This window comes from Astatotilapia calliptera, chromosome 23, assembly GCF_900246225.1.
Source record: "Astatotilapia calliptera chromosome 23, fAstCal1.2, whole genome shotgun sequence".
NCBI lineage: Eukaryota > Metazoa > Chordata > Actinopteri > Cichliformes > Cichlidae > Astatotilapia > Astatotilapia calliptera.
The window spans coordinates 19318280-19428203 of NC_039323.1; the positions used below are offsets into that span (position 1 = coordinate 19318280).

The following is a 109924-nucleotide window of genomic DNA, read 5'->3' on the forward strand; positions in this document are numbered from 1 at the left end:
TTATTTCGCCAGCTGTGTGTCCCCCTAACGGTAATAAGCCGAGCAATTTGCCATCCAAAAAACGGACATATATGCACAAATGTGCATTATCAGTTCTGTCTGTGAACCCATCTTCTGCTATAGACATTACATCAGTTTTCTTCAGATCATCTAACAGCATTTCAAACTCGTCTAAAGCCAGAACTTCAACTCTACGAATATTTGAAACTGTCTGACAGGGGTACGATATTAATAGCAGATGTCACTCTTACTTAAATTTTTTCGTCACTTATCACTGCATCCACCATGACCAGCATGCAGTATTTCACTGTTTCACAATCTGTGTGTGAAATGCACTACACACAGGGACACACACGCACAGGTCTTTGTCTCCAGATGCCACATTTATTTATAGCGTCCTTTGTTATGACCGGCCACAGTCTGACAGCTGTCGGTCTCAGCTGATCTCCCGCTCCTCTCCCGTCTCACTATAAAAGGGAAGGAAACCATCATCAGTCCAAAACGCCATCAGCTGTTCTCACCTGCGTCTCCAGCACCGCACCACTCCTCCCCTGCAGCCGCGCCCGGGACCACACCTCCGCCACACACCCCCACCACCCGACTGAGGCCGGGAAGCCGTCCGGCCGAACCGGGCGTTGGCATCCTTCATGCGGTGGAGCCACTGCAGCGGGGCGTGGAGGTAATAGCAGAGGGAGTCGACCGCCCACCAGATAGCCAAGCACTCCTTCTCCACAATGCTGTACCGTCTTTCACGCTCTGCCAGCTTCCGGCTGATGTAAAGAACGGGACAAAACGGCCCCCAGCCCTCTGTTCGAGGCGTCAGTCTGCAGAACAAAAGGGAGGGAAAAGTTAGGAGTGTGAAGCAGCGGCTTCCCACAGAGAGACTTTTTCACCTGCACAAACGCCGCCTGGCACGGCCCCGTCCACTGAACCAGATCTGGAGCACCCTTTCGGGTGAGATCGGTCAAGGGGCTGGTCAGCTGCGCAAACCCCGGCACGAAACGGCAGTAGTAACCTGCCAGCCCCAGAAACCGTCTCACCTCCTTTTTAGTCTTGGGGCGCGAGCAAGATGCGATAGCTGCCGTCTTCTCCACCTGTGGACGCACCTGCCCGCCCCCCAAGTGGTACCCCAGATACTGCACCTCCCTCCGTCCAACCGCACACTTCTTCGGGTTGGCCGTGAGCCACGCCCTCCTCAGGGACTCCAGAACCACGGCCACCCGCTGCACATGCTCCGCCCAGGTGTCGCTGTGGATGATCACGTCATCCAGATAGGCAGCAGCATACGCAGCGTGCGGATGCAGCACCCGGTCCATGAGGCACTGAAAGGTGGCAGGGGCTCCGAACAATCCGAACGGAAGCGTAACGAATTGGTACAAACCGTACGGAGTGGAGAAGGCCGTTTTCTCCTTGGACTCGGCAGACAAGGGAATCTGCCAGTAGCCCTTGGTTAAATCCAGTGTCGTGATAAAATGGGCCGTGCCCAACCGATCCAGGAGCTCGTCAACCCGGGGCATGGGATAAGCATCAAAGCGTGACACTTCATTCACCTTGCGATAGTTGACACAGAACCGTATATACCCATCCTTCTTCACCACAAGAACGATGGGGCTACACCAGGCACTGTGCAACTCTTCTATCACTCCCATTTTCAGCATTTCAGCCAATTCCCTCTGTACGGTTTGCCGTTTATGCTCAGGAAGCCTGTAGGGCCGTGAACGCACCGTCACGCCAGGCTGCGTTTCAAAATGATGCTCAATGAGAGACGTTCGGCCGGGCAGGGGGGAGAACACATCAGCAAAACACTGTTGTAACGCGACAACGTCCGCTCTCTGGGCCTGTGTGAGATGGTCATCACAAGGGAGGGAGGCGGGGATGATGGAATTTGGTACCTTCGGCCCCAACTCATCTCTCTCCTTAACCAGGCTCACCAGAGAAGCGGTTTCAGCCTCTCTCTACCCTTTAAGGAGATTGAGGTGATAAATCTGCGTGGCCCCTCCCCTGTCCGACCGAGCGACCTCATAGTCAACGCCCCCAACTCGCCGTGTGCCCACAAAGGGTCCTTGCCACTTGGCGAGCAACTTTGAGCTAGAAGAAGGGAGTAATACAAGCACTTTTTCTCCCGGTGAAAATTGCCTCAGTCTAGCCCCTCTGTCATACAAGCGTTGCTGACGCTGCTGAGCCTGGAGCAAATTCTCCCGTGACAACCTCCCCAAAGTGTGGAGTTTTGCTCTCAGGTCCAACACGTACTGAATCTCATTCTTGGCGGGGCTCGGACCTTCCTCCCAGCTTTCTTTAATCAGGTTGAGCACCCCACGCGGCTTCCTGCCAAACAGGAAGGGAGAAAATCCCGTGGAGGCCTGGGGCACCTCCCGCACTGCAAATAACAGAGGGTCTAGCTAGCGATCCCAATTGCGTTCATCTTCTGTAATGAACTTACGAATCATGGACTTTAAAGTCTTATTCAGCCGCTCCACCAGCCCATCCGTCTGAGGGTGGTAGACGCTGGTCCGAATAGATTTAATGCCCAGTAATTCGTACAGTTCCTGCAGTGTGCGACACATGAACGACGTGCCCTGGTCAGTCAGTATCTCTTTCGGGATTCCGACTCAGGAGATGACCTGAAACAGTGCCTGCGCCACACTCTTTGCAGAGATGTTGCGCAGCGGGACTGCTTCTGGGTCCCGCGTTGCATAATCCACCAGGACTAATACAAAGCGGTAGCCGCGTGCACTCCGATGAAACAGCCCGATGAGGTCCATACCAATGCGCTCAAACGGGACCTCTCTGAGTGGGAGCGGGCGCAAAGGCGCTTTTGATATGGCCGGCTGATTAACAAGTTGGCAGTCCGGGCAGGACGCGCACCAGCGGCACACATCCGCTCGGATGCCCAGCTAATAAAATCGGGCCGTTATTCGCTCCAGAGTTTTTTCGTATCCCAGACACTACACGCTACTAACGGTCGTGATTGCATCCCCGCATACTGCCCTAACAGGTGATGAAACCCCTGCCAATTCATGCCCAGAATTAGGGGATGCGACAGGCGCGGGCTAACCGCAGCCGTTACTCTATGCGTTTTGCCCTTATACTTTAATAACAGCGGCACTATGGGATACCTGTGAACATCACCATGAACACACTTCACCTCCACCCATTCTGCCTCCAGCAATGCCCCGGGGCGAACCAAGCTTTGGCGCACGAGGGTCTGCGTACAGCCCGTGTCCACCAAAGCATGGCGTATACCCCCTCGAGTCCTTACCGGAATGCTGTACGTCCCTCCTGGACCGGGAGAGGGTGCTGGGGCACCGGCGACGCAGAACACCTGCCCCACTTCCATCAGAGGACAGTCTCTCCTCAGGTGTCCCGGTTGCCTGCACTTCCAGCACTCCTGCCCCGGCGTCTGTGCTGCTCTCCGTGGCTCAGGGGCGGCACCACTCATTTCTGATCCCTGGGAAGGCACAAACGAAGCAAACGGATTAGTGGGGCTCAGCGCCGGCGCCCGCTCTGTCTGCCCTGGCGCAGGTACCCGGCGCCTCGGTGCCGGCACTGGGGCTTGTTTGCTCGGTCTCTGGCCGCCGTCCCCGGGCTCCCCGCTCTAGCGGCAAGGTGGTCCTCCGCCAACGTTACCGCGACCTCCAGACTCGCGGGAAGGTGGCACCGGACTCATCTCGCCGTCTCCGCAGGCAACCCTTCCACGAACTGCTCCAGCACCACCTTGTCCACCAGCAGCTTCTCTCCCTCTGATGATCCCGGCTGCAGCCACCGCACCGCTGCGTCGTGCAGCTTCCAGGCCCAAGCAAACGGCTGATCCTCCGTGGCCAGCCTCAGGGGTGAGTCCCATCCTGTCCACCACCGCCCGGCTTACGTCCTGGAAGCTGCCCCTCGAGGTCGGCGGCAGACTCAGGGCCGCCGTCTGAGCCTCCCCCGACAGCAGAGGAAGCAAACGCGGAGTCCACTCCACCTGCGGCCACTGGCAGGCCTCCGCCGTGGCACGAAAAGTCTCCATGAAAACCTGGGGGTCGTTCCCGCCCCCCGCATTGCCACCGACAGCGGGGGGGGGGGCTTCGGCAGAGCAGCGGCCCCAACCAGCCGCTACAGAACCTGGGTCTGCCGGTCCGCCTGCTCCTGCAGCTTAGCCAGGTGAGCTCGCTGGGCCGCTGCCTGGTCTTGGCTCATCTTCGCCACCTCCGCCAGCATCTGCGCCAGGAACTGCAAAGGCTGGGCGGGCGGCGCAGCCTGTGGGTCAGACATCCCCACGCCGGCTGGGTTTGGGCATCACTGGTGTGAAATGCACTACACACAGGGACACACACGCACAGGTCTTTGTCTCCAGATGCCACATTTATTTATAGTGTCCTGTGTTATGACCGGCCACAGTCTAACAGCTGTCGGTCTCAGCTGATCTCCCGCTCCTCTCCCGTCTCACTATACGTCTCACTATAAAAGGGAAGGAAACCATCATCAGTCCAAAACGCCATCAGCTGTTCTCACCTGCGTCTCCAGCACCGCCCCGTTAAGCTCACCGCACCACTCCTCCCCTGCAGCCGCGCCCGGGACCACACCTCCGCCACACTGTGAAAGGCCTTTTCTTCTTCGCCAAGATCCAGCAAACAAGAAAGGAAGCTGCAGCTCTCTCTTGGGCTGTTCAGGACCCTCATCATGGTAGTACAACTCCGGTTGTGAGATTACTAAACTCGCAATTAAACTGTACTTTTGCAGCCCTCTCCTGAGATTTCTCTGGAAAGTTTGAGCAGGAAGTCTGGTGTTTGTCATTGTGGTGCCTTCATAAGTACCGCAACACACTCACTGCAAATTAAACACATAGGTTTGGCATTTGGATTTGGCGGAAAAAAGTATTTGTCAGTACAGGCAGGGTTAAACCGACGGTTTTTATTATCAATTTTACGCTTTTGGACTGAGAAAGACATGCTGTTGTCGCATCATACATTACGAAGATAGTGTAACGCAGTGGTTCCCCAACTTTTTTTGCTAGGCTCCCCTTTGTTTTACAAGAAAAATGTGTTTGTGCACACATCCTCCAACCACACACACCCATATTTTGCTCCATTGCGGTTTATTTCACACCTCAAACATTTAGTAAACAATTAAGCAAATACAAGTAAACTGCAATAAATTACAGGTAGCAATAAAATACACTACTAACTCTTTTACGCTACATCCACACCTACACGGGTTTTTGAAAACGCAGCTGTTTCTATGCATTTGGGCCTTTCACGTAAACGGCATTTCAAATCACCGAAAACAGAGATTTTTTTTAAAACCCATTTTTTGCGTTTACGTGTGGACGAGGAATACAGAGTTTGTCACGCAACGTCAAAGGTATGTGCCTTTTTTGACGTCACGCTGTGCGCCACGTTATTGTTTACTGTTAATCTTACCATCTGCAGGTTTTACACGCTTACATACAGACACGCAGTTACTGTCCCTCCATTTAGAATGGCAGAGGCGTCACGGTGTGTAGTTGTTTTTTTCCTGTGTAATAATATTCAACATTGCTATCAATATATTTTTCAAAAAATGCCTCTCTGTGCAAAATGGGTTCAAGAACATAAACAACTGTGGGATACTGTTTGTCCGGGATTTGAACCCAGGGAACAAATTGTGGCAGGATCAGCCTGATGTTATTTGTATCCCACTGTAACTTTACTGTATAAAGAGCTAACATCTCCAAAATGTCAGGAGGAGTTAGTCAATACAAGAAGTGTTTGTGAACTAAAAATCAAGAATGTGGGATACTGTTTGTCTGTGATTTGGAGAGCCCAACGCGTGCTCCCCACGAAGGAAAAACAAATTCTGCAGGGAAGACCTACCTGGCACTTGTGCAGGTGAAACCAAATGGAAGATATGTTTCACCATATTTTCTAGTCTTTGGCTTGGAATGAAGTTGGTTTGGAAACATATTCAGCGATGCTTCATCTCCTGCTTTGCGTTTGTGTGGGCGCCCTGTGCTAGCAGTGTCCAAGCGTTTTGGTTTTTTTTCCCCCTTTTCATACCGTGCCCCCCCTGCAATGGCTCGGCGGGCCCCAAACTTTGGGAAGGTCTGGTGTAACGTGAGGGTTCACTAGATGGTTTGGAATCTCTCTGAATGATTAGGAACAGCAAGATGGAGATGGATAACGTTTTTTAGCAGCCTCCTTACTCTTATACTCAGCTCAATGCAGGGAAAACAACTAGGTAGATATAACACATACATATTACTGCTTTGAACATGCATGTGTAAACATTCAAATGTGTAAACATGTAAATATCAAAACACGTAACCACCAAATAGCTACATAACTAGATCTATAACCCTTGTAAACACCTCTTTGTATATCAAATTAGATTTAAATTTACTTCTACACTTTACAATAGTTTAATATGTTTACATCACGGTGCATTGTGGGTTAAATATTGCTAGGCTACTAGGAGTGTTGCATTCACAGTCTACACTACGCTGTAGGAATTTTGAATTTAAAAAAAATTAATCAATTACTTTTTTGCGTTTTCTCTGTGTTTCTGCCAGGACCACAGGCAGGGCCACTCGCAGTTGCTTCTGGGCTGCATGTGGCCGCGGGCCGCCATTTGAATAGGCTTATTATACATGGTTCCCTTAGGCAGTGTCAAGCAAAGGCATGCAGATGATACCTCAATTTATCAGTCAATGAAGCCTTACTAGACACATCAATTACTTGAGGACTGTCCTAAAGACATAAAGACCTGGATGACCTCTAATTTCCTTCTTCTAAATTCAAATAAAACTGAAGTTATTTTATTCAGCCCTAAAAATCTTAGAAACATGGCTTCAAACCAGATACTTCTTCTAGATAGCATTACCTTTGACTCCAGCAACGCTGTGAGGAATCTTCAAGTCAATTTTGACCAGGATATGTCTTTCAATGTGGATATTAAAAAACTATGTGGGACTGCTTTCTTGCATTAGCACAATATCTGAAAAATTAGAAACATCCTATCAAGACATGGAATGTGAAGGTTATCTACCAAAATAGGTATTTTGTTTCAGTTTTTACTTTTTAATAAACAAGAAACTACTTTGGGTTTAAATTTTAAACCTTTTTACAATGTTTAGCCTCTTTTATAAAACCTGTCTGGCACAATGCCTTAAAGCCAAACTTTTCCAATGTGTAATGAATTTCTTCTCATGTTGAAAATAGCCACCATTATTCAGTGAAACCCAAATCAACATATTTAATTATCTTGTTTTGCCAGACCAACGAGTCAAAAAAATCCCCGTAAATCCCCTATTTAGCGTCAAAGAAAACAGGGTGATATTAACTGTTTAGAAGCTTGTTCTTCTAAAAAAAAAAAAAAACTTAAATGATGAAACAGAAAAGCGTAAAAAGTTGATTAACTGTTTGGTTTAGCTCCAAGGTACTTGTGAAATTTTGGAGAGAGAATATGAAATTAAAAAGACATTAAAGCACGTGGTCATTATTATTCATTAATATTTGATGTGAACATTTTTTGTTTACAGGTTTTTTGTTTATACCCCAGGAGCTATGTTGTCATGGGCTCTTTCCTCTGGTAGAGTCTCACAAGGCGAAAAACATTAACATCAAAGTTTAAAGGATCCCTCTCTGAAATGCTGCGTTTTTGCATTGGCAAGGTTTATGTTTCCCAAAAATCCCAGGAACTGTGTTGTCGTGGGCTTTTTCCTCTTGTAGGGTGTCGCAAGGCAAATTGGTCTTGGGTGAGGGGCCAGACAAACAGCAATGAAGATAAGCCCAAGGATAAGTGCCTGGGCCAGGGGTGCTACTCACTTCAACTGAGGATATATTTGGGCTGTGGAAGGAATTCTTTGGGGACCTCCTCAATGACATGGCTTCCATAAATGAAGCAGAGTCTGGGGATGAGGAAGATGACTTGCCTATCACTAGGAGTGACATCATTAAGGCAGATAGTCACCCACAGTTCCGGTTAGTCAGATGTTGCAGCTCTGTTTTGATTAATATTCCTTTGCAACATCGTGAGGAAGTTTAAGGCAGCACCAACACAAAGATTAGTCTTGGCAGATTTGAATGGTGATTCCTGTTTTGAAGAAGGAGAGCTGGATGGTGAGCTGTAGTTACAGAGGGATTACTCCTTCCTAGGAATCACTCCTCAGCCTCCCTAGGAAGGTTTATTCCAAGGTTTGAGAGTGGAGAATCTGTCCATTAGTCAAACCTTGGATTCAGGAAGAACAATCTGATTTTTTTTTTTTTTTTTTTTTTGTCCTTTCACAGATCTTTGGACCAACTCTTTATCCTCTTGAGGATATTTGAGTTTGTCCAACCATGGCTTTTGTGGACTTGGAGAGGGCTGCTTTGTTGCTCTGAGTTTGAGTAAACTCTCTTCATTTCTCTCTTTGATACTTTTTACCAGCTCCCATCTGTTCAGATGGAGGCAGCTGATCTGCGGATGACTGTGTCTCTGTGTTGCAGAGTTCACAAGAGGTTTGGGAAGAAAACTGGTTTGCTTTCACATGATATCAGCATAATAAATTCTGACTTGCCACAGTCCACATGATTGCACACAGGCCTCTCCTTGCACCAAATTGCCATCCAGTGTATTTCCTATTTATATTATGTCATCGATCTTACACTTGTCCCAGTTGTCTATTTTTGACTGAAGGTTGACTGTAGATGAAATTTGAAAGAACAAATAATGTAAAAGGATTTTATTAGATTTGTTGCTGGAAGAGTTGGAAAGTTAGTTAACAATCTTCTAAACCAGCAATAGAAAACTTCATCATGAGTTAAAGACTGAAATATCCAGACAAAATATGAAATATGAGTTTTAAAATAAATCGGCCGGGTTGGATGCTCCAACCCAGTATCACAGTAAAAAGTGTAATAGACATGTTGGTCCACCGTGTCCACTTTGTGTTTTGCCTCTCCAAAAAGCGAAATGGACATGCATGCAGAAATTGCTTTACTGCATGGAGAAATTGTCTTACCAGCAGGAGGAGATAATATATTTAAAGCAGTGAGCAAAAATATTCCAGGGTCCTTAATCGTCAGAAATTATTAGGCTAGGCGGCTAATGTGTATTTACATGTAAATCTGTTAATATTTGCTTAAAATAAAATATCTCTGCTGTTACTGCAACTTCTGCATGTGTGTACATTTCACATTTTGAAGAGGCAAAGCATGGAATGGACACAGTGGACCAGTGTGTTTATTACACGCTTTGTCATGCTTTGTTTATATTTAACCAACACAATGATCCAAATCATCCATGCAGCAAAGAAATTTAACTCTCTAATAGAAAACTCGTAAAGCCCAGGCCTGAACTGAACACAGCAACACTGGTGAGATTTAAACAACAATCAAGTTCCGAGAAGATGGGGAATCTTGAAGGATCAGTCTCAAGAATACCTGAGGCAGTTCCTGTCAAAAAAAAAAGATTTCTAAAGTTTTAATTGAGAAGTTTATGTTTCATTTAAATTTCAGTATTTTACTGTTATTACATGCACAGAACGTACCAAAGCCTGTTTCTATTTTTACAATGTGTATGGATCAGTGAAGAAATTGTATAATTTAACTTTTAAAGATTAATCTAACCTGTAAAAAACTGAAAAAACTCCATTGTATGTGGTGAAAATCTAAACAGCACTTTAAAAACGTATTAGAATATACAGTTAAACATAAAATGGTTGCTGTTTTGGGGTAGTTATTTGAAATAGTTGTAAAAACAACAGAGGCTATACAGCAGGAGCGGTGAAATGAGGTGACTAACAACTGAAGCAGGTAATGACTAATCTGTGATGGATTACTCCTTAACGTCTGCCAGAACTGCACTGCTACTGTCTGCATCCCAACACACAAACACGCACACACACACTCACATACTTTAAATAAACACATTCTTGTAGTTGTTGCGTTTGTAGACTTGAGTGTGCGCACACACACACACACACTGTGCATCTTACATTCCTGGGAGGGGATGTTTGACTGACAGCCCGGGGGCGTGGTCAGCATGACTAGGTAACATTGTGGTTTCTGTGCGTGTGAGGAAGGTTCGTTAACAGTCTGTCACTAATTGTCACAGATGTAAAAGCAGTTGTGTCCTGATTTGCCCACTGAGGGTGTTTTTGGGTGAAATGTTCAACACATTTCTGTCTATTTCTAGAACTTAAGATGGATTTTAGAAGCTTAGAAAATTGAATCGACTTCCGCATAGACTATGTTAAATCTAGAAGAGATGGTATGAAACTGTAGTACTTGTGAGAGGACTTGGTAAGGACAAGACAAATGTCAAGGCTTAATACAAGATTCCTATTAGGGGAGTGCAGAACTGGGAGGATGACCATTAATGGACAATAGGACTTAGAAGGGACTAGAAGACTAGAGGATTTGGCAACTTAGAGGATATCTGTGGAAACTGAGGACTCTGAAGTTTATGCATTACGTTGGACTAGAGAAAAACAACTTTAAAGTAAATTCAACCTTTTATGGGGAGAAGAGGCCTGAAAGGAACATCTGAAGAACTCAAAGACTAGAAGATGACTTGAAAAGGCTAAAAGACCCAGGGAAGAACTCAAAAATTCATCTGTGACTTTAGAGGTGTACTCACAGTAAATTAACAAGATTAAGATGACTGGAATGGAGATATAAAAAAGGCATTACGTTACTTGGGTATTGGAGTGCTTGGAAACTGGAAATGACACAAAGGGTAAAAGACAACTTTGAAAGAGACTTTTGGGGGGACTAATAGAAAAGAGGCTGAATAGAGAACAAACAACTGAAAGAGTGGGAAAATGGTCCAGAACTAGCAATCACTGAGAACTGGGAAACTTGGAGAAGGCTTTATTGACTTTTAAGACCACTAAGGATTAAAGACTCATTTTACCATAGGATAACATCAGATAGATTCAAGAACTTACAAGGATTTTGGATTCCTTGAATTGAAGGCCTGGGAGAATGATTTGTGGATGATTTGGAAAGAGATCTGAACCTGGAGGTTGGGGGTGAGGGTGATCTGCAGATGTCTAAGAGAACTTAAAGACTGAATTATGTGGACGTGAAGAGTAACTGAAAGTCTTAAAGAAGACAGATCATGACTGCAGGACTTGAAAAATGATTTTTGAGGATTTTGAGGAGGCCTGTAGAGGATTGGAGGAGTGGGAGCCCTGAATTGTCTTGTAGAGACTGGGTGGCCTCACGCATACACACTGAGTGGAAACACATTAGGAAGACAAATGGCTGCAGTCAGACAGATGTTTATCCAGCAGGCTATTTAAAGAGAAGCGATTGTGGAAAAAGATAAAGATGGTGGGATGAGAGGAAATGAGAGATCAAGGCTGAGAAAAAGGAAAACATGGATAAGGAAGGGCATTAATGATTTGTTTCGCTATTTAAATCTTTTTATGCATTTCATTGATCATTCTGTTTAATTTTATGGGGCAGTACAGTGGCCCAGTGCTTGTCACTGTTGTTTCACATCAAGAACATCCTCCATCCAAATCTAATGTCCAGGTACTCCGGCTTCTGTCCACAGTCCAAGTGTAGTTAGTGGGTTAGGTTAATTTGGTCGTGGCCCATAGGTGTGAATGGTTGTCTTTCCATTCACACTCACAGACTGGCATCCTGTCCAGGGTATACTCTGTCTCCTGCCTGTGGTAGCTGGGATAGGATCCAGTCTCTTTGCAACACTTAATTGGATAAAGAGAGGAAGATTGATGAATGTTTAATTTACATTTTTTTAAGTAAAATGCTAGATTAAAGCAAACTTTAGAATATATGATTTTGTTCATGTTTACATTTATTTGAAAGGGACAATGTTCATTAACTAATGTAAACATGCCAGTTTTACAGGTCAGCCTGATTGGAAATTATTGATAAAAGTTAATGAATATTTAATTTAGTGAATTATTGGTAACATTTTCAATCATCAAGCATCTTAAACCATCATAAAATTATGCACAAATGAAAAAAAACCCTCATTAATACTTTATCAAAACCTGTTTTGAGTTTGTTCACAAATACCAGAAAATATTAGCAAAATATTAGTGTCCAAAACTGATATTACATTTTTTTAAACTAAAATGTCAGAATTAAACATCAGCAAATGTAAAATAAAAATAAATATAAAAAAATAAAAAGAAGAAGAAGAAATATATTAATGGAATCATTGCAACATATCAAATGTCAGAATAAAGTATTAGGAAATACTAAAAAAACAAAATGCAAATATTACAATAAAATAGTTTAAAAAGTCTAAATGATTCCTACAAAATATGCATTAAAATGTATGAAAATACAGGTATGGTAAGGTATACAGGTAAATACAGGTAAATAAGGTATGAAACTGTCCAAAAACAAGTTTTTGGTAAACTGGGTGGTTCAAGATCAGCTATGTCTAAATTCAATAAGCTCCCTTCTCTAAATATTTACGCGCTGCATTTTCTCAGCAGTAGATGGAGTCGTGAACTTACAGGTTACACAACATTACTACTACTGAGTGATATAACTGTGTGATTTGTTATATCAGCCACAGCGATGCTGGCAGCTAACATTAAGTCCAGCTAAAGATGCCAGAAAAGCATATTTATCTCCAGTCAGGAAGTCACTGCCTCTGGAAACCTTTATCTTGTTTTCTACATTTGTAGAATTTAAACTTTTCCCATTCAAATGTCATTATTTAAAATTTTAAAAAACATAATAATATAATTTAAAAATTCAGCTAAGTGTAAAAATGCCTTAAGAGTCAGAAGCAAATCATCCACTATAATCAGTTCGAGACTACAAGTAGTATCAGTGGTGGATATTATTCAATTCAGTTCAATTCAGTTTTATTTATATAGTGCCAAATCACAACAGCAGTCACCTCAAGGCGACTACTTGACAAAAGTCTTGAGCCACTGCTTCTTTCTTTATCTTTTGCTTCCAATGAACCAGGCACTCTTATAGTTTTTCAAAGTGATCTTCAGCAGTCGTTCTCCACACTTTCTGAAGATCTTTTAAAATATTTCTTTGGACATTGGCAGATTTTCCACTTGTTTTCATTCCAGTCCTTGTACCTGACCACTTTCAGAGGAATATTTGTTTCTGTGTGTGTGTTTGTTTGTTTGTTTGTTTGTTTGTTTGTTTGTTTGTTTGTTTGTTTGTTTGTTTGTTTGTTTGTTTGTTTGTTTGTTGAACCAGTTAACAGTGACCAACAAGACATTCAGGCAAAACAGGCACAACTAAAGATATCAACCAGTGTTGATTTACAGATGCCTAAAGACGCCTACAATTTTAAATATATCTTTAGGCACTTTGTTACTGCAGATTACCACAAACGCACATAATTTCTTCAATTAAAAAAAACAGCAATGATAACACAGCTTAACAGACATAATTTTGTGTTTTTCCACAAAAAACTCTTAGCCAGAAACATGCCATATCATCCACCCATCAGCAAGGAAACACCGGCCACAATTCCACGTGAGAGTGAGAGAGAAAGAAAGAGAGAAACTACAGAAAGAAAAGGCAAAGAGGAGAGGCATGCATGACTACTTCCATGTATGTTTGAACACGTTTAAGTAGCCGCTCCATAGTGTAGTGGTTTACACATTTGCCTAACAAGCAAAAAAATACACAAATTCCTTTGGGGTTGTGTGAGGTAGAGCATTTCCTGTAAACATTCCACAAAAAAGCATGTGGAGCTATCTGCTGTGAGCTCTTGTGAATATGATTAATAGAGTGGCTAAAAATGGCATTATTTTTTTCCTGCACATGTCTCAATAAAACCCTGCACCTATTTTCCATTTTGCTAACAAAATACAAAAAATTCTTCATTCAGTATATATGAATATCTGATATTTTAATAATTCTATTTATAATTTTTCTGTTTTATATTGGTCTAATAGTAGCTCTGTTATTGTTGTCGAGATAGTTTACTTACTAAATAGTAAATACTTTTTTTTATTTAAATACTTTTAAAAAAAGTTTTAAAATCTAAATTGTCCATAGGTGTGAATGCGGGAGTGAATGTGAGTGCGAATGGTTGTCTGTCCCTGTGTGTTAGCCCTGCGACAGACTGGCGACCTGCCCAGGGCGTACCCTGCCTCTCGCCCTATGACAGCTGGGATAGGCTCCAGAGGATAAGCGGAAGCGAATGGATGGATGGATGCTTTATATATCAATGGACACTTTTATTACATTTTTATTGTTTATTATTGATAAAAATAACATATTTTTTAATATCTTCAGTATATTTATATATAGACTTTTTTTTAGATATTGTAATAATATATACAATCAATCAATTCAATGTGCAACTACCAGAGGTAAAACTCATTATCTGGATGCAGTATTTTTACTGTCAGATATCAATATACCTGAGAAACAAAAAACATCTGAGTACCAAATTAAAAGCCTCCACATTAACCGCGCACCTGAGAGTCTGAAATCAGGGGAAAAGCCCCCGGTCGAGCTACCTTGCAGACACGCGAGAGCGCGCCTAGTTGATAGAGAGCACCAGCCTTCACACAGCAAACCGACACAGTTCCAACTGCCCTCACCTAACCACGTGCCTCCGCTTAGAGCTTCTCCTTTACGTAGTTTTTGCGCGCGCAGTTTCCGGCTGTGAGAAGCGTCAGGTGAAGCGGAAGTGAAGTGAAGAGGCTTGTACTGCTTACCTGTCGTCAGTCAAACTGACAGAGAAGAAACAAGGGAAAAAAAGTAAGTTAAAGATAAAAAAGTAATTTAAGTACACAAGGAGTTGTTTTATGTGTGTGCCTGCTGTTTCCGGTCTGTTCTACCTGTCTGCTCTACCTGGATACCTACAGGGTTAGGTTTAGTAAAAGAAGACCAGTTTTACCAGGAAACGTTCTTACAGTTTAATGTTTACTCCCTTATAAACGGCAGTTTTATTTTTTCTGGCTCCCAAACTGAAGAGTAGGACCCCCCAGAGGGTCACGGGCAGAGGGATATGTGGGTTAAGGGAATAAATATTTGTTTATTAAAATATGTGTACACAAAAAAAAAAAAAAATACTTTACAAGACATCTGACAGTTTGTTCGGGTTTTTGTTTTTTTAAAGATATTTTTCCATATATATATATATATATATATATATATATATATATAATTAAACTTACATGCTGCCTATTTTGGCCTTGGCCATAGGGTTAGATAGGGTTGGGTAGGGTTGCTCATGTTGTGGAGAATCTGTGACATCTAATTAGTGTTAATGGGCTATCGTTAGCTGTTAATCAGCTGTGAGTGACTGCTTCTCTGTGCTGCTGGGTTTATGTTACGTCTGAAATTAATAAGATTAATTATACTAGTTTATTGCCATTGGACCTAGTCATATGTGACCAGAATCTTATGAAAAATAATCAGCACTTCGTTGTGGAGGTAACAGAAGCAAGAAATCTGTGCTAATTTCTAGCAAAAGCTCCTCATTTACATCTAAAACCTCTTTAAAGACAACCCAGCTCCTAAATAACTAAAACCTAAAGGACTTCTGCCAAAAATCTGACTGTTCTTATTAATGACTAACTAACCAAGACAAGTTAATCCTGTCTGATGACTATAGCATGGATCAAAACCATAAACCACTAGAAACTACTAAGAGGAACTCCATCATCAAGAACAGCCAGAGAACTGACCAAACCAAGAAACATTCCCAGCTTGACCATCATAACTGTGTTTTACTATCCTACATCAAACCATCGTGTTCACATTAAGCTATTTACCTTGTTGTTGTGAGCAGTTGTGATGTCATGCTCCTTGTATACCTACGCCCACTTGTGGTAACTGTAGCCTCTCTCATTGTATTAATCAAGCTAATCCACATACCTATCTCACTAGATAGGTTTGTGGATAAATGTTGCAATGACCATTATAAATAACACCAAAACTAAACTTAATTACAAAGCTGTTGTTTTGCTATTTTTTTTTTGTCAAGTATATCAAAAGTAATGCAGAACCTATTAAAATATGATAAATTTATATATAACACGATCTAGTTCATGACACACATGGTGGAATTTAAGCTTCCTGTAAGCCATATACTAATCCAAGGTCTCAGAATTTTATGTTGGACTTCAGCTACATTTTCAAAATGCCATATTCCTGAGGTCATAGTAATAAATATTTTGATTAAAAATTTGAATGACATAGGTTAAATAGTTCTCTAGATATAGCTATTTAAAAAATAGCTCAATTGAAAGGCTTGAAAAGACTTGAAATTACCCCTTCAACGTTTTTATGAGCAAATCACAGGGAAATCACAGATCATCAGTTGACATGCAGTGACTTTGGAACCCTCCCTAGTGACCTATTTAGACATCTCTTTAACAAACTGTACCATCTTAAAGTCCAAAGGAACATTGTTGCAGGCATAAGGAACACCCATAGCCAACCAAAAAAACAATTAAAATCCTGTATAACCGCTCCAAAGATGAGTCAAACTTCTATGTAGATGATCACAGTCTAATTACCAGAACTTCTGACCAACAACTAGAACATAAAGGAATGTTTCAACCTCCTTAGACACTAATTAAACTTGCATGATTGACTAGAATTGTCTAAAAAGAGCAATAGAACTTCCATACACAGGTAGATTCTGTCTGAAAGATGGCTATAACTAACACCACCTCAGTGCTAGCCCTGTGGAGTCTAACTGAAGCCACTGGATTCACGTTCAGAATGGAGGATTGGGCGGTTTCTCGGAGTCAGTGTTTTCTCCATCAGTGCTGCAGGCTGTGATGGAGTCTAGGCGATGCTGCAGGAGCACTTGGCCATGTTGGCGTGTTGTTGGTCAGCGGCACGTTTGGATGTGCTGTTCAGGCTGTGTCATGTGTCAGGAATTTGCTGCTGCAGCAGGAGTGCATTTTAGCATGTCGGCAGACTGGTCACAGCTCTCTGACTCTCACTGCAGAGATTTCCTGGAAAGTCTTATGACATGTGACCTGAAGAAGAGTCATCTAATCTTAAAAATCAAATACAGAGAAAATGGGAAGAAAATTAATCTCTTACTGTTTTCAAAAGCAGAAATACAAATTCATTTTCTGGTATTAACTTTTAAAAATATATTTTTTAAATGTGAACACTGAGCTGCTGTTTTCAAATAAGAGTTCAAAGAATCCCCATGACTTGGTAGAGAATAAAACACGATCATAATGATATATGTGTGTGAATGATTCATTTAATTCTTTCTGGAAAAGAATGTAAAGGTCCTGCACCTGCAGACTTATGTGTCATATGTGTTATCATCTACAGGTTTAGACATCCATCAATTAATATTATGATAAATCATTAGAGGTGTGTGTGTGTGTGTGTGTGTGTGTGTGTGTGTGTGTGTGTGTGTGTGTGTGTGTTATACTATATATGAGAAAGATTCTATTTTCAGATATTTTGTTATATTTGTTTTCTCTGAGATAATTAAAACATTTTTGACTTTTTATTAATGTATTTAATATTTTAATTATATTTTATTTCATACTTAATATATTTTAGACTTTAATGTTTTAAGAGTAATAAGTTTTAAGACTTGTTTTAAATCTCTTTAAATACTAGAAAAAATTATTAATATTGTTTTTATTTAAATCTCTTTATATTTCAGATATGTTCTCTTTTTTTTTTGTCTGTGAACAAATTTAGTAGTTTAAAATTTATATATTTAAATAATAGACTTAATTTTGATATTGTGAAAATCACATTTTATAAATGTTACACACAAATGTAAAAATTAGAGGGTTTAACTACACAAATATTTATGTTCTAAAAAATTTGTTTGTATTGGCAAAAGTTTCTAAAAAACAAAATTTGCTTTTACCACTGCAGTTACAGAAGTTTTGTCTGTTTTCTATTTTAAGGTAAATAAATCCAAATATAGAAAGTAGGGGCAAAAAAATATTCAGTGCATTAATTGGGTAGTCCTCCTTAATGGAAATTTATTTGGATATGCACATAAGTGTTGCTGACATTACACTAATGGATTAGTTATTGGCCAGGAAGCTGCGTAAAAAGGGAATTCCTTTTATGTCACAGAAAAGCTCATATCTGTCCTTATTTCTTCTTGTTCTGGACTGAATGTTCCTCTTCAGCTCGTTTCAGCCGTGAGCAAAATGATTGTTTTTTTTTTTCTAATAAGTAAACATGTCCCTTAAAATAACGTGCCAGTTATCAGCATAAATGAGCTTTTGAGCCTCACAGTGAAAGCGTAATGGGAAGTTTGTTTGCTGCAGATGGAGATAAGATAAGATCAATTAAAGTGAACAGTGAGCTCATTGATGAATGTTACTCTTCGGTTTGTTGCCAGGATGATAACTTTTCAAGCTGTTGAGGAAGGTAGGGTGGAAGGGGGCAGCTTTGAATGAGCTGCTGATGCCTTTAATGAGCCATGTAATTTGGGTGTTTGCAGTGAGTAACCCAATCCCATCCAACCTGAAGTCTGAGGCCAAGAAAGCTGCCAAGATCCTGAGAGACTTCACCGAGATCTCCAGCAGAAATGGGCCAGACAAACTCATCCCCGGTAACAACCTGTCATATTGTCAGCTTTATATACTGAGGGCTAGTCCAGTGCTCTTTAAATACTTGGGTTTTCTAATTATTATTATTATTAACCTTTATTTAACCAGGAAAAGTCCCATTGAGATTAAAAACCTCTTTTGCAAGGGAGTCCTGGCCAAGAGGCGACAACACGTTGAAATTACAAAGTTACATACATATTATAAATAACAATTACATTTTAAAAACATTTTTCTCTGGCTCTCTCAATCTGGACTTAAAAGCATTTAATGAAATAAGATCTGCTATCTTCCAGTCTTTTTGCATCATGTTCCATGTGAAAGGGGCAGCATAAGTAAAAGCCCTCTTTCCCAGTTCAGTTCTGGCAAATGGAACATTGAGCAATAAAAGATCGCTTGAACGCAGGCTGTAAGAAACAGTACTTCTCCGTGTGAGCAGATCGCAAATGTAGGTGGGCATTTGTCCAAGCAGGGCCTTATAAATAAAGATGCACCAGTGAGCAAACCTCCTGGAGGACAACGAAGGCCATCCCACTCGAGCGTACAGATCACAATATATTTTAAAATGTGAAGTATTTTACTGTAGTGTAGCTAAAAGTGTGTACTCTACCATATTTTTGTTGTAGCTCACGTAATAGCTAAGGCTGAGGGTCTGGCCATCATCTCTGTCATCAAGGCAGGCTTCATGATCACAGCCAGAGGAGGCAGCGGAGTAGTAATCGCCAGGCTTCCTGACAAACGTAAGATCACCACTCCTTCCATGCTCTGTAAAGGTTTGGAATTTTGCACAGGCAACTGTCGGTGTGTTTCAAAAAATATAAACTTTAATTAAGAAGGCTGCTCAGGTAAGTCACCAGATGCCAAAATATGTGGAGACTTATGTTGTCTTTCTTTTTTTCATCTGTCAGATAGAACAAAGCCGTGCTCGATCAAGCCACAATTGTTTTGCTCCTTCCAACCAGCACTTCAGCCTCATTGACAAATAAAATGATTCACTCACAAGCATCAAACTCCAGTCCTGAGAAATTAAGCTATTCCAGAAAAAAAAATTAAATGCGATTGAGGCATCAGCAGTACTAGCATGGTGTTCCGCAAAGCACGATTCTGAGTCCTCTATTGTTTGTTTTTACTTGTGGATATAACAGTTTGTTTTTCTACACAAAATAAATATGGTTTTGCAAGCTTGTATTTGTCTGAAGGATATAAGCACCAAAAGTCTGGAGAAATTGAAGACATTTTACAACAGAATTTAACATTTTTACAGCTTGCTTCAAAAAGTAGATTTGGTTTTTATAGCTAATTCCCCCCTTTATACAATTTTAGTGCTGTGAATTATAAAATCACCAGTTTAAATTGTATAAAGGCTTAAAGTTCGCATTTTATGCCATTATGTTCTTTGAAAGATTGATAGTGGCACAGTGGCTGTAGCTACTAGCTGTCTGCTAGGCTTCATGTTAGCTAATTGGAGTCCAATTAAACCCTGGTCTATGTTTGTACTGTTGGCACCTTTTGGGGGCATTTCGAATCCAAATATCTGAGGAAAATTACTTGCTGTGCAGTACTACGAGGACAGTCCAAGAACTCTGTGCTTAAACTGTAGTGGAATTCTTGGAATTTATATGCTCTTATCTCTTAGCATGTGTCTGTGTGATGTAACAGTTGTACAAAGCAACTGAACTTCAAAAAAAAAAAAAGATTGTAATCAATTGTAGATGGCATTTTGACAGTAGTATACTTTTGTTACCCTTCCAAGTAAAGTCTTTGTATGTTTGTAGAAACATGTTGCTTCTGGAATTTATCTGCATGATTGATCTGAGTGACTGAATTATTATTCCTCTGTTATTTGATTGTCACAAAGTATAAGATGAGTACACATTTTTTTTTGTGTTCTAGAAAGTCTGTACTCTTTATTAGTAAGGTAAAGAGAGTTCAACAGCAGAGGTGTCATGTTGGAGGAGGAAATAATAGCTGTTTTTTAATCATGGATTTAGCCGCAGTCTACGAAGCAATTCTTGTGATTTGCTGCTGTTTGCCTGTTGTCCTGTTTTTTCTTCTTATTTGGTTCAGTTTTTGCTGTTTTTGATCTTCCTGAGTCTCTCAATAATCCTTTTGTTGTTTTGTTTTGTCTTGTGACATTTTGGGCTCCTGCGGTTAAAAACCAGGCCTCCCTGCAGTGTTGGGAGTGTGCTGTAGTCATCTGACACACCGGCGGTGGCGGATGTTTGAGTTTGCCGTGGTGCCAGAACCCACCGAGGGTCACATGGGCCTTACTGAGTGGTGCCACCACCCCTGCTCTTCTTCTTCAGGCTCTTTTGTTGGTTTTCTGGATTTTCACATTAAAGGAGCAGTTCACCACATCTGAAAACACTGGCACCAGCAGTGTGAATAATCCATCCTGGCTTCAGCCATAAATATTATCCATGCTTGAGCTTTATTCTGTGTGTTTTTGTGTCTGCAGGCTGGTCAGCACCTTCAGCTATTGGCATCGCTGGTCTGGGTGGAGGCTTCGAAATCGGGGTGGAGGTATAATCCCAAATCTTATAATTTTATTTATTTGATTTCTGATTTGCGTTCCAAGACGAAACATTTGTATTTGTGTTGAATTTAGGGGTTCACAATAATTGCCATAAATGTATCAATAGTGTTTTTAAAGGTTGTGAATGCAGCGGTTTGCATCACTGAGATGTCAATTTGTCCTTTAATGCACCACATCCCTTTTTGGAAAGCAGAAGTAAAAGCAAATTTTCTGGTCCCCCCTCAGGTGTCAGACTTGGTGATCATCCTGAATTACCGGAGGGCCGTCGAAGCCTTCACAAAGGGTGGGAACTTGACGCTTGGCGGGAACGCCACTGTCGCCGTGGGACCTGTTGGAAGGTGAGTCTACTCCCCACCTCTCCTAACACAATCTGTCTGTCTGTCTTTTAATTGCCTTGAATGCTTTCTGTTTATGTAAATTACAGCTTAGGTTTGATTGTCCTATTCTGCTTAGAGATTTATGAGACATTTAATGACAGTTTGTGTTTTGAGGCCTGAAGCAGATAGCCAAACTGTCTGAGGTGGGGAAAAAAATCACCCGTGATTTACTTTAGAGGCCAATTAAGATGTTGAGGTTAATTTTAGAATAAGGTGGTTTCAGGGTGGGTTAACCGGTTTTGGTGCTCATGTATTGGCAGGTGTTTGTGGGCGTGGCGAGTTACATGTCAGTCGGTTCATTCTCAATAAATGTTACAGACAGACAACAAATGGTAGCCAGAGCTGAATTAGTTTGAAGAAGATGGTCAGTTGTTACAGTTAGTTTATGTGTGAGTGTATATGGTACTATGAAATTAGTCACATACACAGTGATTGAATAACCCGCAACCAGCTATAGTTTTACAGACACAGCAGGAAATAAACCTAAAGAAGACTGCAGGTCCTTGGAGAAACCAAGGACTGTGATTTTTATATATATATATATATATATATATACACATTCCCCTATACTATGCTGGGGTTTTGTAGCCAGAAGTGGCCATCTTTGGATGAGAGATTGAAAAGCTAAGGTATCAACTAGCGCCAGCTAACTGTACTAGCAAGCTACATTACAGAGGTACAAACTGCTAAATAGTCATAACAGCCAATAAAAAGCTATAGCTTCACTCACAAAAGCTGGAACACAGATTTATTGGTCATTGAAGCAAGTTTTGCAGTTTTTTCTATTTTGCTATTTGATTGTGTTTTTTGTTTTTTTGGTTGTTTTTTTTGGGGGGGGGGGGGGGGGGGTAGTTATGAACCAACTTGCAGCTTGGTTTGTTTGGTTTTTGTTTTTATTTATTTCTTGTTTGTTTTTGTTTTTTTTCATCCAGTAAAACAAATCTGTGCTTGGAAAAACATTTATTTATTTATTTTTGTGCAGAAAAAATGTTTTTAAAATTAAAAAGAGCATAGGACCCAGGATCATGTTCTGTGAAACATATCACTAGTGCTAATTAACCGGTCATTAGGTGTTAATGTTTTCAAATTCTGAAATTTTACTTGACCATTTAAACTTCACCTTTGCCAGTTTGATCAATAGAATAAATTCTGCTTGTTAGGAACGTGGAGGCTGATGTGGCTCTGCGGAGTACTGCAGCTGTGTACACCTACTGCAGGTCCAGAGGTTTGTTTGCAGGTATTTCTCTGGAGGGATCCTGCCTCATTGAACGCAAAGAAACCAACCGCAAGTATGGGGGGAAAAAACACGAATCAATCTGCTGCATGTCAGAAGTTTAACTAGTTCTCTCTTTTCCAAACAAGTGCTTGTCTTTAATCCAGTAGTGTTGTTGCAGATTCTACTCCCAAGACATCCGCGCATCTGCCATTTTGAATGGTGATGTGGAACCGCCGTCAGAGTGCTATGACCTCTACCACATCCTAGATGTCTACACTGAGGCCTACACCACCGACTGGACAAGCAAGAACTTGCAAACTAGGGTACGCAAACCAAAAGCTTAACTCAAAAAGGAAAGGCAGCTATGTGTGAAGTGAGGATGGTTTCAAATGATGCCCTAAATAGTTTCCAGTGTGCTCACTAAAGGGTAGGTGAGTGCAGGCAGCTCAGTTCAGCACACAGATTTTTCTAATACAAAGCCATGCTGTTGGAATAGAGGCAGTATGCAGTTTAGCATCCATCTAAAATACCCTGACAATTACTGTGCTTTATTTTTTACATAGTGGTTCAATAGTGTATTGGTTTATGCATTTGCCTAACAAACAAACAATGGAGACACAAATTAAGTGTAGCTCAGTGACTGTTATACTGAATGTCATGTGATTTATTTTTTTTTAATTTATTTATTTTTTGCCTTTATCTAATATGCAGTACATAAAATGTACATTTGTGTTTGTCTCCAGTCATCCGTTCGCCCAGCCAGACCACCAGCTCCGATCCAGTCAAAGCCACCAAGCTACTCCGAGGTGTCAGCAGCCAGTGCCGGTAAAGCTCAGAAATACAACTGTTCAGGTGCTATTAATTTATGGACGAAATTGTCTGTAATGGGGTGTGTGTCTGTGTGTTTTTGCATCTATGTGTCTGAGTACAGGAGCTGGAGTAAGGACTAAAAACACTCTCTACCCAAGTGTCTCTGTCTATAAATCTGAAACCTCAAGTGAGTTTTACATTAACTTTCATTATTTACTCCTTACCAGCTATTCTTTTTTTTTTTTTTTTTTTTTTTCTTTCATTGTCATTTTGTGAGGACCGCTGTGACTCCTTGAGCTCACTTTCAAACTCAGAGGCCTCTGACTTGGTTTTGTTGCCCATGTTAGTAACTGGTTTTGGGTCTGGAGAATTCAAATCAACCAATTAGTACAAACATATTTTTCTTTTCTTTGGGTTTTTGCTTGCATCTTATTATAGTCAGAATTTGTCATTTTTCTTTTTCTTTTTTTTTTTATCCTTTTTGTTGTCATTTTGTTTTAAACCATTTTGCGTCCCATTTCAGGCAGATTTCCATGCCTTTTGTGGCCGTATTGTGTTTCTGTGGTCAGTTTGTGTCCCTTCATAATTGTTTAGCACGGCATTGTGGTTGTAATGGACGGCTTAACAACATCCTGGGGTTTTTTTGCTCGAGAAATGGTTAAACTGATGCAAAACAAAAAGAACAAAAGTTGTTCGTGCTCATTTTGTATCCCTTTTCTTTCAGTTTGTCAACTCTCCATGTGGTTGTTTAGCATCGTTTTCAGTCATTTTGTCTCCCATTTGTATTTACCTTGTTTTGTATCTTCATGTGGTCACATGGCACACCGTGTATTCAAGTCTGTTATTAACCCACGACCTTGATGCAGCCAGTACCAAAACCCATTAATAATCCTAGTGTTTTGTGTATGTACGTATGTGCGTGTGCATACTTCGGCGACACACACCTGTTCAAACAGGTACGTTGCGGGGACCTGACCCCTTTGTGTTGATAAAAGAGTCCTCCAAGGTAAATGATTAATTTTATGGTGAAGACGTGGTTTAAGGTCAGTGAGTCTTCAGCAAATTAATGTAAGTCAGTATGATTGCTTGTGCAGTGACATTAATATATTGTTATCAACTTTGGGGCTGCAGCTCTCTCTAGTGTTCACAGCACATATCTGCAACTTAAACTGCAGCGCTATTTATTTTAAATAAGTTCTTTATTTAAACACTAATGAATAAATTTTAATGGAGGAAGATGGAAAAAGAGCATTAGTCTTTCATATTTCTTGTTTGAGAACTTATTTGTGTGAATGCTTGAAAAGCATTCACAGTATTGTTATTCGAATCTTTATTATTAGTGTGAATGCTTGAAAAGCATTCACAGTAACTAGAAAGTGCATTTTCTGAAGAAACTGCAGTGTGAATGCTTGAATCTGAATGTATGCACTGAAATGAATTAATTGCTGAATTTTGAGTTAAAAATATTGAATGAGATTAAAAAAAAACAAAAAAAAAAAACGAATTTAACCTGAAAACAAAGGTGCTGAACTGCTAAAAGCTGAAGGTTACACAGAAGAAGGAGTTGGAAAAAAACTGAAAATGTTTTAAATGTAAATTAGAAAACCCTAAGAAATGAGAAAAGAACATTTAGAGTCAGAAAACATCTGAATGAATATTAAAAGGTCATATTCTTTGAATCACTGAATGACTCAAATGTGATCCCTCCACTTTGATCCACACAGTTTAAAAAGTTTAAATGCCTGAGCTTTGAAAGATACGGTGTTGGAAAGAGAACAATAATGGCGACAATTTGAGGGTAAAATGATGGCCGTAACACTGTGGACACAGCAGCAGTTGAAAGAGAAGTGTTTAAGATGAATCTTGGCAGAGTGAGAGAGAGAGCTCGTTAAGCAGGCAGGTGTGAGCCTGGTTGCTATAGTGACCGCACCCAATGGCTCCATACACACGCACACAGACATGCACCTCACTTTTGCTGCTTAAAATGAACAGAAAAGTCAGGCCGAAACAAATCGTTCCCATATGAAAAGTACAAGTCGTATTGACAAAATTCTTTCACCGTGAGCGACAGCAATGTCTAGTCTACTGAATTCTCAGTTTTCATGCCTGTGGAGTTTATTATATGGACGTGGTGACAGTGGAAAGACACCATGCTCTTCTGATTTTCAAAAGAACCTTCTGAGCCATTTTAACATTAGAGTCTATGGAAGAGTTGGAGGGAGGAGGCTGTGCATTGGTGACATTTATGAAAGAACCATAACACCTAGGACAATAGTAAACACATTGGATGAAAGAGGACAGCCATGGCTACGTTTTGAGGGTAAAATCATACCTGTAGAGCAAACGCTGCGGACACAGCAGCAGTTTTAAAAAAGATTTTAAGATTAATTTTTTTGCTCCTCTCACTCTAGCAGTTGAGCTGCCTCACTCTAGCCCCAACATTCCGTCCCATACACACCCATTATAAACTCTGAAACGGGTGAAAAAACATCATGAAACTTAAACTGGAACTGAAGAAAAAGTATAATAGATATTGAAAAGATAAATACAAGTTGAATAGTTGAATGTCTTGTCTTCGTTTTAAAGTTTGAATGGTGGCTCTATGTCAATGTATGTGGAAGTAGTAAGAGTTTAAAAATGAGTAAGTTGAATGAGGATTTGAAGGGTCTCCCCATTGAAATACATGGGAAATTTTGGGAAATTTTTGTTGAATAAAGTTGAATAAAATTAAAAATATAAATGTTAAAAATGAGAAAAATAGAAGCAGTCATGTCCAAAAGAAGAGGAATCTAATGGTGTTTGAATGGTTTTTCTAAGTTGAACGGTTTTGAAGGAGTAGGAGTACAAAAAACGTACGGAATACAGAATAAAATAGAATAAAGATTAGAAGAACAATACTGTGAATGCTTTTCAAGCATTCACACTAACTAGAAAGTTTATTCTGTATTCCGTACGTTTTTTGTAATCCTATAACTTCAAAACCGTTCAACTTAGAAAAACCATTCAAACACCGTTAGATTCCTATTCTTTTGGACAACACTGCTTCTATTTTTCATATTTTTAACATTTATATTTTTAATTTTATTCAACTTTATTCAACAAAAATTTATAATGTATTTCAATGGGGAGACCCTTCAAATCCTCATTCAACTTACTCATTTTTAAACTCTTACTACTTCCACATACATTGACATAGAGCCACCATTCAAACTTTAAAACGAAGACAAGACATTCAACTATTCAACTTGTATTTATCTTTTCAATATCTATTATACTTTTTCTTCAGTTCCAGTTTAAGTTTCATGATGTTTTTTCACCCGTTTCAGAGTTTATAATGGGTGTGTATGGGACGGAATGTTGGGGCTAGAGTGAGACAGCTCAACTGCTAGAGTGAGAGGAGCAAAAAAATTAATCTTAAAATCTTTTTTAAAACTGCTGCTGTGTCCACAGCGTTTGCTCTACAGGTATGATTTTACCCTCAAAACGTAGCCATGGCTGTCCTCTTTCATCCAATGTGTTTACTATTGTACTAGGTGTTATGGTTCTTTCATAAATGTCACCAATGCACAGCCTCCTCCCTCCAACTCTTCCATAGACTCTAATGTTAAAATGGCTCAGAAGGTTCGTTTGAAAATCAGAAGAGCATGGTGTCTTTCCACTGTCACCACGTCCATATAATAAGCTCCACAGGCATGAAAACTGAGAATTAGGTAGACTAGACATTGCTGTCGCTCACGGTGAAAGAATTTCGTCAATACGACTTTTACTTTTCATATGGGAACGATTTGTTTCGGCCTGACTTTTCTGTTCATTTTAAGCAGCAAAAGTGAGGTGCATGTCTGTGTCCGTGTGTATGGAGCCATTGGGTGCGGTCACTATAGCAACCAGGCTCACACCTGCCTGCTTAACGAGCTCTCTCTCTCACTCTGCCAAGATTCATCTGAAACACTTCTCTTTCAACTGCTGCTGTCTCCACAGTGTTACAGCCATCATTTTACCCTCAAAACGTCGCCATCGTTGTTCTCTTTCCAACATCTTGTCTTTCAAAGCTCAGAGATGTAAACTTTTTAAACTGTGTGGATCCAAGTGGAGGGATCACATTTTAGTCATTCAGTGATTCAAAGAATATGACCTTTTAATATTCTTTCAGATGTTTTCTGACTCTAAATGTTCTTTTCTCATTTCTTAGGTTTTTCTAATTTACAATTAAAACATTTTCAGCTTTTTTCCAACTTCTTCTTCTGTGTAACCTTCAGCTTTTAGCAGTTCAGCACTGTTGTTTTCAGGTTAAATTCAGTTTTTTTTTTTTTTTTTTTTTTATCTCATTCAAAATTTTTAACTCAAAATTCAGCAATTAATTCATTTCAGTCCATACATTCAGATTCAAGCATTCACACTGCAGTTTCTTCAGAAAATGCACTTTCTAGTTATTATATTTAGTGTGAATGCTTGAAAAGCATTCACAGTATTGTTCTTCTAATCTTTATTCTATTTTATTTATTATTCTGTATTCCGTACGTTTTTTGTAATCTATCTCCTTCAAAACCGTTCAACTTAGAAAAACCATTCAAACACCGTTAGATTCCTATTCTTTTGGACATGACTGCTTCTATTTTTCTCATTTTTAACATTTATATTTTTAATTTTATTCAACTTTATTTAACAAAAATTTATAATGTATTTCAATGGAGAGACCCTTCAAATTCTCATTCAAATTCCTCCTCTTTAAACTGTATCTACTTCAACATACGTTCACACAGAGCCTCCATTCAAACTTTAAAACGAAGACAAGACATTCAACTATTCAACTTGTATTTATCTTTTCAATATCTATTATACTTTTTCTTCAGTTCCAGTTTAAGTTTCATGATGTTTTTTCAGCCGTTTCAGAGTTTATAATGGGTGTGTATGGGACGGAATGTTGGGGCTAGAGTGAGACAGCTCAACTGCTAGAGTGAGAGGAGCAAAAAAATTAATCTTAAAATCTTTTTTAAAACTGCTGCTGTGTCCGCAGCGTTTGCTCTACAGGTATGATTTTACCCTCAAAACGTAGCCATCGCTGTCCTCTTTCATCCAATGTGTTTACTATTGTACTAGGTGTTATGGTTCTTTCATAAATGTCACCAATGCACAGCCTCCTCCCTCCAACTCTTCCATAGACTCTAATGTTAAAATGGCTCAGAAGGTTCGTTTGAAAATCAGAAGAGCATGGTGTCTTTCCACTGTCACCACGTCCATATAATAAACTCCACAGGCATGAAAACTGAGAATTTGGTAGACTGGACATTGCTGCCGCTCACGGTGAAAGAATTTTGTCAATACGACCTATACTTTTCATTTGGGAGCGATTTGTTTAGGGCTGACGTTTCTGTTCATTTTAAGCAGCAAAAGTGAGGCGCATGTCTGTGTACGTGTGTATGGAGCCATTGGGTGCGGTCACTATAGCAACCAGGCTCACACCTGCCTGCTTAACGAGCTCTCTCTGCCTGCCACTGTGCCAAGATTCATATTAAACACTTCTCTTTCAACTGCTGCTGTGTCCACAGTGTCACAGCCATCATTTTACCCTCAAAACGTCGCCATCGTTGTTCTTTTTCCAACATCTTGTCTTTCAAAGCTCAGAGATGTAAACTTTTTAAACTGTGTGGATCAAAGTGGAGGGATCACATTTGAGTCATTCAGTGATTCAAAGAATATGACCTTTTAATATTCTTTCAGATGTTTTCTGACTCTAAATGTTCTTTTCTCATTTCTTAGGTTTTTCTAATTTACAATTAAAACATTTTCAGTTTTTTTCCAACTCCTTCTTCTGTGTAACCTTCAGCTTTTAGCAGTTCAGCACCTTTGTTTTCAGGTTAAATTCGTTTTTTTTTTTGTTTTTTTTTAATCTCATTCAATATTTTTAACTCAAAATTCAGCAATTAATTCATTTCAGTGCATACATTCAGATTCAAGCATTCACACTGCAGTTTCTTCAGAAAATGCACTTTCTAGTTATTATTATTATTATATTTTATCTATTCCGTACGTTTTTTGTAATCCTATAACTTCAAAACCGTTCAACTTAGAAAAACCATTCAAACACCGTTAGATTCCTATTCTTTTGGACAACACTGCTTCTATTTTTCATATTTTTAACATTTATATTTTTAATTTTATTCAACTTTATTCAACAAAAATTTATAATGTATTTCAATGGGGAGACCCTTCAAATCCTCATTCAACTTACTCATTTTTAAACTCTTACTACTTCCACATACATTGACATAGAGCCACCATTCAAACTTTAAAACGAAGACAAGACATTCAACTATTCAACTTGTATTTATCTTTTCAATATCTATTATACTTTTTCTTCAGTTCCAGTTTAAGTTTCATGATGTTTTTTCACCCATTTCAGAGTTTATAATGGGTGTGTATGGGACGGAATGTTGGGGCTAGAGTGAGGCAGCTCAACTGCTAGAGTGAGAGGAGCAAAAAAATTAATCTTAAAATCTTTTTTAAAACTGCTGCTGTGTCTGCAGCGTTTGCTCTACAGGTATGATTTTACCCTCAAAACGTAGCCATGGCTGTCCTCTTTCATCCAATGTGTTTACTATTGTCCTAGGTGTTATGGTTCTTTCATAAATGTCACCAATGCACAGCCTCCTCCCTCCAACTCTTCCATAGACTCTAATGTTAAAATGGCTCAGAAGGTTCGTTTGAAAATCAGAAGAGCATGGTGTCTTTCCACTGTCACCACGTCCATATAATAAGCTCCACAGGCATGAAAACTGAGAATTAGGTAGACTAGACATTGCTGTCGCTCACGGTGAAAGAATTTTGTCAATACGACTTTTACTTTTCATTTGGGAGCGATTTGTTTCGGCCTGACTTTTCTGTTCATTTTAAGCAGCAAAAGTGAGGCGCATGTCTGTGTACGTGTGTATGGAGCCATTGGGTGCGGTCACTATAGCAACCAGGCTCACACCTGCCTGCTTAACGAGCTCTGCCTGCCACTGTACCAAGATTCATCTTAAGCACTTCTCTTTCAACTGCTGCTGTGTCCACAGTGTTACAGCCATCATTTTACCCTCAAATTGTCGCCATTATTGTTCTCTTTCCAACACCGTATCTTTCAAAGCTCAGGCATTTAAACTTTTTAAACTGTGTGGATCAAAGTGGAGGGATCACATTTGAGTCATTCAGTGATTCAAAGAATATGACCTTTTAATATTCATTCAGATGTTTTCTGACTCTAAATGTTCTTTTCTCATTTCTTAGGGTTTTCTAATTTACATTTAAAACATTTTCAGTTTTTTTCCAACTCCTTCTTCTGTGTAACCTTCAGCTTTTAGCAGTTCAGCACCTTTGTTTTCAGGTTAAATTTGTTTTTTTTTTTTGTTTTTTTTTAATCTCATTCAATATTTTTAACTCAAAATTCAGCAATTAATTCATTTCAGTGCATACATTCAGATTCAAGCATTCACACTGCAGTTTCTTCAGAAAATGCACTTTCTAGTTTTTATTAATGTTTTCACAGCTGTAGATTAATTTTCTCCAGATTCATTAGCCGTGACTCAAATTGATGTTTTGTTTCTCTTTCAGGTAAGTTTGCCTCCAGAAACTCTCAGATGAACGGTATGAATATTTGACACATCTCACACAAAAAATTAGTCTAGTTAACAAGAAAGTTGAGGTGCTGTGCAAAAGTTAAATAAAAGTCAAATGAAATGATCTGCAAATTTCATAAACCCATATTTTATTCACAATAAAGCATAAAAAACACATCAAATGTTTAAACTGGAAAAAAAAAAAAACATAAGCACATTTTATATTTGATGGCAGCACCTCTTCATTTAACAGTAGTCCATAAAACTAGGAATTGTGGCAATGTATTGCCTGGTAGAAGATTCTAGCTGCTCAGTAGTGCTGAGTCTTTTTTTCCCCCAAGGTTTAGCATTGTCTAGATAAAATGTGTAAAAATATATGTTGCTTTAAAACTTTTAGATACCTTCAGCACTGATGGTGCCTTTCCACATGTGCAAGTTGCCGGTTCCAAAGGCACTCATGTACCCCCATACCTCTTGGACTAAATAGTGATAAGGAGCCTGTTTATCAAAGTTCTCTTAAGTTCCCAGGTTGTAGTGCCCATATACTAGAATTTCAAGAATTTCAAATTTGGATTCGTCTGTCCACAAAACAGTTTTCTACTCTGCCTCGATCCCCTTTAATTTAACTTTGGTCTAGACAAGACATGGATTATGTTCAGATTTGTGGATGGCACAGTGAGTGTTCCTTAGTCCTTGCAGTGATTTCCATGACAGCACTGCCACCTGAGGGCCTGAAGATCATAGGCATCCAATATTGATTTTCAGCCTTGTCCCTTAATTTTTTCCCAGATTCTCTTAAGCTTTTGATGTTTTTATGTAATTTAGAGAATGAGATTTTCTCATGATCTAATTAGATGAAAAATGTGCCTCCAGCTGTTTTTTTTTTTTAGTAACCCTTACTATTTCTTTCGTAACTAATTCAAAAGTAGCTTTTTTTCATGAAATAGTAAAATGTCTCAGTTTCAACATCTGTTTTCTATGTGTTATTGTAAATAAATATTAATATTCTGAATTGTACAACATAAATATATCAGACCTATGTTAAACAGTGAATTTGCAGTAAATTAAATCTGCTTTTGTCAAATGTTTGTTTTGTTTCTGTTTTACTTTCTTTGTTTTTGTTAATTGTAGCTTGGGGATCATCAGAGGGTGGAGCCACTGGGCTGATGGTTGTCACAGCGACACATCCCTTTGCAGGGGAGCAGCCAGGTGACCTCAGCTTTGTTCCAGGCGACCGTATCACTGTCATCACGAAGACAGACTCCCAGTATGATTGGTGGGAGGGGCAACTGGAAGATGGTCGGGTTGGGATCTTTCCTGCAAACTTTGTTACATATTGATACTACTCTCTGGGTGTCTGACAGAAAAACATCTGAAAGAACCAATATTGGGTAAAATGAGTTTGGAACGTGGTTGTTCTGTTAGGCGTAAACACTCCACTGCATGAATATACTTGTAAATGAATTAATAATCCTTCGGTTTTTCACATAGTAAATGTAATATTGGAAATTTTGAAACATTTGTCAGACAAAATACATTTTGACATATTTCACAAAAATATTTTAACTGGCATTTTTAACCATTTCAAATGTTTCACATTTAATATTGAAGTACCACTGTTTGGTTGTTTCTTGGTACAAATTTGAATCACAAAAAGACAACCACTTGGATTAAATGAAATCAACTATTCCATTATTATTGTGATTATTAGTTTCATCATCATAATTATTATTATTTACATTTAGTTTGAAATTGATTGGGAACTTTAGGCTGGTTGCCTAAAGGCTGGCTGCCAACAGAAGCGTTTGTTTGTTTGTTTTTCTTTTAGTTTAGTTTAGTTTCTTTTATAGTTTAAAGTCTTGATATTTTAAGATCAGTGGCACCACCAAAACTGCTGTAAAGTCTAAAAATTGAACAAAAAGTTGAAATTTAACTGTCAGCTGCTGTGATCAGGGAACTTTAAGGGGCTGTAAATTTCAACACCAACTGTTAGGCACTTTCTTTAGCTCTTTAAGTCAATGTGTTACAATTATCGTGGAGATGGTTATACTGACTTTGCTGCACCCTTGTTCTTTTTTTTTCTGCATGTAAATATGGTTATGCATGATGTTGTAATAATGTTAAATGGAGCGGGTTACAAGGTGGATGAAGGAATTTTTAAGGAGTTTAATATATGCATATCAGTTTAAATATTTTGTTTTTCTTCACTTTGCACTTTTTTAAAATGACATTTAAAGTATGAGTTTAGGGATCTGCTAATGTTTTAATCTTAACAATGTCTTCAGATTAATAATTGTGGTGTGGGTGGGTATTCTTTTTTGGGGGGGGGGGGGGGGGGGGGCTTTTTCATAGCTGTAGTACAATGTACTGTTTGGATCCTTTGCAAATGTTAATAAACCTTATGTGTTCTAAAATATGCGCTTGTTTTTATGCAGAGAGAACAACAGAAATTTTTTTTAAAAAGCTAACTGGGCTGACATTTGAATATTTCCTGCTTAATCTCACAGAAAAACATTACATTACTGAAATCCCTCACATCATCACAAATAGTCACATTTATTTAAAGTCATTGTCAATGACATCAAAGTAAAAACAATATTTATTTTTTTTATCACAAACTTGTTTACAGTAATACAATAATTTTTACTATTATGATTTTGTTACTGTGTATAATAATACATAGTGTCATAGTGTCTGCTCCTGTTATGGTCAATTATATTATATTTGCACAAATTTATTAAAAAAAAACACATTTAAAGATTAACACCCACAACAAAGGCACAATACTGTAACATACCTGCAGTTGTTAAAAACATTTAATTACATCTGAAATCAACATTTTTGTTGTTTTTGTCTGTTTTTAGTTTTAAATCTAAGAGAAACTGATACTAGAGATGATGAAGATACTCTAAACCTACTTGTTACCCTTGTGGCTCCTTTAACATGAAACAGCTTTTTTATTTTTTATTTTAAACTTTATTGGCAGCTTCACATTTCAGCTGTTTGTTTCCACTTCATAACACCCTGCTTCTGTCTCTCTTTGTTTATTTGAGAAAACTCCAAGCAAACCAAAATGTGTTCCTACAAAGCATGTGACATTCACATGTCTGGGACAGGACCAACAAATGAAACATGGGAAAATAGTGGCATCTCCTGGAATAGTGGATAACATAGAGAATATACTTGTAACAACAACTAGTTACTACAGTTTGTGTACTCAGCACATCTATGGTACTCAATGGCCCAATGGGATGCAGCAGAATCCATTAGTGGAAGCTCAAACCTGCATTTGTACACTTGGTAGTGTGGAACTAAGTATTGTCTTTTTGTGTATACAAGCATATATTTGTGGTCTTTGGCCATAAATATATTGTAAGTATCAAACTCAAAATCAGACAACATGTAAAACTGGGATAGTGGCAAAAAAAAAGGACTGGAAACGCTACATAAAGCTAACAAAAAGAGAACAAGGAAACCACTAAATATGACCATTTTTCAAATATGTCCTTTTTTCCCCTTAATTGAGTACAAAAACAGGATAAGAATGAAATAAAGAGATGGATGAGTTTTTCTGGATGTTGTCATTTACAGTTTGTAACATTGTTAAAAGAGTCAGAGAAATCCCTGTAAAAACCAAATCTAAACGATTCTCATTAAATAGAGATTATGATTATGCACAGCACTGGCTCAAGCATACTTATTTCAAAACTCTAACTTAAAATGTCTTTTTACACTCATAAAACAATGAATGAACCCAAAACTGCTGATTAACAAACATAAAAGGAAATCAGCATTTGGTTCAATTTATTTTCACAATAATAAAAACGCAAAGTGGTAACAAATAGGAAAAAAAAACAGCATAAGAATAAAACACACTGCCTTTCAAGTCTTGGAAATCCTCCAACATCCTCTAAGAGGGAATAATTTCAACCTGCCGGCTGGTGTTTTCAAGGTATGAAGTTTCTCTAACATGAACTCATGTTTGTTTTTGGTCTAATTAATATCAAAGCAGTAACTGAAAGCTGCCGGCTGCATTCATATCAGCAGTGCTGAAATTGTGCTGTCTTTCTCCACAGGGAACGTTTCCACTTTGCTGGTTTGGCTGCTCACCAGTGTCCTGAAAAATCACACAGCAGGAGATGCTGTGAACGAGCCAGGCAACTCACATGTGATGTCATATATTTTATTTCTTTATATTTCTTTGTATTTTACAAATGTAGCTGTTTTTCTGAAAAACAAATGTACATCTCTGGGTTTTACAGCCATTATTACTGGTTTTTGTAAACTACTTAAAAAAATAATAACGTTAAAGAAAGTTATTGTCACCAAAACGACCAAAACTCACTCTGTCCTCCAGAGCGCATCCATGGCAGGTTGGTGGGGCTGTAGCTGCCTGTTGCAGTCCACCACAGAGTCAGGAAGTGGGACACCACTGGTTTCCGGCAGCAGCAGGCACAGTCCACAGCATATGATTGGTCCACTGCTGTAGATAACCATAGCAGCCAAGGAGATTGCTCCGTCAGGGTTTGCGGGGACGAGGGTGTTGACCAGGCAACCGAGCCGGAAAGACAGGTTGACCAGTGATAAACAGCGTTGCCTGGATTTAAAAACAAAAAAATATATACTCTTATTGAACAATGGCTAGAGAAGATTTCTGCTATGCTGTTTAATTGCCCCGACATCTCAACATCTAATCTCAGATGAAAAGTAGCTCAAAAACCAATAGGACCAATTAAATTTGCAAGACTTCAATATCAGCTAGAAGATCATACATAAACAAATCGCTCAACTAAGTATTGGAAGTAAGAAGCAGATGGTGTGGAAATATATGCTTAATGAGAGTAAACCAACCTTACAACTTTTGCTTTCAAGTTAAATCATACCTCTATAGGCTAACTAATGTGTACAACTGGACGGGGTTTATGGTGCCCTTGGTTCACCATGCAACAAAAGAGAAGTTTCATACAGAAGATACATGTTGTTAAACTGATGTTTCGTTTCCAGAAACTGCTCGTCTGTGTACGTGAAAAAGATGATGGGTAGATTTCAGTTCACAACTATTTAGTAACCAAATTGCCAAAAAACAGAAAACTATAATCTGACTGATATTTTCGCTTTGGTAAGGACAACATCTGCCGTGGCTCATAACACAAACACTTTGTAACAGCAGAACCGGTTACCATCCTTGATCCATCCTTGGTCCAGGGGTCCAGTCCAGAGACTGCTTAGCTTAAGTGAAGTTTAGCAGACAGCTAGCAGTTACAGCTGTCTGTGTCTTTACCTACTTGTCAGTCAAAGAGGCCACGCCCCTATTTTTAAAAAACAGCAAATTTTTAATACAAGCGTTATAAGACATGTACCTCCACCCCCATAAGGCTGTTAGAAAGAGGTAAATTAAACAGGTTATAAACATGTTTATTTTGCAGTAAATCTGGACATTTTAAGTTTGAAGCCAGGCTCAAGTGAACATTAGAGGAATGTCTGCTTGTGGAAAACCTGCATTAAAGAGTGTTGTGTTGTTTTCTACCTGACCACAGTGGGGAACAGTTCAATGCTGTACAGAGTGGAGATAAAGATGGCAGCCAGGACGCAGAGTTTCCCCAACAGAGCCAGACTCATAACCAGCATCGGCGTACCTGCATCAGAGTACCAGTCTCAGAGATGGTGGTCAGATTTGATTGGAGGCTGCAAACTGCATATAGAATGATTCCACCTACTCCCACTAATGTTATGTTTTTTCTACCAATATTAAATACCAGTATTTTCTCCCACTAAAAATATTGATTAAATAGATTAAATAAATCGACTGCCTGGGACAAAGAGCAACTGTCATCAAGAACTTTTAACACAGTCTCCTATTGTGGCGTTCAAGAATAGAATCCTAAGAACAGATGCTTTTCTAATGTTTTTATTTAATGTTGTGTTCATTTTAGTTTAATTTAATTTAATATTTAATGTCTCTTAAAAGTGATTATGAACTAACCTAAAATACTGAAAATGCGGAGGACTCACCATTGTACCTGGACAGGAGTAACGACACGAAGCAGGCAGCTCCACTGAGGAACAGAGCGAGCATGCTCATTGGCCGGCGTCCCAGACGAACCAATGGGACAAGCAAGCAGGGAGCTTCTGATAGCCCGGAAAAGAACTGGGCGGAGTAAACGCCAACACCGAATGAGCCGATGTTCAAACAAATTCCATAGTATGTCAAAGCTGATGCCGCACTGGAGGATGACAGGACATTTATTTATGTATTTATTCATTTATTTTATTATGTTTTTAATTTACCAATATTTTGTTTTGTGAATTTTAATTTTTGCATTTTTATTATTATTTATTTTCCTTTTATTTTATTTTCCTTTATTTTGTTTGATGGATTTGCATTTATTTTATTTATTTCACCTTATTTATTTATTTTATTGTATTTATTTTACCAGTATTTTGTTTTGTGAATTTTCTTCTTTTTTTATTTCACTTTCAACTTATTAATTAATTAATTAATTAATTAATTAATTTATCTATCAAGGTTTCCTCTGGACTTGTAAGTGAACACTTTAAACAATGATGAATTTTAAAACAAAACTGTGACAATGTTTCTGATTAAGGTTTGTTTGACATAAACCTGTAAAAGTTTAACTCAGCATATTGAAGGGGTTTTTTTGTTGCTCAAACTTAACCACAGTTTGGTTGTACTGCACACAGAGTATTACACTTCCTCCATTTTGTTTCACAGTTTTCCGTATAAATAGAAATTAGTAAATACAAATTTACCCTCAGCAGCCTTTTATCCATCAAACACTCACTCAAGTGTAGGACTTTTAATGATATCAGCTTAAGGTTCCTGTGTGCCTGGTGTTATAACTCACACAAACCAAAGCTCCCTGATGACGAAATGCTGTTACTTCACACCGGTTGTTTATGTATTATATAACCCTGTTACCTTTGGCCACAAACAAGAGGAGGCTCAGACTTATTGAGAACAGTCTATTCTCGTTCCTTAAACTCCCTTATTCCAGTTTTACAAATTATTCTGCATGCAATACTAAAAGATTCATCTATCTATCTATCTATCTATCTATCTATCTATCTATCTATCTATCCATCCATCCATCCATCCATCCATCCATCCATCCACACACATACATATATATATACAGTGGAACCCCGACTTACGAAATTAATTCGTTTCTTTTGTAAGTCAAAATTTTCGTAAGTCGAAGCACCTTTTTCCTTCGCCTTTTGAGTGAGGCGATGCTGGCTGAAGACAAAGTTCTTGGTGGAGGCTGAAGAAAGCATACGTTTGCATGCACACATACGTACGTGTACATGTAAATAACGGTATGGAATTTAATTCTAAACACTAAAAACTAAAACTTACATTTACGTTAATTAATGTACGTACAGTATGTACACTGTGCAATGATATTTTTTTTAACATTTTTTTAAACTCACTCATATTTATGCCTCATGCCGGCCCCATTATGAATGAACAAAATGCTAATTGCAAACAAAAAGCACACGAAATAGCGCACTGCAACAACAATACGTCTTTCACGTGGAACACATTTCGCAAACGGATTTCGTTACACGGGCATTTTGTCGTACCACGTTAATTGGTTAATTGCCTTCTATTATACAACTATATTACAAATAGTTAATAATTTTATCTCATATATTTAATATGAGATATAATTATCCAAATATTGTGACTTTAAATCTAATAATTTGATGTGAAAATATTCATATGTTTATTTATCTTTGTTATAAAGGGCTGTGTCCCATATGGAGCGTGTGCAGTAGGTACCTCACACAGCTCATGACAAACAATCGCATCAGGACAGTTGGGTGCTTCAAGTGGATTATGTCACTGGAGGCATGATCTCCAGTCACAGGGTCTTCTCTCTGAGCTTCGGTGGCTTTCTGCAAGTCTGACCAGGCGGAGTCCAACAGCTGCACACAAACACAGCTGGATTATTTTATATATGTTTATTCATATACACACATATATATTAGGGGTGCAACGATATTCGTATCGATATTGAACCGTTCGATACAGTGCTTTCGGTTCGGTACACATATGTATCGAACAATACAACATTTGTAATTTATTTTATCAATTTTCCTTCTGACGATGCTGTCTGTGTTGAGCGCTCAGTGAATCTGTGTTCGACTACTCCGCCTAGGCTGCACTGTCCAGCGCAGATCCACTGAGCGCTCAACACAGACAGCATCGTCAGAAGGAAGAGCGCAGGGCAAGCTAGCGAGACAGAAGTTAAGCTCTCCTTTTAACATGGACCTCCCCCACTCTCATTCAGATCTGGCGTTTGGAATTATTTTGGTTTTCATGTGACGTATGACCCTGAAGGTAAGCGAGTCATGGACTAAAGTAAAACAGTATGTTGGATGTGCCACGCAATGCTCAATTACATTGGTGTGAACTAGTATGTTAGCGCAGTTAGCTCGTTAACGTGTTGGCCGTCTAGCCCCATGCACGGGGCGATCGGCGGTAGCTCGTTAACGGAGATTTGCCGTGTTGTGGCGTTAAGGTCATTTCAACGAGATTAACCTGAAAGCACTAGTGGGAACACAACGAATATGACTGCACATTTACGCCGACATCATCCTAGTGCAAAGACAAAAACAACAAGCATGCTACTAACTTTAGCCGAGTCATTTAGACAGCTGTTAGCACATGATTCTCCTTATGCTGCTGAGAATATAGCCCAGAAGAAGCGGATAGTATAGCTTTTATTTTGGAAAGAGCCATTTCTCTGTAATAAACTCTCTTTTCCAAAGATGAGTGATTCCTCAATCAGATACAGGGCTTGCAATATCGCTAGCCCGACGTCCTAGCGATTTTTTTCAGACGGGCTACCAAAATTCTATCTCTTCCCTGCCCGTCGGGCTATTGTAGGAAAAATATGTGTCAATGCTTTTGCATTCTTTCAGAAATGTAGCTGGGTAATTATGTCATTGGCATCGGTGAGCCACTGTCAATATGTGACATATTGAAATCGCGTTTGAATTTGCGCTTGTTTTTTTGCTTTCACTTTGCAATCGTGCGAACTGTGTATAGAGAGCGACAGCACTGATCTGTGAGTGATGATAATTTGTGCACCAATTCCTCTGACATCGTCTTATTAATCGTTAGCTTACTATGGAAACATGACAAGTGAAATCTCCCGCAGCTTAAACATGTGAGAGGTTGATCGCGCAGAGAATCGCTGAGCTTATGTGAGTGCGTGTGTAAAAGCATTTCAGTTCTGCTGAGCCAAATAAGACAGGTCAGGGTATAGAAGTGACAGCCAAAGAAAAGCTTACCACAAAACGGAGAAGTTATGACAAATCAGACTATAAGGCAAAAAGAAAGTGCAGCTTTATGGTTTCATGGACAAAATAATTTCTGTGGCTGCAATATGACGAGCTAAATAACCAGGGCTGCACATAAGTGGTCCGCAGGTGTGCATTCGCTGTCAAAATAAAAAACATGCACAAGGGTTAGGGTTAAATTTAAAAACTGTACTTTTGAGTTAAAATATATATTTATAATTTTAATAAATGACAAATTAAAAATGCTTGAACATTTTTTTGTATCGAAAAAATATCGAACCGTGACACCAAAGTATCGAACCGAACCGTGAATTTTGTGTATCGTTGCACCCCTAATATATATATATATCCCACCTGATCCAGACTGAACCAGCTGTAAATTTTTGAATTTTAAGTTACTGTACAAAAATCACTGATTCGGTGGCTATCAGCTTGGAAGCACTTACAAATGATCCAGCTGTTGATTCAAAACTGTTTGTTTGTTTTTTGACCTAATGTTTGAAAGAAAAAACTCCCATGAGAACAATCGATTTGTTAGTCTGTGTTTCTGATGCCAACACATTCAAAAATGCTGATACAGGGAATGTTTTTCACCACACTGAATCCCCTGTTATGTAATAGCTGTGCTGAAAAGCAGCTGCAATTTTTTCCCCCCTGCATGAGTTTGGAGCCTGTTGTTTTTTGTAGTTTTCAGTAGAAAAATTCTTCAAATGTTTTCAGGGTTCAGCTAGTTTAACATCTGGACTCTTCGCTGCTGGAGTACGAGTACGATGTGGTTTTGTCTTCCTGAAGAAAGCAAGGCCTTTGCTCAAATAGGCATGTCTGAATGACAGCATGTTCAGGCTGTCATTCAGACAGCTGTCATGTGATACTAACACCCCCACCCACCCACTCACTCCCCTATCATCAGTGATTTAAACTGTGTGCTGATAATAAGCAGTATGGTCCCAGAAGACCATAATTTCCAAAGAGAATCTCAGATTCTGGTCAGACCAGAGGGTGGTTGTCAGGTCAGCCTCAATCCATCAAACAATGGTTTTAAGCAGTGTTCCTGCACATTAGTGCTACAAGACGTCATAGACACCAAAGCTCTACAGCCTTTTTACAGACCACAGATGACAGAATTCATAAACAGTGGTCGACCCCTCTCCAGTTTACCTCTGATAGAGTTAGTTTCCTTGAGATGTTCTTTTAAGAGCATCGTAAAGAGTGACGGCAGAAGTTTTAATGCACCTTTCTCATTACATAACCTTTCCATCTATTGTTGACCATTTTCCAACTTATTTTAGAAGACCATCTGTTTCTTTATATCTTGCAGTTAAACATTATCAAACTAACACAAAGAGGAGCTGGGTTATAATAAGGAATAATCCTACTTGTTAACACAAGACATTTATGATTTGAAATGAGGCAAATGTTTGTTTACCAGGTCCAAGCGCTGGTTATCTGCAGGGCTGTTGCTCCGGTAACGGTCCAGGATATCTGTCCTCTTCTTTAACAACAGCCATCGGGGAGACTCTGGGATTGAACTTGAAGGAGAAAAACTGTTATTGCTTCCTTTATTAACGGTCTAAATGAGGCTACCACAGGTGAACAGGTGTGTTGGCCTACAGGTAGAGTGGCAGACAAATGATCTGAGGCAGAGCCAGTGACAGGTGCAGACGTGTCCAGGTAGGGTTGAGCCAGGCCAAAGGAGCTCCACCCATTGTCCCCAGGCTGAAGCAGAATGGCAGGAAAGCCGGCGGCCACAGCCGAGAATCAGGGGGAGTCCACTCCACTGCTGCAACGCAAACAGTTTAAAACAGTCTACAATTTAAATTCTGCAGGTTTCAGTGCTATCTTCAATGTGAACTTGCTCTCCAAAGCTTCTAAGATTTATTAGAGTAGCTTTACCTGATTTATTATTTAAAAACTACCCTTCTTTATGTTATACTGAACCTTGCTGAAGCCCAACTGTTTTAGCTCCAGTCCCTAAATGCCCACTTCCTTCTGATTGGCCAACTTAAATATACATACATTTATCTCATAATTTAAAACTCATCTTTAGCACACAGCACTGTCAGATAACATGCATAAGGAAAAAGATAATAAATCTATAATAAAAAGTCTCCATAGAGTCATCTTTAAACATAATGACTTACCTTAGTTAGCTAAGGTAATTAGAGTTAGATAAAATTAACTGATAATAATAATAAACAATGAATAATAAACCAAATCTCTGTCTGTGTGTATTTGTTTCTTTGACCCACAACACCACTTACAAAATGTGATCATTTCAAAAAGAAAAGGTGTTAAAGGTACCCCTCCAAAAGTTGATTCTGTTCATCTGGACGTAGCATTTTGTGGGAGAAACGTTTCGTCACTCATCCAAGTGACTTCTTCAGTCTCAGCTGACTGCAGGTTTCCCCAAACTTATAAACAGTACATTTGCATAATGACTGAAACCAGCCCACTGAAGGAACAATGGGCTGGGAGGTCAGAACTGACAATAAATGCTGAAGCAATGGATAGAAATATAATACAATAAATACAATAAATATTGAATTAGCTAAATTATAAGACCCTGAGTCTTCCTACACTTTGGGTCCATGACTTACTATGTAAAGGCTAGCTGCTAAATTAAATCAAAGCTGAAGGAATAGACTGCTTCCTCCAGTCTGCACATAACACTGTAGGGGTCAAAGGTTAGGAAGCTGCTGGAAGCAATCCTGCTTCATTAGGCCTCAACCTGGTCAAGATGGCTTTATCTGTAACACGTGCTTTTTATCAGCCTTATGTAAGTATGTCCCACCACGGTCCAATTAAAGTCACCATCCAGCCAGTGACCCAAAGCCCACTGAGGGCTGTCTGATAACGAACCACCTTCCAGCTCGCACAAAACACTGCAGGCTCCCCAACATACTTTGTGAGACACTTCTAAAAACATTTTGAAGTTGGATACTCATAGATTTAACTGACTTTCTTTAATTAACTTATTAATGGTCAGAAAATGTCCAATGAAGACCACAGCTCAATATAACGGGATGAAAGTAGATCTGTGATACGACATTTTAATCATGCTTTTAGGTTTCTTGTGTTACCTAAACTGAAGGCGCAGATGTTGATGCAGCAGCAGCAGATTCCAGTCAGGCAGCGAAGAATAAGGAAGAGGAGTGGTTGAGGAAAGACAGCAGGAACGAGGCCACACACGGCGTGCACGCACATGGAAATCAGCAGTACTGGACGCTTTCCGTACCTGCACAGAAACCATCAGCGAGATTTTTCTTGTTTGAAGATGAGTGATGACTAATGTTTATTTTAACTTAAACTTGACATATACACTACAAGTCAAAAGTTTGGACACACCTTCTAATTTTTTATGTTTTTTCTTTATTTTCATGACTATTTACATTGTAGATTCTCACTGAAGGCGTCAAACTATGAATAAACACGTATGGAATTATGTAGTGAACAAAGACGTGTGAAATAACTCAAAACATGTTTTATAGTTTAGATTCTTCAAAATAGCCAACCTTTGCTTTGATTACCGCTTTGCACACTCTTGGCATTCTCTTGATGAACTTCATGAGTTAGTCACCTGAAATGGTTTTCCAACAGTCTTGAAGGAGTTCCCAGAGATGCTGAGCATTTGTTGGCCCTTTTGCCTTCATTCTGCGGTCCACCTCATCCCATACCATCTCTATTGGGTTTAGATCAAGTGACTGTGGAGGCCATGCCAACTGGTGTAGCACTCCATCACTCTCTTCTTGGTCAAATAGCCCTTACACAGGTGCTGTTAACTTGTGATTTCTGAGGCTGGTGACTTGGATGAATTTAACCTCAGCAGCTTTCTTGGGGCGGTCCTCATGTAAGCCAGTTTCATTGTAGCGCTTGATGGCTTTTGCAAAGCACATTTAAAGTTTTAGCAAATTTTTGGACCCACTGACCTTTAGTAAGTGATGATAGACTGTTGTTTCGCTTTACTTAGCTGATTGGTTCTTACCATAATATGAATGCTAACAGTTGTCAAATTAGGCTGCCAGTTGTGTACCAACCTGACTTCTACACAACACTGATGGTACCAACCTCATTAAGAAGGCAATAAATTCCACAAATGAACCCTGACAAGGCACACCTGTGAAGTGTGACTACATCATGAAGCTTATTGACAGAAAGCCAAGGGTTTGCAGCGCTGTCAATAAAGCAAAGGGTAGCTACTTTGAGGAATCTAAAATATAAGGTCCAAACTTTTGACCAGTAGTGTATTACAGACTGTCAAGTGTTGTGTTGTACCGGTCAGATATGGCTCCTCCAAACAGAGATCCCAGCAGCAGACCAGTCATGAAGAGCATCTGACCATAAGACAACCAGTCTGTCCAACCACACACTGACTGACACACACACACACACACACACACACACACACACACACACACACACACACGCACACAGGCAAATATAGATGTTCAAGTCCAGAATACACTCAGAGAACCAAAATATAAGATGCAATGAAACAAGTTTCACAAAGATTAACTTTTCTGTTTACAATGAGAGACATGACGTGTATGTGTAGCTGTGGGGGTTTATTAACTTGGCCATAATCAGTTTGGATGTGTTTGGATGTGTTTTACTAGTTGAATAAGAACTGAATCAAAAATCCTTTTATCCTGTTGAGACTTTTCAAAATAAACTGAATCACGTGGAAGATGCAGAATATTTACTGATGAAAAGCAAAAAAGAGCCGTCAGGTGCTAAAAAATAAACCTTAGACTCAAACGTTAGAACAGGCTTTTCCCCGCAGCACGCTGTGTAATAATACTCACAAAGAAAACGGCAGCCGTTAAAACTTATGTCTAAAATGTATAGTTTCATGCATTGGTTAAAACACTGGACTCTAGGTACACGACGCCCAGCTGGAAACACTTCACGCAAGTCGAGCTGCCCGAGATTCACAGAATTTACAGAGAATGTTAAATTTTTGTGATTTATATCGTTATCAGGACGATAAATGCCTTATCAGGATATGAGATTTTGGTCATATCGCACAGCCCTATTCAGCCGGGTTAGTAATCCGTGGTATGTTGGTCTGCTTTGGATTTCCGAGTGGGAAATGCAAGTTAAAGGGGCATTTCATAAAAAAAATTCCAATTGCAAACTCAGAATTTGTGACTTCTAACATATTCAGGAATGCACCTACATGCTGTACATTCCAAGATCTTCCTCTTCACCTAGAAAACTGCAGTGTTTTTCAGACCATTCTCTGTAAAGCCTAGAAATGGTTGAGGGGGAAAATCCCAGAAGAGCACAACACAACAACCACATTCAAATTCACTTAAATCACCCTTTCTTTTCGATTGTGATGCATAGTTTGGTGCTGGCCCAGCAAGTTGTCTGGACCATGTCTACATGCGTAAATGCATTGAGTTGCTGCCACTGGTTGATCAGAAATTTGCTTTAATAAGCAGTTGAACAGGTGCATTTGGAAGACGGAACTAGCAAATTTTTGATTCTGTGCTTGAAAAATACTGAAACCTTTCTTGGATTTCCTAGATAGAGGTCCAGACATGACTACAAATGTCTATAACGAGTTAAAAAGATTACAACACGTGCTTATGCTAAGCATGGCTAAATTCAGTTACGATTAATGACAGACGATTTACAGAAAATTAGCTTTTTTTACTTTACCCTCAGAAATGGTTCATTAACAGCTTCAAGTTGATCATTAACACCATGTTAATCTCTAGAGTTGCTGTTAAGTAATGCAGATTACTGTCCAGTTAGCATGTTGGCTGAGACTTTAAACCGATCATTTAATGTTGAAACAATGTTTGGTGAAAGAGGCCCCAAGCTGGCCTTTCAGTGGTGTCAAAAACTGAAAGTTATATAACTAGAAAATCTAAAGTTTATTAATTGCACGTTTTTCATTTCATTACAGTTCATTTCTAATGTGTCTGAAACTATATTTAGGCCTACACTTTAAACCATGAGATAACTATAACAGTAAAGGGAATAAGAAACACGCACTTAAAAATATCCCCAGGTGTTGCACCATCACAGTATTCATGACTGTGTTACAACTTCAGACCTCTCAATGAAAATAATCTTCACTCACGTCTCGGATCCCGCTCTCTGTCCTCCAATCGGCGTCGTCCTTTAAAACCTTGCTGAGCGCTGATTGGTTTTCCTCCTTGTTCGGTGCCAACTTTTCAAGCCACGAAGCAAACGTGCCAGTATCATTGCCATGGCGACATGTCTCAGCGACCACAGCGGTGGTGAAAATGTCCAGAAAAAAGAGGAAAGCCGTGAAGAAGAAGATTAGAGCGAGGCGCCAGTAGACGGAGAGCTGCAGCGGGGACATGAGCGGGCCTGTCTGGTCTCCCACAAGCTGATTCATCCTGACCTTTACCATGCTGGAAACTTCAAAACTCACAACTTTGAACTCTTCAGGAGCTCCACATGTTGTTCCAGCAGACCTCTGAGCAGCGCGTGCCGGTCAGGTCTGAACAGCCGCTGCTGTCACAAGAAAGTGGTTGACCTGTCAAGCAGGAGGCGGCTTATATTCAGGGCCAACTTTATTACGCCTTCTTTTCTCCATAAGGCCCGACAGCGGGGACTATTTTCAGTACAGCGGTACAGCGACACCCGGAGGTCATGTGCGGTCCGGCACCAGGACCACCTGTACTGGAAAAGAGAAGGTACAGCCAGAGGCAATGAAAGAAAATAAATTAAGCTCTGCAGACAGTGGAGAAAATTACTGAAGAAGGAAATGAGGGGTTTTGTAAAAGTAAAGGAGGATATGGATGCTGGAGAAAAAAAGAACCAAGACAAGGGGTGATGTTTAAATAGAAAAAAGGATGATGAAAGATGGAGTTTAAATAAAAAGGGAAAGATGATGTAACACTTACTGTGGAGCATAAGACTGCTCCGTTCCAGTTTTAGTATTAACTCTTCAGTTAATGTCCGACACCCTGAGAGTCCACAGGTGAGGCATGTTGGATAGGCATCATAGATGTCATACCAGGCTGCTGATAGTTAATATTATCAGTATTTGACTAGCTGACCACAGGTCAAATGCAGCTTGCCAGCAATGGTGTTTAAGCATCTAGAGGCCCATTTAAAGAGCTAATGTGGCATCCTACACCCGAAACATGGCTGAGAAAATCTAATCGATATCAGCTCATGTTTTGAGAGGGATGCAGTTACCTAAAATAGCCTTTTACAACTCTAGTGCCTAAAAGCACCAAAGTTTAATTATACAAGCTTTAAGGGGTGTCCATGTAGAAACACGCAAGCAGCAATGCGTGGGGGGGGAAAATACATTTTTTCGTTTTTACTCTGTCATATATGATGATGTGAAAGCTCTACTCTCTTTTGTGTAGCTGCTGTAGAAGCTTTTTTATTCCCTGCATCGTCCACAGCTATGGAAAAGCGTGTGCTACACCTCCTGCGTTGTATTACAGATAACTTGTCAACAAATACGCCCACTTAAAAACAAATGTTCTCACACTTTTGTCATATTTACATTTATTTTTCAATAAGCACTTGTCAAATGCACAAAAAGTACCTGACCTTTGATTATGTAAACAAACATCATGAAAGACAAATTAGTTAGTTTTTTTTTTTGTTCATTCTGATTATTTTAACAGCATTTACTAACTCTCCTAACCTTGATAAAAACATAAAAGAGCAGAAAGGAGAGGAGTGTGTCAGCGTCCTGTTAGAGCATCTTTACTTCATCCAAATATGGTTGGTTGACTGGAAGAATATATCTGTTTAGTGCTCCAGAACCTCGAAAATTTATCTCTGTCAATGAGTTTCTAAAGTGCAGTTGTGGAGAAGCACCACAAGGTGGAGCTTCCTTTGTTATCGTTGAGATTTGTACACAGACATTGCTAGTTGTTTGGTTGCCAGTGGTTACCAAAGCCCACACGGAACAGAAAGCTTCTTAACACTGTAAATAAACCCAAAGTGTTCTGAAGGGTCTGCTTGAGGTGAATTTTGAAACATGAAAGACTATTGTTTAATTTAACACAACAGCAGGGTTCGATTCAAATTTGAAAACTAAGGCCATAAATGTGACAGGTATCAATGGTTTTCATAAATCGAGTAAATATACAGTTTATATCTCAGAAATAGAATAAAAACAAAACAGGCACAACAGAGGTGATGAATTCAAAGTCAGCTTGAACACAAGGAATAAGGGGCTACACTCCTGGTCCCTCCGAGTCCCATCATGTCTTGCTGCCACTGGCTTGGTGAACATTTGTTACCACGGTGGCCACAGCTGAGAGAGGTGTGGAGTACACGGACGCCATGCTCTGCAGACCAGTTACCAGGCAGCGCCAGCTGAAGCGTAGTGCTTTCCCCACATTCTGCAACAGACCAGAGAAGAAGAACATTAGTGCTTTAATTTTGTTTTTTCTGTACCCACCACGGGTATTAAGGTCAATTACAACTAGATTAAAAACTATCTTGTAATATACAGGAACTGTCTCTAGCATTGGTCTTTGTCAGCTTGGGCAGTTTTTTTTTTTTTTTTTTTAGCCACAGCTTGCCGTTGTTGAAGTTGTATAATGAGTAATACTAGTTTATGGTCATTTCCTGTTTTGTTGTACTCGTTATGCTAATGCAGATGCATATTGTTCATCAGCAAACATGTGCAAAGACCACTATGAGGGTAAAAGTTGCACCTTTTTTTTTTTTTAAATGTGTTGCCTACTGAAGCAAAATTAGTAGTGCTGAACCAAATATGTAAACAAAGCAGCTATTTATTTCATATTTACCCAGCACAACAAAGGCTCATTTGTTGTGTTGGGTAAATACTAAAGGCGGTGGCTTTGTGACCTGTAGATTAGAATAGAGTTTATATATTTGGAATATGGATTTTACTGCAGGACTGACCAGCTACATGATGACATAACAGAAGTAGTGGCTGGAAATGTTTAGAAGGAGAGAAAGATACTGAGCGAGACAATTTGATGCAACATGTCGTTACATTTCAAGGAGGTGGATACCAGGTTAAGTTGCAAGGTTTATAGATTTAAGACAGGGGCAAAAATCCCCTTTATCTCTGCTATTGATAGAGAAGAACAGAACAGGCAAAAAAGGTTCGCGTCTGGTGAGAAAGGACAATGAACAAATGGGATTAAGAAAGGGAAGGGTGTGGAGCATAAGAACAGAAAGCTACTCTGTTCCAGTTTTAGTATCAACTCTTCAGTTATTACCAAACAACCTCAGCTCCGTAAACCATCATCATACTGAGTTGTTGTCTATTATTGTTTGACTGACAAACCACAGACCTACAGATTTATAAAAGAAGAACTTCATTTCAGCTGATGAGATATTTTCAAGTTATTTCTCTGCTTAACACTGGTAGTTCTCTTCCCATAGATGTCCATTACTTTATATTACAATGAAAAATTTGTCCCTAGTTTGTGAAAATGTTAAGGTTCAGAGGGTAAAACATTTTCCACAATATTTGAGATATATACATTTATAAATTTATCGAAATTGAAATTTTGTGGTTTTGCTGGGACGTCAACTTTCTGCTTTACTGTCTGCAAAATATAACAAACTTTCAGTTCAGTTCAATTCAATTTTATTCACATAGCGCCAAATCACAACCATTCTTGCCTGAAGGCACTTCATATTGTAAGGTAAACCCTAAAATAATACAGAGAAAAGCCCAACAATCAGATGACCCCCTATGAGCAAGCATGTGGCAACAGTGGGAAGGAAAAACTTTTTAATAGTAAGAAGCTTTAATTACACTGCTCATTGCAGCTTAACTAAGGGCTCACCTGACACAGCCCTAACTAAATGCTTTAGCAAAAAGTAACGTTTTAATCTAAATTATAAAAGTAGAGATAGTGTTTGTCTCCCAAATCCAAACTTAAAGATGGTTCCACAGAAGAGGGGCCGGAAAGCTGAAGGCTCTACTTTTAAATGCTCTACAAAGAACAATAAGCCTGCAGTCTGAGAGCAAAGTGCTCTATTTTGGTGATACCACGCTATGAGGTCATTAAGAGAAGATGGTGATTATTGAAGACCTTGTATGTGAGGAGCAGGATCTTGAACAGTAGTCTCAGTGCAGCATTTTGGATCTGTTGATAACTTCTCTGAGGTTTTGGGACATCCTGATAATAACGAATTACAGCTGTCTAGCCGAGAAGTAATAAATGCTTGAACTAGTTCTTTTATCACCAGGAGGCAACGTTTAACTTGTGAGATGTTTCCAGACATTAACAGTAACATTCTTTAATATTGGTGAAAAATGTCTTTTTAGCCTTACTCAAAGCCAGTGTAAAACACAGATAACCTCTGAGTTTGGTAATAAAGCGGAAGTGCCCTAAACCTGCATTCTGCATGGTAGCCACTAGGGGGTAACCACTGTAGTTGCAAAAAGATATAGAATAGAATGCCTTTATTGTCACTCTACAGATGTACAATGAGATACAGAGCATCTCCTACACAGTGCAAACATGTGGGAGAATAAAGGTGGTGAGATGCACAGTTTCTGCAGCTCTATATACATATGAACAGTATTTAGAAAAGAAAAAACATAAATAAAATGTATAAATATACAAATCTGGGAAAACAAAATAAAAAAGATAAATAAGTAAACAAATAGTGTTGTGTATTTACAGTGTAGGTTATTGCGTGTAAAATTAAGTATTGCACAGTGGTTATGGTAGTTGTGTAGTCTGTTTATAGAGGGAAGTCCTTGGGATGGGGGTGGTACTGTGTTGTCAGTGTGTGTGGGAGTTCAGGGTGATTATGGCTTTTGGGAAGAAACTATTTTTGAGTCTGTCTTTGAGTCTTTTGGTCCTTAAGAAATTCATATGCTCCTCGGCTCTGACCTCTATATCGTAAACACTTTCCTGCTGAGATAATGAACTAGGTCAATCCTTTCAGGTCCTATTTTGTCAATTTTGGTCATTCAAAGAATTTGAAAGGAGGATTTACCAGGATATGCTCACTGACTGTAATGTCATGAGTACAAAGTGGTAATAATGAAAGTACAGCCTGGCCCAACTTCAACTTCTTTAGATGGTTTTAGTAAATTTTGGAGAGTTTTAGACTCTTTTTAAATAAATAAAGAGGATGTGAAAATAATGAATCTAATGACTGCTTGTGGTCCTCTGCTTCAGTGTGGACTCAATAGTGTTATTTATCATTTCAACTCTTCATTCTGAGGCTGAATGAAGGTGTTTGTGATAGTAAAAGTTCTGTTTTACAACTTCCATGTTTGTCTGTTCTCAGAGGGATACAATCATCACAGCACATTATTTTGGGGGCCAAAGGCCAGAACTGTGTAGTGACGCTGAAAAGTCAATAATTAACTGCAGAGAGCTGAGACTAAACACCTTTGCACTGCAGGCAAACAACTCCATGTGTGGTTACTGCCTAAGCTACTTTGTATGATGTCATGTTTTATATAAACTCTTATATATCTTATAAATCTTAAATGTTAATCTTTAATTTTCTTTATTTTTATTTGTACCAGGCTTACTTTAATTCATTTATTCATTTTAAATTCAATTTATTTTGCGTATTCTTATGTACTTTATTTATATTGTACACAGTAGTGAGTAAATGTTTTGAGCCACCCTTCATTTTTTTTATATTTTACTAGGAAAATTGAAAATAGGTGCAGTAATTCATTGAAACATGTAAGTGCTCATGGAAACAGTATAAGAAGCAGAAATGGAGTTTGTACAATTCTAATGAGCTTCAAAGTCAATACTGGGGAGGCCAAACACTGTTAGTGTGTTTATCTCGGTCTCGGTCGTTGTGTCCTTGGGCAAGACACTTCACCCACCGCCTACTGGTGTTGGCCAGAAGGGCCGATGGCGCAATATGGCAGCCTCGCTTCTGTCAGTCTGCCCCAGGGCAGCTGTGGCTACAACTGCAGCTTGCCTCCACCAGTGTGTGAATGTGTGTGTGTGTGAATGGGTGGATGACTGGGTGTGTAAAGCGCTTTGGGATCCCTAGGCAGGACTAGTAAAAGCGCTATACAAATACAGGCCATTTACCGTTTACCATTTATCTATCCAGGTATGCTGTTACTGCATTGCCAGTGTGTTTGGGATCATGGTCATGTTGAAAAAAAAAGCTATTGCCAATCACATGCTTTCCAGATGGTACTGCATGGTGGATCAAAGTCTGATACTAATACTAGCTCAAGAGTTCATAATTCCATCAATTTCGACAAAACCACTCTGCCACCACTGTCTGAAATTCATTCCCATGACAGCATAATATAGCAGTCATTTTTAAACTTGGCATTTAATATAATACAATTTTAATTCTCTTTTAATCTGGTATTGAATAATATTTTTGTTCATTTCCTTATTTATATATTTATTTAAAGATACATATTTGTTTTTTTTCCTTTTCTTTTTTGTTTTGTTTGATAGAAGTGATTTAATGAAATTTCAATTACAGTAATACATGTTGTTAATTTTAAATATAGGTTACAAAACTGGTAAAGGTTTCATATAACTCATTTAACTACCTATATCTGGTGAGCTGTTTTTTAGTTCTGTATTTTATTAAGTTAGATCGTTTATTTACATCATAATGCATCATGTTTTTATTTCTATGTAAACTATATGAACTATATGTATTTTCTGAATGTAATTGAACTTGATTGTACTTATTAGTCTTTAACAGTCTGTTCTAAGCCATGATTTCATCAACATGCCACTGCTGTGTAGAGGGATCTTTCATACACAGGTCAAAGGTCATGACTTCTTACCTTTCTGTACTTCTTGCATGTATTTTTCCTTTTCTTTTTCCTCGCCTCTTTCTTCCTCTTCTTCTCCTCTGCAGTCTCCTCTCTCTCTTCATCATCCTCAATCAGAGGTTCATATTTATCTGGCAGGACGCTGAAATAAACCTCCTTGCTGGTTTTCTGCAACTTTCTCCCCACTGAAGAAGCGTCTTCCTCCTCCCTCTCCTGTGCTCCCATCCCTTCCTCTCTGTCGTCTGACTTTCTTCTCCTGCTTTCGGGCAGGGAGACCTTTGGAGCAAGGAGGAGTCAAACTTTATTAGTGGCCCCAAGCTCAGCGCAGACAGGAAACTCTGAGCTTTGACATAAAATCAGGATTAGAAGAAGAATGTGGAGGTTCCTCAGTTTTGAGGCTGAAGTTATCTGAAGTTTTGTGCACAGCAGCGGTTCCTCCCTGTTTGCTTATCTGCTGTTTGTTTTAGGTCAACAAAAAAAAAAAAACAGAACAAGAAAAACAGATGAAAGTGTAACATGGCTGAGAGGCAGATTTCTAAATGGGAAAATACTGGAAACACTCCTCTCCTTTGACTACGATGACCTGGATGACTGAGAACCTTCACAGACACACTGGAAACACTGACTTTTGTGAGTTTTATTTTAAGCAATTAAGTAAATAAATAAGAGGAAGGAAAAGGAAGAAAGCTCAAACAGCTGAGCGGACTTCAGTCGTTAGTTTGAAAAACACAAAACATTTCCACTTTATCTCAAAAGGAGATAAACTAAGTGCTCAAATTGAGTAGAAGAAAGTGCTTTATAGTAATCTCAGACAAAACAACTTTTATGGAATTGAAGTCTTAAAGGGAAAAAAAGGCAGATGTACTCAAACATTCATGAAGAACAAGCCCTCCTAGATACATGGACATCACTGTGCACTCTGAAAACCTTTAGCTTGGATCTAAAGAGCTTGGAAAGGAAAGCGTCTGGACTTCTTTACGTTTCTTGAAGACGTTTCACCTCTCATCCAAGAAGCTTCTTCAGTTCTAAGTGCAATTGGTGGAGAGTCCCAGATTTTAAGCCCTATGGGAGTGTCCACAAGAGGGTCATGGACCCCCTATAGATCCTCTACCTAAACACATGAGCCAAGGTGTGAAAGCAGGTTCTGGTCACAATCAGCCAAGGTTTCAGGTGAACCCATAGTGAAACCTAGTCCAACACTATCATTTATGTATTGAGATCTGGGACTCTCCACCGGTTGAGCTTAGAACTGAAGAAGCTTCTCGGATGAGAGGTGAAACATCTTCAAGAAAACTTAAAGAAGTCCAGACGCTTTTCTTTCCAAGCACCTTAGACTACGATGACTGAGTCCCTATACAAACTTTAGCTTGGATATTTCCTGCTTTAGTCTCGATGATAGACTGACCTGATGGAATATAACATGATGTATATTGTCAAATATCATAGCCATCGCACAATGTTACTGACATTGTGCGATGGCTGCACAACTGCACAACTGAAATACTCGGGTAATATTCATGTTAACTTTTACTGTCTTAATTTTACTTCGGGCTGTAAAGCTTCAGTTATTATAAGTTAACCAATTCAAAATTTTGAGTTAGTTTCTAATCCATGCCAGCAATAAGCTATAGTCCAAATGATGGCACAGAATTTGTTTTGTATTGTTTGTTATGGTACCATTGGTACACGCTATATGGATTCTTTTCTGTTCTTTTTGAGTTACCTGGCTGCCGCTCCAGTCCTTCCTTTTTTTGAGTAAAAGAGGAGGCTGAGGGTGGAGCTAGTTTAAATGCAGAGGCCAATTGAATGGACTTAACCATCTGTTGTGACCACGCAGGGGGGGGAATAGGGTCATTCTTGTATTATGGTTAGCTATTATCTCTGTAGTTTTCACCTTTGGTGTATACAATAGTTCATTCAATTGCTATATAACTGGAGCTGTCTCTCAGTTAGGCAGGTCAGTTTGCAGAGTTATGGTTTGTAAAGTGGTTTTTAAGTAGAAGTTCTTAAGTTGTCCTCTTCTATGGGTCCACTTGGTTCCTAAAATAGCTCATTTTTGTCATTCTGAATTTTTGTAATGATTTTGTCCTTTCTGCAGAATAATAAAATCCTTTTTTTTATGATTACACCTGTATATTCTTTTCTGCTTGGTCTGCTTACACTGTATGTTGTGTTTCATGACTGACCTATTTCTTGCATAGTGTATACTGAATGTGACATATTGTGGTTAATTAGGTGAGTAAGTCTGATAAAGGTGAGAACGTGAGTGTGAATGGTTCTTTCTCTCTCTCTCTCTGTTAGCCCTGCATCAGCGACCTGTCCAGGCCTCTTGCTCTGTGGTAGCTAGACTTAGGTCCTCAGTGACCCTGATAAGGATAAGCGGAAGAGAATGAATGAATGGAAGTTTGATATTTTTCTAATCAACTGCATATAATTATTGTTTGTTACATCTTGGATTAAACATCATGCATATCTTTCCTTCTATATGTTTCCAGGTTTGTAGAGATATCATCCTTTATTTACTTGTTCTTGTAAGTTTTCTTTTTGTCTTTCTAGGCACTAATTTTCACATTTATGACAACACAGTGTGTATTACTCAGATTTATTGACCTGTGTAAGACATGGTTCTGATTGGATATTACTGTCACTGGTTGTTGTCATGTGACCTGTCACACAATGCTTTGGCATGACATGCCATTTCACACAACTTTGTGGTAACAGCTTGTAAATATTTTGGTCTTATATATTATTATATATTAAACCTGCTACATAAAGAATGGGTTGTCCCACTATGGTGTGGAAGACCAGTCTACATGGAATTTATTGCTGGTCACAGGTCAAGTACGATTTTTTGGTTTTATTCTTTTGACCTGACTTGTTGCTCTTGACATGTCTTGATTTATATCTTCACCTGGGACTTGTAGGTTTCAACAAGGAACTTTTTAGCCTTGACTCAGTATTTGATTTTGGGCTGACTTGCATATAACTCTGACTAACCCTAACCTAACCTAACTGTTGGTTTTGATGCTACGTTTGCATTCATACATGCACCTTTGTCTAGTCTTGTGTAGAAAAATCTCAGGTCTGCAGTGAATGTGTGAAAACAGCTTTTGGGATAACCTCTGACACAATAGTGAGGGTAAAACCTCACCAATGTGTCTGACACCTTGTTACTCAGGCTTATTATCATCCACTTATTTTTAGCATGTTCCTCTGATGTTGAAAAAGAGGACATTGATGTGAAGAGCTGTACTCACACAGAAAGCCTGCGGCCCCATGTGTTTACTTTTCTGCTTTGTCTCTTTGTTGTTCCCTGGTGTGGTAATAAGTGGAGCTCTACTGAGCATCAGAGGCCCAGAGGCAGAAGACTGACAGGATTAAGGAAGAAAAACAATATCCCAACATGCCTGAGCTTAAGTCTGGAGGTGCTCTCAAGTAAGACTCTTGGCTTTTCTTAGTTTGTGGGTTTATTAACTGACAGTAATTTAAAACACACACACAAACACATTTACATTTAAAATACCATATTGTACAGTCAAAGGACATAACAGAAAAAAGAAAAGCTACAGTTTGCAGAACGGATTGTAAAGCTTTCAATTCGATTTCAATTCAATTCAATTTAATTTATACACCTCAAGGCGACTGTTGTTGTGTCCACCAGAACACCCAAGGTGAAAGGTTGTCCTGGTGGAGTTTTCCTTTTCAGCTCATTTAGTGATTTAGAGATGGTTTTTATCAAATTAGGAGCATGCCTTGTGATTTTGTGAACAAGTAAGCCAGACACAGTTTAGCTGTTTTGGTTCAAGCCTTGTGTTGGTAAGTAGTGTGTAGCTCCAGAGGGCGATGGTCCAACAGTTCATGAAGCAGCCTGAGATCTTGACGACCTTTGACCCTGCATAAATAAAAAGAGGAAGTTAGAAAAGAAGGTGATACTTGTTATCACCAAAATGAGTGTGTTAACACAATGCAACAGTCTTCCAAGGAGTTGATGTCCCAGCAAATTCACTGCAAGGTGAGACCATGTAATGCTCAGACAAAGTGCAAAACACCCAAGAGCTACATTTCAGATTCTACAGGCCTCGGTTAGCATGTTAAATGTTTAAGTTCATGATAGTTTAATTAGAAAAAGGCTGAACAAGTTTGGCTTGTTTGGAAGGGTTGCCAGGAGAAGGTGTCTTTTCTCTAAAAAGAACATGGTAGCAGAGCTTAGGTTATCAAAGTTGCAACTAAATAAACCACAAGACTCCTGGAGAAATGTCTTTTGGACATGCAAGAGCAAAGTGGAGACATTTGACAATAGTGATTTGACATGATGAACTGGACTTGTTTTGCATCCACAGAACCAGGTCATTCACAGCTGATGCTTGGCTGAAATTGGGTCATGCAGCAGGGCAGTGATCCCAAGCACAGCTTCAAATCTACAACAGAATGGCTGAAAAAGAAAAGATTCAAGATGTCGCAATGGTCTGAGTCGAAGTCTAGATCTGAATCTGATTTAAATGTTGTGGTGGGACCTTAAGAGAGCCGTGCGTAAACAAATGCCCACAAGCTTCGATAACTGCATGAAGCACCATTGTAAAAAGCTGCAGTCATGATTGTGTTTCTTGATAATGATGTAAGAAATTGTTAAAGTTATACAGAAAATGATTACTGCGAATTGCTGCAGCTAAAGATGGCTCTTAGAGGTACTGAATCTTCAGGTGTAGATAGTTTTTCATAGGACTGCATAGATTCCACTAGAGCACTCATTAGATTGGCATTATGATAAGAAAAAGACCCCCAGTCAGATCGTAACTCCATATCACATGACCAATTGCCCCACGCCAGTCTCACCACTTTTTAAATTAGAATTATATTTGTAGTTGTAGGAAATCCCCTTTACAAACATAAATTTTTATATTCAATAACCAGCTGATATTTATAAATCATCATGGTAAATAATCAAGCTACAATGAGGCAGACCTAGTAGAAGGCTGTATGGGGCATATTAATTATCTATCATGACTCTGACTAGTGGCCTGCCAACTTCAAATATCTGTAGCTGTAAAGTGTGCAGTCTTTCATCTCCAAAAACATCCTGTAGAAACTTCACACAGCTCAGGTGCTGCCTGTAGACTTGGATTCTGAACAAGATGTCACTGTGTGTGTTCAAAAGATCAGCCTCCTGAGTAACATGGAACAAAGTAAAGACACATTTACAGATTCATGAAACAGACTAAAACCACAGTGTACCTACAGGAAGCTGAAATGAATCAAACTGATGGAAATCTAAAACACGAAGCCGATGATAAAACTCTAAATGACACCAATGGAAACTTGCTGAGCTCTGACCACACTCACACGGTGGCTATTTGAAATGTCATGTCACAGTGTGTTCACAAACGTGACGGCTCTTGACAGGAAGTGGCTGTCCGGTGTGTGTTTTTGTGTGTGTTTTGTGCTGCAGTGTGTGTGTGGAGTGATAACAGGAATTTGGTTTCTGTGGTTTTTATTCGCACAGCCTTTAGTTTCATATCTGTTCACTGACCTGAAACTCTGAGGCGACTGACTCTACAGGAACTGCACCTGACATTTTACTGACTGATCACTAAGATTACAGAAAGGGCCTGGTTAAAGATTTAAGTAAACTTTGAAAGCCCAAATCTTTACAAAAGGACTCTTTTCCATACTTGATTATAAAAAAAAACCCACACACAAACAGAGAGAACTTTAGAGCAATTAAAAGACAGCATAGCTAACTCCAATAAAGTCCAGCTTAAAAGTCTAAATTAGTCCTAATTCTAGTCCCATGAAAACATCACAAATCCCTAATCAGGCTAAATACCAGTAAGTCCTGAGTCAATTCCCAAAGACACAAAAGATAAATTGGTATAAAATAAGTACTTGAATGAGGGTAGACGTCCTGCTACATTACTGTTTGATTTAGAGAAGTAAGGTTTAAAAGCTGAATTGTTAATTCTGAAAAACGGGTCAAACAAACTGCAGTCATCAATGTTAAAGCCCAATGTTTTAATCAACCCATTCATCCACCCTCATATCTTATTATGCCAACAACTGAACTGGTTCTTCTGTTTGAACTGATTTGTGTAATTCTGGAATATAAAGAATCACATTATCAGCATATAGCAATAGCTTAAGATGATCAGACTTGTTAATGTACTTATCTAACCAATAATATGTCTTGCTTTGCAGTTTATTTTACTAAGAGACCATCCAGAAGTGTCCCAGTTGTGATGAGTAAAGTAACATTCAAATAGATTTTAACACTTAGCGGATATCTGCGTATGTGTCTTGCTAGCATAAGCTAATAACGTATGACTTCACTTTCCTTAATGGGATCAAAGGGTTCACAATATGTTAAAGTTGGAATTTAAAAATTGGACTTTACAAACCAGTGGCAGACAGTCATTGGTTTGTCCATAAAGTTTAGGGGAATGAAAAGACTTCTGGGTCACAGCAGTCCATTTCAGTAACTCAGATATACTAAAAGGGCCACTACAGCTATGATAACCCTTCTGATTTAAATCATTAAAAAAAAAAAAAGACTTTTTGTTCCTTACATTTGTGTTGGGCAAAGAGACTGTCAGGCTAGTTGATGTCTTGGTGCTCAGACTCAGCTTCTTCTTCCAGAGATAATAAAACTCAACACACTCAGAGAGGGACTTTGTTTGAACCTGAGGATACAAACATCATGGAGATACATCATTACTTGTTACAGACAAACAGCAATTGTAATTTACAAAATTTGTCACTTTTGGTTCACCCACTGGTGGCACTGCAGAAAGACATTAACACTAGTTAGCAGGAACTCACAGTTTTCTGGATGCTACTGAAGTCTTTCTGATGGAGCTGCAGAGATTTCACCAGTGACCTTTTCTCTGCTGCACTCCAGCTCACACCTACAGTATAAATAGGGATATTAATTAAAATGTGCTGTGTTTTTTATATCTGTGAATTTCTGAGTCTGTGGTTAGATGGAACAACAGCTGACCTGTGTGGTGACGGTGGTTGTTGGGTTCAGGAGTCGATAGCAGCTTCTCTACCGTCAGCTGAAAGACATAATAAAGTGATGTCATTTTAGTCATGCCTGACATGGTAAGATTAAGTAGATTTTTATAGTCCCATTAATATTTTTGCTTTTTCAGATATACTTTTTTTAAATAGTTTTTTGGTTTGTGGATTTTGTCTTTTTGGTGTTATTTGAGTCTATTTGGGTCTTTTTTTGTGTGTTTGTTTTGTTTTGTTTTGTTTTACAGTAGCTGTTTGTGTCTTTAAGGTTGTTTTTGCCTCTTTTTGGTGTCCTTGTGGTGGATTTTGTCTGTTTTTTTGTCTCTTGTTTCTTGCCTCTTTGCAGTTGGATTATATGTCTTTGTTGTCACTTTTTTGTCTTAGTAACTGCTTTTTGTGGCTCTCTGATGTTTTTGTCTCTTTGTGGGGATTTTTTTTGTCATTTTGTAGGAGCTTTATGTATCTTGTGGTTGTTTTCTGTCTCGTGGTGTGGTTTTAATTATGTGTATGCGATCATGTTTGTGTCTTTGTGGTAGAATCTAGACTCTGGTGTCTTGTTGTATTTTGTGATTATTTCTATGACTTTGTTGACATTTTTGTGTATTTTTTATTTCTTTGTGGTCTTCTTGTTTCTTTGCAGGGTTTCCAATTACGTTGTTTCTTGTTCTTCCTGAGCATGTTTTATTTTCACCTTCATTGTGATGTTTTTTGAAGCTTTTAGGCTTTTGTTGTGTATCTGAGCATTTTGGTTCACCTGGTGCTGTAGAAAAAAAGGCCCATTCTGTAATCTATTCAGAATGTTGTATTTTTCATGTTAATATTCTAAACAATAATAACACATTTTTATGTAGCCCACACTGAAGAACCAAATAGTCAAAGAGATTTTACCAGAAAGTCTCCTTTGCACTCTGATAAGACTTGGAGAGTGTACTCTGCGCTGGCTCCACCCCCTGGGACCACGCTGGATCGAGCCATCATAAGCAGAGTTTCCACTGTTTGAAAAGTGGTTCCATTTCTAAGATTAGTTCCAAGATCATCTAAAAACAACAGCAAGATTTCTGTGCATTCTATGTGTTTGTGTACCTCTGTGCTGATTGACGGGACGCTCTAGATCATCCCATGGAGTCCACTGTAGCAGTGCATTGTGGGAGTCAGAGTGGGCATATTTTTGGTCTTGAAGCGGTGGGATCTCAGCTTGGAAGCCCCGCCCTAAATTGATCTGCCTGTGATACAGTACCAGGTTACCAGACGATCAGTAGATAGAACAATAACAAAGATCTTTTGGTAAGAAGCAAACATTACGTACGGCTTAACGATTCCTGATGTTAGTGTTCCAGGAGGAAGAAAGGCAGTCTCTTTGGCACCAAGGTCCCTGGCTCCATCTGCCAGTCAGATGCTAACTTTAGCATTGTGTCATGACAATCATCCAATCATACTGCTCATTGTTTGTTTTTTCATCGACTCAGGATGAGCGCGATGCTTTTGTTTTTATCGTAACTGTTGAGTGTTTGGAGGCTGAAATGGGCTAAAATTAGATGGTTATAGATTTCAGGTGCTCGTCAATGCGATTTTATGACTTACTGTGGAGCTGAACAGTCTGCACTCTCTGCTGCCTCCTGGTGGTAAGGGAGCAGTACAACCCTGGCCCCGCCCTCTGAGGACACAGCATGGGTGGAGGGGTGTAGTGACGGGTGCCTTTGTTAGGTGCAGAAGCAACTCTTTTTTCACCATCTTTAATGCCTTTGGCAGCATCTTCCTCATCTTGCGGGCGCATCAGGCTGCGGAAGAGTGCAGTGCTTCCAGTAGCTGGAGGGAGGCGGCTGCTTCTTGTCTGACCACCCCTACTTGCCTTTGACACACTTCGTGATTTCACTGGGACAGATACAGGCAGCACCATGGTGAATGGGCGCTGAACCGATGGGGCAGAGTCCTAAACAAATGTAACAAAGAAATTAATAAATAATCCATCCATCCATAAATATTAAAGACTTACTTTGTATTGTTTTGCATGAAGAGCCCACTAGGGGCAGCCTAGATGACAATGTATAGATGGCAGTGTGGGGACCTGACTCTCTTGTCCCGATAAAATAAATAATTAGATTTCAGAATTATGACTTGGTTAACTTGTTGGTATCTTTTCTATATATGATTTATAGATTTGATTTGTTTCATTTATTTTTTTTAGATGTTACTGAGGACCTTTTTCAAGCATGTAGATGATCTGAATCCACTGTGTGAACGCATGTGACCATTTAATGCTGGCAGGCTCCTGAAGTCACGCTTACACACCATACACAGCAGCCTGTGACACACATATTGGAATCATTGACATTAAAATGTATAAATAAAGATTTAAAACTATAAACATGCTTATTATTGATAGGGATTGGGGTTACCTGGTGTCAAGACTCTCAGCGGTATGCTCTTTTTGCATCTAAAAATTAACAGAAGAAAAATAAAACAACAGAATAAAGGTATGGTGACATTATTATTTATTTCTTGATTGTTTCTAGTTTTAAACACCTACTTTTTTAAAATTAACTTTATATTTTTTTATATAGTTGGTGTCTGTTACTTGACTGTTTTACCCATATTAGTTACAGAGATTTATTTACCTACTGTCTTCAGCAAATTGATATTTACTGTACATACTTCCATATTTACTATAATCTTTAATATAAATTAAATTAGCATAACAACATACCCAGTTCCAGTCTGCATGACTATCATCTCCTCCTTTCCCTCCTTTCCCTCCTCCACACTCCTCTGTCCAGTTCAGCCCAGTAGAGAGGCTCATAGACTGGGCAGCATTCCTGACATGCTGGCCCCGTCTTGGTGTGGACAAGCTGGTCTCAGACGTGCCAGCAGTGTGAAGTAGGCCTGTCAGGTTCTGCATCTGCTCTGTTTGGCTTGAGAGGAGGCGCTGGTGGTACTGACTTGGATCAGAGGTCTGATCACTGTTTATCTGGGTGTGAAAACCTGTTCTTTCCGTCCTGGGGTGCATTTGAGGACTGGGGCTGGAGACTGCTGGGGTTTGGGGGTAATGAGGACTTGGACCAGGAGTTGTGGGGCTACAGAAAGGCTGCGGAGCATTCAGGTAGCCATCCTGGAAAAACTGGGTGCTGGAGAAGTCTTCAGCCGGGTTGAGCTCTGTGGCACTCCACCCTCCCACAGAGAGCCTGTGGGGAGATGGATCAGCTTGATGGGCTCCTGCAGATATGGAGTCCAATGCGGCACACTGAAGTTGGGAAACGGTTGGCTCCAGGTGCCTCCAGCTGTCCTCACCTGGATTAGACGTGTCACTATGTGTGCACACACCACTGAAAAGAAGCGTTTGAGCATCGTAAGATCTATGTGTGTTCTCCAAGGAATCTTCATGTTGAGGTAAACCAGAACTGAACTGGTTCTGGTTCTGAAAATCCAGATGAGCTGAGGTTTGGTTCTGTTTTAGATCAGAAATAGAGAGAGGTTATTGATCAATCTGTGTTCAGGATGAGAGAAAATAGTTCCGTTTCTGTTTTCTTACCTGGTAGGAGAAACTGTTGCCATTAAGAAGGCAGGAAAGTTCAGAGTTGGATTCGCATTTGGCCCAGTTTGAATGATCCAAGTCTGGATCGGGATTCTGGCAGAAGAAGTTGTGCTGAGATGAGGAGAAGAGGTGAGGGGAGGATATCTGTGGCTGCAGTTCAGGATAAAGGGCGTGCTGAGTTGGGGAGAGGAGGTGAGGGGAGGTTATCAGTGGCTGTTGTTCAGGATGAGGGGATGTCACCTGAGCATGGGGTATAAGGTGGGGAGAGGTGACAGGAGGATAAGCAAACTGAGGGGAGGTCAGCTGGGGAGGAGGGAGGTGAGGGGATGGAGTCTGAGGGGAGTTTATCTGAGGCTGATGGAAGAAAGGGGAAGAGGATCCCTGCTGCTGGGGGAAGAGGTGAGGGGACGTAACCTGAAGATGAGGAAATCAATAAATGAGTAAATTGATGAGTAGAAGTTAGTAAGATGATTTTTTTAACAGTAATAATTATTATCTAAATAAGGAAAGAAAAAATAAAAATGATGACCTTGGCGTGTGGAGGATTTCCATGGTTCCTGAATGAGTGGGGGGAGGAGAGGGAAGGTGGGGTCTGGGAGGGGTGGTAGGTGATAGGAGGGGTAGATGATGAAGAATATGTCCAACAGTCAGACATGATGTCATGCGCATGCACACTTGTTTGACCTGAATGTGTGTGTGTTTCTGTGCATGATTGTGGTCAGTAGATGGTGCTTTATCTGGATGGCATCTTCATGAGAATCTGCAGTGATGCAATTGAAGCCTGGTTAGTGACACTCTGGGTTCTGTGCAGAGAATGAATGCAGATGTGTTCTTAGAAAAGATAAGGAAGAGGAAAATTTGCTTACTGTTTTGTGGAAAATCTCAAAAAACTCTATTAGCAAACTCTTTTGATGTCTATTTTTCTGTGAGTGTGTGTGGTCTTATTTTGAGAATATATAATAGAGGTTAAAAAAAAAGATTTAATTCATTTCTTTTGCTTTTTTTACATCTAGATTGTTGTTTATTAGTCACAATATCAATTGAAAACCTTTACTGTTACAGTAGATCTGAATCTGTCTTGATAGGGGTTGTCTGCTGAGTTTGAAATGCAGCTATACTAATGTTCAAAAGTTTTTGGTCAGAATGAAATGTTTCTGTCATTGAAATAAATTTTGAAGTCAAATAACATTAAGTTGAAGTGATAATGAATGATTAATGAGAGTTTGTGTAGGCACACAGACATACTAAAAACCAGATGTGGGGCAACATCTGGTTAGCCTTTATTTAACTGTAAAACAGTCACTGAAAACTGGGCAGTGTTTAGTTTAGTTCAAATTTAGACAAAGATTGATGTGTTTTTGGAGCCCTAATATAGCCTTGAATGTATGATTCCATCCCACAAAGCAAAAACATCAGGAGCAACAACTCAACAACTTTTAAACGTGAGAAGGCATTTCCTCTTTACACTAAAAAGATATCAAGAAAAGAGAAAGGTCTGCCCTTCCATCCATCTTCTTCTTAGTAATAAAGCCTTTCCACACAGTCCAATGCAGTCCTACTGTATTGCAGGTGGTCCTGGCTTACAGTTCCTGATAACTGGCTGACATGGAAGGAAGGAAGTTTATTTCTGATAAATTCTATTTTAAGTAAAGCACTCTTTGCCATATACCTAGAGCCAGTTTCTGGTATATGGGGTCTCATCCGGGATATTCAAACCAGTTGGTAAGGTTAGAGCTTTTGAACTTGCCAGTGGTCAACTTAGCTTGCATTTGCTGAAGCCTAAACTCATTTTAATTGTTTTTCTTGAGCGCCAAGATTGTGAGGAGTTTCACACAAGATGTTGTTGTCTTTGGATGATGACTTAAACTTGTTTTGTACCTTTGATGTTAGAACACAACATTAGTTCTCTATTTGTTTGTTTGTTTGTTTCTCTATTAGTTTGGATAAGCAATGCTAAGACCTTGCAAGATTAAAGTGGTTGAACTCTATAGGACCCATCAGGATAGTTTTTTACTTTAGCAGAGCAGAAAACATGGCTAGTTGAATCATTGGCTAAGTGCCCACCACAAGTATCCATGTAGGGGTTGAGATTTGTTGTGCCTTCACCTTTGCAACTTGTAGACTGTGGCTTATTTGTGTTACTTTACACCACTAACCCACGCAAGCAGACAAATCTTTTAACATTGTAACACCTCCACAAATTCCAACAAGAAAGTCCCCAGTTCATCAACAGATTCAAAGCCCTTGTAGCTGCAAGACATCATTTTCTAAGAGTCTTTACAACAACCTGAAAATGCCCACATAATATGACCACCTTGAGTGAAATTTGGTTCAAATCAGATGTACTAAACACAGCCCAATTTCCAATTACTTTTGGGCTGCACAAATGCTACCTAAATTTGGCACTGAAAACATCATCAGTAGAGGTCCAGTGCTTGGTGGGTATGTACACCCATTTAGATACTCCATGAACTCATTCATCTCTCCCAGAATGGATCTAATAATTTTTTCTGGGTGATATTCTGAGGACCTCAGAAAAAAATGTGACAACTTTGTTTTCCAGCACAAGCCTGATTTTATAGACGTGTATGAAAAATTAGTCTACAGCTCACTTGGTCTCTGAGCTTAGTGAACACTTTTCCAATGAGTTTATATGTCAGTCTTACTTTCAAGTCCACTCCATCAAGTCTTCTTTTCAGTATAATCAAACTTTAAGCTTACTTTGGAAATTATGGTCCAATTAGAATTGCATGTTTCAAGTGAAAATCCTTATTTCTAACTTCTTTGTTGTTATGGTATAGGGCACGTGTTGAGCATTTTAGCTGTTGCCGTCATCAGGTCACACTATAGCTTCCTAATTTTAACAAATATAGCTCTTGTTAAGAAATGCTGCCTCTTCAATGGCTGAAACCCTGTACGAAAAGAAAGTTAGCAGTCAGAAATAACTGTGTTTAAGCACTGTTAGTGTGCGTAGAAAGGCTCTGCTGACCTATACTGTGCAATGGAAGATTCAACTAAACTCAAAGTAGACCTGTCATTACTAAGTAGACCACACGGTGCCTATATGACTAAGTGTGAATGTGTGATAACACTTCTAAGAATTCACACCCAGAGATGATTAAAATTCATCCTTTCTTAAAGTGACACCTCCAAGTTTTACATGAAGGTCAACACCAACATTGTATTTCATTCTTTTTCTTCTGTTTTCACATCTGGATTTTAGTTTTTTTTTTAATGTTTTTTTTTTCAGAAAAGATAATGAAGCCTTTTAAAACATGTACATTTTTATATAGAGACAGAGAGTTTCCACCTTAACTGTAAACCTATGCATCATTTAGAGCGAAAACGTCTATGCTGAAAAGGTTAATGTGACTGATGCACAACAGTAAATATTACAAACGAACAAACGGAAAGTAAAAATCAAGAAGAATGACAGCAAACATTTTGTTTGAAATGCAAAAATGAGCGCTCACCTGAAACATCATCCACTCAGACTGACTGACTCTGACCGTGTGTGTGTGTATGTGTGTGTCAGGATGTGGTCACACTCTCTTCCTCTCTTTGGTCGATTCTTCATACTCTGCGCTTCTTCCTCATGATTACGAGTTTAGAGGCCCGAGGAGACCAACGCGTTCAAAGAAGGAAATGTAAGACACAAAAACTATCAAATGAGAATCTTAAAGAGCGCAAAATATGTGAATAAATGAAGATTTTTCAATCTTAATGCTGACTGAATCGATGTGGTTAACAACTTTATTCTATTACAACAAAGTGGGTAAAATAATTTTATAATCTCAGCAGATGTTGCTGCAGATGTTCGAAACACTTTGTTTTTTGGCGGCTTTGTTGACCATGTTGGTGCTTCCTGAAACGTCTGAGTCCAGATTAAAGAAAGACAGTAAAACTGCACAGATTATTCTAATCTGAAGTTTACTTTGAGAATAATCAAGCACTCAGAACATTTATATTTATATTTTTGCATATGCAATTTTTGTTAATAATGGCATTTAAAAAAAAATATACACGTATATATAGTTCTGTGTTATAAAACAAGACCTCAGTTGTCTGTATTCTACTATCTACGTCTGTGTTAATTAGAGTTAAAGCACATAAAGTACATTTTAATTCGGGAAAATGAAGATAATAAATAAACAGAATACTAAACTTTCGGTGGAACTGTTGTCAGCTATGTTGCAGTGCAGCACGGCCGCTTTCTCAGTGAAGGACTGAGTTCAAGTCAAGTCTCAGGAAAGGCGGAAATACATAAATCTGAACGCTTTGTATTTCCAAAATAAAAGCAGTTATTCAGCTTCTTTCTGTCAGCAATTTTTAAGTGATAGAACATCACGTATAAACACATTTATAAAAGTTTTTTTTTTTAAAGAAATTAGATTTAGATTTCGTAACTATATTAGTTTCCTTGCTACCCTTTTGACAGTTTGTGGCAAGGCTTTTTTTTTTCGCAGTAGGATGCGAAGTCCTTTGTCTTAGTTTTTTGTTACGTGATAAAAGTCAGTCAGATCAAAACTTTCATTTCATAAATGCATTAGTTACATTCAAGTTAGTATTTTCTCTTAATAAAATGTTAAACAGACATAAGTGGAATTTGTGTTCAATTCATGTCTAAACCTGTTAGACCTAATTTTGCTTAATATCTGAGTGTTCCTTAGTTTTACTCTGCGTTTTGTTCTCATTTAGTCGACTAAGAAATTAGTTGCCAGGAACTTCCCTAATATTAAATTATGGAGGACATGCAAATTCATAACCAGTTAAATGAATTATTTTGTGATTGTGTTTTTTTCCTCGTTGTCACAGATATTTAAATTTGTAATTATTGTTTTAAGTTATATATTTATTTATTCAGTTATTTATTTACTATTATTATATATCAATTATGTATTTTTAATTAGTTTTTGTTATGATTATTCATATTGTTTGTTGTTTATTTCGTTGTTCTTGTTGTTTAAGGATAAAACCAAATATATACTGTGACAATAAAATAAGGTGTATAAAAATCTGTGTAAGGCTTTGCGTAGTTTTACTTTGAAAGTTCGAAGCGGAAGTTGGTTGCAGTTCGTGTCCGTACCAGGAGCTCATCTCCGGTCCGGGTCTGCGGAGACCAGCATCCGCTTTCAATCCCGGTAAGCACGGTCTGTGAGTGGCTGTTTGTGCACGTGAAATGACTTACAGCTGCAGCTCGCGTTTTAAAAACAGCGCGAGGAGTTAGTGGTAAGCTAACAGCTACAGGACGTTCGGAGAAGCAGGGGTCTGTGTCGTCAGACGTTACGTTGTACGTCGTGAACGTGGTGCAGTTTAAAAAACAATGATACAAAGTGTCTGTTTATGTTGCTGCTTCTGGTCCTTTATGGTTTTTGTCATTAAAATAACTTTGTTTCCAAATTTAAAAGGAAATGTCTCAAAGTTATTAAAGAAAAAGGTTTAAGAGCTCAATTTCTGCCAAATGACAAGGTTCAAACAGTTAATCAATTACCAGAAATATATTTCATATTCCTTTTCTGAGTAAAATATAAAAAATATTGAGATATTAGTGAAATGTTACAGATGATAGCTATTTTAAGCTAAGTGAGTTTTCCATCAGTTTTTTTATTTTTTGTCCTTCCACCTGAAACGTTGACAATAATATCTATGATGGAAAAAGTGCACACACAAAAAGACAAATTCATTTCCTGTTGCTTTTATTTTGACATTTTAGATGTTCCTGACCTCCTGACATGAAGTGATGTCAGAAAGCACAATGATGTCACAGATCAAAAGGACGTTTTCTCTTTTAAACCAGCGAGCCTGCTCCAGATCCAGCTCCAGCTTCTTCACAGACTCTGACAGTGCAGGATTGGTCCTCCAGTCTCACTCCACCGATGTGTACCAGAATCTGGCTCTGGAGGACTGGATTGACGCCAACGTAGAACTGCAGGGGCGTGGCATCTTGCTGCTATGGAGGAATCGGCCCGCCGTTGTCATCGGGCGCCACCAGAACCCTTGGACCGAGTGCAACCTGCCGGTCATGAGGAGAGCGGGCATCCCTCTGGCTCGCAGGCGGAGCGGCGGTGGGACGGTCTTCCATGACCTGGGCAACCTCAACCTGACCTTTTTCACTTCCAAGAAGGCGTACGATCGGCAGAGGAACCTGAAGGTGGTCACAGACACACTGAGGCGCCTCCGGCCCGGACTGGACGTCCAGGCCACCGACAGGTTTGACATCTTACTAAACGGACGATACAAGATCTCAGGTACGAGGCTAGAGGGAGTGAATCAAAGCACAAGAAAGCAAAAAAGGGAAGAAGATTAATTAATTACAGTAGAAATAAAAGACATACAGACTAATTAATGATAAATGATTTTGAAACCCCTGGTCTACTGTAATCAACACTTCATTGGCAGCACCCAATGGTGGTGGTTATTACAGTGTAGAGAGCTGGAGGGTCTAAAGTCTTCATGTTTGCCTGATGAGCAATAAATAAAGATTATTTATTCCTTCATATTTTTTTATATCTGTTTTTAAATGTTGTTTTAATATATTTTTCTTTATCTGCTCTCAGACTATTAAACACACCGACTCTGCAGCTGGATTAATAAAAACTAAAAGTAGATGTTTCCATGTTTCTGATTGGTCACATGCTGCTAGCTCTTCCTCTTTCATAGCAAATTCAGAATCCAGAATTGTTACTGTGTTTGTTACTGTTCATGTTTGTTGCCTATTCTCTGTTTATTTTTGTGTAGCTTTGATGTTTACATTCATGTTTCTGATTTTTATTTTTTTTTATTTGTTATTTTGTTTACTTTCAGGCACCGCATCCAGACTGAGCAGGAAGTCGTCGTACCATCACTGCACACTGCTTCACTCTGCCGATCGCTCCGCCCTCTCCTCTGTGCTCCGCCCTTCCTGCCCCGGCATCCAAAGCAATGCCACTCCCAGCGTCCCCTCGCCTGTTGCCAACCTCCTAGACCATGCCCCCTCCCTGCAATGGGAGGAGCTCCTGGGTGCTCTGGTGCAGCAGTATAACACAGGTACGGTCTTCCTGCACCCCAAAGGATACGCTCTGTCTGTATTCAAACGTTTCTGCTTTATTTATTTTTGTCTTGTTTCAGAGTTTGGCCTGCACTCTGCGTTGACCGTCATAGACCCAACTAACGAGTCCATGTTTCCTGGTGTCGGTGAGATGGAGATGGAGCTGCGGAGCTGGGACTGGACATTTGGGAAGACGCCTAAGTTCACCATGGAGACGCAGCTGGAGCTGACGAATGAGCAGCCGCCCGCTCGCTGCTCTGCTCGCTTGCAAATGGAGGTGAAGAACGGGCAAATCGAGAGCTGCCACTTGGACGTCCCTGTGGAGTGGGTCCCCGTGCGGCTAAGCAGCGAGCTAAGCAGTGTGCTGATTGGAGAGAGGTTCTGTCCACATCGAGCCGCCGCTGCCTTCAGCGCACTGCTACGCTCAGAGAGCGGGGCAACGCACACACGACTGCACCGCCTGTGTGATGCCATGCTCACTGTGATGGGCTGAGACGAGGCAAATATGAAACACAAGTGAGAGGCTGCAGGCCACATTACAGCCGGTTAAAACCTTAGAAATGGAGGAGATGTCTGTATGTCTGATGGGCAGATCATCTGAGCCAAAAAACTAATCAATTAATAAAGGAAATGATCGTCACAGCTGAGAGGTTTTCCTGGAACAGACATTTACGGACATCTGAGTTTTCATTTTTTACCCTCTTGAGTGAACAGAGCTGCTTTTTCACTTCATTTGAAATGCTTGAAAGGAGCTGCTGTAATTTAGTCACAGCTGTGAAAACTGTTCATGAAAATTCACACAGGTTATTATTTTCTATATTTTATTTGGTAAAATACAAAAACAACTACAACAAAAATACAAAAACTCATATGTTATTATCGCCTTCATTTTTCTCATCAGCTAATGCTTTTTTCTTTATAAATGCATAAAACTACATTTGAAAAGGTTTTCATACAGCAAAACAAGATCTAAAAGAGGCCTAAACATTTAACTTTAACATAACTTTAGTATTTAACATCTAAATATTTAGACGAAAACACAATTGTTTTAGGAAATTCACAAAAACAATAAATCAAACAGTTTTTAAGCACACAAATCAAAACATACAGGTAAAAATGAATTTACTGTAACCTTCTCCGTTAACTTTAATTATTTTATTATTATTATTTTATTAAGCATGTACTGTAAAATAACACCTAACTCTCCCGATAAATGTGCCAGCACTGTTATCGTATATATTCATTTTCTTAATTAAATATTTAAATGCAAGTTGATGTGTATACTGTCGGGTAAAAATCAGCCTAAAACACCATATCATTACATGTATTTGAACCAATATCAATTCAAGCACAAAAATATGATCAGACTTTCAAAATAAAAGTCTGTGGGACAAAGTTAATAATGATGAAAAGCATGTGGCTGAAGGAAACGAATGTATCATCAATAATACAGTTTTATTGTAAGTCGTCAGACCGAAGGCGTACAACGCATGCGCAAAAGTACCGATTCAGCCACGCGTGCTGACCAATCACTGGAGGGGAATATAACAGGAGGTGTCACTCTGACAATTTCTCCGTGAACAGACGGTCACGTGATATCATTATTTAGGAGAGAAGCAGGTATTAAATAAAATAATAAGATAAGCAATAGAAACTGATAATAGCGTAATTAAATCTTTGTTGTATGGAGAGGAATGGCATTTATACATCACTTTTATTCGCCACTTTAAGTATTTAGACGTTTTGACATTTTCCAACTTTGATAGTAAAAGTTAATTAAATCATCAACTGTGGAAAATAAACCCAAACTCTTGTGGAAATGTGTCACTAGGGTGACCATATTTTGATTTCCAAAAAAGAGGACACTTGGCCCAGACATGGAGAACTTACTGTTTGCTTAAAGAAAACTTTAACATATTTAAACGATGCCTTCTCTGTGCGGTTAATAAAAGGTGAAATAAAAAATGTCATATAAGCTTTTACAAGTCAACAAGTGCAAAAAGAGGACGGTTGGTCACCCTAGGATGTATGGCATTAGAGGTGGAGGAGCGGAGTGGCCCCTCCTCGCGGACAATAGGAGATCTTTGCCCGCTGTGAGTCGTCGTGTGCGTCGGCCAACACAGAGCAAAGTAAGCGGAGACCTGAAGCTTCAAGATGGGGAAGAAACAGAAGAAATCCGGAGAGGACAGGTAGGGAGCGCACCGGCTACCGATAAACATCACTGGTCCGCACTGACACCGAGCCCCATCGGGGCTCTCCCGGCCCGTGAACACCCCCAGACTGGCCCGTTTTCCCGCTGCTTACACTGTTAGCTTAATGGCTAGCCATGCTAGCGGATGCTAACCACGAGTCTGTGAGGGAGTGAGGCAGCGAAGCTTTAAACAGCCTGAATGTGGCTTAAGGAGAATTACAGAACAGCAGGCGGGCTGACACGGGCGAATCCGGGTTACCCTAGGCCTGGGTGGGCCTCCCGCCGCCAGCTGCGGGGCTCACGGGAGCCACATGTGTCCGCGTTAGCCGCCTCAGAGCCGGCTGCTCTAAGAGGCGGCCTGCAGTTGCTGTAACGGAGACACATCACCTGTGAGCAAAGACCTGCTCGATGACGCAAGCCTGGCTGAATCACCTGAGCCGCTGCGGTCACGGCTATCCCCAGGTACAGCACAGATGTGCTGCTGTTGCTCCTTTATTGACGAGTAAACTCTAAAACGTGATTATAGTAAATATAAACAGAGCAGGCAGGTACAGACACGCCACAGTCTGGGAGCGATCACCTGCTTGTGAAAGGAAAGTTTGATCGGGTTTTGGTACGCTGATGAACCCGATCACCTAATCTTTCATTTATAATCAATACTAATAATGCACTAATAATAGTCGAGAGGCTTCAAACTAGTTTTAACCCTCCATGGACACCGTTGCACGAGAAACGCTCTGATCAGATTAAACGGCTCAGGGAGGGAAACACACTAATTAGCTGAAATAAACATTTAACTCAAATATAGATATAACGGGAGTGATGATGCAAACACTGACGTCACAGATGGAGCATGAAACTCCTGCCAGATGTTGGGTTTTAATATTATTGTTTTCTGTGTTAAAGCGTATTGAGGTAGTAATGCCGCTTCTAGCAAAAACTTATATTAAATTCATTTGTAGTTTCTTGTCTGCTGATTTTTACTGTCTGTCTGTGTTTTTGAACTTCTCCTTACACCTTTGCAGGTTTTATGTTTGTTTGTTTCGTTTTATTTGTTTGTGTTTCGTCTTTGTTTATGACTCTTTACTCGCTATTTGTGCACGTTACCATTATTTTTTTATACTTCATTTTTTCTAGTTTTTCCTTAAAGTTTCTCGTCATAACTTTTTCCATTTTTCTTCATTCTTGAGGAGGTTTTTTTTTTCTTTATTTTAAACTTTGCATTTAACGTTTGGTTCCTTTGTAATTTTTGTTTTACCTTTTTGTGCATCTGTGCATCTTTTTCTGCACACTTTGTCTCTTTATGAACTCTCTTCTAAGGTTTTCCCTCACAACATATTAACAGTCTGTGTGCAGCTTTTTTGAGGCCTACTCAGTAATCCAAATGTGCCTCCAGCTCACTTTGTAGATGAATTTAAACTTTGAAAGTTTGATCTAAAATGCCAGAAAATCTCAGATGTAATTGATAAATCAGCGGTTTGCTGTTGCCATACTTCATCTTCAGTTTCACAGAGCAGATTAGATGTCTTCTTTTGTGAGTCTGAAGCCAGATGATATTTGATCTACAGTGACTTGAGGGAACGCAATCCGTGGTTACAGCACTGCTGTCGCTCTGTGCTCGCTGTGCCTCAGAGGGCTGATGGGAAATGAAAGGAAATGAGGAGTCAGCAGCTCTTCACATTCACATTCTTCTGACACAAAGAGAAACACAGTCTAACTCGGTCTCCTCTCGCAGCCCGTGTTCTCAGTGTCTGACCAGGTTTTAGTCGGGTGTCACTCTCGTGCTCTGACCGTTTTTCAAATCTGTGCTCAGTGCCAAAGATGACATCGACGCTCTGGCGGCGGAGATCGAAGGAGCCGGAGCTTCCAAAGAGCCAAAGGGAAAGAAGAAGAAGAAAGCAGGGAAGAAAGATGACTTTGAGTGAGACATTCTTCCTGATCGTTTTTATTTTAATCAAGCTTACTGCTTTGAAATTTCCTAAAACAGTTCTTTCCTCCTCTTCCAGTGAGGATGACATCATGAAGGAGCTCGAGGAGTTATCGCTCGAGAGCACAGGAGGAAAGGGGAAGGTAAACGCATCCGAGGGGCACTTCAGCTAAAAAATGCTTTTTCAGTCAGAGAGATTGAAGATTTGTTCTGATACAAAGAATCTCTCTCTGTGCAGAAAACAGACATCACAGAAGAAGTAGAGAGTTTCGAGCCCCCTAAACCGGAGAAGAAGAAGACCAGAAAAGGAAAGAAGGGCGGAGCCAGCCCCGAGGATGAGGAGGGTGATGATGCTGAAGGTCATGTTGATGGAGAAAGGAATGGAGAACAAAAGGAGAAGAAGAAGGTGAAATAATGAACATAAACGTCATATCATAGAAATAAGAGCACAGACTCTTTAGAAAGTGTCTAAATTTCTATTCTTTGCTCCTCCAGGCCCCACCTCCTACTCCTGCTTCAGAATCTGACGATGACAGCAGCTCACAGTCTCGCCTGAAGACCAAAGGAGGAAAGAAAGGAGGCAAAAAACCTTCAGTGTCCGACGAGGAGGAGGACCAGGACAAAGGTATGAGGAAAGGAGAAGAAGGAGGCAGTGTTGGAAAGGATGACTCCGAAGACGATGAGGAGTTCACCTCCAGGAGAGACAAGAAGAAGAAGAAAGGGAAGCCTTTGAAGGCCGAGAGCGAAGACGAGGAGGAGCAGCAGCAGGAGGACGATGGTACCTTCAAAATCAAGACGGCTGCACAGAAGAAAGCAGAGAAGAAGGAGAGGGAGAGGAAAAAGAAAGAGGAGGAGAGGATGAAGCAGAAGAAGCAGAAGGAGAAGGAGGGCAGCGTGGAGCCAAAGAAAGAGCCAGAGAAGAAGACTGAGTCCGCGCCTCCACAAAATGCGCCTCCTGCAGCAGTGTTGGAAGAACAGGAAGGGGCAGAGCCAGCAGCAGAGGGTAAGTTATTATCAGGAAAAACAAGAAATCGTGTGATGCCATTCAGTGTGACGGGTTTCTTCTCCTTCTGCAGAGGAGCCGGAGGGCGACAAAAAGAAGAAAGACAAGAAGAAGAAGAAAGGAGAGAAAGACAAGGATGAAGACAAGAAGAAGAAGGGACCTAGCAAGGCCACAGTGAAGGCCATGCAGGAGGCCCTGGCCAAGATGAAGGAGGTGGGGCATTGTGGGAGACGTAGTCATGGAGATCATGATGGGATGGGTGCTTGATATCTGAAAATGATTAAACTGTTTTTGCAGGAGGAGGAGCGAGCCAAGAAAGAGGAGGAGGAGCGGCAGAGGAGGCTGGAGGAGCTGGAGAAGGAGAGGCAGGAAAAGGTAAAACACAAAGCTCCACCACCTCCTTCTTGTTCTTCTTCACTTTTGTCTTTCCTGTCGTCTCATCGCGAATCGCTGTGGCATCGGTTTTGCTGCCCTTGTAGGAGCGTCTGGAGCAGGAGCGCAAGGAGAAGAAGAAGCAGAAGGAGAAGGAGAGGAAGGAGCGCCTGAAGAAGGAGGGGAAGCTGCTGACGAAGGCCCAGAAGGAAGCTCGAGCTCGTGCTGAGGCCACGCTCATGTTGCTGCAGGCTCAGGGTGGGTGCTATGAGCAGGACAGACTGGGAGGGGCGCTAAGGAGGGTTACAGAAGTATAATGCAGTCATTCCAGTACAGTCAGCTCTGTACAGCTAATATGATTCTGTGTGTGCAGGTGTTGATGTGCCATCCAGAGACAAAGAGGTGCAAAAGAAGAAACCTGTTTATGGAGACAAGAGGAGGAAGAAGCCCACCACCCAGACTCCTGAAGGTACAGCGCTGCTGCTCGCACCAGCCGAGAGACGCTACAGTCCTCCTGCTGGTCATATAATAAAAATAATTTTGTCATTCCCCTTCCCAGAAACATCAGAAGTGACCTCGCCGACTTCAGAGACTCCAGAGCCAGTTGCAATGGAAACAGAGGCTGAGGCACCGCCTGCAGAACCAGGTAAGAGCTGCAGGTGTGAAGTGGAGGTATCAGGGTGGTGTTTTATTGCGCTGAACAGAAGTTAACTTGTTTCTGTTCTGTCTCTGTGTTTAGAGGTGAAGCCAGAAGCTGCTGTGGATAACTGGGAGGCCATTGCCAGTGACGAGGAGAAAGGTGAGAGCCTTGGTCACCTGAAATGATTAGATTCTTTCCTCTGTTTTCACATCTAATAAAGAAGGGGAGAAAAACACTGCAGGGAAAAAAAGACAGTTTCACCTCCAGTCAGAGGGTCGGTGGTTCGATTCCCAGCCTTTTGAGTTAAAATGTCCGTGGCAGGATATACTGAAGTCCAAAAAGCAGCTGTAGCATGTGTGACTGTTGGCTTTGAGGGAACTAAATTCTTTATATGTTGCTTTTATTTCATGAATAAAAAGAAAGGAAAATGGGGCTCAGCAGGACACGACGAGAAGCAGGTACTGAAACTGTGCTGTGCAGGCAAATGCTTGTTTTAGTACCTGAAAGGCATGGCTTAGATTTGTGCTTGTTTTAGTACCAACTAGGCATGTCACATATGTGTTTCTTAAACATCAAAGTAGGTCTAAGCTTGGTGTGTGTTAGGTGTGCCCTTTTGGTATCACAAAGCATGTGCAAGCTGTTTTATAGTATGGGTTAGGCATGTGTGATGTTTTTCAGTAGCAAAAATGGTCGTACTAAAACAGGCTCTTTTGGTAGAGACTTAGTATCCCCCCTTTTTGTGTGTGTGTGTTGTTTTTTTGGGTTTTTTTGGAAAGGCTAGACTAATTGTGTGTTTTTTCCTACTTATGGCTAGACTAAGCCTGAGGTGTTTTGGTATTGAATAGACTTGGAGAGAATCGTGTATACTTTTATCAGCACTTACTGATTGAGGTGTTTCTGTTTGGTACTGACCAGACTTAGACAAGTTCTTTCTGCTCATTACCAACTAACCGAGGCAAGTACTGTTGTTTGGTACTGATTAAACTAAGGATGTACTTTCATTGGCACAGACTAGCCTTCTTTATTTTTTTGTTTGTTTTTAGGTACTGACTAGACTGAGAGTTCTTTTATTTTTATGCACTAGGCTTTTTGGACTTAAGACTTTCAATATTAAAAACATACAGTGGGGCAAAAAAGTATTTAGTCAGCCACCGATTGTGCAAGTTCCCCCACTTAAAATGATGACAGAGGTCAGTAATTTGCACCAGAGGTACACTTCAACTGTGAGAGACAGAATGTGAAAAAAAAATCCATGAATCCACATGGTAGGATTTGTAAAGAATTTATTCGTAAATTAGGGTGGAAAATAAGTATTTGGTCACCTCAAACAAGGAAAATCTCTGGCTCTCACAGACCTGTAACGTCTTCTGTAAGAAGCTTTTCTGTCCCCCACTCGTTACCTGTATGAATGGCACCTGTTTGAACTCATCATCTGTATAAAAGACACCTGTCCACAGCCTCAAACAGTCAGACTCCAAACTCCGCCATGGCCAAGACCAAAGAACTTTCGAAGGACACCAGGAAAAGTATTGTAGACCTGCACCAGACTGGGAAGAGTGAATCTACAATAGGCAAGCAGCTTGGTGTGAAAAAATCAACTGTGGGAGCAATCATCAGAAAATGGAAGACATACAAGACCACTGATAATCTCCCTCGATCTGGGGCTCCACGCAAGATCTCATCCCGTGGGGTCAAAATGATCATGAGAACGGTGAGCAAAGATCCCAGAACCACACGGGGGGACCTGGTGAATGACCTGCAGAGAGCTGGGACCAAAGTAACAAAGGTCACCATCAGTAACACACTACAACGGCAGGGAATCAAATCCCGCAGTGCCAGACGTGTTCCGCTGCTGAAGCCAGTGCATGTCCAGGCCCGTCTGAAGTTTGCCAGAGAGCACATGGATGATACAGCAGAGGATTGGGAGAATGTCATGTGGTCAGATGAAACCAAAGTAGAACTTTTTGGTATAAACTCAACTCGTCGTGTTTGGAAGAAGAAGAATACTGAGTTGCATCCCAAGAACACCATACCTACTGTGAAGCATGGGGGTGGAAACATCATGCTATGGGGCTGTTTTTCTGCCAAGGGGACAGGACGACTGATCCGTGTTAAGGACAGAATGAATGGGGCCATGTATCGTGAGATTTTGAGCCAAAACCTCCTTCCATCAGTGAGAACTTTGAAGATGAAACGAGGCTGGGTCTTCCAACATGACAATGATCCAAAACACACCGCCCGGGCAACAAAGGAGTGGCTCCGTAAGAAGCATTTGAAAGTCCTGGAGTGGCCTAGCCAGTCTCCAGACTTCAACCCCATAGAAAATCTGTGGCGGGAGTTGAAAGTCTGTGTTGCTCGGCGACAGCCCCAAAACATCACTGCTCTCGAGAAGATCTGCATGGAGGAATGGGCCAAAATACCAGCTACTGTGTGTGCAAACCTGGTAAAGACCTATAGTAAACGTTTGACCTCTGTTATTGCCAACAAAGGTTATGTTACAAAGTATTGAGTTGTAGTTTTGTTATTGACCAAATACTTATTTTCCACCCTGATTTACGAATAAATTCTTTACAAATCCTACCATGTGAATTCATGGATTTTTTTCTCACATTCTGTCTCTCACAGTTGAAGTGTACCTCTGGTGCAAATTACTGACCTCTGTCATCATTTTAGGTGGGGGAACTTGCACAATCGGTGGCTGACTAAATACTTTTTTGCCCCACTGTATGGGCAAGGCCTGTGTTGTTGTTTTTTTTTGGGGGGGGGGGGGGGGGGCGTTTGCTGGCATTGACTAGTCACGTGATGGTAGGGCTCGGTCTGTTTCACTATGACAACATTCATTTTAGACAAACATGTTAAATTTAAGACAAAACCGAACTGAAGCATTAAATGTTATAGCAGTAGAATTAAAACTTCCATCTGTCACCTTTCAGAGCTGAAAAAAGTCCACATTGAGGTGAAGGAGGACATTGCTGCTCCTCAGCCTGCTGCTAGTGAGGATGAAGAAGAGGAGGAAGAATAGGATGAGGATGATGATGACGAGGAGGAAGATGAAGACGATGAGGACAGTGAGGAAGAAGCTGAAGTGGAGAAGCCAACGGTCGCAAGCCAGGGTAAGAGGAGGGCGCCGAGCGAGGATGAAAGCAGCGAGAGCGAGGACGATGATGGCAGGACGAAAGAGGAGCGACTGTACGACCGCGCCAAGAGGAGGATAGAGGTGAGAGACACTGCAAAATCAGGGGGAGTGACAGGATCTCTCTCTATACCCATCTCTGACTGACAGGTTCTGTTTGTCTCCTTAGAAACGCCGAGCGGAGAACATGAAGAACATCGACTTGGAAACGCTGAGGGCACCAGTGGTGTGTGTGCTCGGACACGTCGACACCGGCAAGACCAAGATCCTGGACAAGGTGACGTTTACTCTCTGCTTACAGAATTTTTACCAACTGTTACTGACGTTACAACGTTTACTTATTGTTGTTTGTTTTGTTGTTTGCGTGCAGCTCCGACACACCCACGTTCAGGATGGCGAGGCCGGAGGAATCACTCAGCAGATCGGCGCCACAAACGTCCCGAAGGAGACCATCGAGGAGCAGACAAAGATGGCTAAAAACGTATGCCATCTCACTCTGAACGATGAATAAACTGTGTTTATGGTTACTGTGTATTAACCCCTGTGATGTTTGTGCAGTTCAACAAAGAAAGCATCAAAATCCCTGGCATGCTGATCATCGACACACCTGGACACGAGTCCTTTAGGTAACGCCCGTCTCTCCTGACTTGCCTGTCTCACTCACCTGATTCTGTCTGTCACTAACTGACCTCTCTCTCTGCAGTAACCTGAGGAACAGAGGCAGTTCACTGTGCGACATCGCCATCCTGGTGGTGGACATCATGCACGGCTTGGAGCCTCAGACGCTGGAGTCCATCAACCTGCTGAAGGAGAAGAAGTGCCCCTTCATCGTTGCCCTCAACAAGGTCTGCCAGCTCCTCGACATCAGCCTCACCTTTTTCTTCTTCTCTTGCAAATTTTCTGAGATTGATTTTTTAAATTTTTTTTTTATTGCCGTTACCAGATCGACCGCCTCTACGACTGGAAGAAGAGTCCAGAAACCGATGTCGTGGCTACACTAAAGAAGCAGAAGAAGAACACAAAAGACGAGTTTGATGAAAGAGCCAAGGCCATCATTGTGGAGTTCGCACAACAGGTGTTGAGCATTACATCATCATTTATCATCCAATCACAGCACAACAATGAGAAATACTTATTCATTATGGTCATTGTGCCATTTACTTCCATTCAATTTCAGATGATAACAGTCCAATAGCAAGTTTTTCTAATGTTTCATTAAAGAGCGTGAGTTAGACAAGAAAATACATAATGTACTTAGTATCTATTTTGTATTTATGTATATACTGTATGTAATATATACTCACTACTTATATTTAATTATAAGTAGGATAATATTCTAATCAAAATGTTATTCAAATGGGTAAAACAAAAGATTTTTACTGTTTTTATTCAACAAAATAAGCTTCTCAGCAAGTTTTATTATATTATAAAGTCTCCCTAAAAAGTTCAGAAGCTGCATTATATAGTAATCTTTTTCACAGTCTGAAATAACATTTTGTAGTTTAGAGCATCCAGCATTGAGGCTTGAGGAACACCAAAGATGACATCAAGCTCAGTTTCCCTGAACTTTGTTTTCTGTGTGCTGTTTGTCCTCAGGGTCTTAACGCCGCCTTGTTTTATGAGAATAAGGACCCCCGTACATTTGTATCGTTGGTTCCTACGTCAGCCCACAGTGGTGATGGTATGGGGAACCTCATCGCCCTATTGGTCGAGCTCACCCAAACAATGTTGGCCCGGCGGTTAGCGCACTGTGACGAGCTGCGAGCTCAGGTCATGGAGGTGAGTTCAATTTTATCTGTTGTCTCTACTTTTTCCATTCCTCCACCGTCCAGACACTAACTTCATGTGATCTTTGTGTGTTTAGGTAAAAGCGCTGCCCGGTATGGGAACAACGATAGATGTCATCCTGATTAACGGTCGTCTGCGGGAAGGAGAGACCATCATCGTACCAGGGGTGGAAGGGCCCATCGTCACGCAGATCAGGGGGTTGTTGCTGCCACCTCCACTGAAGGAACTCCGAGTGAAGGTAAACATGTCTAAAATTTTGTTAGAGCAGCTTTTAAACATGTATCTGGCTCAGATGTAGCGGGAAGATTTTTTACTATAATGGCTTTGAGTTAAATTACTCATGGTGTTTAAAGCAGTCAGTTCAACAAAAAGAGCTGCTTGTATCTGTTTCATGCAGCTTCCCTCACGTGTATATGAGGGAGGTGACTGTAGTTAATTATTTAGCAGATAACGATTTGTGTGACACTTTCCCAGACAAAGCGCTTTATATTAAAAGCCTTAAAAAAGGAATTTAAGTAACACAGTCAACATTTAAAAAATAAATAAATAAATAAAAACTGGGGGAAAATGTCGGCTTTAGAAAAGATGTGTGGTTCGACTGGGTCATTTTTATGAAGGGCCTGCTTTGTCCTTATTTGATTTATTCCTCAGATTTAGGACTTTTTATTTTTATTTCTTTGTTTTCATTGACCAGTACAAACCATGAATAGGATGTGGATTCCTTTGATATATGATGATGGGGCTCCCCCTGCTGGCACATTATACATTTGTTTCTCCGCATTTGTTCAGTCTTTGTGTGATTATTTTTCATATTTGATATAAAACTAAACGCACAAAAAATTGTTTGGCGTTCGTAAAAGAATTTTCTTTAAAACTAAAAACAAAAACTTAACGCTGATTTAAAAACGTTATCCTGTACAGACTAATCCTAAATAAAATTGCCCACAATAATAGTTGTTATATTTTCCTCTAAATCTAAAAGATTGAGGAATGAGAAGACTTTACTTTGAATTTTCTAAAATGATGCTTTTAAAGTGAGTTATATGGTGAGTTTTACTAATGGGGTCACATTAACTCATGCAAAATGCACACTTTTGTTATGAAATGGTTTTTAATGACTGCATACACACACGTCATATGTCAGATTAGGTCACACAGTCTTTGCCTTTACTGCGGAAGACCAACTATACACACTGTTGTTGTTTTTCCAAGTGCATCAAATCCCTCTCATTGAAGGCTTGTTCATCTAAGTCAGCCTGCGGCCTTTTCCTGTCAGAAATAAGACTGTGCTGTAAATTTCCAGCAGAGCTTTGTTTATTCTCTCACATTGAGAGTTTTAATCACTTTTAATTATTTATTTAAACAAAAAATGAAAGAGAAGAAAGAAAAACAAGAGCGGCCGAAGCTCGAGGATTTCATTATGGAGCTCTAACTTCTTGTACATATGCATTGTTTTTCAGCATAAACATGTGTTTTTGACATTTGTCTAAAAAAAAAAAAAAAAAGACAAGTCAAGTATGTTCTGCAATCCAAAAAACCATCCTGGTTTTAATTGTTTTTACACTTCATTGTTCTTATTAATGTTTTTAAGCACTCAGGTTTACCAAACTCAGCATGAGGGACTATGTGTGAAGAAACAAGATCAAGCTTTAGTGGTGGTGAATGATGGAGAAGTGCACTTTATCATTAGACATGAATTCACTTCTACTCATAGGCTACGTCCACACCAGCCCGGATAGATTTGAAAACTGCGTTTTTATCTGAAAAAGCGTTTTCAGTTGTTTTCACAGAGTTGTGCGTCCACATTGAAACGCCCGAACACGCTTACGTTCCTGTACTGCGCATGCGTGAAGCGCAAGAAGATTCGACCTGCCTCATTTCTGTCTGCCGTTTCTTTACTTTCCGGTTCTTTGAAACGTTGCAGCAGAATGTTGAGTTTTTTAAATGGACTAACAATGAGGTGGAGTTGTTGCTGCGAGTAACACAAAAGTACAAAGTTGCAAAAGCGAGTGAGAGTTAAAGAATTTGAAGAAAAGCCATCTGGAGCATGTACAGACTGATATTAATCTTTAATAGGGCTGTCAAGATTCAGAGCAAACAAAACAACTGCTGTATAATGCCCTCTGCTATCTTAGCGTAATTGGTCACATGACTAAAATGTGTCATCATTTTCGAAAAGGCTCCGGGTTCGCTGTCCACACTGCGACGCCAAAACGGCGTTTTCAAATGTTCCGCTTTGGAGAGCATTTTCAAAATATTTGAAAACGCCGTGTGGACGGGAGGACAAAACTGAGAAGAAAAGATGCATTTTCATGGCCATAGTCTCTGCTTTTTGTACTTCATAAATGTGGTTGACGTGTTGATTGGTTGTCGTGTGCAGAACCAGTACGAGAAGCACAAGGAAGTGTCGACGGCTCAGGGAGTGAAGATTCTGGGGAAAGACTTGGAGAAGACGTTGGCCGGGCTCCCCCTGCTGGTGGCTCACAAGGATGACGAGATCCCCGTCCTAAGGGTAACAGTGCTTTTCCCTTTAGTCCAAGTTAAACTCCAAGACTAGGACTGAACTGGTCCTGTAAGACTCCCGGTTTGCTTACACGTGCTGGTTTTCAGGATGAACTGGTGCGAGAGCTTAAGCAGACTCTGAGCTCCATCAAACTGGAGGAGAAAGGTGTTTACGTCCAGGCATCGACGCTGGGATCGCTGGAGGCTCTGCTCGAGTTCTTGCGGACATCCAAAGTCCCTGTAAGTACCTGACAGTACAGCTGAGAGCTCTTATTTTGAAAATCTACAGGAAGTAGAAACTAACAGTCCTTGACCTTTGAACTCTGTGTGTGTGTCCCTGCAGTACGCTGGCATTAACATTGGCCCAGTTCATAAGAAGGATGTGATGAAGGCGTCAACCATGTTGGAGCACGACCCGCAGTACGTCACAGTATAAACACACACTCAGCCAAAATGAACACAAGTTAGTTAGTGCAGAAACACTGTAGAATCTGCACCCACAAATATCTGGCTAATTTTAATTTAAAAATATTTGGGACAACTATTAAAATATTTTATGATCCAAAAAAAAAAAATCTGAATACATTTCACAGACGTCCTTGTATCTCTGTTGAAATTAGTACTGGTGGAGCACTGGTGTAGAACCTGTAGATGTGACAGAGTTTTGGGGGGTTGGTGTTGGCAGGTACGCTGTGATCCTGGCCTTCGATGTGAAGGTGGAGCGGGAGAGTCAGGAGATGGCTGACAGTCTGGGAGTTCGCATCTTCTCTGCTGAAATCATCTACCACCTATTTGATGCTTTCACCAAGTACAGAGAAGACTACAAGAAGGCCAAACAGGACGAGTTTAGGTAAGAAAAGCTCACGTTTGTGTTAATTGTTCAGATTTCTTTGGGTGTTTTTGACTTTTTATTGACTGGAATAACAAGCAACATACTATAACATAGTGAAAAACTCTAATTAAATAGTTGATGGAGTCCAAAAGGCTTTTATTTGTCCATTGCAGCTAATAAGCCTTTTTTGTATATATGCAAATATATGATGGTGTCCTTTCACAGAATAACTTCTGTTTAACTAACCCTGTGTTTTGTTATGTGTTTTTAATGATCTATAATACATTTGTAGATGATTCTATTTGTTATTATTGGTTGTAAAAGTCAGTTTATATGCAGATGATGCTCTTGATTTATTTTCACATTCTTCCAGCGTGCCGCTGAAAATGGAGCAGATCAGTGTGATAATTAGGCTTCAGTAACAATGTGACTGTGATCGATTAATTTAACTTATGGGTTGTTCGAAGGTTAATGTGTTTTTTATCTGTGTCATCAGGCATGTTGCCGTGTTCCCAGTGAAGCTGCGAGTTCTTCCTCAGTTCATCTTTAACTCCCGAGATCCCATCGTGATGGGGGTCACAGTGGAGGCTGGAGTCCTGAAACAGGGAACGCCCCTCTGCGTCCCCAGCAAAGCGGTAAGACCCGCTTACAGTCTCTGTGGATGTTTGTGTGAATTATAAAATGAACTGTAAACTAACCCTTTGTGTTCACATGTCAGTTTGTGGACATCGGTGTGGTCACCAGCATCGAGATAAATCACAAGCCCGTTGACAGTGCGAAGAAGGGCCAGGAGATCTGCATCAAGATTGAGCCAATCCCAGGAGAGTCGCCAAAGATGTACGGGCGCCATTTTGAAGCCACAGACATCATCGTCAGCAAGGTGAGGACACGCCCTTAAAGGAGGAACAGAAGAACGTTAGACGAGAGGCTTCATAAAAATCACAATTACCGTGAACACTGCTGTTCACTCCGCCGCTAAAAGGTCGATTTCAGTCAGTGTCCAGGTAGCAGTGTTAGGAAGAGGAGACAGAAAAGCAAGGAAGAAATAACGAGCCTAAATAGAGGCTAAATAAGGGGAAAGAAGGAGAGGAAGGGTAAGAATATCTTTGTGTCTTTCGAGTTAGTCAGGCCAAGAATTTCATGTAGTCTTTCTGTTTTCTGTACAACAAAAGCAGAGACGTCCAGACAGTGAAATAAAACCTGGTGCTGTTTTTCAACTGTGTTTAAACTAGTTTTACGTTGTGTTCACTTTAATTTCTGTTTGGTTTTACTGTCAAAAAATGGTTGTAGCAGCAGGCAAACTTAAATGTGGGCTCAGAGCTTTTAGAGCAAAGAATGAAAGGCTGTTTCTGGTTATTTTAACAACCTCTTTGTTTTTGTTTCAGATCACACGGGCGTCCATCGACGCTCTGAAGAACTGGTTCAGAGACGAGATGCAGAAATCTGATTGGCAGTTGATCATGGAGCTGAAGAAGACCTTTGAGATCATCTGAGGGACCTGAACTACAAAGACACACACTCGCTCTTCCTCCATTAGACGACAAGGCAGCGGCAGCGACCAACGGAGGAACAAAGAGAAAAAATTGAAAAGAGAAAAAAAAGCAGATAAAAGACGTGACAGTGTTTTTCTGTGAGAAACGAACCGTTTTTTCCACTGTTGTAAACAGTGATAGTTTAGACATAATACACACACACACGCACACACACACACAGTATTCCAACGTGCCTGTTCTTCAGCATCAACGTTTTTGGGTTTTTTTTCCTTCTTGTTGTCTGCTCTGATATGTGGCTGCTGCTTCGTATCCCAGGCTCCGCCCCTTCTTACCCAGACTGAGGCTCACGAGCTTAATGAGGCTGATGTGCCACCTGAACAGGTGCATTGTGGGATTGTGCTGTGCAGCGCCAGGCCTCAAAAGGGAAACAGTTTTTCTGTTTCTTCTTTCAGCATCAGTGAGGACGGCGCCGACTTTACAGACATTGAAGAGTTGACTTTCTCTTTGCTGTCCTGCTCGGCGGCCATGTTGGGAGGCCAGGGTGGCGTGGGATGATGGGGTGAATGACAGATTTTAAACTGTTTTTGCTGCAACTGCTGATGTAATAAATTCCCATGATTCTGACGAAACATGCAGAGTTTTCGGTTCATGTGTGCCACAAACACTAAAGATACAAATCTGTCTATATGGAAGTCTGCTGATGCCAAAATAAAGTAATTAAAAATAATTATTAGAATTAAAAATACTGTTGTTTTCCTTTCAAAATGATGCTGTATTGTTTGCAGAACATTCTTAATATAAGTGTACAAGTTTGATACGTGGGACTTTTCTGATCGTATATTCTAACTAATGGTTAAAAAGTTGCATGAAGGCTGGTGAACATCCTACTTCAGTGGTCTTTATCTTGGAGTGGACGCTTAATTAGTACCAGTGGTGTCGGAACTAACTCAGTGCTAGCTAACTAAAAGCAGCTGATCTTTATCAGGTATTGAAATTATTGTTGCACTGTTTTGTGTTTTATGTGTGATTGTTTTCACTGTAGATGGTGACTTATTAGCCTCACAAGTGGTCAGAGGATTGAATGGTTGAAAACATTTACAATCTTGTGCTGCTAGCCAAGCAGTCACATTTCCAGTGAGTTACTGAGGGTTTATGCTTCAGCAGGAAATGTACATTGTAGCGATGTCATAACTGGGAACCCCTCTGAAACCTCATGGTATAACCTGATCTGCACCTTCCTGAAAATGTAACTATACACCTGTTCAGTGCCGTCTGTCTTCTTTGCATTTCCTTTTTTTTTTTTTTTACTGCAGTTTTTGAATTGATCAGTGAGAGGATCAATCATTCTCCAGCATATAGAGTAACAATTATAGCATCAAAATAAGGATTCAAAACTGTCAAATTCCTGGAGAGCAATTGCTGAAACTTGAAATGAAGGTGAGGGAATGAAAATAAAAATATCTACCTCTGAAGGAAAAACTGACCATAACAAAGACAAAGCACCCAGGAGGGGAAAAAAGTCCCTGCATTTTATTTGTTTCAGCTGCCACCGCATATAAAACACCCAGAGATGACCAAAAGAATTAACACATAATGAACCAATGGAAGCATGAATGCTTGTAACAGGGCAGGCCACCATGTCTAAATCAGGGCTCGTCCTGTTCAATTAAAACACTTCTAATGTTGTACTCTTAAACAAGTAAGTGTGCTAATGAAAGAATCAAAATTAATGTTTACAATCTATTTATAATAGGCACACACAGACACAAACATCCATTCCCACCCTCATGCTCCGCAGCAGCAGGGAGGCCCCACACTCCAGACCGCAGTCGGACGGCCAACTCCTCCTCCTAGCCCCCCCGCTCCAGCAGGTCGCAGAGAATGGGGGTGAGAGAAGACTCCAAACCTCCCTCCACCCGCTCATTGTAATGTTGATGCATGTGTGTTCTAAGGTGCATTTAAAACCCAGGAGGGCATGGAGCTACTTGCCAGAGAGCAGCAGGTAAGCGCATGGTCCCTCCTGCTAGCCCTCAATGTCTACGTGTATTTAAAACTGAGAGGTGGGCAACGACGCCAGGGGTGAGGTTGTACACCCTGATGGTAATTTGGATTCCGTGTATCGTGCCCACCCCCAAGATCCTATATGTATGTGTAATGAGATTGTGAGTAATGTGAATGTCTAAGTTGTGGGATAAAATTGAGGCAGAGGCAGCCAGAAGGGGACAGAGGGGGGGGGTAGCCTCCTCTGCACCCTGGTGACATACCCCTACTCCAAGGTCCTGCATGTGTGGGTGGTTGTGGTGGAGCGGGAAGAGGGAGGCAGATGGAGATGGGGAGGGAAGGAAGGGAGGGGCAAGTGACCCCTCCCTGGGGCCAGCTCCCCTCCCTTCCTTCCCTGACCCCAGTAGGCACCCCCATACTCCGCGACCCGCCAGGGAAAGGGGGCCCAGGCCCATCCAGACCGGGAAAACTGGAAAAACTGTTGCCTGCTCTGATGAGACACGCTGCTGTGAGATTCAGATGGCAGGGTTAGAATTTGAGCAATATGGAAGCATGGATCCGTCCTTCCTTATATCAAAGGTTCAGACTGGTGGTGGTATAATGGCATGGGGTTATTTCTTTGGCACTTTTTCTAAACACCACAGCCTACGTGAATATTTTTTGCTGACCATCCCTGTATGGCTTCTTCCAGCATGATAGCACAAAGCTCAAATCATCTCAAACTGGTTTCTTGAACACGACAAGGACTTCATTCTACTTAAATGGCCTCTACAACCATCAGAGCATCTTTGGGATGTGTTGGAACGGGAGATTTGCATCATGGATGAACAGTTCACCACATTATCAATAAATGAAGCATCAGGTGCTGTTGTGACTATAACTTACTGTTCAATCATGATCAACTGTATTGGCAAATATCAAAATATGGTCATGCATAAATAATATGGAAACACAGCAGAAGGAAAAAAAGACAAAATAACTTACATTTAAGTCAGATTAGTTTATTTATATAGCTCTGTATCACAAAATACAAATCTGTACAGCCAACAAAAGCCTCCATCCTTAGACTCTTGATTTCGACGAAGAATAGGAAATAACACCTCAAAAGGAAACATGGAGGAAAACTTGACTGATTGGTGGGGGCACCCAACCACAGGGCAATATTTGGGGTCTGACGAGTATCTCGTGTTGGTTCATTTGGGACATCATAACAACATAACACACAGTAGCCATTTTCTCTTGAGACCCCTCGGGTCATTAGGTTTTAAATTAGGGCAGCAAACAGTAAGTTTGTTGTTTGCATGAGAAGACATATCTCAGTCTAAAAGTTGAGTAGTTAGAGCTTTTATGTATTAAAGTAATTGTGTTTTATGCTTAATTTCTCAACATTTTTATGTTACAAAATAAAATCTCTGGAAATAAAAAAAAATGTTAACTTACCATAAAAGTTTCTACACGTGACTGAGGTGGAAACTTTGTGCAGCTATAATGAGATTTTCAAACATTGCTGATCTCACTTCATTTGCATTTTTAATGCTATACATTCCCCTAAACCTGTCTTTTAAAGTGCTTTAAGATTAGCAAAGGTAAAGCGAGTAACAGTAGATTTTTTGTGTCCACTGTTAACACTGGACATTGCTTAAAAGGTTTTTTAAAAATAAGTTTGACTTCATTGTCTACTTTACTTAAAAGATTCAATTCTATGATGAATCAGCAGCGGGAATGAAAAGTCCGTGGAGGTCCATGTGGACAGTGGTGGGGATGGAGGCTCGGGCGATCTCCTTAAACGTTTTGGCATCGAGCACGAGCATGAAAGGAGAAATGCTGGGATCCGCAGAAACAATGGATGACAGGATGACTCCTGGATAAGGAAAAGATACAATGGAAATACACATTTTGCTCTATGCACATCAACCATTATTGTGGTTTCTAAATATATAAGTTTGTGTGCTTGACAGCGTAGCTCTCACCATCATCTTCCTCCACAGCTCCGGGAGATGCGACGAACACTGGCTCTGAAGGATAGCAGTCTTTCTGCACCCATTCAACGTGTTTCCTTTCAACAATGTCAAACTTGGCGATCTGTTGGGTCATAGTGTTAAAGTAGCAGACCTCAACAACCTTAGAATAGATCATCCTAATTTTGGTTCAGGCATTCACTGTCCTCACAGATTTGAGTATTCAGCACCATACTAGGCCAACAGTAACTGACGTTTTCACTTTATTTGTTTGAAAATGCTGACTGAATGATTTAGTTTGATTAGTCTAAGATTAAGATTAAGATTGTTCATCCTCATATGTGCATCTGTGGAAGTTATAGTGCATAAAATACAGCCAGCGTCGTAGTTGTTTCTAGCACTTGAAGATACCTATTGTCGTTTTCATGTAAAGAAACAGAATTTGCGTTACTGACTGATATTCAATTAAATTTTCCTACAAAACTTACAAAACTTTACCCAAAGCTGCCCCCACCCCCATCCCCCTGTTTCCGATGTTGAAATGGAGGCCTGGACCATAATTAATCCATGAAATTGGGTACATTTAAATTGGAGGGACCTTGCTTTAATTCATTTGAATGCTTATTAAAATGTTTTGCTTGTCTTGTCCTGCTTGCATATAGGTCATTTAAGGCTGGAAGAAGGAGCTGGTTAATGCTTTGTCTCTGGCTTTGCATTTTACGCAAGTTGATCTTAAGGGAATCCTACTTAAAAACAAAATCCAGACCATTATTTTTTCAGGCGTAAAACTGGTCAAACTCAGGACTTTGGGGTTCATGTCTTAGACTAGCTGCTTCATTATTACCATGAAATTTCATTTTCAGATGCTTTATGGATGCATTTTGACAATTTAAAAGCTTGATTATTTGAAATGAGCTTCCTCCAAGTGACAACTGAGCTCACCTCCAGAAAGAGTGGGGAGCTTGGATGCCCACATTAAAAGGAACTAATTGAGGTGGTTTAGTCATGCATCCTGGGCAAAAAAGCTTCTAGGTGCATGCCCAACTTGGAATAGACCAGCAGGCAGAACCAGGTCGTGCTGGAGAGAATATTTCTCTCAGCTGGTGTGGAAAAAGCTTGATATTCCCCCTAGGAAGGATGAAGGTAGTGGCCAGTAGAGCGAGAGCTCAACTGCTTAGACTCCTACCCTTATGACCCAGGCCCCAATAAGAAGCAGAAGATAGAAGGATAAATGTTTAGGAAAAAAATCACATTTGGTGTCCAATGTTAACTACATGGAAATGTGGTTCATGTATGTATAATTGTTCACCCCAAAAGCAATCAAAAGCGATTTAATAAATCGATAATCAATAATGTTGCTTCACCTTGTTGGGATGAGGAGACCACTCTAGCCTGGACCCATAGAAATATCTGTACTTTTTAGCGTTGAATTTGTAGTTGATCCCAGGCAGCTCCAAACCTTCAAGAGGAATCAGACTCGTTAGGTGGATCAGACAGCGTTTAATGACAGTCACTTTGTGGATGACTAACCTATAAAAAGGGTGTCTGGCTGACAATAGATTGATCCGTCCTCCTGCAAAATTGCCTGAGCCGTTGTGTCAGTCAGAGTCACCAGATTAGATCCCCTGGGAGACTCCTGAAGAACAGGTACATTGTTATTTATTGATGAAATAGAATGTAAGTGTGAGTGAATCTTCACTAAATACTAACTATACCTTGTTGATGTTGAGCGGAATAACAAATCTTTGGCAGGATGGTGGGGAGAAGCTCTTATGGCTCTGGATGAAGTTGCTAGTCTCTTTTTTGATGTTCTCCAGGTAGAACATGTTGTACAGGTTGCTGTCCTTGTAGCTGATCAGGTCAAACACCACATGGCCGTCATCCTCATAGGCGTTGATGTGGTGAAAAACCACCAGGGCATCGGCATGAAAACATGTGGAGATTTCCTTTCCTGTTTTTCTATTGATGATATGAAAAAAAGTCTGGAAAAGAAAACAGGTAACAGTATTACGGAAAACCTCAAATACCTGTTATAACCAGAAATGTACTAATCCATTGTTTTTTGGTTTCTTGGGAGACTTCAAATCAGCAATGAGCAATTTCTTGTTGTGGAAAATTTAAATCAGAGTCTAGTTTTACATAATAAGTAAATCCAGCAAAATAGAAAATGACAAACTCGGTATTTGCAGTATCGCTTCTATTCTGTGTTATTTCATATCTTAAGATGATTTAAATTTGTATAAATAATTTTATACTATGTTAGTGGTGCTTTTGTGCAGCGTACTTTTGTAGTACACTGTTGCCTGTTCTATTTTTGATGGCAGTGCATGCAATTATTTGGTTGGTTTCCTGGCATTTGTTCAGGCTAGAATAGATCTGCAAAAAGAAGATCTGCAATTTTTGGTACTTCACCACTGGCTTCATTTTTCAGCCCAGACGTTTCTGCTTGGTTTTAAGGAGGCAGCATGCTTTAACAGAGTGATGGTATGTAACATTTCATGTTTTTCAATTTGTTCTGGTGCCCACAGTGGCACAGAGAACCAACATTGCACCTTAAACTACAAATGTGAAGGGCCAAGGAGAGAGCCAGGTGGAATCCCACAAATAATCAGTATATACTGTCGGTGTAGTTTTTCTCCAATGTTCCTCTAAGCTGCGCGCATTCGCAATTGCGCACTGCTGACACGGTCTCTGCGCACAGAAAATCTGCATTGCGCACCAAAAAAAAAAAAAATCTACCTGAATTGAAATTAAAATTAAGACTTTAACAATTCTGTTTTGCAGTGTTAGTCAGTGAGTGACTGGCTGCTCCCCTATGGGATTACAACAATGCCACCTTATCCCATAGTCCAGCCAATAATGCGATTTACATTCATATGCAGCTAATCAACGTTGTTGACAGGCTATGACAGCGTCCTTATGTGCGACACCGGTGTTTTAGCGAGCAAAGCGGCGTGGCTGATGTGGAGTGAAGCCACGTTAATGACAACATGTACAACAATTGGAGATGTGAGCAGGACAGACGGAGAAAGTGTGGACTTTACACCAGTTTTTAAATCGTGTTGATAGGCCACGTAAAATCAGAGTTATGATAAAAGTATATGCAATGTTTGGTTTTCTTCCTGAATACTGTCGTTGTTTATATTTACTGTGGGAAGAAACAGTAAAAACAGCGTTTTATAAGTAAAACGCTCAAAAGCACTCTCCGCCTGTGAGCAAAAACAAAACCAAAAAAACCCACCCTTTCCTGTTGGTGGAAAAATGTACCATGTCACCAATCAAAAAAATAATATGGCAACATGGCATTTATTGTTTAGGAAGGGGGAAGTTTTAGGAGTGACGGCGGTGTTTTGATATGTGAGATATTTGTGACGTTTAGCGCAAATCTTGTGTAGTTAGTGTGTAGTGTAGTTTTTGTTGTGTGTGTCAGAACAATGAGGCGACTGCTGAATGTTACAGGTGATACAGGAGTGATACATCTCCTGTTGTCAGGCCTGCAGGTATCAGGCTGTTTTTCTCCTTTAGCTCATAGTGGACAGAAATTATTTTTGGAGTGGCACAAATAATTTGTGTGGCATCAAATTTGATGCAGAACAGCTGATTGTTCTGTAAATAGTTTGAAATGTTTATTTAAAAAACCGCCTTGGCTGCATTTTTAGGTAAACAGCTGCAAAAACCTTTGTTGTTTGCAAAACTCAGTTACTTTTTTGAAAACAACTATATAATTAATTGCCCAACATTGGTCATTATACACTGTATTTTGCAGACAGAGTTACAGGACTCTCTCCCAGACCACAGACTCATACTTATAATACAAGTCAGAGCTTTATAAAGAAAAGAAAGTTGTATTTTCAAAACTGGAGTTCAAGTTATTTTTAACTAGTGGTGTAACGGATCACGGTTGATCCATAATCCGAACCGATCCCACTCCACGGTTCGACACGCACGTGATATGAAGATTCGAAAAAGAAGGAAAAAAAGTATGTGTATGGTGTGGGTGGTCAGTCTGTCAAGCCATAGTTATGATCAGTGCTAGCGGTCCAGGTGGAGGAGCAGAGGAGTTTGCGGCATTTAAGCAGCCCTTTGCTGCCCAATCCGACCAGGCTAAAGCTATTACAAAAGCTACTGGGGTGTTTAGCTGCAGACGGGAGGTCATATTCCCTCGTGCAAAACAAGGGGTTTAAACTATGATGAACATGCTTGAGCCACGCTATGATGTCCCGTTGCGCGTCCACTTCAGTGACAAGATCGTACCGTAATTATTTTAATAAACCATGTGTGACCACAGTGCACACGTCTGCTGTTGCTCACAGTGGTCCAAGGGACCGCTCAGGGAGTTAGTGTGTTCGTTTAGACACATGAAAAATTAGAGGGAACATTGTTTTTCTCTGAGTAGATTTTTTCTTAATAGCTTAAATGACAACTTATATATAATTTCACTATTAGGAGTTGATAAAAATGTGGAAGACTTACCATATCATCTTGATCAAATTTGAGGCAGCCTCCCCAGTTGACCCCCCTGAAGTAGGCAGTGGCAAGTTTGACAATATCCAGTTTGAAAGGTTGCTCCACAAACACAATGTAGTTCTCAGTCATGCCAAAGCTGTGGAAGTAGCTTGGAAAAAGTGAGGAGCGAAAAGGGACTGAACAGATCTGCTGCACTTTCCTCAGCGCTGACTTTTTGTGATTTTTATCTGAAACAGTCAACACAGTGTTGTAAGCTTCACTTTAATTGCTTGTTACTCTGTTCACTTGTCTTCATTTCTTGATTTTAAAAAGGGAGAACCAATAATTTAAAAATCATTAATGAAGTAAATGAAAGTAAATGAAGCAAATGAAAATAAAGTGAGCTACTGTGACACACACTTTGTAAATGATAGTGTAACAGTTCATATCAACTGTCTTCTTTGAGAGGTCTGATTGTGGTGTCATAAATCAATTAAACCTAAGTTGTAATCAAATGAATACGTGGCTCATGGAGCACACAATGGCAAATAAGTAACTTTACTGCTGTGCGTAGGTTTACTATATTCTCAGAATGATATCTAATTACTGCTAAATAATTTATCTTGAGGATTTAAAGTTTAGGAACAGAAATAAACAGGACAGAATGAATTACTGCAGACACCTGAGGCATCAGCTGGGACTTTGAAGATCATATATTTTGGCTGGCCAAAACCAATAATAGCAGTCCCCATATTGTACGTATTGCCCTCCTCATCGTAGTGTGGATGAGCCGTTGCTAGGTTCAAGGCAATGTGGTTCCTGTAGTTTTTCTGAAATTAATACAGGGCAGTACATTTGAGGAAGGACAAATCTTTCACAGAGATGCTTGTTGCCATTATATCCAACTGTGGTGCTAAACGAAACTCATATAGTTACTCTTTACCTTTGGGTATTCAACAGTGGACCATTTAACGAAAACCTGAACCTTTTTAAAATGTTCCCAGGCAGAATGTGCAGACTAACTTACCCTGCCGATAGTTTCCAGGGTGTTAGGGTCAATCTGATTTATGTAGTTGACCTCGGAGGAAGCGTAGTAGTCCTGACCATAACGAATTATGTTGATCAAGTTGTTGTCAGTAAAGTCAGAAATGACATTCTGGAGGTGTGTGAATGCCCTGGTGAGAGAGCGTGGAAGGGTTTTTTGGGGCACACAGCTGAAATAATTCAGTATTGGTATACATTCCTAAAAAAACAAATATCCAATCAACCAAACGTCTTTAGGTAATGGTTATGCAAGTAAACCTCTTACTAACCCAGAGAATTGCATTTTGCACTTTCATGAACTGATGAATTGAAGCAGATATTCTGATTAAAAAAAATAAACATCAGAAAAACCTCAAGTGTCTTGGTTAGTCTGTCCCAGTTTACTTAAAGTGGTCTGTACATATCTGAAATCATCAAACCCCAAATGGACCAATAACACAAGACTTGTAAGGTTTGATTCAGATTTCTATTTTCATCCATCCGTCCATCAGTCCATCCATCCATTTAGCTCTTGTTGTATGCTAGGTAAACTAACACAGAACTGTGATATCCATCCATGATAAATTGAAGCAGAGACTTTAGATGTACTACACTATTCGGTTCCAGATTTAAAATCTCTTATGTCTACTAAACATAGAAAGCTAGAGTGGACAAAAGCTGAATGGGCTGAACTTGAGCTTTTTAAGTCTGTTCTGGACTGAAACTAGAAAGATCTGAAATCTGAGTATTATATATTCTGTAAGATCATGATCTGGATGGGCTTTACCTGGAGAAGATGTTTTTGCAAGGATCAGGGTAGATCATGGTGCCAAACTCAGAGACAACAATCTTGTTTGCCTTGATGTTCCTCTTATAGGTGTCGCTCTTCAGAAACTTACTTCTGTAAGTCACCTCACCTGAAATAGCAATATCAGAACATTGAACATATTCAGCAGTTACATGGACAACTGACAGTCAACAGTTAAATGATGCTGAAGGTTTATCAAAGTCTGACCATTGCTGAAGGTGAAGCTGTGGATGAGCGACAAGCCGTCAAACCAGTGGTTGTACTCAGAGTTACCTACAGAGAAAAGCCCAGGCCCGTTCCTCAGCAGGGTGCCCTGCAGCCAGGAAGGGACAGATCCTGCAGGTCAAAGGTTACAAACACCACTGTTAATGGGCTTTAAATCCATTCTTAACACAGAAGCTTTGTGACAGCAATCTAACCAAAAGGTCCATTGTGGAGTTGTGGAACTTTTTTATCTTACTACACATTTGGGGTTTGGATTACTGTGAAGTGATCAAAAGGTTGTAAACTCCTAACTTGAAATTTTAATGGACGTTAGGCTAAGAAAGAACTGTTAACCTGAAGAGCTCAGTAAAAATAAGTGATAGAGGGCCACAATCCTAATTTCAGTGATAACTGAAGCAAAGTCAGATCCACCAGAAGTTAATTTATGCAAAATTAAAGCCCCATGTGTCCTTTAAATATCTCCATAAATCCATGTTTTAAAGATACCACAGTCATGATTCTTATATATAAAATGGGAAAATGGTTCTGGTTAAGGTATTGATATAAAGGAACATTTGTATTGAAGAATTTTCACTGTGAGGTAATTTTGGAGGATAATGAAATGTAACTACTAATAAACTACTCCATGATTATAATCATTAAATGGTCAGCAACTCCAGTGCCACACAACAGGTAAATAATAATAATAATAATAATAATAATAATAATAATAATAATAATAATAATAAATACAGAGCTTATGACTTGAGTCATCCATTCAGTCTGACACATGCAAAGCACATACAACAAACATCTACTCAGGATTTCCTCTATATGACCAATAAAAGCTGCAAAGTTTCTAATTTAACATAAACAAAACATAACAACAAATGAACATTATAACTCTGGAGGCAGATGCTAGAAAATACTTTATTCTACAGAGACTTAAACCTACACTTGCAACAAGTGGAGGTTCAAGTCTTCAGAGTTTGGCACTGCTCCCTGTTTGCTATGCATTTATCGGTGTCACATTCTACTTGCTGCAATAGAATATGTTGGTAATGTCAGCAGACAGTCTATTTAAGCCTATTCTAACCTTTTGAGCTGTGTGTTTTCTTTTTGTTTGTTCAGGTGGAAACCTTCCAAAAGAGCAAGCTGAATTTATTAATGACTCTTTAAACCAACAGACTCAACATTTTACAAACTCTTTAATGGTTCAAACTCACCTTTCACTTCGGTTTTCACTGGCTCTGGAGTTTCACATCCATTTCTTGAAATAATTGACTGCATGCTTTTCTTCCTGAGCTACAAGCCTCCCAGAGTGCACTGCTCCGATTGAGTCCCACCTCTGATTGAAAACACAGACAGCAGCTGACTACGTGATACTTGCAGGCTTCAGGAAACATAAGTGCAGCTGATTATGTAAGTAAGCTGGAATGGACTTTACTGGGCTTTTCATAATAAAAGTCTGCCTGTTGGCTTACTTCAAGCACCATTTAGATGTTAATAACTGGGCTTATGTTGTCCACAGCTACATTACATTCATCAAATCAGACAAATCAAAAGAACTAAAACATAATTTTTAACTATATTTTACATTTTTATTTAATTTGATCTATAGGCTCTGTCACTTTTTTGTTTTTACACAAAATTCAATTGAAACAACATATTTTTTTTAATTTAAAAATCCAAACTTATTTGAATGTTTTATACTATCACTGCATCTCTAAACTGTCTTATTGCCAATTTTTCTTTTGCATTGTAGCTGGATGAATCTTTAAGCTCAGGTCTGATTGATAATCTGTAAGCCAGTGATAAGAATTCTCATTATCTAAATATGAACTGTAAATTGCTGTGTTGTTCAATAGTTATGTCTAGCTTTATAGCTAGAAATATATATTTCACTTTTACAGTTTACTAAGAGGCATGACTTTGACTAACAGCAAACATTTGGATCTTTTTGGTTTAGAAACAATAATTGTTTACAGTTGATTACAGCATTGGGTGCTAATTAAATCATTGCAGCACTAATCATCATAATCCAGCTGAAACACATTTTGACTTTGTACACTATAAAAAGTCCAACACATCCTGTTTATCACCTCCACCTGCGTGTAATGTAAAGTAACAGATGTAATCTAAATCAGTTTACAACTTTACAAATGCTCTTATCGGGATATTTCTCCAGGTCAGAGTGTGTCCTGGCACTGTGTCCTAGAAATTACTCAACCTAGAATAATACATCATAGTCTAACACCTATTAGAAGCTTTGACTCAGCATTTGATTGTTATATAATGAATGACACGATTTAATCCAATCTACTTAGATTCTTTATTTACCTTTTTTTTCTCCTTTACATCTGTTAAATAGCTACTTTGCAGATTAAAATATTCATTCAAAATCAGAACCTCATCTTTTGGTATATAAACATCATTACAGTGATGTAATGTAGAAATGTTTTGCATATAGACCCTACTTTCACAGATGCATCAGCTGTGGACCAATACCTAGATTTGAATAAACAATTTGGCTGAAATTGATGGCAAGTCATCGGTTAGTTGAACCTCAGATTCAGGGGTTCCTGCAGGACCATTGGGTATCTGGCTTGCTGTTGTAAGCTTTGGTCTCTGTACAACTGCAATGAAAGCTTCATCTCCATCGCTTGCTATAAGGCCTATTTGTTCCTGGTAGACAGTGAACAGTCAAGGTATGGAGGGTGTCACATTTTCAGATTCTTATCTTTGCGTTTTGTGGAGGATGTAGGTCTGCTGTCTTCAACAAACAACGACTTCCACTGGGTCGATGTACTGGGATGGTAGCAGCTGACTGTAAAGTTGTTGAGTTACGAATCAGCACCTCCAACTCTGAATTCATTGTTTTCAACTGGAAAAGAGTGCAGTGTCTCTTCAAGTTGTGAGTGAGAAGTATCTCAGGTCTGTTCATGAGTGAGAGGAGAGCGCAGTGAGATATTGACAGACTGGTTACTGTACCAGTCTGTTGTGGTAAAGAGACCAAGATACCTCTTATGTGATTTTTATTTTAGCATGTCCAACTGGGAGTAGACCACAGGTAAGACCAAAGACATACTGTAGAGATTACATCTCTCAGAGGGTGGCTGGAGAAAGTCTGAGATAGGCCACCATCCATTTTCTGCCAAAGCAGATGCTGATACTTTGGTCCTGCTTTTTTAATTTATTATTTGTTGTTAGTTATTCAGCCTTTGCATCAGAACAAGAAATTAAAAATAATATTTATAATTACTTACAATGTAAATAGAGAGTAACTTCTCACTCACACACCAATGTCTGACTTTCTTATGGCTACATCAGGGGTGTCCAAACTTTTTTTCACTGAGGGCCACATACATAAAAATATAGGAGGGGCTGGGCCACTTAATAGAAATTAGGTATATAACCTTAACTTTAGTGTTAGAAAGTTAGAATAATCACTTAAAAGTGGTCAAATGTTATATTGTTGAATATAATTAAAGACAAAACTGCCTTCACCACAGCTTTCCATAAATGGATCTTTGATTTATTCATAAAAAGCTTTGGTAGCTCATTCTCAGAACAGCAGCCTCAGATTTCTTCTTAGACAGAAGATTTACAGAACAGAGAAAAAACAAGGGGAAAATTGTCACAGATTTGCAAACCCCAAAAAACGATGAAGCTGTTTGCGGTTTAGGGGTGTGGGCCACTCCAAAACCGCTTTGACCTTTCCAGGATCCGGTCTCAAGTTCCCCTGCTCAATTATGAATCCAAGGAAAGAAACAGTGGTTACATGAAACTCACACTTCTCTGCTTTGACAAAAAGGCGGTTTTGCAACAATCTTTGTAACACCAGTTTGACATGTCTTTCGTGCTCTGACACTGACCTGGAGAAGATGAATAGAATAGCATAGAATAGAATAGCCTTTATTGTCATTGTACAGAGTACAACTAAATTGGAGTGCCACTCCCTTGGTGCAAGTTTCAATAATAAATATAAATGTAAAATATAAAAAGTACAAAAAAAAACAATCGTAAGTACTCAAACAATAGTATGTACAATATATACAGGATAGCAGCATTAATATAATGACAGTGACGGTATGGAATAGGTTCAGTTGTTTTTGTGCTTATTTACTACGGTGATAGCTCTGGGAAAGAAGCTATCCCTGAATCTGTTTGTCCTGGTTTTATGTGACCTGTACCATTGGCCTGACGGTAATAGTTCAAACAGTTGGTTGCTGGGGTGAGAGTGGTCCTTGATGATATTGCCAGCTCTGCTGAGGTACCGAGAGTTTGCAGTGACCTCCAGGCTGGGCAGAGAGCAGCCAGTGATCTTCTGGGCTGTGTTGATGACCCTCTGCAGTACTTTCCTGTCTGCAGCTGAGCACCCTGCATACCATGTTGTTATGCCGTACGTTAGGATGCTCTCTATGGTGGCTCTGTAAAATGTCACCAGCAGCCTCTCCTCCAGGTTGTTCCTCCTGAGCACTCTCAGAAAGTGGAGACGCTGCTGGGCCTTTTTAACCACCGCCGTAGTATTTGCAGTCCAGGAGAGGTCATCAGATATCTGCACGCCCAGAAACCTCATGGAGTGTACCCTCTCCACACAGCTCCCGTGAATGTAAAGTGGGGCCGGGTCTGCTCTGCCCTTCCTGAAGTCCAAGATAAGTTCTTTAGTTTTTGTGGTGTTCAGTTGGAGGTTGTTAACTGAACACCACTCAGTCAGTCTGTTGACCTCATCTCTGTAGTCCGACTCATCCCCCCTTGAGATGAGTCCAACCACTGTGGTGTCATCCGCGAACTTTATGATAGTGTTTGAGAGATGGGTAGGGGAGCAGTCGGATGTGTAGAGCGTAAACAGGAGGGGACTCAAAACACATCCTTGTGGAGACCCGGTGCTGAGTGTGATGGTGCTGGACAGGTGGGGGCCGAGTCTGACAGACTGTGGTCTATTTGTCAGGAAGACCTTGATCCAGAGGCAGATGGGGGTGGAGAGTCCCAGGTGAGACAGTTTCTGGACCAGGATCTCCGGGATGATATGATTGAATGCTGAGCTGAAGTCCAGAAAGAGCATTCTCACATAGCTTCCTCGGTGCTCCAGGTGACTCAGCGCAGTGTGGAGCGCTATGGTGATAGCGTCCTCGGTGGATCGATTTGTCCTGTAGGCAAATTGGTGGGGGTCCAGCGTGGGAGGCAGACCGGCCCTGATGTGCTGACAGACCAGTCTCTCAAAACACTTCATCACTACAGGCGTAAGTGCAACAGGCCTGTAGTCATTTGGGCTGACCACAGCTGTCTTCTTGGCGATGGGGATGATGGTGGAGGTTTTGAGGCAGGGCGGGACGGTGTTTGATGACAAGGAAAGGTTGAAGATTTTAGTGAAGACTCCGGTCAGTTCGTCAGCACATGCTCTGAGAACCTTTCCATGTATTCCATCAGGACCTGCCGCCTTCCTGGGATTCACTGACCTTAGAACACACCTCACTTGATGCTCCCTGAGTGTTAGTGTGCCAGTGCTGGGGGCGGGTGGAAGTGGTGTGGCAGCTGAGGGCCTGGTCGTCTCAAAGCGGGCGAAGAAACTGTTTAGATCCTCAGCCAGTGAGGTATCAGTCCTAGATGTTGCCTGGTTATTGCTTCTGTAGTTGGTAATGTGATTGATCCCCTGCCACATTTTTCTGGGGTCGTTGTCAGCAAAGTGATCTTCAATCCTCCTCCTATAGGCAGCCTTAGCTTTCCTGATGCCTCTACTCAGGTCTGCCCTGGCCGCCCTATACGCAGCCCTGTCCCCTGACTTGAAGGCAGTGTTGCGGCTTTTTAGGAGGGATTGCACTTGGGATGAGTATATCGTCTAGGTAGACGAAAATAAAGTGGTTGAGGAAGTCTCTGAGGACGTCATTCACGAGGGCTTGGAAGACTGCCGGTGCATTTGTTAATCTAAAAGGCATGACAAGATATTCAAAATGTCCCAGATGGGTGTTGAAGGCAGTCTTCCACTCATCCCGTGCCCTAATGCGAACCAAATGGTAAGCACTCCGGAGGTCAAGTTTACTGAACATTTTCATCCCGTGGAGAAGCTCAAACGCCGAGGTCAGCAGGGGCAGCGGGTATTTATTCTTGACAGTGATTGCATTCAAGCCCTGATAGTCAACGCATGGCCGGAGGGACTTGTCCTTCTTGTCCACGAAGAAAAATCCCGATGCCAAGGGAGAGGTCGATGGCCGAATGATTCCTGCAGCCAGTGCGTCAGTAATGTACTCCTCCATGGCTTCTCTTTCTGGCTGTGACAGGCTATAGAGTCGGCTAGTAGGCAACGGAGCTCCTGGTAACAAGTCAATGGCACAATCATAAGGCCGGTGTGGGGGAAGAGAACGGGCGCGATCCTTACTAAACACCTCCGTTAGACACACAGCCCGCCTGCCAATCAATCAGTGGGTTATGCTGCAACAGCCATGGATAGCCCAGAACCAGAGGCGTCAGCGGAGCTTTGAAAACAAACAGACTGATTAATTCAGTGTGATTTCCAGACAAACACAGGGTGACTGGTTCAGAAACATGGGTGACATCAGGCAAACGCTGTCCGTTCAGAGATGAGGCTCAAAGAGCATGGGGCAGAGGTTCAATAGTTAGGCCCAGTTTCTTAGCGAGTGATGCATCAATAAAACTCTGTTCGGCCCCTGAGTCTATCAAAGCCTTGAGTGAGTGAGTAGTGGTGTGAGCAGTGAGCTTAGCTGGTAACAAAAGATGAGGGGAATGAGAGATGTTTATTTCGCCCACCAGTAACCCCGTTTCTACTGGCGGGCACGCCCTTTTGCTCGTGCGGGGCAAACGGCGATGAAATGTCCGTGACGGCCGCAGTATAAACACTCACCAGCCATGAAACGGCGCTGCGTTTCCGTTGGTGTAAGCTGGGCACGTCCAATGTGCATCGGCTCCGCCTCGCCGGGGCTCACATCCATCGAGGCCGGCTGTTGTGGTGAAGCAGCACTACCGGCAAAAATCCCAACACTGGGAGCACTCTGGGAAACTGAGTGTCACGTCCCACGGCGCATTCGCAGGCGCTCGTCAACATGAATGCACAGGGACATTAATGAGCTGAGAGATGATGGTAATTCCCTCGTCATGAGCTCATCCTTCAAATCCTCCGCAATATTGTTGAGCAGAACCTCCTTTACTGCCTCTTCTCTCCACCCGGTTTCTACAGCGAGAATGCGGAAGTCAACTGAGAAGTCAGCCATAGTGCGTTTACCTTGTTTCAGATTTAGTAGACGCTGTGCAGCAGCAGAGGGCCCGCCATCCCTTTCAAACACGCTTTTGAATTCAGTCAGGAAGTCGAGGTAGGAGATATTCGGCAGGGTTTTCAATAGTGCCTGAGCCCACTGGAGCGCGCGGTCTCGTAACAGCTGAACAAAGAAAGCAATCCAGGCACCGTCGCTGGCATACGTCCTGTTCTGCTGGCGGAAAAATAGGGAGACTTGGGCAAGAAAACCCGAACATTTCTCCAGCTCACCTGTAAACGGCTCGGGGCTTGGCATCGTCCTCCCCGGGGCCTCTAGCCAGGCAGCGGGAGGGTCGGGGGGTGCAGCAGCGGCCTGGGGACTCGGAGATGGACTTACACGCGGAGATGGGTTTACGCTCGGAGAGGGCGAGCTTACCAGGGGTGTGCGCTGGGCGAGAGCCTGTGTAAGGGCGGAGAGCTCTTTATTGATATGGTGGAGCATCTTCTCGTGCCGCTTCCTGAGTGAGGAGAGCCCGTTGAACAGGGTCAGAATCCGCTGAGTCCATAGTGGCTGGATCGTTCTGTCACAGATTAGTAGGCAGAGGACTCACTCGCAGGACTCTGAAGTTTAGAGAGAAGGTGAGGGTTTATTTGCAATGTGACACCAAGTGAGAATATATACATATATTCAGTGGAACAGATAACACGGGGCTCCAGGGAGTAGGGCGGGGTCCGAAGGGAAGGTCCAAGACGGGGGTACACACACGCTCTTCTTCCACTTGATCCGTAACTCACTCAAAATGTCCACACCAAAAAGCTCACTCACACACATCCACAGAAATCCAGACGGCAGGGAAGACGGGCAGGGAGTCTAGAAGGCCTGTACACAGAGGAAAAAAAAAAACAATGTCAGGAGGAAACTCTAGGAGATCAGAGGAACACTTTCATAGGCTAAGCTACACTGACGCTTGGTAGCGTGACGATCCAGCGAGGAAGCAGCCTCTCTTGCCATCTTAAGTAGTCTGCCAGGATCAGTGTGAATGAGCCACAGGTGTGTGTTCAGGGTGGGTTCAGAGGCGGGGAATCAAGGTCCAGTTCCGCCCTGGTGGGAGAGGTTAAGATAAAAAATACACACACACCACGACCTCTCCAGATCTTGAGAACCATGACAAAAATGGGACGGGTACATTTCAAGCTTGTTATTTTAGTTATTAGACTTAGCAACACACCTATTAACGTTCGTTTGAAACGATTATCAACATTAACAGACTGAACTGGACCTAATAACAGGAGTCCATATAATTTTAGTAAATTATTCTGGTGAGTATCAGCTGCGCTGGGTATGTAAATCAGGCCATCCAGCTGCGGTGCTGATCGTACGCCACTTGTGCCAAAAATCCGGACAAATGTCACTTGATCAAGGAGCAGATCTGCATCAGATGAGATCAGCTGACTCTGCGTGTGCGTGCGCTGTGCACAGCGGTGTGTTAACAAGAAAAACGCATATAAGAAAGTGGTGTGCATTATTGATATTTGAAGCATGTGTACCTGCACGTGCATGCTTATTAACACATGGGTACTGTTGAATATATTTTTTTACTCACCTAAAGCGCTCGTGCTCTCGTCCACTCCCCGCAAAAAAAGTTAGCAGCTGTGCGGTGTCTGTGGCATTGGTGCTCTCATTGCATGTGATGGAGTAAAAATCAAAAGTACAGCTTTATCAGACAGTTGCAGTTTAATGTTGGCTGACGAGTCTTCGATGCGTCGCACAACTGGATTTCTGGACACGCTGACGTTGTTCAAGTCCTGCACTTTTTCCGCGCACATTATTTCGGTGACTTTAACGAGGCCGTGTTTTATGAGGTCTCCATCTGAAAAAGGCTTGCCATGTCTTGCCATGAGTTGGGCGACCTCATAGCTGGCTATTGTAGCCTTTTCCTGGACAATTTGAGCACGAAAAAGATACTGTTGCTGACCCTGCAGGAGAGATACCCTTTGCTTTAATTTCTGCTCTCTCCAGTGTCGGATGCATAGGCCTGATGTTTGGTTTCATAATGAGCTCGTACATTATACTCTTTCATAACTGCCACAGTTTCAGATCAAACAGACACACGTCCCCTTGAATTCTTTGAAGAAATATTCACTCTCCCACCGTGTCTGAAACTTTCTGCATTCACTTTCTACCTTTCGCTTCTTTGGTTCTGCTATGTTTAGTAACTTGGGGGTAAATTTCTTCTGTGATTGTCCTTTTTGGTGGAGCACCTGCCTTGATCAACACAAGCTCCCCCTGGTGTTAAAACTAAGAAGTGCAATACACTCCAGCAAAAGTTGAAGCGCGGCCATATTCTATTCTATTTATAAAATTACTTGCGGGCAAGGGCGTAGATTTGGTTTTGGCATTGGTGGGGACGGATGATTCAACCACCGAACCCTGCCCTGTTTCTCCCCCCCCCCCCCCCCTCTTTTTTTGTCTTTGCTTCTTGATAATAAAAAAAAGGAGAAATATACTTGCCTACATATGCTATTCTACATGCTTTTAAACCATTTAAAATTACAATTCTTTTTTTTTTTTTAATTAATTTAAAAAAAAAATTACAATTCATAGTTTTATATGTGAATTGTATAATGTTAAATTGCTTAAGTATTTTAGACTTTAGTTTACTTCAGCCATATTCCATATAAATCAGGTATCATACAAAAATAAAAATAGAGTCATGACAATAAAAGAATATGACTTAAGAAATTAACAACATTAGTTCAGTTACAGTACACCAACATCTCTTATACATTAGCACTAAGGGAACACTGAATGACCTGGTGGTTTTTGTCCATAAAACTACTCATCTAAGATTACCACAAAGTAAAAGATCTCTCAGCAAAATTATGCAACATTTTAGGCACTATTGCTCCTATCAACTCAGTGAGCTGGGATTTTTTATTCTAAACATGAACTACTGTTACAGCAACAGACACGGACTATTGGTGTCAACTCAATGTCCGCTATGTGAAGGAGCCAAACACATGCCTGCTCCTCTCACTAACTGAGATAAACTGCTGGCATATTGGTTTTACATCTATACTGTCCAGTGTCTCCTGGTGGACATACAGCAGCATTGTTTAGTCTCATTTGAGTCACTGTTGACCTTACCCATGTTTTTAGTCTTCTGAGAGCACTGAAGCTTCTTCCAGCATCAGTACATGCGTTTTATCCTCAGATTAAAATTATTACTATGTGCTTGATGTGCCTCACCTTTGGCCCTGGCTCTTCCCCTCTGACTGCACTAGGACATATTGCCACATGATAAAATAACACATTGATTCGTGCCATATAAAAAGTGAGACGTGTCAATTCAGATTCTTTGTCAAACAAACACTAATGAATCAATTTACACCAGCAGCCTAACAATTGTTAATAATTATTTAGTTGTTGTAGAGACCCACCCTTTGGCACATCCCAGCACACCCACTCACTTCACCAGATGCACCTTGTTTAGTTCTCTCACCTTTGATTGGGTGTGGTGCTTGTCCTCGATTGCACTCACCTGTCACACATTATATGTCACACATTATATAAGGACTGCATTCACTTTTGGCTCACTCTTTCTTCACTTCCACACGGGGCGGCAGCTGAGCTGTGGCAGTCCATGTGTGTCTTTGTTTCCTTCCTTCCTTCCTTCTTTGCCTTATTTATTTGAGAATAAAAGGAGAACCCTGAGAATAATTCCGAATTAGATGGCTGCTTATTCTTATTCTAACCGGATGAGCCCATGATGCTGATTGCTTAAGCCCTGAATCTTCCTTCCTTCAAAACATGGTCCTCCGAGCTGGAGCAGTGTTAGCGTCATGGATTCAAAGCAGCCATTGACTGAAGGTTTGAGAAGATCCAGTCGTGATAGTCGACCTCCTGCCTACCTGCAGCAGTATGACGTTCAGTATCCTGGAGATAGAAGAGCTACATGTGAGACAGAGAGCCAAACCGAATGCCAGCATAGTGACAAAGACACACATGGGCCGCAGGATCCTGTCGGAGAGTCAGAAAGACAACCAGAGACATCCCCTGTTCCTTTACCCACCAACCAAGATGAGGTCATGAAGGAACTCCTGACGACAATGAGGGAGATTAGGCAATTTATGGTTCAATCATCTCCTTCCCATTCTCGTAGCTCCAGATCTTCAATTCGCACAGTCTCATCTGATGGAATCAAATCTTCTGTATGCAGTTTACGAGCCAGTCCTCAAACACATCAACAACATGAGCAGCTCCCAGTGATTGATACAGTAACCTGTCAATCACCCTTCCAGCCCCCACAGATTAGCCGTCAGTCTGGCATAGTTACAGCTGCCAGCCCTCCTTTACCTAATTCAACAATACTAGATGCTGCTATCCCTTCAACTGGTTTACCTAGACCAGTCCTTGCTACAGAAGATGAGACTCCCTTTGATTTCCTGGCCTTATCACGGCAGGATCCCCACCAGATCTCATGTGTTCAACCTGCTGTTCCTTTAGCTGAAGACCCTGTTCAACCTCTCATCCGCATATCTGACCACAAGCATTGCCCTCCTCTAGAGCAGCAACCAGCTACATCCAATGCCTCATATGAACAGAAACCTTTGATACCCGGTACTGCTAGCTCGGGTCACTCCTCTAGCACGAGAACACATGTATATAAGCTTGAAGGTCCTTCGTTTCCAGACCTTAGTAGAGAAGACGAAATGCAATACAGGATGTTACGGATGGCCCTTACAAACCTTCTTGATCCTCATGAGACAGAGCACTTCAAATATCATGTCCTTCTTGATCACCTCAAAGTAGACCAAGCTAAACGATTAGCTCTTGCCTTTTCCTACACTCCTGACCCATACACTCAAGCCATCAAAGCCCTTGATGAGCGTTATGGGCAACCAAGACAGCTGGCATTGAAAAAGCTAAAGAATATACTGGAACTGCCTCCTATCAGAGCAGGTGATGGTCAGAGTCTTGATAATTTTGCTCTTCGTGTACAGGCTTTAGTTGGGTTGCTTAGCACTATGGGAGAACAAGGACGTGCAGAACTAGATTGTGGCTCCCATGTCGATCGCTTGTTAGCGAAGTTGCCTGCAGAGCATTTCAGTCGCTTCAAACGGCATGTTTACAGGGAACAGGGAGAAATGACGTATACCTTACCTTTGTTCTCATCCTGGTTGCAAATGGAATCCAAGTGTCAACCAAGGAAGGCCAGTCCTGTTTCATCCTTCAACCAGCCACGACCTGCCCGTAAGTACACCTCTCCACTTACAACAATATTACATGGGGCAAATACATCTGATGATCCTGTGCAGGCAGCACAACCGATCATAACTAAGGCAACATGTGCATATTGCCACTCACCTGAACACCACATTAGTAAGTGTCCCGAGTTCATTCAGAAGACAAAGGATGAGAAAATAAACTGGATAAAAGCAAACAAACGGTGTTGACCAAGATACAGCCAGAGGTTGGCCATAAGATAGACTTCTCCTCTTCAGCTGCCCAAAAAAAGGCTCTCAATCAAAACATAAACAGACCATCTGTAGTGACAGGGAAAAGGAGCCGTCCTCAAAACAGAAAACTCCCACCTGCTACTGTGGAGGAGTTGTCACTGCTATTGGATACTTTGCTGGAACACAGTAAAGCTGTGGGTCGTGGGAATGACCCATAATGTTTTATCTAGGGGTCTAGATTTATGCCTGTAGTGCACTGCTGTGTAAATAATTTGCATTTACTGAATATGTACTGACTGAGTCCCACTGTTCAAAAGTTGA

At 40.5% G+C, this 109924-nt stretch overlaps 7 protein-coding genes across 13 annotated transcripts; 3 read left to right on the forward strand and 4 right to left on the reverse strand.

Moving 5' to 3' along the window:
- The first annotated feature begins 14397 nt into the window (after positions 1-14397).
- Positions 14398-33324, forward strand: sh3yl1 (SH3 and SYLF domain containing 1). The gene is made up of 11 exons (XM_026157546.1): positions 14398-14666; positions 18358-18468; positions 19090-19203; positions 20922-20986; positions 21225-21337; positions 22537-22665; positions 22771-22915; positions 23336-23417; positions 23524-23589; positions 30990-31022; positions 32126-33324. Coding segments are annotated over exons 1-11 (1068 nt in total). The 5' UTR covers positions 14398-14665; the 3' UTR covers positions 32335-33324.
- A 662-nt stretch (positions 33325-33986) lies between these two features.
- LOC113015529 (solute carrier family 22 member 6) lies at positions 33987-46723 on the reverse strand. The gene is made up of 10 exons (XM_026157525.1): positions 46416-46723; positions 44597-44694; positions 43405-43559; positions 41936-42104; positions 41751-41853; positions 38799-38944; positions 37007-37218; positions 36522-36630; positions 35340-35591; positions 33987-35111 (listed from the first exon to the last, which is right to left on the reverse strand). Exons 1-10 carry the CDS (start codon positions 46710-46712, stop codon positions 35030-35032), a joined length of 1623 nt encoding a protein of 540 aa, XP_026013310.1. The 5' UTR covers positions 46713-46723; the 3' UTR covers positions 33987-35029.
- A 213-nt stretch (positions 46724-46936) lies between these two features.
- lipt1 (lipoyltransferase 1) lies at positions 46937-71283 on the forward strand. Of its 4 annotated transcripts, XM_026157543.1 has the most exons (5): positions 46937-46998; positions 56381-56486; positions 69302-69836; positions 70393-70614; positions 70696-71283. In XM_026157543.1, the coding sequence occupies exons 3-5, from the start codon at positions 69329-69331 to the stop codon at positions 71106-71108; spliced, it is 1143 nt and encodes a 380-aa protein (XP_026013328.1). In that variant the 5' UTR covers positions 46937-46998; positions 56381-56486; positions 69302-69328; the 3' UTR covers positions 71109-71283. The 4 variants fall into 4 exon arrangements, with proteins under 4 accessions (XP_026013328.1, XP_026013327.1, XP_026013330.1 ...); XM_026157542.1 differs by lacking the exons at positions 46937-46998; positions 56381-56486 and adding an exon at positions 68646-68729; XM_026157545.1 differs by lacking the exons at positions 46937-46998; positions 56381-56486 and adding an exon at positions 68736-68817.
- LOC113015555 (uncharacterized protein C1orf115) lies at positions 47825-54844 on the reverse strand. Its single transcript, XM_026157565.1, has 3 exons — positions 54775-54844; positions 53064-53327; positions 47825-48675 (listed from the first exon to the last, which is right to left on the reverse strand). Exons 2-3 carry the CDS (start codon positions 53274-53276, stop codon positions 48535-48537), a joined length of 354 nt encoding a protein of 117 aa, XP_026013350.1. The 5' UTR covers positions 53277-53327; positions 54775-54844; the 3' UTR covers positions 47825-48534.
- LOC113015519 (transcriptional-regulating factor 1-like) lies at positions 56501-67268 on the reverse strand. 3 transcript variants are annotated; one of them, XM_026157510.1, is made up of 14 exons: positions 67062-67268; positions 64118-64348; positions 63586-64002; positions 62764-63501; positions 62456-62493; positions 62259-62361; positions 61641-61989; positions 61366-61441; positions 61143-61282; positions 60948-61051; positions 60043-60100; positions 59865-59950; positions 59612-59725; positions 56501-56943 (listed from the first exon to the last, which is right to left on the reverse strand). In XM_026157510.1, exons 2-14 carry the CDS (start codon positions 64241-64243, stop codon positions 56908-56910), a joined length of 2385 nt encoding a protein of 794 aa, XP_026013295.1. In that variant the 5' UTR covers positions 64244-64348; positions 67062-67268; the 3' UTR covers positions 56501-56907. The 3 variants fall into 3 exon arrangements, with proteins under 3 accessions (XP_026013295.1, XP_026013296.1, XP_026013297.1); XM_026157511.1 differs by having other exon boundaries at positions 64118-64391; XM_026157512.1 differs by lacking the exon at positions 67062-67268 and having other exon boundaries at positions 64118-64517.
- Positions 71284-72629: 1346 nt separating the features above from the next.
- Positions 72630-87125, forward strand: eif5b (eukaryotic translation initiation factor 5B). Its single transcript, XM_026157566.1, is given in 27 exon segments — positions 72630-72804; positions 74620-74727; positions 74813-74876; positions 74972-75139; positions 75229-75736; positions 75810-75949; positions 76034-76111; positions 76216-76366; positions 76482-76577; positions 76668-76754; positions 76848-76907; positions 77168-77206; positions 79682-79965; positions 80051-80158; positions 80252-80362; positions 80440-80507; positions 80585-80726; positions 80825-80956; positions 81478-81660; positions 81746-81907; positions 84050-84181; positions 84280-84411; positions 84515-84591; positions 84857-85021; positions 85500-85638; positions 85722-85883; positions 86389-87125. Coding segments are annotated over 27 exon segments (3639 nt in total). The 5' UTR covers positions 72630-72769; the 3' UTR covers positions 86497-87125.
- Positions 87126-89493: 2368 nt separating this feature from the next.
- On the reverse strand, positions 89494-109376 carry bco1l (beta-carotene oxygenase 1, like). Of its 2 annotated transcripts, none has more exons than XM_026157527.1 (12): positions 109308-109376; positions 98163-98284; positions 96940-97068; positions 96712-96841; positions 95929-96076; positions 95584-95731; positions 94929-95149; positions 92171-92437; positions 91986-92091; positions 91820-91914; positions 90468-90579; positions 89494-90358 (listed from the first exon to the last, which is right to left on the reverse strand). In XM_026157527.1, the coding sequence occupies exons 2-12, from the start codon at positions 98224-98226 to the stop codon at positions 90198-90200; spliced, it is 1581 nt and encodes a 526-aa protein (XP_026013312.1). In that variant the 5' UTR covers positions 98227-98284; positions 109308-109376; the 3' UTR covers positions 89494-90197. The 2 variants fall into 2 exon arrangements, with proteins under 2 accessions (XP_026013312.1, XP_026013311.1); XM_026157526.1 differs by lacking the exon at positions 109308-109376 and adding an exon at positions 107686-107798.
- Positions 109377-109924: the final 548 nt, after the last annotated feature.

Coding starts and splice junctions, on each gene's coding strand:
- sh3yl1 (XM_026157546.1), top strand. Junction 18,469..19,089: donor GCCAGACAAACTCATCCCCG/GTAACAACCTGT, acceptor TTTTTGTTGTAG/CTCACGTAATAGCTAAGGCT. Junction 22,666..22,770: donor CGCAAAGAAACCAACCGCAA/GTATGGGGGGAA, acceptor GTGTTGTTGCAG/ATTCTACTCCCAAGACATCC.
- LOC113015529 (XM_026157525.1), bottom strand. CDS start 46,712: ATGGTAAAGGTCAGGATGAATCAGCTTGTGGGAGACCAGACAGGCCCG. Junction 44,695..46,415: donor CAGAGAGCGGGATCCGAGAC/GTGAGTGAAGAT, acceptor TGTGTGTGTCAG/TCAGTGTGTGGTTGGACAGA. Junction 37,219..38,798: donor TTTGTCATGAGCTGTGTGAG/GTACCTACTGCA, acceptor GTCATCCTCCAG/TGCGGCATCAGCTTTGACAT.
- LOC113015555 (XM_026157565.1), bottom strand. CDS start 53,276: ATGGGAGCACAGGAGAGGGAGGAGGAAGACGCTTCTTCAGTGGGGAGA. Junction 48,676..53,063: donor CATGCAAGAAGTACAGAAAG/GTAAGAAGTCAT, acceptor GGTCTGTTGCAG/AATGTGGGGAAAGCACTACG.
- LOC113015519 (XM_026157510.1), bottom strand. CDS start 64,243: ATGTCTGACTGTTGGACATATTCTTCATCATCTACCCCTCCTATCACC. Junction 64,003..64,117: donor GAAATCCTCCACACGCCAAG/GTCATCATTTTT, acceptor CCTCATCTTCAG/GTTACGTCCCCTCACCTCTT. Junction 62,362..62,455: donor GCTGAGAGTCTTGACACCAG/GTAACCCCAATC, acceptor TGTGTGTCACAG/GCTGCTGTGTATGGTGTGTA.
- lipt1 (XM_026157543.1), top strand. CDS start 69,329: ATGTCAGAAAGCACAATGATGTCACAGATCAAAAGGACGTTTTCTCTT. Junction 69,837..70,392: donor CGGACGATACAAGATCTCAG/GTACGAGGCTAG, acceptor GTTTACTTTCAG/GCACCGCATCCAGACTGAGC. Junction 70,615..70,695: donor GGTGCAGCAGTATAACACAG/GTACGGTCTTCC, acceptor GTCTTGTTTCAG/AGTTTGGCCTGCACTCTGCG.
- bco1l (XM_026157527.1), bottom strand. CDS start 98,226: ATGCAGTCAATTATTTCAAGAAATGGATGTGAAACTCCAGAGCCAGTG. Junction 97,069..98,162: donor AGTGAAAACCGAAGTGAAAG/GTGAGTTTGAAC, acceptor TTTGACCTGCAG/GATCTGTCCCTTCCTGGCTG. Junction 90,359..90,467: donor AGCTGTGGAGGAAGATGATG/GTGAGAGCTACG, acceptor TTCCTTATCCAG/GAGTCATCCTGTCATCCATT.